The sequence below is a fragment of the Artemia sp. Qi Xiang Cuo genome, chromosome 15, assembly GCF_049724085.1.
Source record: "Artemia sp. Qi Xiang Cuo chromosome 15, ASM4972408v1, whole genome shotgun sequence".
Classification (NCBI taxonomy): domain Eukaryota; kingdom Metazoa; phylum Arthropoda; class Branchiopoda; order Anostraca; family Artemiidae; genus Artemia; species Artemia sp. Qi Xiang Cuo.
This window is the reverse complement of record NC_142808.1, coordinates 9052227-9196405: the sequence shown is the minus strand read 5'-3', so window position 1 is coordinate 9196405 and position 144179 is coordinate 9052227. Positions and strand designations below refer to the sequence as shown.

Genomic DNA, 144179 nt, shown 5'->3' with positions numbered 1-144179 from the left:
AAGCTCTACAAATTACGACAAGACCACCCAATCAATTCTAGATAGTTGGGACAAACAAATCAAAAAGGTTTATAATCAATGAGATATGCAGATTCTTTCGATATCGAATTCCCATAGCGTCAAAAAATATTTTTGCGTATCTTTAAACGAACTAAAAAGCAAGTTTTGTTTTTCGGCTATCAAAAGAAACTAAAATATTAACAGAGAAAAAAGGAACCGTGGGACAGTCATAACCACAGTACATAAATTATAGGCAGTATGATCTTCCTCTATCTCAACCATTATACAAACTCGGGCAGAGATGTGATTGATCCGTATAACGTAGAAACATAGGCGACATTCGATCTTTTCATGGGTACACAAGTAAAATTTCTCTTGAATGCGAAAATTAGCTTCAACATTAGACCACTAAATTTTGAAGAAACTAATTTTAAATTAATTTACTCCAATACATATATGAAAATCGGTAATTAGTAGTGAAATGTTATTATTAGATGTTTTTAGGAATTAAAAGTAGGTTTCGAAGTTTCAAGTTGGTTTCAAAGGCATTTTGAGAAAGTTTCTGACAAAATACGTGTTCCAGGGCAATTGGACCGCTGATGGCAGATCAAATGAGAGGAGCTGTTTGTACGCACTAATGCAAGAATAAGTGGGAGGAGCTGTTTGTTCGCACCGAGAATGAAAAGACAGAAATTATCTGCGGTAAACTTACTGCTATATCTTTATACTGTGGTCATAACATATCTTATAATTATTCAAGGACGACTTTCTAAATCATTACCACCCTATACGTTCATTTTTAGCCTTACCACTTCCGGTTTTCTTTTCGGGTGATGGGAAAATCAGTTTTTTTTAGTACATTTGGACACGAGATGTCTAAAAAATATTTTCTCCCAAATATTACAAACTTTCCCTTTTCACGTGAATGTGATCCTTCGGGGGAGGGAGACCAGTCTTTATAAAAAAAAAAAAACTTCTTGATAAAAATTTACAAGTTATATTCCTGCTCTTTGGAGGGGCTACAACTCACCAAAGCCAAAGACTTCTTTGTTATGCCAACCAAAACAGCCAGTGACTTTTTGGTACTTATGTATTATACCAAGCACACTCAAGAAGTGAAGTAAGATTAATAATAATGAAATATGCCAAAACATGATGATAATATAATACTTAAGTTCTTGTATAAGTTCTTATACGATATAGTCCCTACCTAATATTCTTCTAATATGTTTCTCTGACGCTCAATCCTAATGAAATATACCTAAGTATGATAAAAACATAACAATACTTTAGAAACAAATTTGGGCTATATATTTGCCAATTAGGGAGGGGTCGGGGTAGGAGTATAGCGGGTCTGCATGCCTAATGTGTTAGATACACTTATTCTGCATATTATGAAGTAACAAGGGTTTTCTAACTTCACACTGTCCCAAATACTTTACCTCCACTCCCCCTAATGTGCAAATATATAGCCCAAATTATATATGGTACTGTTCTATTAACCGGACTCTTATATATAGTAGGCCTACTAGTTTGGTTAATGCTAATGAAATAAAATAAAAAAGGATGACTATATAATAGTTTAGAAACAAATTTGGGCTATATATTTGCACATTAGGGGCAAAGCATAACACACATTAACTACGTAGCCTAACCTAACCTAGGTACCTTTCCTCCCCAAAACCCCCAAAAAATAACACTTTAAATATCGTGTACGCAATTAAAACCACGCTATACATTGTATTTCTCTACAGCGGTGTCTTGTATCATCCCGTTGAAAAACGGGTTTTTCAACGCGCTCGAGGTATAAAGGAGTCCGGTTAATAGAACAGTACCATATATATTTTCCATCTATTCTGTCACTTCTCTTTATCTTGTCTCACACTAAGCTGAAACAAACCAACTTGAACGGTAGAAGCTATATCATACAAGTACCCTGAAGTTTATATAATATATGATTTGGGTTATATATTTGCACATTAGGGAGGTGTAAGTAAAGTAACATAGCCGTATCCCCCCCACCCCTAATGTGCAAATATATAGCCCAAATGATATAAGTCCAATGCATTCTTTCACCCGTCCTTTGTCTTTGTGGCTACGAAACCGGTTTTCTCAGATCTTAAATTCAGCAAACTTCTCGACTGTGATTGGTATAATATATAGTACTTATATAATACACAAAGTACCGACTTTTTTTAGTTCACATAATTTTCAAATATTTCTAGCATAGGCAAACAATATTTCAACAAACAAACAAAAAAAAATAAACAAATATTTCAATACATAACCTAGCAATAATAATGCAATATTAAAATAACCAATCTGTATTTACATTGCCACATGCATAGCGATTACAAAAATTCCAGAAGTGGCGTGAACAAACCAGTTTTCGAATGAACTAACCACGAATCTCTCTCGTGGACTTCGCCTGTCACCTTAAATGTGTCACAATTTTATGACGTCAAAGAAAGGAATTAACATACAATCCAGGATATTAATGATTCATTATTGAGCTTAAAGACTTCTATAACATCTTGAATAGTGGGATCCAAATTGAACTTGCTCAATTTGTCATTTCCGGACAATCCTGAAAATGCGAGCATTAATTCCTAAAATTGTCAGTTTTAATTTAAAAACAAACTTTGCAAGGATGGAATTCAATTGATGCAATAATTTGGAGACGCCCATTTATGTTTGGAATTAATCAATATTTCTTTCACTCATTCGGGGCTTTTCTCCGGAGGGATCAAATCAGGAAGGGCCATGAACCCTTAAATGCTCACCCTTAAACCCTTAAAGCAAGAATATGCCTATTTGGGAGGGGGATTGGTTCCCAGGGGCGAATCTAGTGCAAAATATTGGGGAGGGGGGGGGGCGAATGTGACAAGGGCGCCAATGATTGACCAAATTGACAAACTTATTTTAAAAAAAGAGGGGAAACGCAATAAAAAGGAATGAAGGCGCCGGAAAAAATCTTGGGGGAGGGCGGGGTCCCCCTGGACCCACCAGTGTTGGTTCCCCTCCAACATTTAACAACTCTAAAACACTGGATTTCACAATGCACCTTGTGTCTTTTGGTTTGATGCCTTTTAGTCTCTTTCCCAATAAAATTATTTTTTAATGGCTGGATTTCCACTACTTCTTCAATAACTCTTATATAACTTGCTAGTTTTGCATTGCTTTGACAAGCCCTAGCCCCCCCCCCCCGTTCCAAGAAGTAGATCAAACACTGTGAACGTGTCTGCTTAATAACTATTACTCCATTCAATTAAAAAATAACTTAATTGAAACAATAAAACAAAACAAAAGTGAAGATCTTTAAGGAGAGGCCTGTACATAGTAACACCTAGAAGAAGATATGGGCCCGTGAAATTTTGATCATAACAGACATTTGCACGTGCCTCTCACCAGCTGTAGGAAAAAAGAAAACTAAATAAAGACTACATACCAAAAGTTACACATCCAGATCCGTCGACATCGAAAAGTTGAAACGCTGTTTGATACAAAGCATCTGGAGCACACAATAGACCTTCAAAGGCTTGAAATTCAACAAAAGATATTAACCTACAACAAAAAGGTAAGTCTTTGAAGTATACTAGGGTATATAGGAGTGCTGTTATTGATTTTAAAAATAAAGATCACCATTTAGTAGTGTCAAGGGTTAATCTAAAGCTGAAATATCGGAAGGGTAACTACCTCCCGGGAGGTTATGATGTTGGTAGACTCCAGGATGAGTATTTGAGAGAAACTTTCCAGGAACATTTGAATACTAAACTTCAGAGTTTAAAATTTAATAATGAGGAAGATGGTTGGAATAATTTTAGAAAAATAATTTGTGAAGTTGCTAAAGGTATATTAGGGAAGAAAGCTAGAGCTGGAGCTAAGAATATTAGTGGAAAAGCTTTATGTTTAATAGAAAGGAGAAAAGAACTTGTACAAGAATTATCTGAGTGATAGATCGTATGAAAACAAAAGAAATGTAAAGAAAGTGGAGAAAGCATTAAAATATGAACTAAGGAGGTGTGAAGTGGAGGCCATGGATAAAGATGCCGAGGTTCTGGAAGATGCAGCTAGACGGCATAATAGTAAAATATTGTACTGACACGTTAACAAATTGAGAGGGAGTAGTCAATCTGGACTTGTCCCAGTTAAAGATAGGAATGGGGTCGCAATTAGCGATAAGGAAAAAAACTAAAAAGAGATGGGCCGAACATTTTGAGAACTTGCTTAACCGAGATAGAGTTGCAGGAAAAAATATAGAGGAAAATGAAAAAGTTTGTTATACCTTGGATGTGAAGGAAGATTTGTTTGGTGAGGAGGAATTAGCAACAGTACTAAAAGGATTAAATAATAATAAGGCTCCATGTGCTGATAGGGTGGTAAATGAGTTTCTTAAATATGGTGAGTCTGAGTTTAGAAATAAGTTATTGAAGATTATGAATATGATTTTTGAAAAAGGAGAAGTCCCTAACGATTTTAGGAAAACCTTAATTAAGCCACTTTATAAGAAAGGTGATAAAAGTGAGTGTGGTAATTATCGAGGCATTAGTCTGTTCTCTGTAGGTAGCAAATTACTTAGTAATATGATACTTTTTAGACTGAGAGTTGCCATACACAAAGAGAAGAGCAGTGTGGTTTTAGAAAAGGTAGAGGTTATTTTGACCAAATTTTCACCCTTAGGCTAATAATTGAGAAGTGCCTGAGTTTTCAAACACCTTTGGTCCTCAGTTTTATAGATTAAGAGCAAGAGTTCGAATCTGTTGATAGAAGAGCTTTAGTAAAGGTTTTATCCTTGTATGGTATACCAGACAAATACATTAAAGTGATTAGTGCTATGTACGAGAATAACACTGCTGAGGTTAAGGTAGGAAATGAGGGTAGCAGCTGGCTTTGTATTGAATCAGGAGTTAAGCAGGGTTGTGTTCTATCCCCCTTTATATAGATTATTTTGATGGACTTTGTCATAAGGAGCACAGGAAAGGCAATGGGAGACCACGGAATCAAATGGGGAGGAAAAAGTCTACTGGAATTGGATTATGCTGATGATTTAAGTATCCTAGATGAAAGTGTGAGCAAAATGAATGAAGTTTTAAAGGTTTTCCGATTTCAGGATGCTAGAATAGGTTTGAAAATTAATTTTAAGAAGACTAAGTTACTAAGGCTTGGAATAAGTGAAGATGAAAAGGTGACGTTGGGTAATGAAAAGATTGATCAGGTAGTACTATTAGTAAAGATGGTGAGACCAGTGAAGATGTTAAAAGTAGAATAGCCAAGGCTCAGGGTGTTTTCTCACAATACAAAAAAGTTTGTAAGAAAAGGAAGATTAGTCTGCAAACCAAGATTAGAATATTAGAAGCTACAGTGATGACAGTAGCCAAATATGACTCTGAAGCATGGACGCTCCGAAAAGCGGATGAAGATTTGCTAGATGTTTTCCAGAGAAATTGCTTAAGGATTGTTCCGGGTACTCGGCTGACTGACCGTATTTCAAACAATAGGCTATTCGAAAAATGTGGTTCAATACCGCTCTCAAGGGCTATAATGAAAGAAAGGTTGAGGTGGTTAGGGCACGTTGTGCGGATGAAGGATGACAGATTACCGAAGATTGTTCTTTTCGGCCAACAATCCAGGGCTAAACGGAAAGCATGTTGTCCCCGTCTGGGGTGGGAGGACGTCATAAAGAAAGATTTAAAGGAAATGGGAACTTCGTGGGCGGGTGTAAAAAGGGAGGCTTTGAATAGATTGGGGTGGAGGAGAAGTGTGCGTAGCTATGTTGGCCTCAGGCGGCTTGGTGCTGCGGTGAGTTGTTAGTAGTATATATATATATATATATATATATATATATATATATATATATATATATATATATATATATATATATATATATATAAGTAGCGGATCCAGGGGACGAGGGGGCGTGCGCCCCCTAACATAGTCTAAAGTAGTGTTATTCTTTAAATTAACGCAAGTTTGCGTTCTCCCAACGCAAGTTTATCGGATCAACCTATTTTGCGCCTCCCCTAAAAAAAATCCTGGATCTGCCCCTGATAACTTACAGGCTAGATTCGGAATTACAGTACTTGTTGACTTCAAGTTCGATATGCAAAATATTACAAAACGAGCAAACACTTACAACTTTCTTTCTTATCTTCTTAATGCATGTCGTAGATTCTACTACTACTACTACTAACAACTCACCGCAGCACCGAGCCGTCTGAGGCCAACACAGCTACGCACGCTCCTCCTCCATCCCAATCTAGTCTCCCTCTTTACACCTTCCCAATTCCGTTAAATCCTTTTTTAATGACATCTTCCCACCCCAACCGCGGACGACCTATGCGGAGGTCAACACAGCTACACACGCTCCTCCTCCACCCCAATCTATTCAAAGCTTCCCTTTTTACACCCACCCACGAAGTTCCCATTTTCTTTAAATCCTTCTTTATGACGTCCTCACACCCCACACGAGGACGACATGCTTTCCGTTTAGCCCTAGACTGTTTGGCCAAAAAGGACAATCTTCGGCAATCTGTCATCCTTCATCCACAGGACGTGCCCTAGCCATCTCAACCTTTCTCTCACTGTAGACCTAGAAAGCGGGATTGAACCACACTTTTTCGTACAGCCTACTGTTTGAAATACGGTCAATCATCCGGGTACCCAGAACAATCCGTAGGCAATTTCTCTGGAAAACACCTAGCAAATCTTCATCCGCTTTTCGGAGCGCCCATACTTCATATTTGAGCCCTGTCATCATTGTACCTTCCAGTATCCTAATCTTGGTTTGCAGACCTATCTTCCTATTGTTCCAAACTCTAGGAGTTTGGAAGTCTCTAGAATCGTCAAATACCGTATACACCATTTCGACAAAATCGGTGACAAAGACCCGTGTTTGGGATTTGACTTAGGGGAAGGTGGGGTTTACCAAAGAAAGGTTTGTCATAGATCCCCAATAACCGTGAGTGTGAATGTTTCTGTAATTTATAATTCAGGAAGAAGAGGAGCATGTTCAAACCACTAAAATGGCCTGAGGAGACTTATGGCCTGAGGGGGCCTTGAGGAGACGTAGTCTGCAGACTTCTGTAATAAATCTAGAAAGAAAAAAACACTTACCCATCTTTACTAGTATCAGCAACCGAACCAATTACACGAACGGCATCTGGATTGTAGTTTAGATGTTGATAAAGTCCAAGAAAGCCTCTAACAAAGTCAGTCGTTGTCATATACTTTTCCCCATTTTTGACAGTTGAAGCATACTATATAATAAAGAAAGGTGCTACTATTAACTAACCAACAGTGATCTATGGATTATAAAAAAGAAAGGATAAAAAAAATCACAAAATCAGCTGCCGGGACGAAAGGACAAAAACTAACAAATTTAGCACAATATTTTAAGAAATTAAATCCTTTTTTCTAAACTGAGTGTCTATTGTAATACAAATTACAAATTAGTTTCTAATATAATTAGTTACTAATTAGTTAGTAATTAATATAATTAGTTACTAATATAAATACAAATTAGTTTCACTTGTCAATGACCTGAAAAACGGGTTAATAAAGTACGTCACAGTTGTTCAATAGCTAAACAAAATACCCTGTTGTTTGCCAGAGAGTGGGAGAGGGGGGGGGTATGCGAATCCAGGGGCAATTTACTATGGAGCGGGGTGGGCATTCCCCGTCAAAACTCAAGTTTGCCCCCCTCCAGCTGAAATTCAGTTTCTGCAAAAAATCTTGTCAAAACTAAGATAAGCCTGCATAATTCAAGTATCCAGAGAAACAGGTCAGTTTTCTTTAGTTCACTGTCATTTTCACTTGATTTGGGAAAATTGGCTCTAACTTTGCCCCCCCCCCCAGGATTTACAATCAAATTTCCAATTCAATGCAAAGACTAAAACGTAGAAAAAATGAATAAGGATGCGTCAATTAATAACTAATGAGATTGCTAGACTCTTATCAACAGAAAAATAATTTGGCTTCAATTTCTTTTTGCAATAAGGGGGTTGTCAGGTGCAAGAATGTATCCAGGATTTTTTTTTTTTGGGGGGGGGGGATGTTTTGCACAGAAAAACTTTAAAAATGCATAGAAAATTTGTGTATAAACGTTTTTGTTACGCTTTTACGAGTCAGTCAAAAATTTTGGAGGGGGAAGGGGATGGCAAATCAGGTAGCCCCCCTCACCTAGATACGGCCTTGGTCAGATGACTGACTCTATTTTTAACCTATTTAAGAGCGTTACGACACTAGAAAGATTGAGAAACGATTATATAAGGTAAAAATCATGGTTGCAACAATACCTGCAAACTAGTAAAGAGCAAACAATAGCCCATAGTAACAGAAAATTTTAAATCGCATGATCTAGGTAAGTGTCTGGTGAAACATAATTCTCAATAAATACTAATTCAGGATTAATAAACATTACTAGATTCAATCGGCTAATAATTTGTAATTGTGAAAACAAAGCACCATCGTTGAAAGCCATGAGCTGGGTTTGTACAACCTCCCCCCCCCCCCATCTTTAAAAAGAAGGAAAATCACTTTTTTGTCTAGGTAGCAGCGGTGTTTCAATTTTTTCGCCATTGCTATCACATTACTGGTGAGAAAATTAAGGGCTCATTTGAAAGCTAACGTCCATATCTACAAGCCTTTTACAAATTTATTTTCGATAGCGTCAGATTAAAGCGCCATATGATGCCAAAAAATGCACTTTTTGGTGCCCAATGTTGGGATGAGAAGGAAACGTAACGTGCACCATCCTTGAAACCCTTCTTGGAGGATTGTGATCCCCTATCATGGTTGCTGCAGCAACCGCAATCGCAATCTGACTCAAGAGCAAACGGCAGCCCATAATAACCGAAATGTTTAAAATGGGCTTTCGAAAACTAGCGAAAAGATTCTCAATTGACACTAATCTGGAAATAAAAACTATTACACGGATTCGAAAGAACTATAAGTTTTAATAATGCAAATTTTGAAAATTTTGAAAAGGGCCATGATATTAATCAATCTCCCCGCCCATCAACAGAAATAACCCTACAGGTATAGGATACACTCTTGAAGAATATTCTGCTTACCTTTTCAAAAACTGCTTTTAACTTCTCTGTGTCTGCTCGCTTTAAATAATTACTAATCTAAAAGAAAAACAAAATATATTCTTAATTTGTCATAAATTCAGTTTACTAAAAACATTCATATTTATATATCAACAATGACAATCATCCCCAAAGAGTCAAACATTTGATTTTTACAAATGCACTGAAAAGAACTTGAAAGCATTTGCTGATAAGGGCTTTACTAGTTGTTTTAGCCTCACAAAAGTTACAGCTCAAAAACCTAGAGACGAAGGGATTTCCCATGCTATGAAGTATTTTGAGCAAGACAATGTTGTTTTTTTTAAATCTCTGATCGGCTGACCCGATAAAATATATTATTTTAAAAGGTGTATAAAGGGTATTAATTCAAACGGTTTCTGAACCAAAGTTTCTATGAAATAAAAAAAAATAACAACAATAAAAAACAAAAGAACGAAAAAATATTTAAAGCGGGTTCACATTAACGAATGGACAAAGGTGAATCACTGAACATGATAATGTATCAAACCCCTGACTGAAAAGGTGAAAATGGATGAATTTTATTGTCCATCTTTAACAGTACAAAGACAGTAAAGAATGTACTAAAGCATAATGAACGAAAACAGCAGATACGGCTAATGAACGAACAACTTAAATTAATACATCACTAGTTATAAAAAAAAAAAAAAAAAAAAAAAAAAAAAAAAAAAAAAAAAACAGCAGAAAGCAAGGGCGAGACTGTGTACATAAAAAAGACATCTTTTACGAACTGCTGACTATTCCTTTGACTTTAGGAACCTTTCCCTCCTGATGAAGATCACAGCTAAAGCATCGTCAAGTCCATAATGTGTGCTGACATCTATCAGTTTCTTCGCCAGAGGGGGAGGCTTAGCGAGCATCATGCAAACTTATAAAAAGCACTTCGGACCGAGTTTGTTGATTTTTGGCCACCCATCTGAACATGATTTGGCCGGACCGCTAAACACAACGGACCGAGTCTGTTGATTTTTGAATTTGATCAACTGTTTTGTTCTAATCAAAAGCAAACATGGATCAGAAAAGTGACAGACTAAAATGAGGGGGGGGGGGAGGGGTAGCGAAAGAGGGGTAAATTCGTTCCTGAATACAGCAGTTATATATTGGCTTGCAAGACAGAATCATCCCATGTAAAGCCACCATTTAATAGGAAGGATGGCAATGAGTAGGTGAAAATTTTGCATAAGCAAAGAAGGAATTGAACCTCCTTCAATAATAAATGAGACAAGTTACAGATATTATTTTGGCAATAGCTCCGTATTTTACACTATTAAAATCTTTTTTTTTCTGAAAAAAAAGTTTATAAACTTATTAATGAATTATACAATTAATTCTTAAGTGATTCTTTTGCAATGACCAAACTCAACTCTCTTCCAAGCCTGAGAAGTAAGTAGCGGTAGTGGTTCGAGGTCTGGGTGGGGGGGAGGAAGATGACCTTCCCCCAGTTTTTCTAACATTTGACATTAAATTCTTTTTATATTATGTTTATACACCCCTGTGGTATTTCTTGCCCCTTTCCCTCGATTATGACGTTTGCAATTGCTACTGGTAAGTAGTTTGGTGAATATATTATAAAAAAATTTCTTATAAGTGGAAGGGATTATAATCCTTTTCTTTTATAGTGATTTGGCTACAAAAATTGAAACTTTAACTTTGGCACATATTCCATTTATAATTGACTGCAAACAAGTAAATTAAAGAGGCAAGGTCTTTGATCACATATGCTTGAGCAAGTGGGTAGCCTTTAAAAACAAAATAATTAATCACCATGGATTAGTTGTCTGTATGATAATAAGTGGTATTAATTTAAATAAGATTTCTTAAAAAAGACAGAGAAGGTTTGGCGAATTTGGCAAAAGTTTCCACAAATTTGCAAGTTCTTTTAACTTTGATACAATTACGAAAAAAAAATGGATTAATAGTACGAGAATGGGAGTTTAATTTCTTTCTAAATTTAGGATGAGAAAAGACTCTAGGAAGAGAAAATAGAGTTTTCTATAAAGCAGATAGCATTCATCTAGCAATACATAGAAATACAAGATAGCAATACATAGATAAAAATAAATATATAGTAGGTAGGGACAGGCACGTGCGCAGGAATTTGTTTCGGGGGGGGGGGGGGAGGGCAAATCCTTCAAACCCATTATTCTGTGAGAAAAATAAGAAAATTATGGGAAAATGAAAAAAATCGTAAGATTTCGGGGGGGGGGCGGGCCCGGAGGCCCCCCCTGCGTACGTCCCTGGGTAGGGACTAGCATTGGCTGATGTATTTATGCACAAAAACAATGGCCAGAAAATAATTCACAGCAGAGATTTTCTAAACTAAATTAGCACTTAATAATAGGAAAATATACAGCAAAAATTACACTAATTATAAAATAAACCAACCATGGGAAAAAGACAAACTAAGCAGCAAGAACAGAAATCAAAGAAGGAGAAATAAAAAGTTACTTAAAACATTAAAGCATCCCCAACTGAAGCAAAATAGAAACAAGCAGATTCACAATAGCCACACTATTTATTAACTAAATTCAAACAGCAGTTTACCCAATGAGATAGATGTATTTGAAAAAACAACTGAAGTTCTTTTTAATCTACTATCTTCACTGCAAGTTACGAAAAGAACAAACCGTGGCATTTGTTAGATGTGAACTGATTTTATGGAAAAGCCAGACCACGGCCATGCTAAAGGTAAACATTAGCCTATACTTCTAGGCTAAAAGGTTGGTAGGATTTCATAACCCTTCAATATTGGATTTAAGCAATAAACCAATGCTGCTATACCAACCGTGGCATTTGTTAGATGTGGACTGATTTTATGGAAAAGCCAGACCATGGCCATGCTAAAGGTAAACATTAGCCTATACTTCTAGGCTAAAAGGTTGGTAGGATTTCGTAACCCTTCAATATTGGATTTAAGCAATAAACCAATGCTGCTATACTCTGCAGTACAGAATCAAGTGAAAAATATAATTCATAGCTGGTGCAAAGAGCATTGGCAACTCATTATGACAGGAAACTTTTCACATGAGCTAAATAGGAATTGAAGCCACTAGCACCAGTGACAGCATTACCCAGCACTGGTGCTGGCATTACCCAGCAGAACTAGACACATTCCAAGCAAGCTCAATTCGACTTTGATATAAGTTGGATTCCAACGCAAGGTCAGTTAACATCAAATTTATTGATAGTAGGCAAAATCTTTTGTTTCAAATTGTTAAATATATTATTACTACGACTAACAACTCACTGCATCACCAAGTCACCTGAGCCCAACACAGCTACGCAAGCTTCTCCTCCATCCCAATCTATTCAAAGCCTCCCTCTTTACGCCCTCCCAAGAAGGGTACTTGTTATAAACAAAAAACACAACCAAGAAGTATAGTTAGGCAAGTCCTAATGAAATATAACCTTTAGTTTATATTTGGGCAATATATTTGCAATTTACGGGGAGGGGTAAAGTATTTGGACAGCACCCCTAACCTTCCCCCCACCCATAATGTGTAATATATAGACCAAATTATACAAGTCCAATGCATTCTGTCATCCATCATTTGTTTTTGTGGCTATGAAACCAGTTTTCTGAGATCTAACCTAAGCGTAATTCTCGAGTGTGTTTTGTTTAATTAACAAGTACCACAGGAGGTTCTAATTTCCCTTGAATATTTCCTTTGCGACCTCCTCCACTGCATTCAGGGAAGACTTGCTTTTCGTTTGGCCCTGGATGGTTGGCTAACAAGGACTCTGGTAGTCTTTCATCCTTCATCTGCAGAATATGCCCTAGCTATCTCAAACTTTCTCTCATTATAGCCCTAGAAAGTGGGATTGAACCACATTTTTTTTGTACATCTTACTGTTTAAGAAGCAGTCTATCAGGCGGGTACCCAAAATAATTTCATAGGCATTTTTTATATTGATTATAAAAGTTTCTATTTAATATTAATTCCAAAATAGTTAGGGTTAAAAATGCAGAGCATGAACAGTTTTTTTTTTAAATGTACACAAATATGCCTGTTGCACATATTTGACAGATTTATCTTTTGCCCAAAGTAAAGCAGAAGTAACATGAGATTTAAAAAAATAATTGGACTTATATTTTGCTTAGCTTTTTACCATCAACTTTATGATTTTGATGGGTAACACCAGATGTCAATGGTGGGTTTTATTTTTCACTCAGAAAGACTTGAGTTGCCTCTTTTATCAGTTCTCCAGACTCTTATAGCTAGTCAAATGTTTGACCAGGTATATGTTTAAAACTTATATTTTATATATACCTCAAATGCTTAAAAACTGTGGTTTTTAGAAGGAAAGCCAAAACTTACAAACTCAAAATTTGAGTTTAAGCACAAGTACAAGCGACCACTGTCATCAAATTGCCCAACCACATACTGAAGGGAATCGCCAGGTTATAACTGATATTGGAAAGGATAACATATATATGTGATCAAAATGATTTCAGCAACTGTTTATACTTTCAATAACCCTGCAAAGCAAGATTAGAAAATATGACAGTGGTCAAGTGTGGTTCTGAACTGTGGACACTGAAATATAGAGAGGACTTTCTAGATATTTTCCAGAGAAACTGTCTATGGATTGTTTTGTGTACTCATCTGACTGACAATATTTCAAACAGTGAGCTGCACAAAAAATGTTGTTCAGTACTGCTTTCTAGGGCTAAGATGGGAGAAAAGTTGAGATGGTTAAGACATATTTTCCAGATGAAGGATGATTAATTGCCAAAGATTGCCCTTGTTGGCAAACCATCTAGGACCAAACAAAAAGCACATTGTCCCCAAATGCTGCAGGAGCATGTCATAATGAAAAGTTTAAGGGGAATTAGAAGTTTTTGGAGGGTGTAAAGAGGGAGACTTTGAATAGATGAGGAGGAAGGAGGATCATGTGTACCTGTGTTGGCTTCAGGTAGTTTGGTGCTGCAGTGAGTTGCTAGTAGTAGTAGTGAGTAGTAATGAGTAGTAGTAGTAAGTTGCTAGTAAATAATGTTTTAAAAACGAATAAAAACAAGCTAAATTTTTACGCTTTTTCATCAATTCTACAAATGAACAATACAAAGTATCTACAGTATTTATTTCCACTCATAATTGGTACGGTACATCAAGTTAAGTCAGGAACTGCAAGCCAATAAGAGAAGCTTTCCCAGAACCATCTACCCAAACAACCACATGTATACTCTAAAAATTGTGATACCTCTCTTTCACATGATGCTTTCTTTACTGAGCCAATGTCTGGAACCTTTTGAAATAAATCATTATTAGCATAAAATTAGAAAAAATTCAGTCTTATGGTGGCAAACTTAAACCTGTCAAGTTTGAAGCACAACTTCACCACCAAGCCTCATTTTTTCTCACATAAACTGACACTCAATTAATCTATTTTACACCATATAGATAGCAAACACTTCCAATAGTCAATACTTTCCTGAATGGCCAGCTTTGGGACTTTTGTCTCTTCCAAGACTAATAAAACTAGATTAGGCTAATAATGATTTCTTAAATCCTCTGGAGTCAAAAACAAGAAATTAAGTCCCATAAACCTTGCTGTGTTTGCTTCCTAGCTTCTCCTATTTTATGGCACACTCAGAATTTATTTTAGTGACAAAACTTTAAGGAAACTCAGATATTTGGACATTCAAACTTATGGCAAACCCAAACACCACTGTCAATGTATTCAAGGTGGTTGTTTTTAATATATATATATATATATATATATATATATATATATATATATATATATATATATATATATATATATATATAAAAATTGGTTTCTGGATTTAACAATTGTTGTAAAAAGATATTTTCTGCTCAAAGGGATATTTTGATCCCTCTGAAAGTGAAATCCTTGCTATACCACTAGATGAATGTTTTTATTATACTTTACCATTGCCTGAAGGCTTTAGTACTAAGATGAACTAAGTAAAAAAGGTCACAGTGAAAGCTTTCAGCAAAGCCAGTTATAGTTCTTACTGTAAGAACAGTTTTGTTTAGTAAGCCTATTTAACACAGCTTTGGGATTAGCTACAAACATGTTGTTTTTTAAAGCATATTATGGATCCATAGCACAAAAAAATTGCTTCACTGATTTCACAAAATTCACTTCTCTAATTAAAACCAGTCAATTGCTGGAATCCATGGCTTATTTAAATCATTTAAAAACATGTGTAAGTAATGAGTAAATAGGTTACTCTTTTGAGTGTGTTAGCTTTGCTTGGCATGACCATGCTAATAGAAACTGAAACCACATAAAAATTTTAAACCTTATTTTTTAAAAGGCATTCATATGTTGGTGTAATAGTAAGCCAAAAATAAGTTTTATGCTATTTTGTTAGTATGTTAGTTTTATGTTAATTTTTTTACAAATGCTTTTAACCTTATAAATCTGGTTTAAATGAAGATAATGAGGCTGAAAACACTTCCTTGGTCCTCATTTTGGTCTGTATTTTCTTCTGTGAAAGTTTTATGTTATAACACAAATTTTTCTGAATTAAACCAAAGCTCAACGCAATTTGGAGGGAGAAGAGGTGGAGGTGATACTCCAAAAGACCTTCCAGGCCACAACTTAGGTCCCAGATCTATTCCTGAAAGTTTCATTGACATGAGACAACTAATTTCCCAGATAAAAAAAAAAAACATAATTGAGAATTTTACCACTATCACCAAAAGCACTTGAGTTAGGCAAATGATACTTTCAGGGATGAATTATCCACTACATAGCTAATGTAGAAAGAATTGTTTATATACAAGTTAAAACCAGATGCCAATAAATTATATATGAAAACATTTTTCCAGTCATCTAGGTGGCTAATATATAAGATGTTGCCTAGTAAAACCTGGACTAGTTTGATAGGAACTTCAATTAGTCAACTGATTGGCTAAAATAAAAGCACTAGAGAATTTACATAAATTTTGGAAATAGCTAGCAAGTTGGCTATGAAGATAGTACCTACTCCTTCTGCTCATTGCCAAAGGGCAGTGACCTTTTACAATCTTTGAAATATAAAAGTGAAACATTGATAAATAGATCTGCTGAAATGAGACAAAAAGAGAGTGTTTAGAGCCTTATACCTTTACTTAATCCCAATTTATAAGGTTTTAAATTTTTGTAAATGTATATTGAATTTGGGGGGGGTGATATGGTTTAGACCACTGCTAAAACAATAGTAATTTTGTTTTCCAAAATTACATCCAATGAAAAAGAGACTGAAAACTGAAATCAGTGTTAAATGCTTTTGGTCAATAGGTCACCTGTCATTATATATATATTCCATTATAAATATATATATATATATATGAGAGAGAGAGATGGCAGTCCCAATCATATCTTGAAGATTTAGCATACCATTCTTTGTCAGGTCTCCTTTTGAAAGCCTCGGGTGAAGGAATGGTATCAAATGTTCCATCATTGATAAATCTTTGGCTGAAAAAACCTTGTCTGATTCTGAGGTTGACTGAAGACTTATGAAGCTTACTCAAGTGAATTCAAGTTTGTTTTTGATTTGCAAGCTGTGAAAAAAGCTTGTTTTTGGTTTGGTTGTGTTATTTTTGTGTTAGTAGAAAACAATGAAGATGGAAACAAAATTGCTTATACATACTAACTAACCTCAAAAATGAAATTTAAAAGTTAGTTTTGAGGTCAAACTAACCTCAAAAATGAAATTTAAAACCAAAGTCAGATGTCATTAGTTACAGTTGCTCAACCACAGCACATAATTTTGCAACATGTTTGAAAGGAGAAACAAAATTCATTTTATTTGTTTTCTTTTCTTTCTCTAATCTTATCTTCTTATTTTTGTTGATTTTAAAGAAGATAGTCTGCTCATTCATTTCAAAGAAGATGGCCTGCTATAATAATAAATAAAAAAAAAAGGAGTTTTTATGATCAACCAAAGTACTGCAAAAAAAAAAACAAGCCAGTCAGTCACTCACTAGTATCCAACAAAAGCAGCCAAAAGTTTTTGGATTTGTTTGCTAATTGTGGGTATTGGCAAGTGACATTTGGTGTTAGGCTTTAATCCTTCTAATTTTGGCTTTTATTGATTTTATTTATCATCTAATTTTGGCTTTTATTTGTTTGCCTTTCTTGTTAACTCTCTGCATTGTTCTGGTTTTATTTGTCTTTCCACATTTTTTGGCATTTACATTGATAACATTTTTTGGTCTACACTGAAGAAGGGAGGCAGTTGTCCTCCTGAAATGTTCACTTTTTTGCAGTATTTTTGTTGGACCTAGTGTTTTGATCAATTGTATTTCACAAACCTTCCTAGTCATTTCAAACTATACACCAAAGCAACTGACTTGCTTTGGCATTCTCATTGGAGCAACTCTATTAGCTTCTGTGATCTATAAGATTGGTTACAACAATTGTAGATATTGATTTTGTTGTTTTTATTTCTTAATTTTGGATTTTATTTGTTTTTAGGTTATTTTAGTTTTTATATTTGTTTCATCAGTGTTGAAAACACCTTGTTTTCATACAAATGAATATCTGCATAGTTTCAGTTTTTATTTTTCTTTCTACTGGCCATAGTCCTGTTTGTTTGTTCAAGATTGATATTTTAGCTTAAGATTTTTCATTAAAATCCTTGCTACAGTAGACTGACATAAGTGCTACCTTCAACTTTTATCCCAGTCTAACTATGCAAAGAAGGTAAAAAATAGATTCAACGTCCAATTTGGGGTAGTACTCAGATATTACTGACCTGCAAATAAGGTGAATATACCACTTGATGTCTTTTTATGCTCTTTCCAAATATAATAACTGCTTTACTCAGAAATTTGGCATAAACCTAGGATTCCAGCCACACATAAGGAAACATGTTAAGAAAACAATTCTTACTTCATAATATTGTCTTAGGGATTATTCTGCATAATATGCAGAATAATCCCAGTTAACACATTTTGCAGGGACCTTTATCTTCACTTCTTTCCTTATTTTTCTATCACATTTCTAAACATTTGGGTCTATTCTCAAAATCTTGAAAACCATTTATAAACAAATGCCCAAACACCCTCTAACCTAACTTAACCAAATTAATCACTGCTTGTCTATTGATATGCTTTTATGAGAAATAATTAGATGATACTGATCATGTTTAATTAAATATACAGAGTACTTGAAAATGGGAAAATGCAGTTGAATCCATGTTTACTTTTCCAAACTTTTTTTAAAAAAAATCATACAACAGTGAAAGAAGTGAAGGTAAAGGTTCTCCCCCTGCAAAATGTGATAGCTAGGATTATTCTGCATATTATAAAGTAGGATTTTTTTGTCACATGTTTCCTTATGTGGTGGACCAACCCTAGACTTACACACAATTCTTACTTCATAATATGCAGAATAACCCTATTTAACACATTTTGAAAGGGGAGAACCTTCATCTTCACTTCTTTCCTTGTATTTTGGGTTTCCTATTGCATTTCTAAATGTTTGCATCTATTCTCAAAGTCTTGAAAATCATTTATAAACAAATGCTATCTAACCTAACCTAACTGAACCTAATGTACCACTAGTTGTGTATTGATATGTTTTTGTGAGAAATAATTAGATGGCACTGATGGTACTTAATGCAGTTGAATCTATGTTTATTTTTTAGAATTTTATTAAAAAAATTGTACAACAGTGAAAGAAGTGAAGATAAACATTCTCCCCCTGCAAAATGTATTAACTAAGATTATTCTGCATATTATGAAGTGGTTTTTTTTTTCTTAACATGTTTCCTAATGTATGGCAGGAATCCTAGGCATATACCAGAAATGCAATTTTAAGCCCTTTACAAATCTTCAAAGAAGATTCCTTTTTTTCTTATTGCTGTTAGTGTCACTCTTCTTTAAATTGGTATCCCCATAAATTGAATTGATTGAGATAAAATCAAGAACTAGAAAAACACAAGAAATAGGAAAATAAAAGAAACATTTGGGAAATATATAGTTGTGGCTATATATTTGCACACGAGGGATAAAGTATAGTATCCCTACTATGTATCCCTACATCCCTATCCATACCACCTACCTTTATCCCTACCATGGGTAGAGATAAAGTATAGTAGAACTATATTTGAAATGTGTTGACTATGGTTATCCTACATATAACAAAATATGAATTATTATTCTTAACCCTTTTATGTAGCCAAAAATAAGAGAAAAAGGTATAATCTTTGAGGGTCTGTAAAGGGGATAAAATTGAATTTCCATGTAAAGCAATTATTGCATTAAGAAAGATCACAAAAAAGACATCAAATGATAAATTCATTTTATCTGTAGTTTGGTATTATAAACTGCACTAAATTTACCAATTCCTTTTGGTATGCTGTTCCCAAATAGGCATAACCAATTACTTGCAAATGCACTCCCACCCCCTACAGATCTTACACATAGCCCAAGAAGTAACTGAAAACTAAAGAAAAAACACTAAAACAAAGAAATTCTTACTTTCTAATATCTCAAAGCTTTCTACTAGGCTAGTCAGATTATCATGTTTCTTTCTATTACTAACCTATATACTTTCTTAAACCAGTCAATTTATAGGTGTCCCTATAATTTAGCTAGGATGAAAGTGAAAACATCATTTGATGCCTTTTTTTATGCTCTTTCATAATACAATAATTGCTAGTCACAATTTGCATCTTGAGCCCTTAAAGGGTCCAAAGGTATTTCATTTTGGTAACCACACAAAGAAGGTATAACCTAACCTGCAAGATACTTTATTTTCAATTCAAAGCCTTTCCCTACCATTTCAAGTTTTTCAAATGCTGTTGACAAAAATAGGCTAGTGCTAAATTTTGTGATTTGAAACTTTGCTGTTGACAAAACAGGGTTTATATTTGCACATTAGGGGGTGGGTAAAGTTCATGGTAATTTGCAGTGGGCCATATAATTTAGCTATGATGAAAGTGAAAACATCATTTGATGTTTTTTTATGCTTGTCATAATTCATATAAAATACCTTCAGGGCCCCTATAAGGGCTCAAGGTGTAATTTTTGCTGGAAGCGATTATTGTATTATGAAAGAGCATACAAAAAAGGTATCAAATGATGTTTTCACTTTCATCCTAGCTTGGCCTACATTATAAGGCCACCAAGAAATTTATGCTACCCTTAAATCATTTGGTAAATTTCTACCAAATCATATTATTGACTTATGCATAAAGTAAATATACCACTCAATGCCTTTTTTGGTAAAATTCTACCAAATCATATTATTGACTTATGCATAAAGTGAATATACCACTTGATGCCTTTTTTATGCTGATTACAAATATAGTAATCATTTCTATCGGAAATGAATTTCAGCCTCCCCTCTATATATGCCAATTCAGGGTATATATTTCTACAACCTAACCTAGTCCTGAATTGGCATATATAGGGGGGGGGGGCTGAAATGCAGGTAAATATCTACCAAATCATATTATTGAGTTAGGAATAAAGTGAATACACTATTCAATGCCTTTTTTATGCTGATTACGAATATAATAAGCATTTCTATCGGAAATGAATTTCAGCCCCCCCCCCCTTATATAGGCTATACCTAACCTAACCCAACCTAACCAAACCCTGAATTGGCATATATAGGGGGGGGCTAAGATTCATTTCCAATAGAAATGCTTATTATATTTGTAATCAGCATAAAAAAAGGCATCAAATGGTGTATTGACTTTAGTCCTAACTCAATAATATGATTTGGTAGCTATTTACCAAAATTCATTTCCAATAGAAATGATTATTATAGGCCTATTTGTAATCAGCATAAAAAAGGCATCAAATGGTGTATTCACTTTATTCCTAACTCAATAATATGATTTGGTAGAACTTTACCCCTTTTTTTGTGCTGATTACAAATATAGTAATCATTTCTCTCAGAAATGAATTTCAGCCCCCCCCCCACTATATATGCCAATTCAAAAAAGCATTAAAAAGGCATCAAATGGTGTATTCACTTTAGTCCTAACTCAATAATATGATTTGGTAGAAATTTACCAATCATTTACCTCAAATTGCAGCTAAGTTAAAACGGTATTTTAGAAATTGGGTGTGGGACCACAGATTGTTGTGGAATTGTAAGTGAATTGATTAGGCCTAGTAGCCTAGGCTACATTTGGAAAGTGTAGGCTACAAAGAGGAATCAAGTAGTATGTTCACCTTGCCCCTATGTAACCTATGAAATCTTGTATATACTGACCAAAGTAGCTTCTGTAAATTGTTCTAATACAAAATAAATTTTTTTTAAATTAGCATAGACCTAGCTAGCAACAAATCACATGCTGAACACTTTTTGTCATAGCCTAATAAATAATCTGGTCAATATATACCAAATCATATTATTGAGTTAGGACTAAAGTGAATACACCATTTGATGCCTTTTTTTATGTTGATTACGAATATAATAAGCATTTCTATCGGAAATGAATTTCAGCCCCCCCCCCCATATATAGGCTAATTCAGGGTTAGGTATAGCCTATATAGGGGGGGGGGGGCTGAAATTCATTTCCGATAGAAATGCTTATTATATTCGTAAACAACATAAAAAAAGGCATTGAATGGTGTATTCACTTTAGTTCTAACTCAATAATATGATTTGGTATAAATTGACCAATAATCTTAACAAGAAGAATTTGCTTACCTGAAAAGGGACAGTTTTCTGATTTTCTTTTCCCATATGATAAATAAAATAAAATTTCTATAACAAATTGACTAGGCCTAATAGGCTAACTGAAAAGAAAATGTTTTCTGATTTTTCAATCAATTCTTCCTTGCAATCACGATTACGGATCAACAGAGCCGCGTTTTTAGGTTCAGCGGGTTCGAACACGTGTTATTCTCGTCTAGTTACAAATTTATAGTTTTTCGTCTAGTTTCAGCGGATTCGAAATTTCAACCCCGTGTTGGATTCACTAGATGCACTGATGCACAACGCTTGATGCACTAGACGAGAACAACCCGTTTTCGAACCCGCTGAGCATTGATCAACCCGTCTTCGAACACGAGTTGTTCTCGTCTAGTTTCAAGTTTCTAGTTTTTCGTCTAGTTTCAGCGGGTTCGAAGTTTCAACCCCGACTTTCATCCACTAGATGCACTGATGCACAACGCTTGATGTACTAGACGAAAACAACCCATGCTCGAACCCGCTGAGCCATAAACAACCCGTCTTAGAACACGGGTTGTTCTTGTTTAGTGCATCAAACGGTGTGCATCAGTGCATCAAACACGGGGATGAACCTTCGAACCCGCTGAAACTAGACGAAAAACTAGAAATTTGAAACTAGACGAGAACAATCCAGGATCGAACCCGCTGAGCCCGAGAACGCGGCTCAGCTTTGCCTTCTCATAAACTATAGATCTGTTTGTTAGGAAAGCCTCATTCCGAATCATTCATCACTTCCTATGTCTTATTAGCGAACGGGTCTTTTTAGGGAACTACGTTTTATTAAGGAACTTTAGTTAACTGATGAGGAATAGACAAACTTGCCTTGTTTTTTGAGGAATGATTCCTTCCCTGTCCAAGGCCATTCTAAGGGATGAGACCGGGGCAAGCTGTCCCGAGCGCCATAGCTCGGTGCTCCAGAGCTTTTTTTAATTTATGTTTGATTCGGGAGGGGGACACCGAAATTAATTTTTCCCCGGGCACCACCAACGCTAGGAACGGCCTTGTTTTTTTCTTGTGTTAGAATTAGCAACAGTAGCAAGTTCTTACTATTCCTTATCTTGGTTGGACAGGGAAGGAATCGTTCCTTAACAAAACAGTAACAGTTTGTCTATTTCTGTTTTAGTCAACTAAAGTTAATATAATTCCTTAATAAAATGAAGAAAGTGAGGAATGAACTGAAGTTATGCTTTCTTTAATAAAACAGGCCTAAGTCAGTGAGCTGATTACAAATTGTAAGGGTTGTCATATATTTTTTGAAGTAATCACTTAAATGAAGTAAGTTTCTTTTTTTTTTCATTTTAAGCTTTAGGTTAATTTTGTCCCGGGAACAAAAACTTGTGCTTTGGGTCTCTTCCTTGCAGTGGCGTCATTGGGGGGGGCTGTATGGGGCAAAATCCTTCCCCCTGAATTTAGGAGCGGCCCCAAATTAGTAGTCCATTTGATTGCATTTAAGTGTGAAAAAAAATTGGAAAAAAGTGTTCTCGATTAAAACAAAGCCATTTCTAATAGAGCTGTACTTCACAACAATATATTGTGAGCTTCATTCCCAAACATACTTCTTTTTATTATTCCTATTTCATATTTCACAACACATTTTCATTGCCTTGTTGTTACAGCCACAGTTCCCGACTTTCATTACAATAAATTAAGGCGACCCATTCGTAGTAAAATTATAAATGTGGGTATGTGATTCTGGAGCAGTGATCCCCTTTATATATAAGCATTATGTGCTCTACATTTCTTTAAGTCTGTTCTGAATCTTCTCTGAGGGAGAGGCAAATTTAATATTCAACATTCAGAAGGGGGTGCAATATGTTGTTTTTCAGTTTTTCTATGAAAATACCAAGTAAGTATCACAAGCGGCTACTTTTCAAGTGTGCAAGCTGGTATTAAAACAATTGCGCCGCATGCAGTTTAGATTCACTGCCATGCTCAACCTTGTGCTAGGCGATTATATTAAGAACTTGAGATGAACCGCATGTGTCTTCTCCATTTTTCAAAAGCTGTACTCTTTTATCGCGAAAAGCAATGCACACCACTAACTGTTTATTAATATTAATTAAAAAAAACTTTCCGAAAAATAAGTTTTTCAAAGAAAAGTAAAGGCCATTAAAAACTTAAGCTCAGGAGATACAAATACCTTTTAAAATTCAAACCCAAAATGATCAGAGATTATTATTAAAGCATAAATAAAACCCAAAACGGACAGAAGTTTAATAAACCTTCATAGCAAAAAACATACAAGAACTAATAACTTAAATGAAGAAATAGATCTTAAGGCGATCAATACTTGTATTGAATATGAAAATCAAGCTTAAAACGAAAACAAATATTTTGCTATTAAAGTATAAATGAAACTTAAAATGAACTGAAATTGATTAAACAATCGATGCGAACAAATGTGCAGTATATATTAATGTCAACGAATGAATAAATTTTAAAACGAGTTAAACTTAAATTGAATATGCAAATCCTGTTTGAATTGAATAAAAATAGCTACAAACAAGAGTTTGGGTATCGTATCAATATAGAAGCCTAAAACCTACTGCGTCATTTGATTTTCATATTCAATTTAAGCATTACTCGCTTTAAGATCTATTTTATTCACTTATATTATTACTTGTTGTATGTTTTTTGTTATTATTGTTTATTTAATTTCTGTTCGTTTTGGGTTTCGTTTATTCTTTAATTGTAATTTTTGGTCGTTTTGAGTATGAATTTTAAAAGGTATTTGTATCTGCTGATCTTAAGTTCAAAATGGCCTTCACTTTTCTTTGAAAAACTTGATTTTCGGAAATTTTTTTTTAAATTAATTTTTGTTCATTTTTGATTGTAAAAAGTTTCAAGGTATTTTATGGTATGAGGGGGGGGGTGCTTACTGTCCGATTATTCTTGACTTTAAAAAACGGATCTATAACCTTCAATTTAAATCGAATGAGGCTTTTTTAAAAGTCTATACGATAACCTCTTTGATAAAAACCTTATATATGAACAATAGACAGCTTGCATAACTTGTGGACAGCGATTGAAAAAAATGAATGGATTGAAAAAATAGCTCCAATAAGGGGGTTTAGACCATTTCACTTGCTGACACAAAGGGATCACGACTGTTTGGAGTTAACCTTAATAGGAATTTGTGTGCCAAAGTAATTTTGCATCTATCACAGAGTATGTATTTTAACCTTATAATTTGATAATTATAATAGATTTCCTATGTGTTCTCCCCATACAAAACCCCTTCCCATAAGTTATAAACCCCCCTTAATAAGTTGTGCCCCAGGGCATAACTTACAAGGCCTACCCCTGGGCCCTGGTGGGCTGTGTCGACACCAGAGTTTTTTGTTATCAGAACTTTGAACTATTTTAACAAAAATGTCTATCTCAAAATTTTTATCTGATGCATTTAGGGCGTGGAGGAGGGAGAGGGGCTAGTTGCCCTTCAATCTCTTTTGACTCTTAAAAATTGAACAAGAACTTTCAATTTTCAATCAAATGAGCCCTCTCTAAAGTTTGTACGAGCATCCCTTCCATAAGAAATAATATGAAGGATTCGGAGAATCCTTAACAACCCTTGCCCTGAGGGCTTTGGGGGAATTGCAATGCTCAAAGACGTAATTTCCAGAACTTAAAACTACGTTTAATAAAATGGCTGTCTTAAAAGTTTGATTGGATGTGTTTGGGGAAAAGGTAGGCGTGAGAGGGGGGGTTAGTTGCCCTAAAATCAATTTCGATTATTGCAAATGGCACTATCACTCAAAATTTCCAATCGAATGAGCCTTTTTTGAAGTTTCTACGACACCGCCTTCTATAAAAACCCTATATGCCCCCAGGGCATAACCTAAAACCCTTGCCCTGAGGGTTGTGGGGGATTGTCCTGCTCAAAAACATATTTTCTATCTAGAAATCAACTCCGCTGAACAAAAGGGCTATCCCAAATTTTGATTGGATGCGTTTGGGGGAATGATGGGCGTGAGGGGGGAGGGGGCTAGTTGCCCTCCAATCACTTTTGACTATTGAAAAGGGCACTAGCCCTTTGAATTTCCAATTGAATGTGCCTGTTTTGAAGTTTCTACGACAACACCTTCTATAAAAACCTTATATGCCCCCAGGGCATAACTTAAAACACTTGCCCTGAATGTTGTGGGGGAGTGTTCTCCTCAAAAACATATTTTCTATCTGGAAATCAGCTACACTGAACAAAATGGCTATCTAAAAACTTTGATTGGATGTGTTTGGGGAAATGATGGGCGTGGGGGGGCTAGTTGCCCTCCAATCACTTTTGACTATTAAAAAGGGCACTATCCCTTTGAATTTCCAATCGAATGAGCCTGTTTTGAAGTTTATACGACAAAACCTTCTATAAAAACCTTATATGTTCCCAGGGCATAACTTAAAACCCTTGCCCTGAGGGTTGTGAAGGAGTGTCCTTCTCAAAAATATATTTTCAATCTGGAAATCAACTACACTGAACAAAATGGCTATCTCAAAATTTTGATTGGACGTGTTTGGGGGAATGATGGGCGTAGGGGGGGGGCTAGTTGCCCTCTAATCAATTTTGACTATTAAAAAGGGCACTATCCCTTTGAATTTCCAATCGAATGAGCCTTTTTTGAAGTTTCTATGACAACGCCTTCTATAAAAACCTTATATACCCCCAGGGCATAACTTAAAACCCTCGCCCTGAGGGTTGTGGGGGAGTGTCCTCCTTAAAAATATGTTTTCTAGGTGAAACTCAACTACGCTGAACAAAATGGCTATCTCAAAATTGTGATTGAATGTGTTTGGGGGAATGATGGTCGGGGGGTGGGGGGAAGTTGCCCTCCAATCACTTTCGACTATTAAAAAGGGCACTAGCCGATTGAATGTCCAATCAAATGAGCCTTTTTTGAAGTGTCTATCGCAACCACTTCTTTAAAAACCTTTTATGCCCTCAGGACAGAACCAAACACCCTTGACTTGAATGTGCTAGGGGAGAGTCATACTCCATAACGTAGTTTCAATAAGGAAATCAACTACGCTGAACAAAATGGCTATCTCAGAGTATTGATTGGATGTGTTTGGGGAAATGATGGGCGTGGGGGGGGGGGCTAGTTGCACTCCAATCACTTTCAAATATTAAAAAGGGCACTAGCCCTTTAATTTTCAATCGAATGAGCCTGTTTTGAAGTTTCTACGACAACGCCTTCTATGAAAACCTTATATGCCCCCAGGGCATAACTTAAAACCCTTGCCCGGAGGGTTGTGGGGGAGTTTCCTCCTCACAAATACATTTTCTGTTTGAAAATCAACTACGCTGAACAAAATCGCTATCTGAAAATTTTGATTGGATGTTTTTGGGGAAATGATGGGCGTGGGGGGGGGGACGGGGGCTAGTTACACTCCAATCACTTTCCACTATTAAAAAAGGCACTTTCTTTGTGAATTTCCCATCGAATGAGCCTTTTTTGAAGTTTCTATCGCAATATTATCTATGTAAACTTAAACTTCCCAAAGGCATAACCTACAACCCTTGCCCTGAGGGCTCTGGGTGAGTGTCCTCCCCAAAAACATATTTTCTATCTGGAAATAAACTACGCTGAACAAAATGGCTATCTCAGAGTATTGATTGGATGTGTTTGGGGAAATGATGGGCGTGGGGGGGGGGAGGCTAGTTGCACTCCAATCACTTTCGACTATTAAAAAGGGCACTAGCCCTTTGATTTCCAATCGAATGAGCTTGTTTTGAAGTTTCTACGAAAACGCCTTCTATAAAAACGTTATATGCCCTCAGGGCGTAACTTCAGACCCTTGCCCTGACTGTGGTGGGGGAGTTTCCACCTCAAAAATATATTTTATATCTAGAAATAAACTATGCTGAACAAAATGGCTATCTCAAGTCGTTGATTGGAGGGGTGTGGGAAAATTGGGGGGGTGGGGGAGGGGAAGGGGGCTAGTTACCCTCCAATCATTTTCGACTATTAAACAGGGCTCTAGCCCTTTAATGTGTAGTAGATCGAACATTTTTTGAAGTTTCTACGACAACGCCATCTATAAAGACCTTATATGCCCCCAGGGCATAACTTAAACCCTTGCACTGAGGGTTATGGGGGATTCTCCTCCTTAAAAACATGTTTTCTATCTGAAAATCAACTACGCTGAACAAAATGGCTATCTCAAAATTTTGATTGGATGTGTTCGGAGAAATGATGGGCGTGGGGGGGGGGCAAGTCGCCCTCCAATCACTTTCGACTATTAAAAAGGGCACCATCCCTTTGAATTTCCAATCAAATGAGCCTTTTTGAAGTTTCTAAGACACCGCCTTCTATAAAAACCTTATATGCCCCCAGGACATAACTTAAAACACTTGCCCAGAACGTTGTGGGGGAATGTCCTCCTTAAAAACATAATTTCTATCTGGAAATCAACTACGCTGAACAAAATGGCTATCTCAGAGTATTGATTGGATGTGTTTGGGGAAATGATGGGCGTGGGGGGGGGGGCTAGCTGCCCTCCAATAACTTTCGAATATTAAAAAGGGCACTAGCCCTTTGAATTCCCAATCGAATGATCCTGTTTTGAAGTTCCTACGACAACACCTTCTACAAAAACTTTATATGCCCCCAGGGCATAACTTATTGCTCTGAGGGTTGTGGGGGAGTGTCCTCCTCAAAAATATATTTTCTATCTAGAAATCAACTACGCTGAACAAAATGGCTATCTGAAAATTTTGATTGGATGTGTTTGGGGAAATGATGGGCGTGGGGGGGGAAGGGGGCTAGTTACACTCGAATCACTTCCGACTATTAAAAAGGGCACCAGCCCTTTAATTTCCAATCGAATGAGCATGTTTTGAAGTTTCTACGACAACGCCTTCTATAAAAACTTTATATGCCCCCAGGGCATAACTTAAAACCCTTGCTCTGAGGGTTGTAGGGGAGTATCCTCCTCAAAAATATATTTTCTATCTGGAAATCAACTACGCTGAACAAAATGGCTATCTCAAAAGTTTGATGGGATGTGTTTGGGGTAAGGATTTGGCGTGGGGGGGGGCTAGTTACCTCGTCATCATTTTCGACTATTTAAAAGGGTACTAGCCCTTTAATTTCAAATCAAATGAGGCTGCTTTGAAGTTTCTACGAAAATACCTTCTATTAAAAAATTTTATATCCCTAGGGCATTACTTAAAACCCGTGCCCCGTAGGTAGTGGAAGAATGTCCTCAAAAAAATCATTTTTTGCATCAAAATATAAAGAGTGCTGAAAAAAAAATTAATATCCGAAAATTTTGATTTGATATTATTGGGGTAATGTCGGGCGTCGAGGAGGGGGAGGGGGGCTAGTTAAACTCCAATCCCTTTTTACTATAAAAAAGGGCACTAGCTCTTTAATTTCCAATCGAATGAGCCTGTTTTGAAGTTTCTACGACAACGCTTTCCATAAAAACCTTATATACCCCCAGGGCATAACTTAAAACCCTTTCCCCGAGGGCTGTGGTGGAGTGTTCTCCTCAAAAAAATATTTTCTATCAGGAAATCAACTACGCTGAACGAAATGGCTTAATAAAAACTTTGAGTGGAGATGTTATGGGGAATGATGGGCGTGGGGGGGGGGGGGGGCTATTTTGCCCCTAATCACTTTAGACTATTAAAAAGGGCACTAGAACTCCCGATTTCCAATCGAATGAGCCTCCTTTGAAGCTTCTACGACGACCCCTTCCATGTGAAGTGCCTCTGGGAAAAAAAATAATAATAAAACATTGGAGCCGTATGGCCTTTACTATAGGCAACGCTACAGCGTTGCCTCTGATTCAGAAAGCCGCTGCTATAACTGGTCTTCAGCTGAAGAAATCATCTACTACAAAAAGGGCATGCTGATATAGATCAGTGAACAAAGTACTGAATAGATATAACTGTATTTTGGCCATTCTATCAATTACCAAAACATCAAGTGACGGGGAAGCGGAAGCTCAGGCCCACACACTCGCAACTACACTTTTGAGATTTGAATTTATATTTACACTGCTCCATCTAGTGGATTTTTTTTTTTGCCATGATCTCTCTGTCTCAGCAGATGCAGATGGTAGACTTAGATTTCTCTGGAGCTACTGGTCTTATTGCAGCTACGCAATATAAAATTACAGACATGCGAACTGACAGCTTTTGATGAAATATTTCAAAAAGCAAAAATAATTTTCTTGCGAGTGCAGCTTCATTTAAGACCTTTTGCAAAATTTTCAGAATTTTGACTCCTCATGTAAAAGAGCAAAGCGTGCACAGGAAGTAGCTTCCCACAGACGTGATTTTGTAACCATGTTGACTTTGGAAAAAGCGGTCTTGCTGAAGCAAAAGAATCAACTAAAGATGCTTTCAGTAGGGATTATTTCCTTGTGAAAGACATATTGTGATCTGAGTTTGAAAGCTGCTTCATGAATGCTCTTCCACTTTTAGAGTCAATCTCTACATTAGATGCTGATTCACCAAACTTTCTCGATGCTATTCAATTAGCTAGTGTAGCGGTGCATTACAAAGAAGGTTACATTGACATTACACTGTTGGCCTCGCAAACGGATTTTGTGAGAAGATATATCGACTTTTTAGCCAATAAGCCAAAAGATTTCGTTGAACTTAACTATAGTCTGAAGGTAATGTCAATAGCGTATTCCGAATTTTGAAAATTATACAAATATTCATTAATCTGCCTCTCAAAACGGCTAGTAATCCGGAATTCTTTTCCACAATAAGCCTGACTAATATCTGTTTAAGATCAACAATGGGCGACGAAAGACTCATTGATCTTATGTTGATGTTTAGTGAATTAATTCAAAAAACTTTTTCCACAAAATAAGTTTTTCAAAGAAAAGTAAAGAATTCCATTTAACAAAAAATGAGCAAAAATATAATCAAATAATCTACCAAGCATGAAACTACCACAAATCAGCATCAATAAATAAATGAAACCCAAAACGAAAAGAAATTACAATAATTAACCGAGTCAAACTCAAAACGAGCAGAAATTAACATAAGTTGGGGGCAAAGCCCCTATGCCTTCCCAAGGCCAGAACAAAATTTGCACTTTACTGAAAAAATATAAATGTTTTTACTTTTATAACTTTAATAAATCAAATAATATTAACATTTTGATTACTAAATATCAGTATATGTATATTAAACTGACAATGCACATTCATTTGTATTTTTTCAGTAAAGTACAAATTTTGTTCTGGCCTTCGGAAGGCATAGGGGTATTGCGCCCAACTTATGGTAGTTTCTGCTCGCTTTGGGTTTCATTTATTTATCGATGCTGATTTGTGGTAGTTTCACGCTTGGTAGATTATTTTATTCGATTTTTGCTCATTTTTTGTTTAATGGAGTTCTTTACTTTTCTTTGAAAAACGTATTTTGTGGAAAAAGTTTTTTAAATTAATTTTTGTTCTTTCTATATTGACATAATCTTTTCAGGGAAAAAGAAAATAAAACTTTAAATCTTTTCGTTTTTTAAGACTTCATAGTTTGGCCTGCTATTTTTATGCTGGAGAAAAATTTTCAGCTTTTTTTAACAACATACACCCTTTTAAAAATCTGGACACAAATAGTAGTGTTTAATTTAGTTTCATACCTCCTCTAGTTGACCTGAAATGGAAGACTTGATACCATTCGCAAAAAAATCTGTTTACTTTCTTAGATAGCTTGGATACACTTACGCTATTTTGATTTGGTTAAATTTTAAGAGCAGAAATGGGAGGGTTGGCGTGGGAGTGGAAGGGGGATCAGTTGCCCTCAAATCACTTTTGACTATTAAAAAGGGTATCAGCCCTTTCTATTTTCAATCGAATGAGCCCTTTTTGAAGTTCCCAAGACAACTCTTTCGATACGAAGTGCCCTGGTCTAAACAACAGCAACAACAAAAAATAATACATTATACCCACTTCGATCTTCACTATAAAAATGTCAAGCCTTCCAATCGCTTTCGACTATTAAAAAGGGCACTAGGCATTTCGATTTCCAATCGAATGAGCCCTTTTGGAAACGACAACGCTTGCTATAAGCACCTTATATACCCCCAGGGCATAAATTATAACCCTTACCCTAAAGTCTGTTAGGGTGGTTGTCATCCTCTAAGACCGAATTTCCAGAAATTTCAACTACGTTAAACAACATGGCTATCTCAAAATTTTTATTGGATGTGTTTGGGGAAATGGTAGGCGTGAGAGGGGCGGCAGTCCCTCTCCAATTATTTTCAACTATTAAAAATGGCCCTAGCCCTTTCAATTTCCAATCGAATGAGCCCTTTTGAAGTTTCTACGACAAAACTTTCAATAAAAACCTTTTTTACCCCCAGGGCATAACTTACAACCCTTGCACTGAGGGCTGGGAGGAGGGGTGTCATCCTCAGATACCTAACTTACAGAGATATTAAATAAACTTAACAAAATGGCTGTCTCAATATTTTAATTGTACTTGTTCGGGGGACTGGCGGGCGTGAGAGGCGGTTAGTTACCCTCCAATAACTTTCGACTATTACAAAGGGCACTAACCCTCTCAATTTCTAATTGAATGAGCCCCTTTTGAAGTTTTATGACAACTCTATCTGTAAAAACCTAATATGCCCCCAGGGCAGAACTTACAGCCTTTGCCCTTGGGGCTCTGGGGGGTTTGTCATCCTTAAATACACAATTTCCAGAACTTTCAACTATGTTGAACAAAATGGCTGCCTCTAAACTTTGATTGAATGTTTTTGGGGAAATGGTGGGCGTAAGAGGGGGGTTAATTACTCTCCATTCACTTTCGACTATTAAAAAGGGCTATTTCAATTTCCAATCAAATGAGCCCTTTTTGAAATTTCAATAAAACTTTCTATATAAACTTTATATGCCCCCAGGGCATAACTTACAACCCTTGCACAGAAGGCTCCGAGGGGATTATCATACTAAAAAACCTTATTTCAAGAACTTTCAACTACGTCGAACAAAATGAATGTCTCAAAATTTTGATTGGATGTGTTTGGGAAAATGGGGGGCGCGAGAGGGGCGTTAGTCGCCCTTAAAGACCTTATTTACAAGACTTTTAACTACGTTGAAGAAAATGGCTATCTAAAATATTGATTGGATGTGTTTGGAGAAATGATGGGCGTGAGAGGGGGTTAGTTGCCTTCAAATCACTTTTGACTATTAAAAAGGGCACTAGCCCTTTGAATCTCCAGTCGAATGAGCCCTTTTTCAAGTTTCTACGACAAAGATTTCAATAAAAACCTTATATACCCCCAGGGCATAACTTGTAAACCTTGCCCTGAAGATTGTGGAAGGAGTGTCCTGCTCAAAGGTATAATTTCCTGAACTCTGAACTGCGTGGAACAAAATGGCTATCTCAAAATCTTTATTGAATGTGTTTGGGGAAATGGTGGGCGTGGAACGGGTGTTAGTTACTTTCCAATTACTTTCGACAATTAAAAAGGGAACTAGCCATTTGAATTTCTAATCGAATGATCCCTTTTTGAAGTTTCTACAACAACGCGTTCTAGAAAAACCTTATATCCCCCCTGAGCATAATTAACAGCCATTGCCCTGAGGGCTGTGGAGGGGGGGTTGTAATCCTCAAAGACCTAATTTCCAGAACTTGAACTACGTTGAATAAAATGGTTATCTCAATGTTTTGATTAGGGGAAAAGTTGGGCGTGAGAGGCGGGATAGTTGCCCTCTAATCACTTTCGACTATTAAAAAAGGCTCTAGCCCTTTGAATTTTTAATCGAATGAGCCTTTTTTAAAGTTTCTACGACAACACCTTCTATAAAAAACCTTATATGCCCCAGGGCTGTGGGGGACCCTTGCCCTAAGGGCAGTGGGGGACTATCCTCAAAAATATAATTTCTATCTGGAAATCAACTACGCTGAACAAAATGGCTATCTCAGAATTTTGATTGGATGTGTTTCGGGAAATCGTGGGCGTGGAAGGGGTGTTAGTCGCCTTCCAATCACTTTCGACTATCAAAAAGGGCACAAGCCACTCCAATTTTCCAATTGAATGAGCAGTTTTCGAAGTTTAAATCTTTTAGTACGAAGTACGAAGTGCCCTGTTCAAAAGGAAAAAATTAGTAAATAATACATTGTGCCAACATCGTTCTTATATGCCCCCAGGGCATAACTTAAAACACTTTGCCCTGAGGGTTGTGGGGGAGTGTCTTCCTCTTTACTTAGTCCCCGTTTCTTGTCTCGTTTTCGAGTGTCCCGGTTCTTTACTTAGGCAGCGCGATCGCGCTACCTATGATTTATACCACAAATTTTTATATAAGCCTTACATGCCTCCAGGGTAAAACTTACAACCCTTGCACTGAGGGCTCTGAGGGGGTTATCATCCTAAAAGACTTAATTTCCAGAACTAAGTTGAACAAAATGAGTATCTCAAAATTTTGATTGGATGTGTTTTGGAAAATGGTGGGCGTGAGAGGGGCGTTAGTCACTATCCAATCACTTTCAACTATTAAAAAGGCACTAGCCCTTTCAATTTCCAATTGAATGAACCCTTTTCAGATTTCTACGACAACGCTTTCAATAAAAACTTTATATGGACCAGGGCATAACTTACAACCCTTGCCCTGACGGCTGTGGGGGGAGAGGTTGTCATCCTTAAAGACCTAATTTCCAAAACTTTCAACTCCGTTGAATAAAATAGCTATCTAAAAATTTTGATTGGATGTGTTTGGTGAAAAGGTAGGGGTGAAAGGGGGGTTAGTTGCCCTCAAATCACTTTCGACCATTAAAAAGGGTACTAGCCCTTTGAATTTCAAATCGAATCAGCCCTTTTTCAAGTTTCTACGACAAAGATTTCAATAAAAACCTTATATGCCCCATGGGTATAACTTAAAACCCTTGCGCTGAGGACTGTGGGGGAGTTTCTTCCTCAAAAACATATTTTCTATCTGGAAATCAACTACGCTGAACAAAATAGCTATCTCACCCTTTTGTGGGGTGGTGTTGGGGGGAATGATGGGCGTGGGGGGGGGCTAGTTGCCCTCCAATCACTTTCGACTATTAAACAGGGTACTAGCCCTTTGAATTTCAAATCACATGAGCCTGTTTTGAAGTTTCTACGACAACGTCTTCTATAAAAACCTTTTATGCTTTCAGGGCATAACTTAAAACCCTTGCCCTGAGGTTTGTGGAGAAGTGTCTTCCTCAAAAACATATTTTCTATCTGGAAGTCAACTACGCTGAACAAAATGGCTATCTCAAAATTTTGATTGGATGTGTTTGGGGGATGGATGGGCGTAGGGGGGGGGGGGCTAGTTGCTCTCCAATCACTTTTGACTATTAAAAAGGGCACTAGCCACTCCTTCCAATCGAATGAGCCCTTTTCAAAGTTTTTACGACAACTCCTTCGATACGAAGTGCCCGACTGAAGAAGAAAAAAAAAACACACATTGTGCCCACATCGTTCTTTACTTAGGCAGCGCTAGCGCGCTGCCTATGAAAGACTCTCGTGAAATCGTTGGATTTCGGTGCTACGGTTGATATTTTTGGAAAAATGAGACCTCATCGATTCCCAGTTTTGCAATAAGACTGCAAATTACTTTTCAACTTAAGTTCTCTCTGTGAACATTAAAGTATTAAAGAATAAATGAAAGCCAAAACGAGAAGAAATTAAATAAACAATCATAACAAAAACAACATCATGTAATAATATAAATGAATAAATAAATCTTAAAGCGAGTAATGGTTAAATTGAATATGCAAATCAAGCTTAAAACGAAAAAAAAATATTTTGCTGTTGAAGTATAAATGAAACCAAAAACGAACAGAAATTAAATAAACAATAAATGCAAACAAACATACAATAGGCACTAATGTAAATGAATAAATAAATCTTAAAACGAGTGTAACTTAAATTGAATATGCAAATCAAGCTTGAAACGAACAAAAATCACTACAAACAAGAGTTTGCGTAGTGCCTCCTTCTCGCACTGTAAAAGTCTAGAGCCTACTGCATCATTGGCACTTTACTGTAAACGACTTGCATTACAAATATTTTTTTTGTACTTAATATTGAAAATAAAGATTATAATTACAGTAAAATTTGGAACTGATGAGCTTTCAGTAATTAATATCATAAAACATCAAATATTGAGTTTAATTTATTAGCTCTTTCTAAAATTGTTCAAGACGAATATAGTGTCACTACGAACAAGAGTTTGGATACTACCCCCTTCTTTAACTGTAAAAACCTAAAGCCTACTGCGTCCTTGGTGCTTCACTGAAAACAAATTATATCACATATATTTTCTTTTGTAGTTTTTACAGCATTGAAAATAAAAGTAAAATTACTGTAAAATAAAATGTTGAACTGATGGATCTTTAAACAATTAATATCATTATTTATCAAATATTAAATTTGATTTTATTTATACTTTCCAAGACTCTTCAAGACACATATAGTTTTCAGTGAAGCGCCAATGACGCAGTAGGTTTTAGACTTTTGCAATGAGAGAAGGAGGCGATACACAAACTCTTGTTTGTAGTTATTTTGTTCATTTCAAGCTTGATTTGCATATTCAATTTAAGTTTCACTCATTTTAAGATTTATTTATTCGTTTACATTAGTATCTATTGCATCTTTGTTTATATACGAAATACTCATTCAAATTATCTCCACTGTCTTTCAAAAAAATTTCCCTATTGTTCTTCTTGCTTTTGTTGTTTGGTATTGATTGTTTATTTAATTTCTGTTCGTTTTGGGTTTCATTTAAACTTCAATAGCAAAATATTTTTTTGTGTTCAAAGCTTGATTTGCATGTTCAATTTAAGCATTACTCGCATCAAGATTTATTTATTCATTTATATTGTTACTTGTTGTATGTTTTTTTGCTATGACTGTTTATTTAAATTCCGTTCGTTTTGGGTTTCATTAATTCTTTAATAGTAATTTCCGGTCGTTTTGAGTTTGAATTTCAACAGGTATTTGTATCTGCTGATCTTAAGTTTCGTTCAACCCATATTTTCGTTCAACTGACAAACTAAGATTAGTGACACAATGGGACAGCCAGTATTACCTATACTATGCTAAAGATTAATCTATACTAATGCCTAATTCACTCGAATGGGAAAAACTTCGACGAAAACCATTGGTTTTCCTTTAGACGGGATTTCTGGCTTCAGCTTTGTTCTAGAAAAACCTAAGTTATTTGGTTTTCCAAGGGGAAATCCCATGCCTGTGAATCCGGAATAAGGAGAAATCCTTATGCCGGATTCACACGCATGGGATTTCCCATGCGTGTGGTTTTTTGGGCTTTTTGGTTTTCCCATGGGAAAGCCAAAAGGAAAAGCCCAAGACCATGTTTACATTCATCTCTGTTAAGTATCATCTGTATAAATTTCCCTTAGTGCAGTTAGTTCAAAACAGAATAACTATGTGCATTCTTCCTTAAAAGTAATCAGGTTATTATTAAATTTCAATGGGAGAGTTAAAAGAAGTATCTTCTAAAAATTTGAATGGCCATCATAAGAATTTGTAACTTGCCTCCTAAAAATTTGTTGTTTTTGGTGCTTCTAAAAATTTTAATTTGAGCGATGTTGGATAGTGAAAATTTCCATAAAATATTATTGAATTTTTCTTTAAATGTAAGTAGAGGTCTTAATAATTTGTTATTTGGCTCATATTCAAGCATCTTAGATGTACCCATCATGTAACACCGATCCAGATACAAGAAAAGAATGCACAAAAAAGAGATATTTGATACACCAGTGTCACTGAAGTAAGGGATAATTTCAAAGCGACAGAGAATGATTTGAAATCAGTCAATGAAGTGGGCAAAGAAATTTCACACCAGTATGAAAATATCCAGAGAACTAGCTTATACTCTGATTTAATAGGAGTATTGTCATAAGTCAAATTATCAAGGACTAGAAAAAAAAATACTCCGAGTTCCAACAACGTAAGCTTGAATTGCGCTCTGTTGAAGGTCAAATTTGTTGATATGGAATTTCCCATTCATTGTTGTGAAAACACAGTTGGACAAGACGCCAACGCCTCACCCAGCATAATTAAATGTTTTGATGGAAAATATTGAACCAACAGGTCCCCTTCCATGTCAACCCTACGGCAGCTGGGATCGAACCTCTGGCCCATCTTCCATTGATTCCGATGCAATGTTAAAATCAATTTCCACTTTTGGCACGAGTGCGAAAATTTAGACCCATTTGAATAGAGAAAAGAGAGGATCTTGTTAAAAATATATTGGAAAGAATAAACATCTCACATAGATATAAAATCATACTTGTTTTGAAAAGCTATTACAGGCTTTTATAGTCGGATTCTCTTCTTGTAATAGAAGACAAATAAAAATTCTGATCAATGGCCATTCTTCCATTAGAAGATCAGTACCCGTCAAATGGTCTATTTAAAACAAAGTAAAAACTAAATAAAATACAATATATAAAAATATCATCTTGCAAAATTAACTAGATTAACAATAAAAAATTAAAAACAAGATCGAGGGAGAGGGATCCAATTTTTTTATATTGCAGCTATATATAAATTTTCGGACCTCCTCCTCAGATTTTGATTTTTTTTTCGTCTTTCATTGAAAAGCTTACGATTTTTTTGAAACATCTAAAAATCAATAAAATTGCCCCCTCCCTCAAATTTGAAAAGTAAATTTTAGCAATTTGACGCCCCGACAAGAAAAGCAAAGGGGGATAATTCACTTGTTTAATAATTTAGTCATAAAAGGAACACTTCCTATATTTTCAAAAAAGATAGAAAAAAAATGTTGTTCTACATTATTTTTTTTTGGGGGGGGGGGAATAGATCCTTCTATTTTGTTACAGATGATCTGCACAACCACCTTGTGTATATTTATAGGTACAATATGGTGACAAAATCTATAAGTTAAGATCCTACCATTCTACTCCTTTCCCTGTTTTTCTGAAATGAATCACTTGGACACAAAAAAGTAACACTGTTGAAAAATAAAACAATAAGACCACTTCTGAAAGCTAATCAAATTCATAAGCCCTTAGGTAAGCTTAAATTAGGTAAGGCTTGTGCTTACCTAACTCTCTTATATTACCTAATTCTAGTCTATAAAGTTCATGGTTCTTCCGCCGCACTTCAATTTTCGAATGTTAAAATATGGGGAAATGTAGCTACTATATGTTTTTCAATTTTTCCCAGGAAAGAACCCTTTCCATTTAATATTTTTAAGTGATAGGATGAATGTAATTATCAATGGACTTTGGACCGGACAATTTAATGACAACTTAGCCTTTGATGGCGTCTCATTGACTGTTAAAATGCTGCAATGTGGGCTTTTGAAGCTTGAAGTTCCATTGAACATTGAGACTATGAAGCCCTTGTAAATGGATCAGCACGAATGAGCAAATTACAAACTACATTAGTAGAACATTGACCAAAGACTTAAAAGGAAAAAAAAGGCGTTGTGGGATACAACAATTTTAATTGGGGGTTTCAAAGACACTTCTTCTAAAAATGAACACGGCAATCCTTATAATTTGACTCATATTCATCCAGCATGTAACACCGAGACATGTGCAAAAACAAAAGAACCTTTGACATACAAGAAATTGGTTTGCCACTACTTTCTGGTGTGTCAAAGGTTCTTATGTTTTGTTTTGATATTAGTCCTTCGAGTTGGCTAGGAAGCTCCCGACCAACATGAAAATATCCCAAAAACTAGCTTACACTGTGATTTAATGAGTGTGATGTAGCAAATCACATATTACCCAAATAGGAAAAAAAAATAATATGCTTTTGAGTTCCACCAATTTAATTTTGAAGAAGACCTAGCCCGCCCTTTGACAGCAGGGATAGAACCCATGGACCACTTTCATTGGTGTTGGTACAATGTTTGATTTCTTTTGGCATGAGTGCCAAAATTTAGACTCGCCTGAATAATGAACAGCAGGTTAAGATGTTGTTTTATAACATATCCGAGAGAACAAGCATCTCACATAAAAATAAAAATATTTTTATTTTCAAAAGGCTATCACAAGCTTTGACAGCCGAACTCGCTTCAGGCGTCAAAAATACCCTTAAAATTCCGGGACAGGGCTGAGTCAAGTAAAATACAAAAAAAAACATTGCATCAAGTTATCAATAAAAAATTTAGGGCTAAATAATGGAAATACAAAATACAGTTACTTGTATGACATACCCCCTACCTAATATTTTTCATCTAAGTAAAACCTAAGTATAGCCGTTTTTTTTTGTCGATGTTTTTTTTTTACAAACAAATTTGAGCTTTATATTTGCACATTAAAGGCGGGGTGGGGGTAAAGTACCTCTGTAGTTTCCATAATTTGGTTAATAAAGCATTATATTTGCATCACATTTTTTATATTTCATTAGGATTGAGCGTCAGAGAAACAGACCCACAATATATTACCCCCCCCCCGCCCTAATGTACAAATATATATCCCAAATTTATTTCTAAGTATTATATTTTAATCTTACTTTGGTATATTTCATTAGGATTGAGCGTCAGAGATACATCAGCGTCAGAACACCCAGGGGTGATCATATCGAAATAATGGTCCTATAAGATCGAGAGAGGGCACATTCGAACGGAAGTTACAAGTTCTAGTGCCCATTTTAAGTGACCAAAAAGATCGGAGGGCAACTGGGCCCCCTCCCAAGCCCATTTTCCCCCAAAAATTTTGAGATAGCCATTTTGTTCAGTATAGTTGAAAGATCAAATAATTATGTCTTTAAGTGTAAAGTGACCCCCCACAGTCCACGGAGAGAGGCCTTTAAGTTATGAAATTTGCCCATTGTTACGCATAGAATTTGTTATTGGGAAGTATAGACATTTTTTTGAGGTGGGGGTTGTGCCTGAGGTCGATTTCTATAGGGAGAATCTTCCTTGGGGAGTGAAATTTCTGGGGGGGGTGTGAATATTCCAGAGGAAATGTTACACTGGGGGAATTCGACAGATTTACTATACAAAATTTTTTTTAATTGTCTTACGTTCTCTTTGCCAAATTTTTCGTATGGAGATATTCCAGGAGAATAACCTAGGGGCTTATTCCGCAAGTTTGATTTATGGGAAATAATTTCCATGAAAGGGGATTTTTGGAGTGAACGAGAAACCGATTACAGATTAAAGTCTAATTCAAAAGTAAGAATGCTAAAGAGAATTTTACAGGGATGGTGAATTCTATGTGAGGATAGAACGGTCTGGAGAGAATTTGACGCGAGGGGGGGCACTTTACATAGGATGAAATTTCCACGGAGGAGTTTTCCGTGAGAGGAGGGGTATATTTCATAGAGGCTGATGACAATTTTACCGGCATTATTTGAAAAACGAACAGAAATTATTCCATATATAAAGGGTTGCCCCCTCCTCATTACCTTGCTCTTTACGCTAAAGTTTGACTGTTTGTCCCAATTTTTATAGAGCATTACTGAAACACGGGGGCCGTTTAATTAGAATAAAAAGTCTTTTTAAAAGTGCTAACAGCTTTAGCGTAAAGAGCAAGATACTGAGGAGGGGGCAATCCTTCATATACGGATTAAATCAGCCAAAACTAATATACACATTTTGTTTTAATTTTTCATGTACGGTGAGCTAAAGTCGAACCTCCATTATTTGAAAACGTTCAGAAATTAAATTAAAAAACAAGTTTTTTTTTAACAGAAAGGAAGGAGCGACATTAAAACTTAAAATGAACAGAAATTATTTCATATATGAAAGGGGCTGTCCCCTCCTCAACGCCTCACTCTTTACGCTAAAATGTTTTTTGTTTTAAAAAGTAAAGTTGTGACAAAGAGCCAAACTATAGCGTAAAGAGCAAGGGGTTGAGGAGGGGACAGCTCCTTTCATATACTTTATAATTTCTGTCCGTTTTAAGTTTTAATGTCTGTCCTTACTTTCATTTAAAAAAAACTTGTTTTTTTAAATTTAATTTCATAAAAGAGCTTGAAGAAAAATTTTACACGCCTCCACATCAATTTGGCTTTCAACATGGAATTGGACGTGCAAACGCTCTTATGGTTGTAGCTAAAGCTCTGCTTGATGCTTCTTTCACAAGTAGTTAACTCGCATTGGCAAGTCATGATGTTCACCACGCCTTTGACTCCCTGAGCCATCCTCTCATACTTTTAAGGGCTGCTAAAAAAGGAGCAAATCCGGCTATCCCCAAATCTCAAAGGGATATGTATGCTAAGCTACGAGTCAAACTTAAAGTCCTTCTTAAGAAAGCCGAAATGGCAAGACCACTGGATAGAACTGTACAAGTTAAGAAAGGAGCTAGGCAAGGTGCCATTGACTCAACCCTCTTATTTCAATAGTCATGTCCTTGAAGCCCAAGACCAGTGTCAGATGTCTTGCGTTCTTTCTGGCCTCAATATCTCCCTAGTTACTTATGCTGATGACATTTTTTAACCTCAGCTGAACTTTGGACAAAAGTGCTGGAACTTTCCAAGAACTGAAACAGAATAATTAAAATCTAGTCTTGAATTCAACGCTAAAAAGTCCAAAGTAGTCCTTTGTAAGTGGAAAGACCCACTTCCTGACGAAATTGTACATAGAAATTCAAAGATCCGCCCATCTGACCAAATCGTTTATCTCGGCATTCCCATTGTCTCTGCTAAGCTTCGTCTTTGCTAAGATTCGTTTTGATCACCATTATGTGTCAATACTGTTGCCCTCTTCCACATCTTCTACATTGCATCCTTCTGGAAGATTCTTACACACGCCGATAAATTGAAAATCCGCTACACTTTCTTCCATTTCGCAAAATACCTACTGAGATATCCAATTTGGACCCGCAGTTCAAGGCTCATCAGTAATCTTCATATAGCAGGTCCTACTTTAGCTGCAGTCAAACTTATATAAAACCAAAATATATCAAACAGTGCTTGGAACCAATTCCTTCTACACTAGTTACATTGTCATAGTTGGTATAGTGTTCTTTTGCTTATTCTTGCAGTGCTCCGTCATTTTTCTTTTAGTATGAAGACAGGTTATTAATAAATAATAATAGTAACTATAATTTTTGGGCAAAAAACTAAGTTCATACATATTTTAATTATAGATAAAAGTCAAGCCATAAAACAAGATCGTTCTTCAACACCGATTAATTTAGATAATTCAAGAAGACACTAATAATATGTTCACTATTTTCCAAAATTTGTTTGGGGTTTCCTTATAAAAACTTATTGTACCTATGATAGCGCAACAACACCTATTTTTTGTCATTTTCTTTTGGACTTAAAACATACTGAGTAATTAAACTATAGGTAACTCCGCCAAGCAGGGCAATAACCACAGCACTTTGTGCTGTTACTCGAAGTTGCATCAAATATACTGATGTCGACATCTGACCACGGTTCTTATACATATATGCTCCATATCCAAGAGCAGATGCAAGACCTCCCAAACCTGAAACAAGAAAAAAAGAAGCAATTATTTATCCCCAAACAGCTTGAAATAATAAAAAATACAGATGAGAGCCCACAGGACAATAAAAAAAACTTAGAACAAACATTAAACTACAAAGAAGACCCTTTCCAAGTTACAATGTTCCAAGCAAAAATTGGGCAAAGCCTTTTTAAGGCTAATCGCTTATTAGGCATGATATTATTAAAGATCCTTTTAATGATTTTGTGGAATTAACTATCGGAATTAACAAGTTCATTATAAATGGAGCTTAGATAAGTTTCTCCAGGATTAGGGGCGACATTTGGTGGATGTACTTTTTTATTTCAACTACCTCCCTGAAAACTTGCATGAGACCTTTAACGGGGGCAACAATGGAGGATTTATCAAACAAAATGAAATGGTATGAGTTGTCATAGATGTGTTGAGCCGAGGCGGAATAAAAAGTCTTATAAATTTGGCGTATCTTGATAGCTTTGTCGATTGAGATCTTTGTCATGGCTTTGTTGGAGATAAAGGACCAATTTATATCTGTGAGATTAAGTCTGTGAAAGGGGAAAAAGGTGTTGAGCTTGGGGCTGCCACTCCTTGAGCAACAACCCTAAGCTTGGGTTTGGGGAAAGTATTATATTTATCATTGCTTTAAAATACATTAAATATATATTCTATAATTAGCTAGGCTCAGGATTTCCCCTCCCCTCCCCTGTCTTTAGTGTGTCAGAGATTTAGTTTCCTAAAAGACAGGCGAAAAGTCAAGAAATATGCTTGAAACCAAAACAAATTGTAATTAAAGGTCAAAACCTGATGAAGTAACAGTTAAGTTCTACTGAACTCTATTCGAAACTGAAACAATTCGATATACCATCTAAGCCACTGATTGGTTATTTCTAAATTTCATTAAAAAAAAACTTTTTCCACAAAATAAGTTTTTCAAAAAAAGTAAAGAACTCCGTTAAACCAAAAATGAACAAAGATGGAATCAAAATAATCTACCAAGCATACAACTACTACAAATCAGTATCAATAAATAAATGAAACCCAAAACAAACAGAAATTAAAAAAAATAACAGAATCAAACTCAAAATGAGCAGAAATTAATATGACTAGGGTTCAAAACCCCTATGCTTTCTAAAAGCCAGAATATAATTTGTACTTTACTGAAAAAAAAAATCAAATGAATTTACTGGAAAAATGTGCATTGTCAGTTTAATATACATATGCTGACATTTATTCCTTAAAATCTTAATTAATTTTTGATTTCTAAAATTTATAAAAGTGAAAAACATTTAAAAGAATTTTTTTCCAGTAAAGTAAAGATTATATTCTGGATTTTAGAGAGCATAGGGGTTTTGATGCTTCTACTCTTGCAAATACTGCTACTGTTACTGTTACTACTACTACTGCTACTAAAACTGAGACTACTACTATTAACTGTAATCCTACTGCTACTACTATATTTACTGGTGCTACTATTATATTTACTGGTTCTACTACTACAACTAATAAACCTAAGGGAATTAAGGTAAAAAGTTTGGGCAATATTTCAACTGTACTTGAAGGGGATGTTGAAAAAAAGGTGCTTCTTGCATACTGCTACTAATGCTACAACAACTATTGCAACGCACAATTACTGAACCATTCAACAATGCCGAAACAACTGATGACTCAAAACTTTATTTGGATATTTGTTATGGGATATGATGGGCGTGGAGGGGGGTGGAGGTTTCTCTCAAATCATTTTGAATCTTAAAAAGGGCACTATAACTTCCAATTTAGAATCAAATGAGACACATCTTAATTTAATACGACCACCCATCCATAAAAACCTTATATACCCCCAGGGCACAGCTTAAATCCCTTGCCCCAGGGATCTGGGGGATTGTGCCAACCCTGGAAGTATTTTTATATGTTCTTTGGACTATTTTAAATAAAATTGCTATTGCACAGTTTCAATCAGATGCATTTGGTGAAAAGAGGGGTAGTTGGGTGGGGGGGGGGCTCAATAACTTCCATCACTATTGACTCTTAAAAGGGAACTAGAACTTCCAATATCAACCAAATGAGCCACCTCTAAAGCTTATAAATCATCCCTTTCATAAGAACCTTAAATGCCCCAGGGGCATAACTTACAATCCTTGCCCTCAGGCTCTGGAGGTTTCTGTCAACATCAAAAGCCTTGTTATATGATATTTGGACAATTTTGAATAAAAGGACTGCCTCAGAATATCTATTGGATACCTCTCAGAAAAACACGACGTGTTTGTGTGTGTGTGTGTGGGGGGGGGGGAGGTAGCTGCGCTCTGATCACTTTGACTCTTAAAAAGGATATTATAACTTATGATTACCAATCCAATGTGTCCTCTCCAAAGCATATACAACCACCCTTTTTATAAGAACCTTATATGTCCCAAGAGCATAACTTACCACCCTTTCCCTGAGAGCTGTAGGGGGGGTGTGTGTGGAGGGGGGGTAGCTGCCCTTTGACCACGTTGACTCTTAAAAAGGGCACTATAACTTCCAATTTAAAATCAAACGAGACCCATCTGAATTTAAAACGACCACCCATTCCATAAAAACCTTATATGCCCCCAGGGCATAACTTAAAGCCCTTGTCCCAGGGATCTGGGGGGTTTTCCCAACCCTGGAAGTATTTTTATATGTTCTTTGGACTATTTTAAATAAAATTGCTATTGCACAGTTTCAATCAGATGCATTTGGTGAAAAGAGGGGTAGTTGGGTGGGGGGGGGGGCTCAATAACTTCCATCACTATTGACTCTTAAAAGGGAACTAGAACTTCCAATATCAACCAAATGAGCCACCTCTAAAGCTTATAAATCATCCCTTTCATAAGAACCTTAAATGCCCCAGGGGCATAACTTACAACCCTTGCCCTCAGGCTCTGGCGGTTTCTGTCAACCTCAAAAGCCTTGTTATATGATATTTGAACTATTTTGAATAAAAGGACTATCTCAGAATATCTATTGGATACATCTCGGGAAAACACGACGTGTTTGTGTGTGTGTGTGGGGGGGGGGGGTAGCTGCCCTCTGACCACGTTGACTCTTAAAAAGAGCACTATAGCACTAAAGAGCACGTCTGACTACCAATCCAATGAGGCCTTTCCGAAGTTTATATGACTACACTTTCTACAAAAACCTTGTCTTCCCCCAGGGCATAAATTACAACCCTTGTCCTGAGGGCTGGGAGGATTTGTTATCCTCAAAGACATAATTTCCGGATCTTTCAAATACCTTGAACAAAATGGCTATCTCAAAATTTTGATTGGAATTGTTTGGGGAAATGATGGGCATGGGGGAAGGGTCATTTGCCCTCTGATCACTTCCAAATAATAAAAAAGGCACTAGTCTTCTAAATTTCAAATTGAATGAGCCCTTTTTAAAGCTTCTAGAACAATACTTTCTATAAAAACCTTATATGTACCAAGGGCATAACTTACAACCCTTGTCCTGAGGGCTATGGATGGGGGGGTGGTGTCCTCAAAGACATAATTTCCAGGACTTTCAACTATGCTGAACAAAATGGCCATTACAAAATGTTGATCAGAAGCGTTTGGGGAAATGATGGGAGGGCGGGGATTCTTCCTCTGATTACTTTTGACTATTAAAAAGGACAATAGTCTTCTCAATTTCTAATCCAATGAGCCCTTTTTGAAGTTTTTACAACAACACTTTCGATAAAAACTTTATGTGCCCCCAGGACATAACTTACGACCTTGGCCCTCAGGGATGTGAGGGGGGGTTGTCATACTCAAAGACATGATTTCTAGACGCTTCAGCTACATTGAACAAAATGGCTGTATCGAAATGTTGATTGGAAGTGTTTGGAGAAATGATGGGTGTGGGGGGGGGGGGAATTCTCCCTCTGATTGGTTTTGACAATTAAAAAGGACAATAGCCTTCTCAATTTCCAATCCAATGAGCCCTTTTTGAAGTTTGGCCATAACAAAATGTTGATCAGAAGCGTCTGGGGAAATGATGGGCGTTGGGGGGTGGGGAGTGGAATTCTCCCTCTGATTACTTTCGACTATTAAAAAGGGCAATAGCCCTCTCAATTTCCAATCAAATGAGCCCTTTTTGAAGTTTTTACAACAACGCTTTCGATAAAAACCTTATGTGCCCCCAGGGCATAACTTACAACCTTAGCCCTGAGGGATGAGGGGGGGGGGTTGTCATACTCAAAGACATAATTTCTAGACACTTCAGCTACATTGAACAAAATGGCTATATCAAAATGTTGATTGGAAGTACTTGGAGAAATGATGGAAGTGGGGGGGGGAAATTCTCCCTCTGATTGCTTTTGACTGTTAAAAAGGACAATAGCCTTCTCAATTTCCAATCCAATTAGGCCCTTTTTGAAGTTTGGCCATAACAAAATGTTGATCAGAAGCGTCTGGGGAAATGATGGGCGTGGGGGGGGGGGGATTCTCCCTCTGATTACTTTTGACTATTAAAAAGGACAATAGCCTTCTCAATTTCCAATCCAATTAGCTCTTTTTTAAGTTTTTACAACAACACTTTCGATAAAAACCTTATGTGCCCCAAGGGCATAACTTACAACCTTAGCCCTGAGGGATGTGAGGGGGGTTTTCATACTCAAAGACATGATTTCTAGACACTTCAGCTACATTGAACAAAATGGCTATATCAAAATGTTGATTGGAAGTGTTTGGAGAAATGATGGGTGTGGGGGGGGGGGAGAAAGTCTCTCTCTGATTGCTTTTGATTATTAAAAAGGACAATAGCCTTCTCAATTTCCAATCCAATGAGCCCTTTTCGAAGTTTTTACAACAACGCTTTCGATAAAAACCTTATGTGCCCCCAGGGCATAACTTACAACCTTAGCCCTGAGGGATGTGAGGGGGGGGGCTGTCATACTCAAAGACATAATTTCTAGACGCTTCAGCTACATTGAACAAAATGGCTATATCAAAATGTTGATGGGAAGTGTTTAGAGAAATGATGGAAGTGGGGGGGGGGGGGAATTCTCCCTCTGATTGCTTTTGACTGTTAAAAAGGATAATAGCCTTCTCAATTTCCAATCCAATTAGGCCCTTTTTGAAGTTTGGCCATAACAAAATGTTGATCAGAAGCATCTGGGGAAATGATGGGCATGGGGGGGGGGGGATTCTCCCTCTGATTACTTTTGACTATTAAAAAGGACAATAGCCATCTCAATTTCCAATCCAATGAGCCCTTTTTGAAGTTTTTACAACAACGCTTTCGATAAAAACCTTATGTGCCCTCAGGGCATAACTGACAACCTTAGCCCTGAGGGATGTGAGGGGGGGGGGGTTGTCATACTCAAAGACATAATTTCTAGACGCTTCAGCTACATTGAACAAAATGGCTATATCAAAATGTTGATTGGAAGTGTTTGGAGAAATGATGGAAGTGGGGGGGGATTCTCCCTCTGATTGCTTTTGACTACTAAAAAGGACAATATCCTTCTCAATTTCCAATCCAATTAGGCCCTTTTTGAAGTTTGGCCATAACAAAATGTTGATCAGAAGCGTCTGGGGAAATGATGAGCGTAGGGGGGGGATTCTCCCTCTGATTACTTTTGACTATTAAAAAGGACAATAGCCTTCTCAATTTCCAATCCAATGAGCTCTTTTTTAAGTTTTTACAACAACGCTTTCGATAAAAACCTTATGTGCCCCCAGGGCATAACTTACAACCTTAGCCCTGATGGATGTGAGGGGGGGGGGTGTCATACTCAAAGACATGATTTCTAGACACTTCAGCTACATTGAACAAAATGGCTATATCAAAATGTTGATTGGAAGTGTTTGGAGAAATGATGGGTGTGGGGGGGGGGGAGAGAAAGTCTCCCTCTGATTGCTTTTTACTATTAAAAAGGACAATAGCCTTCTCAATTTCCAATCCAATGAGCCCTTTTTGAAGTTTTTACAACAACGCTTTCGATAAAAACCTTGTGTGCCCCCAGGGCATAACTTACAACCTTAGCCCTGAGGGATGTGAGGGGGGTTGTCATACTCAAAGACATAATTTCTAGACGCTTCAGCTACATTGAACAAAATGGCTATATCAAAATGTTGATTGGAAGTGTTTGGAGAAATGATGGAAGTGGGGGGGGGGGGGAATTCTCCCTCTGATTGCTTTTGACTGTTAAAAAGGACAATATCCTTCTCAATTTCCAATCCAATTAGGCCCTTTTTGAAGTTTGGCCTTAACAAAATGTTGATAAATAATTTCTGAGACCACACTGGCTAATCATGATAAACAAAAAATCGCGAAGAAAGGAAGAAAACGAGGACAATTAACAGCCAGTGAAAAAAATGTTTCACTGGCCAGTGAAAAAAGTGAAATTTTTCACTGGCTGTTAATTGTCCTCGTTTTCTTCCTTTCTTCGCGATTTTTTGTTTATCAAAATGTTGATCAGAAGCGTCTGGGGAAATGATGGGCATGGGGGGGGGGGATTCTCCCTCTGATTACTTTTGACTATTAAAAAGGACAATAGCCTTCTCAATTTCCAATCCAATGAGCCCTTTTTGAAGTTTTTACAACAACGCTTTCAATAAAAACCTTATGTGCCCCCAGGGCATAACTTACAACCTTAGCCCTGAGGGATGTGAGGGGGGGTTGTCATACTCAAAGACATGATTTCTAGACACTTCAGCTACATTGAACAAAATGGATATATCAAAATGTTGATTGGAAGTGTTTGGAGAAATGATGGGTGGGGGGGGGAGAAAGTCTCCCTCTGATTGCTTTTGACTATTAAAAAGGACAATAGCCTTCTCAATTTCCAATCCAATGAGCCCTTTTTGAAGTTTTTACAACAACACTTTCTATAAAAACTTTATGTGCCCCAGTGCATAACTTACAACCTTAGCCCGGAGGGATGTTGGGGGGGGGGCTGTCATACTCAAAGACATGATTTCTAGACGCTTCAGCTACATTGAACAAAATGGATATATCAAAATGTTGATTGGAAGTGTTTGGAGAAATGATGGGTGTGTGGGGGGGGGGGTGAGAAAGTCTCCCTCTGATTGCTTTTGACTATTAAAAAGGACAATAGCCTTCTCAATTTCCAATCCAATGAGCCCTTTTTGAAGTTTCTACAACAACCTTAGCCCTGAGGGCTGTGGGGGGATTATCATCCTCAAAGACATGATTTCTAGACACTTCAGCTACATTGAACAAAATGGCTATATCAAAATGTTGATTGGAAGTGTTTGGAGAAATGATGGGTGTGGGGGGGGGGGAGAGAAAGTCTCCCTCTGATTGCTTTTGACTATTAAAAAGGACAATAGCCTTCTCAATTTCCAATCCAATGAGCCCTTTTTGAAGTTTTTACAACAACACTTTCTATAAAAACTTTATGTGCCCCAGTGCATAACTTACAACCTTAGCCCGGAGGGATGTGGGGGGGGGTCACACTCAAAGACATGATTTCTAGACACTTCAGCTACATTAAACAAAATGGCTATATCAAAATGTTGATCGGAAGTGTTTGGGGAAATGATGGGTGTGGGGGGGGGCATTTGCCCTCCAATCGCTTTTGACTATTAATAAGGGCACTAGCCATCTCAATTCCCAATTGAATGAGTCCTTTTTGAGGTTTCTACAACAATGCTTTCCATAAAAACCTTATATGCCCCACGGCATAACTTACAACCTTTGCCCTGGGGGTTGTGAGGGATTTGTCATCCTTAAAGACATTATTTCTGGACCTTTCAACTACGTTGAACAAAATGGCTATCTCAAAATTTTGATTGGATTGTTTGGGGACATGGTGGGAGTGAGAGGGGTTATTTGCCCTCCAATCACTTTTGACTACTAAAAAGGGCACTAGCCCTTTCAATTTCCAATCAAATGAGCCCTTTTTGAAGTTTCTATGACAGGACTTTCTATAAAAACCTTATATGCCCCCAGGACATAACTTACAGGGCTGTGGGGGGGGGGGGGGTCATTGTCAAACACCTAATTTCCAGAACTTTTACCTATGTTGAACAAAATGGCTATCTCAAAATTTTGATTGGATGTGGTTGAGAAAATGGTAGGCATGAGAGGGGGGTCAGTTGCCCTCCAATCACTTTTGACTATTAAAAATGGCACTAACCCTTTCAATTTCCAATCAAATGAGCACTTTTTGGAGTTTCAAAAATCAGCCTTTCTATATAAACCTTAAATGCCCCCAGGGCATAACTAACCACCCTTGCCCTGATGGCTTGGGGGGGGGATCTTCAAAGACGTAATTTCTGGACTTTTCAACTATGCTGAACAAAATGGCTATCTCAAAATTTTGATTGAATGTGTTTGGGGAATGGCGGGCATGGGAGGGGGGTTAGTTGCCCCCCAATCACTGTTGACTATTAAAAAGGGCACTAGCCCTTCCAATTTCTAATTGAATAAGCCCTTTATGAAGTTTCTACAACAACTCCTTTGATACAAAGTGCCCTGGTCAAAAAAAAAAAAAAAAATGAAAAAAAATACATTGTGCCAACATTGTTGTTTACTTAGGCTGCACTATTGTGCTACCTATGATAATTTCAAACTTTTTTTTTGTCATGATTGTACATGTTTTTGAATCTTTTGAACATTTTTGTAAATTTGCACTGTTTAGGTTAATAGCCTGGTGCTGGGATGCTCACAAGGATCTTATTGTTAAATTTACTTCTATCCAATTAATAAAAAGTCACCTTAAATTTCATTTATTTCAAAATTATCTTTAATTTAGCATCTCTTTAAGAAGATAAAGTTATTTGTATACCTTGTTGCTCTGGTTGAATGTGGGCATCTTGGCTATCTTCTAGTATTAATTTCTATTTAATACTAATGATTTTTTTTAAAGGACCTCACCAAATAAAGAAAGACATTGATGCTATCCAGAAGTACAAACATCAAGTCAGGAAATACAAAGATGCACCTGCATCATCTAGAAAAACTAAGGAGTGCTTTTTCTGTAGAGGTACATACTCACCTGGCCACATTGGTCCTGCAAAGGGCAAAACCTGCACAAATTGTGAAAAGCTAAATCCCTTTGCACATGTGTGCAAAAGCAACAAATCAGTTAATGCTGTGACTGAATACAAGGAGAGCCCAACTGAAAACAGTGATGAAGATGACAACCTCTTCCTATATGTCATAGAAAACAAAACCAATAAAGACAGGGATGAGGCTCTTATTACATTGGAAGTGAACCACTCCCTACCTGTGAAGTTCGAATCTGACACAGGAGCACAAGCAAACATTTTACCTGCCAAGTATTTTGATGCCTTACCACATCCGCCATCACTGAAACAAAGTACTCAGAAACTCACTAGCTACTGTGGATCCAAAATTCCTGCCAGAGGCACGCACAAATCAAGAGCTGAGCTGCAAGCACAAATCAAGCAAAGCTGAAACCTTACCATTCTTTATTGTCAAAACTGACTCAGCACTAATTCTTGGATTCCAGTCAAGCATTTATCTGAACATAGTGAAACTTGTCCTGAATGTCAGTAAATTTGAGGAAAACGCTTGCAACAACATGTATGTATTTCACAGGACAAAATTTGACATGATATAGTCAGCAACTACAAAGACATTTTCCAAGAAATAGATAAGCTAGATGGAGTGCCATTTGCACCTGAAGGACAACGCAGTCTCTACAGCATACCCAGCAAGAAGAATCCCATCATCACTTTGAGGGAAAGTAGAAGCAGAACTTAATTACATGGAAGAACAGGGTATAATTAAAAAAATCTCTGAACCAACTAAGTGGGTTAATTCAATGGTTGCTGTAGAAAAAAAGATGGCAGTCTACAAATATGTATCAACCCTGCTGATTTTAATAAATCAATCCAAAGACCACTCTACCCTATTCCCTCCCTGGAAGATATCACATTCAAACTCCATGGAGTAAAATCTTTAAGCAAGTTGGATGCAAGATCAGGGTATTGGTTGCTAGTCTTTGATGACAAGTCTGCAGATCTAACCACATTCAACACCATCTTTGGCAGATACCAATTCCAATCTGCCCAGGATGAGTTCCAAAGAAGAACTGAAGAGGCTTTTGAGGGACTAGATTTTTTTGCTGTCATCATTGATGATCTTCTAGTTTTTGGGTCAACCTTTCAGGAACATAATAAGTGATTGACAGCTATACTTAAGAGAGCAAGAGAAAAGGGCATCAGATTCAACAAAGGGAAATGTCACTTTAGTGTGACCTACTTTGGACATGTTAATAGTGAACAAGGAATGCAGCCAGATCTGACAAACTTGAAGCCATCAACAACATGCCTACACCATCAAACCAAGAGGAATTTACAGCCCTGTTGGGAATGTCAAACTACCTTGCAAAATACATTCCAAACCTATCAACACAGAACAAAATCCTACACAACCTCAGCAAATCCACAAAATTCACTTGGGCCAAGGAACATGATGAAGCCATGAAAAATATCAATGATTCAACAGTCTCAAACTAAGCATACTTTGACCACTCATGCAAGTCAATTGATTTCACCATGGATGCTTCATCACATGGTCTAGGAGCATATATCTCATCAGATGGTAATGTCATGACATGCATGTCATGCTCTCTCAGCAAAGCTGAACAAAAATACTCACAACTGGAGAAGGAGCTATAGCAATAGTTTTTGGTTGCAAGCACTTCCATCCCTTTGTATATGACAGGCATGTATGAGTAACAACAGACCACCATCCACTTGAGACTATCCTCTGAAATCCACTTCAAAAAACCCCTGCCAGAGTTTAGCAAATGATGCTCCAGATTCAACCCTATTGTCTAGAGTTTGTCTACAGACCAGGGACAGAAATTGCTGTTGCATATATGCTATCAAGACTGCACCTCCCTGATGTTGATAAGAAGCTCCATAGAGAAATTGAAGTGTATGTCCACCATATTGCATGTGTTCTTCCTGTTAGTGATGTAAGACTTAAGGAAATACAACTTCACACCAAGGAAGATGAATAACTGTGCTTCCAGCACAATTTATCCTACATGAATGGCATCATATTCAAGGGTGACAGAATCATTATTCCCCTGAAGATGCAACCCAACATCCTCAAGTGGCTCAAACTTTGGTATGGAAAAAACAAAACAATGCCCTAGGATGCTTGTTTACTGACCAAAGATGAAAAGTGACACTGAAGCACTAATCACAATCTGCCCAGCCTGCCAGAAACATAGTCACAACAATCAGAAAGTGCCTCTTATAAACTCACAGATTCCATTAGCACCATGGTAGCAGGTAGCCTTTGACATTTTTGATTTGAACAAAGAAAAATACCTCACAACAGTCAACTACCACAGCTGTTATTTTTTAGATCAACAGGCTGAAGAACCTAACATCCAAGGAAGTCACCAGCAAACTCAAAACACATTTTGCCCAACATGGCATTCCTCATACCATCATGTCAGACAATAGAACTACATGGCATTCCTCATACCATCATGTCAGACAATAGAACACAATACACATCCTCAGAGTTTAAACATCTTGTAGAGGACTGGGTATAAAACACAATACATCCAGCCCTATCTACCCTGAGTCCAATAGGTTGGTAGAAAATGCTGTTCCCACATGCAAGAACATCTTCACCAAGGCAACTGGAGGTGGAGATGACCCATACTTGGGTCTCCTAGAATACAGGAATACACCTGTAGACAGCTACACTGCTCCTGCGCAGCTACTGATGAGCTGCCATTTACACTCCACCTTACTCTGCACATAAAAACACCTGCAGAAACAGATTGTTCCAACCAACAAATACTGCTGAAGAGGAAAATGGCACAATCAACACAGAAATTGCAGTATTACAAACATGCCAAGTCTCAGCCCACACTACACTCAGGCAACACTGTGGCTTACCAGAAACACCCAATCAAAGATAGTGCACCAGCAGAGGCACCAGTGACCCAAACCCAATACAGAAGGCAAATTAAGCCACCAGTACCAATTGTTCATCCTCCACTGGATGTAAGCAATCTTAATCTTCTATTACTAATATCCTGCATGACTGCTGTGCTTATGCTTTTAGTGCTTGTACATGCTTTCAGTTGCTTACCATGCTTTTGTAGTTATTATGCTTTCAGTTGCTTATTATGCTTTTTATTCTAGATGCCTGGGTTTAATAAACTAGTAATCTGGTAGAACACTGCAACTTTCATAGGCTATTGTACACTTTGAGGGATTAGAAAGGACAATTTTCCCAACTAACTCACTAATGATATAGCTAAGAAATAGGCATACCTTTAGCATCAGAATTTCATCATGAATCCAAATGTAACATTTATTTATATATATTCATTTATTATTTATATATGTAACATGCATTATATATATATATATATATATATATATATATATATATATATATATATATATATATATATATATATATATATATATATATATATATATATATATATATATATATATATATATATATATATATATATATATATATATATATATAACTCAGGGTGTATATTTGCACACTAGGGGGGGGTGCAGGTAAGATTCATTTCTAGGCAAATAATTTGCTGTTTATATTATTGACTGATGAATAAGTGACCATACTACTCAATGTCATACCATTTTGGTAAAATTATACTTTAGCTACTTTTGGCAGTCTTGGAAGGGGGTTAGGTTAGGAAACTTTCAGGGGTTAGGTTAGAAAACTTTCAGGGATGGGTCTACAGGCTAAAGTATGTCCAGGGAAGTTATTTTGAAGTACCTACCTCCCCTCCTTATCCCTCTAGAGGGTCCTGAAACTTGCCTACATGACAAGTCTATACATACTGAAATTGGTAAATTTGCAGTGGGCCATACAATTTAGCTAAGATAACAGTGAAAATGTCATTTAAAGCCTTTTTTATGCTTCAGGGATAGGTCTACAGGCTTAAGCATGTCCTGGTAAGGTATTTTCAAGTACCTACCTCCACTCCTTCTCCCTCTAGATGGTCCTGACCTTTGATGACCTTTAAAAATATGTGTGTTTTAAAAGTGAAACTTTGCAAAATAGATCTTCTGCTTAAATAAAATACATTTCCTAAATTAAAAAAAAAAAACTTTTATGGCTTATAATTCTACTCAAATTAACATGAATTGCATTTTCAGAACTAAAGCCAGAGAAAAATAATCTGATAACTTAAAATTAAGTTAAAATGTTGTTTTTTCAAAATTTCAAGGTAAATTTGCAGTGGGCCATATAATTTAGCTAAGATGAAAATGAAAATGTCATTTGATGCCTTTTTTTATGCTCTTTCATAATTCAAGAATTGCTTCTGGGGCTAGTTGCATCTTGAGCCTTTAAAGGGACCCCAAAGGCATTTTATATGAGTAATGAAAGAGCATAAAAAGCATCAAATAGTGTTTTCACTTTCATCCTAACTAAATTAGATGGCCCACTGCAATTCTACCATGTGCAAATATATACCCTGAATTGTTGACAGCAAAGTTTTGAATTGCAAAACTCAGTGTTGTTTTTGTTGATGGCATTCAAAAAACTTGAAACAATAGAAAAACAGTTTATTTATTTATTTATTAATACTGACAGTGGTAAGCTATACAAAAAGCTTGTCACACTAAGGAATAACTTAATAAGGCAATGATATATCTTACGTTACAAAATATACACATAACAGAAATTCCCTATAAATATACATGAAAACACATTTAAAATGGATCTTGAAACGACCGACTGTGAAAGTTTGTAGAAGCTAGTTTTGTTTTGAAAGTGTGGATTGTGAGAGTATCAACAGTCTCTGATGGAGGTGCGTTCCAAGGCTTGCACACATGGCTGGACAGTGAGTTCTGACCTAATCTTGTACATGGCCATGGTGGGTGAATTTTATGCTGGTGTTGTATCTTGAGAAGGCGAAGAAGTGAGATGGGGTGATAATGTCAATGTTCTTAACAATTCTGTATGTATTTATTAGGTCACCTCTATCACGCCTGAACTGAAGACTGGGTAACTGTAGTCTCTGCATTCTCTGCTGGTATGGCAAATGTCTCAGCTAAGGTATAAGTTTAGTCGCCCTACGTTGAACTTTTTCAATTCTTGCTTGGTCTCTCTTGTTAAGGGGAAACCATACTGATGAGCAATACTCAAGTATTGGGCAGACAGTTGAAACATAAAGTGATATGAGTGAACAGAGGTTAAATCTGGAGAACATGCGCTTTAAGCACAACAGTTGGTAGTTTGCCTGATGGGTAATCTCCGACACATGTTTCAAACTTCAGGCATGAATCGAAGCAAACCCCAAGATCTCTAATATACTCAACGCTTGGAATTCGTTTTCCATCAAGGAGGTAAGGGTAATGTTGAGAAGGTCTACAAAGATAATGAAAAGTACTGCACTTAGTCTTGTTAATGAACATACAGTTTGCTATGCACCACTGATGCAGAGCATCCAAGTCACTTTGGAGCAGTGAAATCTCTTGTTCATTCAGTACTGATCTGTACAGCTTCACATCATCTGCGAACATTTTTACAGTCGAGTTATTAACAACAAACAGTAGATCATTAATAAAAATGCAGAAAAGTACAGGCCCTAGGCAACTGCCCTGCAGAACTCTGCTGATCACAGGTGTGGAATATGATAGGACTTCTCCTACAACAACCTGTTGGGTTCTGTGTGTTAGATAATCTGTTATCCATGCAGCAGTCTGAGAGCCAATCCTGTATCATTGACACTTCTTAATCAGAAGTGAGATAGAAATTTTGTCAAAAGCCTTAGAAAAGTCAACATAAATGCAATCAAACAAAACCCCCCTATCTGCCATTGAGTGAAAGTCACCAATGACTTCCAGAAGCTATGAATTACAAGAGCGCCGCTTACGAAACCCATGTTGGGCTGGATGCCACATATTATTTTCTTCAAAGTATGACTGTATTCTACAGACCAGGATTTTTCCATAATTTGGGAAAAAATGGACCTATTTGAAATTGGTCTGTAGTTGTGAAATTGGGATTTGGAACCACTCTTATAAAGTGGCGTAATGACCACCTTTTTCTAGGCTGAGGGACAGACTCCAGACAAAAGACACAGATTAAATAGGTACGTGAGTGGCTCTGCCAGAACTGGTGCAAGTTCACACAGCATCTTGTTAGAAAAGCCGTCGATGTCAGGCACCTTTCCTGCATCTAGTTTCTGAAGTGTCTGATAAACCTGCTGAAAGGTAAAATCCGAGTCGTCGAATTCTTTTATTAAATTTGGAGGAGCGAATTGAGGGTCTGTTACTACCTGTGTTTGTGTGAAAACTGAAGCAAATAGTTTGTTGAATTTTTGTGATTTTGAATGATTACCGTCTATGTGTGCAAGAGTGTGAAGGTCTACGAATGAAATCCATGATGGAGACTGTGTGTTTTGGATCCTTCTGACATGCTTCCAGAATTTTTTTGGGCAAGTGTGGACTGATGCAATCACATCGGCCTCCACCTCCTGGTGGTTCATTCTCAGGAACTTGGTTGCTTTATTTCTTGCTTTCTTGTATGATAAACATGATTCTGCAGTTTTTATTTTTACGTGTTCATGCCATGTATCAGCTTTTTCCTTGAGCATTTGGATAATATACCGAGGAAGAGTTTGTCTTTTATTCTGGTACTGCCTACTAGTAAACACTGGTAGAAAAACAGTTTATATTTGATTTGCCTGATAAATGAGGTTTGAATTGTTAAAAATAAGTGTTTTTGGAATATATTACACTTGAACTACTTATTTATAAACACATTATATATTTTCAACCACTTTTCAATAACTTAACTGGTGTTGATAACTTCTTTGTGTGGTTACAAAAATGAAATGTCTTTGGGACCCATTTAAGGGCTCAGGATGCAACTAGCCCCAGAAGCAATTCTTGAATTATGAAAGAGCATAAAAAAAAGGCATCAAATGACATTTTCATTTTCATCTTAGCTAAATTATATGGCCCACTGCAAATTTACCTTGAAATTTTGAAAAAACAACATTTTAACTTAATTTTAAGTTATCAGATTATTTTTCTATGGCTTTAGTTCTGAAAATGCAATTCATGTTAATTTGAGTAGAATTATAAGCCATAAAAGTATTTTTTTTTTTAACTTAGGAAATGTATTTTATTTAAGCAGAAGATATATTTTGCAAGGTTTCACTTTTAAAACACACATATTTTTAAAGGTCATCAAAGGTCAGGACCATCTAGAGGGAGAAGGAGTGGACGTAGGTACTTGAAAATACCTTATCAGGACATGCTTAAGCCTGTAGACCTATCCCTGAAAGTTTCATTTTCCTAACCTGACCTCTTTCCAAGAAAGCCAAAAGTAGGCTAGCTAAAGTAGAATTTTACAGCCATTTTAATGTTCTTTCTAAATATAATAATCACTTTTGCTGTAAGAGAATTTCACCCCCACCCCTATATATACAAATTTAGGGTATATATTTGCATATTAGGGGGGTGGGGTAAAGTGATTACTATATTTGTAAAGAGCATAAGAAAAGGGGTAAATATTTACCAAATCATATTATTGAGTAACAACTAAAGTGAATATACCATTCAATGCCTTTTTTTATGCTGATTATGAACATAATAATCATTTCTATCGGAAATGAAATTTAGCCCCCCCTATATATGCCAATTCAGGGTATATATTTCCAAATTAGGGGGGGGCAAATTTTGTTTCTGATGTAAATGGGAGGTAAGTTTAAACTTTACCCCCACCTCCCTCATGTAAAAATATATACCCTGAATTGGCATATATAGGGGGGGGGGCAAAAATTTGTTTCCAATAGAAATGATTATTATATTCATAATCAGCATAAAAAAGGGCATCAAATGGTATATTCACTTTAGTTGTTACTCAATAATATGATTTGGTAAATATTTACCAGAAATAGCAGTAAAATTCTACTTTAGCTACTTTTGGCTATCTTAGAAAGGGGTTAGTTTAGGAAAATGAAACTTTCAGGGATGGGTCTATGTGCTACAGTATGTTCTGGGAAAGTATTTTGAAGTACCCACCTCCACTCCTCTCTCTAGAGGGTCCTGACCTTTGATGTCCTTTAAAAATCTTAATTATCAGTTATCAGTTTCTTTTTCTCTGGCTTTAGGCTAGTTCTGAAAATGCAATTCCTGTTATTTTAGTAGAATTTTAAGCCATAGGCTATCAATGTTTTTTTTTTCAAAATTTAGGATATGTATTTGCATATCTTTAAAATCTTATAAATTGGGATTGAGCAAAGTTGTGGAGCTGAAAACAATTTTGTTGGACTTCATTTAAGCAGAAGATCTATTTTGCAAGGTTTCACTTTTATAATACATAGTTTTTTAAAGGTCATCAGGGGTCATGACTCAGTAAATTTTTGGCAGTTGATATTAATGACGGTAAAGTTTAAACTTACCTCTCATTTGCATAACAAATAAACTTTACCCCCACCCCCTAATGTGCAAATATGTACCCTGAATTGGTATATATAGGGGTGGGGGTAAAATTCATTTCCAATAAAAATGATTGTTAGCCTAGCTATATTTGGAAAGAGCATAAAAAAGGTATTGAGTAGTATGTTTACTTTATTTGTAAGTCAATAATATGAATTGCCAAAAAATTACCCATGACCCTCTGCAGGGAGAAGGAGTGGAGGTAGGCTAGGTAGGCCTACTTCAAATACCTTCCCAGGACAAACTTTAGCCTGTAGACCCATCCCTGAAAGTTTCATTTTTTTAACCTAACCCTTTTCCAAGTAAGCCAAAAGTAGCTAAAGTAGAATTTTACCAAAAAGGCATTAGAGTGTATGTTCAGTGTGTTTGTAAGTCAATAATATGAGCAGCAAAATATTTACCCATTCCTGACACAAATAAATTATACATTGGGATTCAGGATGAAATCCTAATTGTAAAGGTATGTCTATTTCCTATCTCATTAGTGACTTATTGAGAAATTTACCACAGAAATGACATATTTAGGCCCAAGACTAATCCTGAAAGTTTTATTCACCTAGCTCAACTAAGCCTATTCTCCAAGATAGTGGAAAGCCCTTATCTAGAAATTTACCTTAATCATAGTCAATATTACAGACGTGGACAATTTCAATGAAAAATATTGAATAGCCTAGCCTACCAAAACAAGGTTAAATCCTTGAATTGAATTCCAGAAGGTTCTTACCTGCAATTACAAAAGGAGACTCTTTTGCTTTTCTGGCTAACTTTTGGCTCTGGCTTTCTTCAAGATCCTCAAAGTATGATTGACTCATTCTTTGAATTTGTGGCCTTGGCTACCTTTTTATAATTATTTAATTGTGTTTCTTCAGTAAAATTTTCTCTTTTTAGAGAAAATTTGTCCCTCTTGAATTATTTGTCAATTTACGGCTTAAATGAAGTTGCGTTTCCAACTACGAATCATGCTTAGCAGTCAAACAGTTCCTGAGAACGGACTGTAAGAAGTAACCCTTACCATCTAATTTATAACATCAGATAACTCTATTTTAGAGGTTTCAAGTCCCTATTCACGATATTTAAAATTTTTGTGTTATGTGAGAAACATGATAACGGATGCGTTTTTATTTGTTTTTCCTCAGGGTTGATCGTATTGAAAAAATGGTCCTAAGATATAATAGAACCATATTGATTGTCACAGATACATTTTGCCTAATAAAAGCAAACATGTCGTAATTGACACCCCTTGTCAAAATTGAGATACGAACCCTATAAGCATTATTTTTTACGAGTTTTCTAATGGTTTAGTTCGTTTTCCTGTATAATGCTTCCCAGCTGATCAAATCAATAATTTAAATTTATTCGTAAGTGCATGTTCCCCCGTTTTGTGAAAGCTAAAATTGTCATATCTGACCGAAGGATTAATCTGGGGTGTTTCTTCGTAACTGTATAGCCTCCATCGCAGACATCCGAAAAGGAGAAGAAAGAATTATTAGACTATGAATATAAATAAGAGAAATAATATGTCAGGGAAGTGGCGGAAATTCTTTGAAGCACTCAGCTGTTTTGATTCCCTAAGGTTAGTATTAATATTCTATCTTGGCATTTTTCAGAGTTCTGTTTTGAAATATTAGGGATTTTTCAGTATTTGGCTTGCAGAAGGATCTAAAAGACAGTCGGACAGTATTCAGAGAACACCAGTAAAAAGAAAAAAGGATCAATTATATACTAGTGAATAATGTTTTAGCTCAAGTATGTCAATAATGTCAATAATGTTTTAGCTCAAGCTCAAGTGAATAATGTTTTAGCTCAATTCAAGGAGTTTGAAACTCAATAAGTTTTAAAAACTCAATGCATAACACAAGCAAATGTACGTTTTCACAATAGACTGAGAATAAACACAAGAAACTGTGAAGTTTGATCGAAAAAAACGGAACACAAAGGTTGAAACTCAAAGAAAGGTTTCCAGGAGGTACTATTTAACAGGAGAGGGCATTACGAGAAGAGTTTGTAAAAATTTTATCTGCGTAACTCTTCATATTCCTGAACAACGGATATACTATTCTCAGAGGGATAGTAAGGTAACTGGTACATGCACGTTTCAACAGAATGTAGTTAAGAATTCCCAAGTAAATTCAACACTAGACTTGGTAGAAGTGGCTAAATGACATTAGCGAAAAGGCGTCTTTACATCCCAATCCTTTCAAATGAACAGAGTACTAGATATCGTCAGGTCAGATCTCCGAAGATCAAGAAGTATGTTAAATGCAACTCTGAATGTTCCCAAAATGAACTTTATATAGAAATCTGTAGCGATGAAGGATGGAGTCTAGTACCTTTGAGAATTTATAGGAATCAGTCTTTCAACCAAAATTATTTGCACTTCCGTAGCACGAAGGACTTATGTGATGCAGGCGAGGAGAAACGTGTTGCCAAAAATCATTGAGGTGCACGAACCGAAAAAGAAGTGTATTGAACAATATGGCTTTAGTAGGGCTGAGACTAGAGAGGAGGGAGAAAAGTATAGAGTTAATAGTTCCACACCAGTTCTATACTTCGAACATAAAAATATCTTTGCACGTTCACTCGTGTGTAGTGTTTGTTCATATATACTGTACGAATGATTTAGTTTATTACTTATAGCTTGTTCGGGTGTAGTTCTCATCTTTGTTTGGCTTCGTGCTTGAATAAACTATGTGCTTGTTGACGTTGGCTTGTGCTGTCAGTTTCTGGTCGTGGAGCATACGTAATAGCAACTGTGTGATTGTCCTGATGAGTTGATTGAATTCCATTTACGTATTCTGTCCTTATCTCAGATTGTCTCTTGTTCGATTCTTTTTGTGCCGCCATACTCGGTGTCATCATTGTATTTAGACAGGTTGTAAATAAATTCAATTCAATTGAAAAAAAGTGCAGTCATTCAACAGGTTTATGTCTCCTCTAGATGTGGAGTACTACGAGTACGTTTTTGCAAGTATGGGTCAAGAAAACAAAAGCCCATCCAATGCAGTACATACAGCATGCCCAGAAGAAGAAGGTACAGCCCGTCTCCCCTCATCAAAAAAGCTGAGAAGAAGGAAAGGCAATCAATAAAGACCTAATCAGTTACCTTACTTTAATAGTTTTTTCACGAAGAAAACGAAATTTCTGAAGTTGGGCTATAATCATTTTGGATTAAAATTCAGTTAAACAATCTGAGCAGTGTGAAAAGGTAGAAACGCTGTGGTTGAGCTCTAAGATAAGCCTTAGCTATTCCCGAGAAAACTTTGACAAAAAATTCTCATAACAAAGTGGAAAAGGAACCCAAGCGCTATCCTGCACTTTTGTTGTAACTACCATAGCAGAAGAAAGGACGGGCAAATATGTCGTACCCGTTTAAACTTTTGACCTAGAACAGTTTCATCCAACAGGGCCAAAATTCTACCAACAGGTCTCCTCTACTACCAGCTTTAAACTAGCGTTCCATTCGTTTTTCTATCTACCAAATATTCAGCTCCGCAAAAAACGTTTATTTCAAGTGCGTTTTGCTCTAAATTTTAAAAGTGCGGATACGACATTTTTGCCATCACAGGGCGATTTATGACAAGAATTTGCTCTCCTGAAAACTCCATCTTTAGCCTTATGGAAAGTATGAAAGGGCGGTATCCCCACTCTTGTTTGTATTTTTTCATGTTTTAAGTTTGATCTTATTGTTAATTGTAAAATAAATAGGATGCTCCAAGTATTACCGATTGACGTATGTGAAACCTTTACTCGACAACATAATTTTTTTACTCTTCAAAAGTATGAATTTATAAAAAAGAAAGAACAGATAATATTAGAGCTATATCATAATGGTATAAATGAATTATTCGTCACTAGGCTATTTATATTGAAACCTTGGTTTCTAGAAGGTTGTCTATTATTTCGAGTTTTTTTCTTAATATAATTATAATAAAAACATCATTGCTCAAAACATACCTGATTTCAGTAAATGACAAACTTTACCAGCTCTTAGGGGAGCTTTAAAGGAGGGGGAGGGGCTTTTCTGTTGCAGAAGCAATACTTTTGTTTCGTCCTGTTTTATTTTCCTAGTTCGCCAATTTTAGCTCATTGCTAGAAAGTGGTAAGGGTCTAACCTCCTTAGTTTTTACGCAAAGGGTGAAACACAGACTGGATTGGTGAATATGACATTACATTTTCGAAAGCTACGCATAATTCTCGCCTGGGGCCAGAAAAGATGGTTTTCGCTAGTTGTTTGAACCACAGCCAATAGTATGTGGATTGCAATGGTATTTTAGAGGACTATCTGAAGTTATGCACAGAAGCTTTCGTTCCAGTGAGCCATGTTTCTGCTTTCGACTGAAAAGCTTTGTTCTAGCTGCAAGCAGACAGGCACGAGTGTCAAACTGAAATTGGACCAAGTTCGAAAGTGCTTGAGATGTGCAACGTTTACATCTCAAATCGCCAAAAATAGAGAGCTTTTCTTTTATTTCTTTCGAAGTGGTGATATTACCACAATATAGTTTGGCCCATGACAAGAAAATCTACTTTTGAGCCAAGGCAGATAGATTTTTCTTTTCAACGGTGACCAACGGTCCTTGATGGAGCGGATCAATGTGTATGGGAAAGTGAGCAAAATGAATGAAGTTTTAGAGGTTTTGCGAGTTCGGGGTGCTAGAATAGGTTTGAAAATTAATTTTAGGAAGACTCAGTCACTAAGGCTAGGAATAAGTGAAGATGAAAAGGTGACGTTGGGTAGTGAAAAGATTGATCAGGTGGGCAGCTCCACTTACCTTGGTAGTATTATTAGTAAAGATGGTGGGAGCAGTGAAGATATTAAAAGTAGAATAGCCAAGGCTCAGGTGATTTTTCACAGTTAAAAAAAGTTTGGAAGAACAGGAAAATTAGTCTGCAAACCGAGTTTACAATATTAGAAGCTACAGTGATGAAAGTGGTCAAATATGGTTCTGAAGCAAGGGCGCTCCGAAAAGCAGATGAAGATTAGCTAGATGTTTTCCAGAGATATTACTCACGGATTGCTTTGGGTACCCAGATGACTGATCGTATTTCAAACAATAGGTTACACGAAAAATGTGGTTCAATACCACTCTCTAGGGCTATAATGAAAGAAAGGTTGAGGTGGCTAGGGCACCTTGTGCGGATGAAGGATGACAGATTACCAAAGATTGTTTCTTTTTGGCCAACCGCTTAGGGCTAAACGAAAAGTAGGTCATCCTCGCCTGGTGTGGGAGGACGTCATAAAGAAAGATTTAGTGGAAATGGGAACTTTTTGGGCGGGTGTAAAAAGGGAGGCTTTGAATAGATTGGGGTGGAGGAGGAGCTCAGGCGACTTGGTGCTGCGATGAGTTGTTAGTAGTAGTAGTAGTAATGTGTATCGGATCAGTTTTTTTGTATAAAAGAACCTTCATACAATAGGCCTACACCATTTAAAAATATCAAGGGGTTGACAAATCCTATGATGTGGTACACATAGAAAAAAAGTTAGTTCAAATTTTAGACAAGAAAGGGGCATGTAAGTAACAACTGGCTATTATGCCTTGGTCACCTTTCCGATACGAGGTTGGCATTTTTTACTAGTTGGTGTACCTATTGTTTCTGGTACATTTGGGAGGGGGGGGCGGTTAAAAAACTTGAAAACTCATTGAAGTTTTGCTTACATGCATTTTCGATACGTTCTTACGAGTTAGACAAACATTTCGGAGGGGAGGGGGGGAGTCAAATCCCCTACCACCTTCCTGGATATGGTCTTGATTTGAGGGCAAAAACAGTTCGGCCTCATTTCTGCTACGGAGAGGGAAGTGCAAGTAAGAATAGATTGTTAGAGCACGGTCATCTTCATGGTTAAGGGGTTAGATACACCTTTCCAAAAATTTCGAAGGTTAAACAACTTCAATATTGTGGTACACATTAGAAAAAAGAATCTGGTTCAAATTCTAAGATAAGAGAGGGACTTGTATGTAACAATTAGCTGTTATGCCTTGGTCAGCTTCAAGATAAGGGGTTGGTATCTTTTGCTTGTTGGTGTACCTATTATTTCTTTTTGATGCATTTAAGGGTTCGGAAAATTTGGTTTCCTGTTCGCTATTGGGAGGGAAATGCAAGTAAAAATAGATTATTAGGGCACGGCCATCTATTTGGTTAAGGGGTTAGAAACTTCAGTAAATCAGTTTACCCTTTATTCGATCAAAACAATTATGATAACACAATTCAAAGATGAAGTGATGGATTTTTAATGTAGAATCGGCTGGACGACCATATTCTTCTTCAGGAGTAGGGGTAATGAACTTCTACTGACTGGTGTACCTTTCTTTTATTTTTGCAGCGTCGATCTATAATAGCATGTTTACCAAAAGCAAAGTATAGCTTTAAAGAATAAGATTATATTGCAAGTTCAGAGCTCTTTCACAAGGTGTACCACTCTAAAAGTTTTCGAGGTGATCGCTGGCTGCCGGACCGCTGCTAAAACATTCGGCTGAAGACCGTGGTCATGTTAGTAGATGAGGGACTTGGAACTTTTACTTGTTGCTGTACCTATTTTTGATTCCTAACAATCATTTTAGACTAAGTCAAATTATTTTTTATATTTCTAATGCATTTAAGGGTAAGAAAATTGTCCCCATGCTGTCACGCATCTCATTGACATAGTAATCTATATAAAAGTAACTAAAAAAATATAAAAGTGGGCCTTTGCCCCAGGCGTAGAAACTTTAGGGGCGCAAAATTTTAAATAAATAATCTAATGGTTATAATCCTTTAGTAATTTTTGAAATGTATTTTTATTATAATAAAGTAGATGGTGCAGTTGACTACTATGTATAATCAAATTGAATTCAAAATTCTGATTTCCCGTATCTTCATCACCATTCCTTGAAAATAAAAGTTAGCAGACCAAATATAATTAATTTTAATGTTTCTTGTGATATTTTGGATTCAAACCTGTTTGTATTTTACAGGATGTCGTCTTGTCGGGACAGAGAATAAAGTATCGAGAGCTGAAAATAAACTAATGAAAACTGAACTGATTCATGTTCAGACCACTGCTCTACGGTCGGAAATGCATGCCAGACGAAACAATATTCTAATATATGGTATTGAGGCTACGGAAGGAAATGAAAACCTGCGATATACTGTAGTCCCTTTCCTCCAGACTAAACTCGGAATTACAGATGCCGACTACTTATGGGTACCATGAAAACAGCCCCCTTCACAAAAGAAGAAAGGCGGCGCTGCTGGAATAAAACGAAGCCTAGAACAAGAAAATCCACAAAAAATGAAAAGGCAAAAAAAGCAAATTTTTGCTCCATCTGAATCACAAGCGATCACCATTCCAATTGAAAATCTTCCTTCTTGCCCTGAAGACTACGGTGAACTAGCTTAAATTATATCAATGTACCTAAACTGACTATGGGCCAGGAGCGACTAAATGATTTAATTAGCATAACTGAATTAATTAGCGTAGAACAAGAAGATTCGGAAGCAATCATTTGGGACGAGATAATTAATTCTTTCAAAGGGTAAAGTAAGAAAAGTTAGGATTAAATAAATGGAAAATGTAGTTGATAAATGAAACTATTGTTAAAAAATAAATATATTGTTAAAATTCGGCCTGCGTTTTTTGGAGTCGGGAGGGGGGGGTGCTAATAAAGATTTTCCCCAGGCACAAGAGACCAGAACCGCCACTGAAGATGATATTGTAATTTTTGACCCATACCGATGCCAACGATTAAAAAGGGAAGTCTAAAGTGTTTCCGATATATTTGAAGTCTATGCTCTATTTAGTCTTTGGTTTGTTATTTTTCTGCTCTCCTAAGATTTTAAGATACCGATGAACGACAACATTTTTGCTGTCATTCCATAGTTGTTAGCTCTATCCATCTACAAAATTGAATTGTTGAAATTTGGTCTTCATGTTTATGAACATACATTAAATTTTATTTTTAAGCAAGTTTATACCCTTCTCCAAAAAAGTGAATAATATCATTATTCTGGATTGGTGAAAGGTACATATGAACGTTCTCAATCCAATGGTATAAGTATCTTGTCTTTTTGATGCAAGTTACAGCTACAGGCTTGCCGTAGAATCGCTTGTTTTAGAGGAAACATGGAACTTAAGGGTACATTACATTTACACATTCAAGGTTAAACGGGCTACAAAGTGAATACGATATTTTAAATCCTGACCAGTGTTGTATTAACCATCTGGCAAAAAATGAAAATTTTTTTAAGCAGATTTCTAGTTCAACCTCCATCTGAAACACAACCAATTAGCATTCCAATTGAAAATTTTTTTTCTTGCCCTAAAGACTATAGTGAACAAACTTAAATCATATTTTATAATTTATGCGACAAGCCTATGGCTTCCTCCTTTATTGAATAAAATAAAAAATAAAATAAATATTAACGTACATTATATTTGTACATTCAAGGTTAAATGGGCTACAAAGTGAATACGATATTTGAAATCCTGACCAGTGTTGCTCATGCAACCCTTTATAAATTCTTCAGCAAGTTGGTTTCTACAAGTTTAAGTTTCAATGTTGGTTTTAATGGTTTCAAGATATTAATATTTCGAAGGCCATAGAAAAACGTTGCCCATCGAATGCCATCGATGGGCAGCATTTTTGCTGTCATTCCATAGTTATCCATCTACCAAATTACATTTTTGAAATTTGATCTTCATGTTTCTTTAAACTGAAAATACGTTGAATACTAGTTGAAAAAAAAAAAAAAAAAACAACAGAAAAACACAAGTTTCCTATTTTCTTAAGCAAGTTTAGATCCTTCTCCAAAAATAGTCTAAGCCATATCATGGTAAAATTCTACTTTAGCTACTTTTGGGTATCTTGGAAAGGGGTTAGGTTAGGAAAATGAAAGTTTCAGGGATGGGTCTACAGGCTAAAGTATGTGCCGGGAAGGTATTTTCAAATACCTATCTCCACTCCTTCTCCCTCTAGAGGGTCCTGAAATTTGCCTACACGACAGTTTATACCTATTGAAATTTTGACAAAACAACATTTTACCTTAATTTTCAGTTATTAGTTTCTTTTTCTCTGGCTTTAGTTCTGAAAAATCCAATTCCTGTTATTTGAGTAGAATTTTAAGTCACACTAACGGTTTTTTCCTTCAAAAATTAGGAAATGTATTTGCATATCTTTAAAGCCTTATAAATTGGGATAGAGCAAAGTTGTGAAGCCGAAAACAATTTTGTTGTACTTTATTTAAGCAGAAGATCTATTTTGCAAGGTTTCACTTTTATAATACACACATTTTTAAAGGTCATCAAAGGTCAGGACCCTCTACAGGGAGAAGGCTTGGAGGTAGGTACTTCAAAATACCTTCCCAGGGACATACTTTAGCCTGTGGACTCATCCCTGAAAGTTTCATTTTCCTAACTTAACCCATTTCCAAGATAGCCAAAAGTAACTAAAGTAGAATTTTACCCAATATCATTATTCTGGCTCGGTGAATGGATACACCATGTTCTTCATCTTCTTCTTCTGTTCAAACGTCTTGTTCATTTGATGCGAGTCACAACTGCAGGCATGTCGCGAAATCGCTCGTTTCAGAGGGAACGTATACCTTTAGCGTACGTTACGTATATACATGGAAGGTTCAACTGGCTGCAAAGTCAATCTTAGGTTTTTAAATCCGGACCAGTGTTGTTGCTTGTGCAACTCTTTGTTGGAAAAGTCAATAAACGGTTGCTGCAACAGTTCGCGTTGCCTATGGAACGTAAATCTAGGTTTCTATCGGTTCTTTACGCATATTGTAAATCTGCTTTCTTTTGTTCAGTATAATTATTTTGCGTTTTAGCCTTTATTTCTTCATCCATAGTATTTTCAATTGGTTTGAAGTAGTTCTTAACCATGTCAATTTCTACTCGTTTAAGTTTAAATATTGGTCTAAACTTTTGTTGAAGAAAAACTAGCTTCTTCTCTTGATTACTGTCCGTTTTTCAGTCGACACAGTTCCATAATGAGTAAGTTCTACTTACACTTGTAATGTTATTCAGAATATTACTTTTGTGGCTCGACAGAAACAACTAGACGAAGTTGAAACCAGCCTTCAAGCAGAGGGGTGGTCACGTCCTTGGACATGTCACTGAGCCTGACATTAAACCTATTGACAACTTTCAGTTTGTTACATATGAATTTGTAATTTTCTTCCGGTTGTGGTAAAAAAAAGGTACGGGGACCTTTTGTTGCGGGCAACTTTCAGAATTGTTGGTCACAGTAGTATGTATAAAACCTTTCCATTAGAATAAAGACAGATACTAGTATTCTAGATTAAACTAATTCGTTTCAAAAATTGACAAGGCGTAGTAAATTTTGATTTATTTTTTATTCTATAAAAGATGAATCTTAAGACAAAGAACATTCTCTACCCTCACCTTGCCAATCATCATAACATGGCATCAATCACAGTAGAAAAATGGCAAAAAGAACGAATCTAGGCTGATGCAAAGTATTCTTTGCTTTTGTGGACATCAGCTTTCATGGTCTTGTCACCTGGCTTCCATCCAGCAGGGCACACTAAAATAAAGAAATTTTGATTGGAACTGTTCGGAAAATTATGGACTAAGGAGGAGGGCTGTTTGCCCTCCAATCACTTTTTACTCTTAAAAAAGGATGCTAAACTTTTAATATCCAATCAAATCAGCTCCTTTAAAAGTTTCAATGATATTACTAGCTATGATAGAGTAGCGTTGCTTATGATTTGTGCAATAAAATGAAGTAGTAAAATAAACGCGGAGATCGTATTAACTTGATCAGAATCAAAAGACATACTATATAATTTTTCGGGGAACCAGTCAAATGGTGCAAGATTCTCTTTCAACTTGGGCATAAAATGGTTTAGGGCAATTACCAGCAGCCTTGTTAGTTCTAAGAACGAAAAGAGAAGGCAGTGAAAATTCCAATTAAGGGGTGCAGTTAGGGTGTAAAATATTATACACAAAGACCAATGTATTATTTACTTTGCAACCGCAACCTTCATTTAAAAGTATCTAACCAAACGGAGAATTTGTAAACTTATTTTTACAATATAATCTTTTTTCTTGGAAATAAACTAATAAAAAACTTTCAAACACATTGAGGTCAAAATGTGTATATGAATTGTGCAGAGCACCTCCGATTTCCAATTATTAATGTCGACGGCCTTTTAACTTATTTCACGTTAAAACTCGTCGTATTGAATATACATAATTAGAATGACAAAGAGCTTCTCAAGAGCTGCACTTTACTGACAAAATGTGTAGGGTAATACCTAACCTAACCCAAAGAAAATATCATTTCTATATATTAAATATTTAATAATAATATTCCTACAACGTAGATTTCAACTTAGCCTAAGCTAATTTTCTTCAAATACTGACAGGCATAAACCGATTATGGTCTGATCTTTAAATCAAAATTCTCGAGTGTGTACCATATAATAAACAGGCCTCCCTTTTCTCAATCTTTCCAGCGATTTTTCACGGTCAATTTTTCTGCATGGCGTAAGGGTAAGTAAGTATTGTGCTTTCTGAGGGTCATGTTTCATTCTGAAGGTTGAGAAAGTTGAGAAAAGTTTTTGGCGAGGACCTTTTTAAACAAGGGTAAAAAATCACTCCTTCAAGTATTAAATGTAACCATATTATACATTAAAATAATTATATTTAAAATTTTGAAAATCAAAGACTAAAATTAAAAAAATAAAAAAAATGCTGTTTTCTATGCCTTTCCGGAAGGGCTGTTTCCTTGTGATGCCAGGGTTTGAACCGGAGAATCACCTCCGATGGGAAGGCGCGGTTGCTTCCACTGCACTAGCACAAGGTAACTGATTATACTATTATAAAGTACCATGGTGATGAGTTATAATTTGCCACCGATAATAACTGATGTTATCGTTTTGGTCCAAAGCTTGACTTATATGCATGGATGGTAAAGAATACGACAATGTTGTCATCGAAGTAGTTTAGATGAAACGCTTACTGAAGGGCACTCAGTGAGCTTATGTTTAACAAAAGTGAAAGAAAATTGTTTTGAGTACGCCAAAAGAAGATTAAAGCTATTCCAGGTTCCAGAAAAATCACCGTTCGTTCATATAAGCATCAAATTATCTTAGAAATAAAGATCTAGAAATATTAACAATCGTATGCGCCCCCCTGGGTCAAAAACAGTAGATGTTATCTGATTATTTCATTTTCAATTCAAATACGTATCTTATATTCTTATAAAAACGCACACCATGCAACTTAAAATTTTAGTTTTAGTCCCCCCCCCCCTTGAACAAAGATCCTGGATACGGCCTTGTAGTCTATATATAAGTGTGTATATACTATGTAAATATATATGAGACTATATGTAAATATATATGAGCTTGACAAAATACATTTGGCACATTTTTTTATAAAAAAGTGACGCTTCATTCTTGACAAAAGCTTAGAAGAATCAGGAGATAAGTCCCAACAAAAAATTGAAAATTTTAAGGCATGGTAATTCCAGTGGTCAAGTATTATTCTTAAACGTGGGTCTAACAAAGGCTGAGGAATATTTGTTAAATTTCTTCCAAATGAAATTTACAAGGATAGCTTGAAGTGCTCGTTTGGCTGACAGTATATCAAATAACAAGTGGCACATAAAATCTGGTTCAATTACACCTTCAGTGGCTATACTGAAAGAAAGGTTAAGATGGCTGGGCTACACTTTACGGATGAAGGATAGCAGATTGCCAAAGATAGTGCTTTTTGGCCAGCCATCTGCAGCTAAACGAAAAGCAGTTCATCCCAGAGTGGCCAGATGGGGCGCATTTGCGCCATTTTGGCGCTTTTTTGAGGCAGCTTCACATTAAATTTTTTTAATCGGCACATCTTATGAGGGGGGAAATCGTTTATTCGGCGCATTTGCATTAGCAAAATGGATCTTTCGGCGCATTTTCACTTTTAGGTGGCGTAGCTTCAGCCCAAGCAACTGGCAACAATCGTTCATCTCCGAATAGAAAAGAAATAAGTTGTAAGGAAGGTATTTAAAGAAGTAAATAGCGACTAAGACCACACAGCATTTCCATCATAAACATCAACAACAAGAAGAACAATAGGGAATTCTTTTCGCAAGACAGTGGAATTCTATGTTTGAATGAATATTTCGACCCTATGTCCTAAGTATGCCCTCAGCAAAACTTGCAATAAATAAAAAAGAGACTTACAATACAATACGATCACTTAAACTAAAATGAACAATTTTAAAAGTCCCAGCATCCTTAACTTTTAATGTAATTTTATTGTAAGTCTCTTTTTGTTTATATATTTATGTTTTACTGAGAACGGTCCTTGGATATATTTTTGAAATACTCATTTAAATATAGAATTCCACTGTCTTGCTAAGAGAATTCCCTATTGTTCTTCTTGTTGTTGATGTTTATATTTAAAGGAGATTTGAATTTAATGGAAGGGTGTTAAAAGTGATGCTTTGACTATACTGGGGTGGTAGAGGAGCGCGCGCTGCCGTGTTAGCCTCAGACGGCTTGGCGCTGCAATGAGTCGTTAGTAGAAGTATTAATAGTGTACACAATACATAATAATTGTGTTTATTGTGCTAGTGTGCACTGTTGACTGTGCATTGAATGTAGCACCCCTCAACCTTGAAAAAATTAGTAAAGATGGAAGCACATGAGCGTTTTTATAAGTAATTCAAGATCATAACAACTAGATGGTGCAGGAAGGAATCCATTTTGCTAACTAAACAAATTTAATCATTTCCATTCTTTTTTTTTATTTCATATATTTTGTTTATCTCTAACAGGAGATTTACGGAATGAAGATTCTGTATTTGAATGGTTGCAAGATGATGACAACCGTGAGTTGGCTGATGAAACTGAAGAAGTGAATGCTCGTATGCTTGACCATCTTAGACTATAATGCCACAGACTATGACTTAGACAGACTAATGCCAGAGACCACAGACTTAGACCGTCTTTAGACTATAATGCCACAGTAAGAGCAGAATAACTAATACTTGGAGACTAATACTTTGTTTATAAATAGAACGATATTAAGTATGTAGGCCAATTGACAGACAGTGAATAACAATTAGCGTTAAAACATTTTTAATTACAGAAAAAAAAGACGAGTTTAAAAACCGAAATATTTAAAAGATCATCAACATAGTTTATATACAGACACGCTAAACTTCGATAGAAAAAGTAATACAAAAACGTTTCACAAAGACATTCTTTCAAAGTTCAAATATACTGTTAAAACAGTTTCCCAATCGTAAAAATAGCGCAGTATTCGAACCGTACGGACAGCATATTCAAAATAAGAACCACATATCTTACATAATGTAACGATTAAGTACATATCAACGATTTACTAAATGTAAATACAGCGAGAGAGAACATTAATATGGTGTATATTCTAATTTTACCCGGATTTGGTATGATGGCAGACTTTTTTTTACAAACATAAAATTACCAACGGCAATACTTTTCCAGCTAGGCAACCACATTTACAGACTAGGAGATGTATTTTCCAGAGTAAACTAATAAATAACCAAGACCTTCACATCATCTTCATAAGAAATCAGTAAGAGCATTTAGGGAGAATTCGAAGGATATACCCCTCCCCTAGGTAAGGAAAGTTTCACCATTTGAAAAAAGAGCATTTTTATTCCAACATTTCCCCAAAGTTTGCCTGGAGGAGTGAATTTTCCTTGTCCATTGATATGCAGTTGTAGTCCCTTTGGATACAACCTTCTTTGTTTAACTAAGTGTTCATTAAACGAAGTCACAAGAGAAGTAACAAAAAACGAACAATTGTGGAGTATAAGCATAGAGAAGGACCTGTAGAGAAGGAAACATGTGAAGAAAACAATCCATACTTCATAATATGCAGAATATTTTTAGCTAACATATTTTGCATGCAGCCCCACTATTCTTTACTCCCCCTCCCCTCCTAATGCGCAAATATATATCCCAAATCATATATATTTTCAATGAATTCTGTCACCCGTCACTTGTTTGGTCAGAGTTGATTCAACTTACAGTTACACGGGTTGAAACAAGAGAGATGTATTGGCAGAATAGATGAGAATTATATAATTTCGGATGTATATTTGCACATTATGGGGGGGGGGGAGGGGGGTATAGCGGGGCTGCATGCAAAATGTGTTAGCTACAATTATTCTGCATATTATAAAGTATGAATTGTTTTGTTCCCTTCTCTACAGGTCCTTCTCTAGGCATATACCCAATTAAGGTGTATTTTTCCTCTGAAACAAGCGCTTTTGCGACAATCCTACGTCTGTAGCTTGCACAAAAAGGGTTAAATATTTATATCACTGGATTCATTATTCTCAGATCTATCCATTCAGAGAGCCAGAATTAAAATATTACTTGAGCTTTCTATTGTGGAAGATAATAAACTTGCTTCAAAAATAGGAAATTGTTCTATTTTTCAAAGATTTTTAACCAGTTTTCAAAGTATTTCCAATCAAAGAAACTATGTACACCAAATTAAAAATGTTATTCGGCGAATGGATAGAGCTGATTGTGAGCAATGGAATAATGTCATAACTGTCTTTTTGCGTTGATATATGTAAACCGTAGGAGAGCATAAAAACAACATACTAAACATTGCTCAGGGAACATAAACCTTAAATCATACATAAATTACATACGTCAATAGAGAAGGAAATACAAAGCCACCAAAATGTGATGGCCAGCACCAATGGAATATTATGAAGAAGGCAAAAGTAGGGGGGGGGGGGGGTAGAGAAGTAGGGGAGCGGAGGATGCAGGAATACAAGTTATTTTTCAAACTGTTGTTCCTCAAATTATTTATTTTCCTCCATTTTTAATGTGTATATTTTCAATTTTACAGTCCAAAAATTAACGAAGCCCTTTTGCATAACCGAAAAGAAAAAGAAAAAAAGATATCCCCTGGAATGGCCCAAATAAGAAGTGCGTCGAATACCCCCAACTGGTAAACAAGCCAACATACATATGTAAAGAGAACAGACCATAAAAAGAATTGCAAAATAAGTCAGTCAGTAACGAAATTAATTTAAATTTGGAAGAAATCAAATACGGGGAACAAGCAGCTCCAGTACTTGTACTTTCCACAAGCCAAATAAATTATGTCCTGAATTGTATTTGAATATTGTATTATGTATTTCGTGCAATGTATTATAAATGTGACAAAGTACAGTTGGAACCCCAAAGGAGCCCGTTTAGGATTCCAGGTCCTTTTCTTATGAAGAAGAAGAAGTATAATTTATAGTTGCTGACATAATATACCATCATTTTCACATAACTATGAGTGCCACGTTAAAAGACACTAAGTTTCGCCAATTTGTTGATTAAATAATTAACTATGCACGTTTGATATTCACGAGAATATACTTGTTTGAAATAGAATATACTTAATATAAGCTTGCTCAATAATTAGTCTGTGACTGCAAATTGTCTAAATCCTGTGGAAGATTTTCAACAGACAGAACAGTTTGCACAGGAATCGTTTCAAAATGAAATTCTTCTTCATTTAGTTTATTCCATGGAGTATGTTTTCCGCGCATGTCAGCTAAAATCCCACTCGTACGTCTTTTATTCAAACAAACTCGAACAAACTTTTCAGTCACAGCAAGTACACCTCTGAAAAAGGCTTGACAAACTCTGATTCTAACATTGTTCACCATAAGGAAATACTGGTATGATATAGTGCGCCGCAGCTCAGATTTTGAAGTCTGTTGACTTAGTTCACTTTGAATCTCCTGAGTTTGCCCTTCAACTTTGCCCCTTGACTTTGATTTACATCGTCTTTTGACTTCACTACTGTCAATCAATTCGGCCAAATATTTCCTTTTCTTTTCAATGTCGTCAAGACTCCAAAACTCCGCAAAAAGAGCCTGCGCCTGATCATTTGAAATCCTCTCGTGACATTTAAACGGACATTTACATGGAACCATTTCAACTTGTTTACCTGCAACAAATTTGCCACCAGTAGTAAAATAGGATTCCCCTTTCAAGCGTTTTCGTTTTCTATCATCTTTACTCATATGGCCAAAAAGCTGAATTGGATAATTGACGATACAGTCATTTGAATGATTGCTACCAGACTCATATAACATTTGAAAGTCTGCTACTCTCTCAGTCTCAGGTCCTCCACTTACTGAATGTCTCAATCCTGAATATTTCAACGTATTTTCTGGAGCTGGTTCGTCATCTGAGTTATTTGCACTAGAAAAGACATGATTCTCCGCCTCATTCTTCACTGGATAAGAGTGACAATTTAAAAGTGAACCCGAAGAGCTTAGACCTAATTCCTCACCAGAGGTACTAATATCATGAATAAAACTTTCTCCAGCATCACTTTCCCCTGGATAAGACCATCTACCCAAAATATCAGGATCACTCTCGCTTTTAACAATCACCAGATTGACAGCGTTATCTAAGCATGTATTCTCTTGTTTGATTCTCTTAGCATTTCTTGGCGCATCTTCTGAATGCAGCGCCATCTCTTCAATTTGATCTTGAGATCGCATAGGTGTTCTTCGATCTGTAAAAATCGATCATTAAGCAACACATCGTCGAAATGTTTGTCATGAATCACACTAATTTGTCATCCATATAGTCCAACTCACTGTCTCTAATATGCTTTAATCATTGAAGGATATTCACTGACCACCACTCAGACAACTGATGAATTATTCGTCGAGACTTGGTCAGAACAAACCGAGTTCAAACTGTTCACTTCTTCAGACCCTGCAAGTGTATGCTTCAAACATATTTAGGCTAAGAAATTAACAATCCAATTAGCTATAATTTGGTTCAAAAGAAAATGATTTAGATAGGACGTACCACAAAAAGGCAAAGTTAGGATACATTCTAACATCAAAGCTGATTTCGGAGCATAAATGTTTTCTCACTAAATGAAGAAATTTAATGTATATGGTGGGTTGAACACATATATACCAAGTCCAGTGCAAGTTAGTACCATGAAACTTGCTTGCAAGTTAGTTGTTGTCATGTAGACATGGAAGTGAAGATGATAAAATATTAATTCACTAAGGTCTTTGAGGGTTCTTCGGAAGAGCTTCAAAGCTTTCCATCCAGTCCGTTTTAAGTTGAATTTTCACTAAAGGGAGATTGCTTACACAAAAAAGCCACAGTATTTATAGAGGACATCCCAAGCTTCCAAGCATAATAAAACTGTCTTCAGGCACTAAGATCCCCTCATATAATTACATGAGCTACATTGGGAGCAATAACACAACCATATGAGCAAGGCCGTATCCAGCGGGTTAAGGGGTCTGACCCCCCTCAATACACTTCTGAAATTTTCTGTACCCCCCCCCCCGAACCAAAATACTGGATACGTACTTGCAAGGGCGGATCCCGGATTTTTTTTCGGGGGGGGGGGGGTTACTAATTTTTGTCTCAGTTTTCGACTAATTTTACTGATTTTTACCTAGGTTTTACTAATTTTCGACTCGGTCAAAAATTTCAGGGGGGGGGGGGGTTCAAACCGGGCAACCTCCCCCCCTGGATACGGCCTTGCGTACTTGGTTATGAGTATTTCTTTTTTTGGTTATGAAAGACGAACAAGTAAGGACATCTATAATAGTTTATACTCCTCGTATTCATTGTTCTACATATTTTCGCTATTATGTCATCAAATTCAATATTCAAACTTGATTTTATTCTTTTTATACAATGATTTTTGTTTGCCTTTGCTTATGCCAGGATCACATGACAATCAAACTTGAAGATACAATTAGAATTACACACGACTAATGCCGATCTCAATCCTTTCGATAAAGTCTTTGAGTTGAACGACTTTGAACTTACAAAGATAGAATTTCTACTGACTAGTCAGAATAAAAATTTAAGGCATAACCTTTCTAAACAAAAAAGGATAGAAGGTTAGAACTTGGACTTAGGTTTATTTAGACATAAAGTCTAGCAAAAGGCTAATTTACGAAATTATTACGAAGTCTTTAAGAAATAAAAACAATAGAAACACATTTACATATCTTAAATTACTACAACTTTATATACACTTCCACAAAATAGGGAACGAACGACTTTCTATACCGATTTGTCTCAAATGTAACGGGGTTTAGTTTAAGTTTTGACCTGGTCTGGGCATTCCCTATAGTCTCTTAATGTACGATGTGGTGGTGCTAGGGTGAGGCGAGTAACCTTTCCCTATCTCCAATATGAATCTCGTAGATAATTTCGAAGGCCACACTGCCTTTCCATGACAATAATTAGAGCTTAAATAGGGATAAATCCTTTTAAAAGACAGTGATAATTCACAAAAAATACTGGATATTTCGGTCACATGTGCAGTGACCGTCATCAGAAATACTAAAATAAAACAATTAAAATAGTAATTTATATACAAAATGAAATAACTGCATATTTTTTAATAACCTTATTTTTGCAAAACAATACCGGAAGCGAGTCTCATTGACCTTCCTGGTTCCGGTTCGTTAGCATTATTTGAAGTATCAAATGGACAGAGGTTAATCGAATTGAGTATGTAGTTATTTTATTTTGTATATAAATTATTGTTTATTATTATTTTTTTTTTAGTATTTCTGCTGATGACGACCCTGTAGCTAGAACTTCAGGAGGGAGGCGCAAAAGAGGTCGACCAAGACACCCCTTACGACGGAACTATGAACAGGATCTGAATAATTTCTGAGACCACACTGGCTAATCATGATAAACAAAAAATCGCGAAGAAAGGAAACGAGGACAATTAACAGCCAGTGAAAAAATTGAAAAATTATGCAAATATTTCGGTCAAGACTTCCGCTTGACCGTCCTCAGTGCAGAATAAAACTGATAAAAATATAAAAAACAAACCTTAAAATAAAAACACCAAACTAAAATTGGACGACCCTTTCTTAGTAACGGTGAACCCTTTCACCGTTACTAGGAAAGGGTCGTCCAAGTTTAGTTTGGTGTTTTTATTTTAAGGTTTGGTTTTTATATTTTTATCAGTTTTATTCTGCACTGAGGACGGTCAAGCGGAGGTCTTGACCGAAATATTTGCATAATTTTTCAATTTTTTCACTGGCTGTTAATTGTCCTCGTTTCCTTTCTTCGCGATTTTTTGTTTAACAGGATCTGAGTAGAGGGGAGATGTCTCTTCAACCACAGTGGGGGGACGTCATCAATAATAGTTGAAAGTAATTATTGACTAATTCTTTTTTGGTCATACTAATCCGAATCGTAAGGAAGCTTATAGTACACCATGCATGTAGAGCCCAAATAAGTCTATTTGTCTACCAGTGGCGCAATTTCATTAACGCCTGGAGAGGGCAAAGCTGGAGCCAATTTTCCCGAATCATGTAAAAATGACCGTAAAAACTGAAAAATGAGCCATATAGTACCATAAAGATATATTCAAGAAAACTGACCCGTTCCTGTGGATGCTTGAATTATGCAGGCTTATCAAAGTTTTGACAAGATGTTTGAAGAAACTAAATTTCAGGGGTGGGACAAACTGGGGTTTGGGGGGGGGGGTCCGAGGCTGGGAGGGGAAGTTGCCCCCTTTACCCCATAGCAAATTAAGCCCTTGTTTTTATTGCTTGTATCTTAATGATTTTTACGATTAAGATACAATAATTTAAGGCTTTTTCTTAAATGATCCCTGAAATTGAGGGTTGGTGAGAGTACCTTTGACTCTCAATACAGATTACCCTTGCATGACCCAAAGTTCATTAAGGTGTAACATATCCACCTATCAAGACCCATCTAATCTATGAAGTCTCTATTATAAATGGGTTACTGACCTGATTTGGGGCATTCGCCCCTCGTGCTACACTTATCATTACACGCCTGAAGATGCATTTTTGGGATGTTTTTGTCTGTTGAGACTAATATTGTTTTTTTTTACATTTTGGTCTCTTATCACCTGGGTTTAGGGACAGTCAATTTTTCTGAAAGGGTAGCAGATTGCCCTCTGGTTAGTTTTAGCCGATCAAAAAGGCCCTAAAATTCGGAACTAGGGATCAGAAGAGCCTGCTCCCTACTTGCCACGATTATTCGTTTTATCTGATAGTCCCCAGGAAAGAGAAAACACATGTACACGTGGGAGACTTTTGACTCTACTAAGACAAGGCTATGGCGTAAATTTTGACACACATTTTGTGAGATTAAATGACCACTCAAAAAGGATTACTGCTTAATCATGATATTCACCTTCTCCATGTTTGTCAGTAAACTGGAACGCTTGAACAAGACGAAGAGTTTCATCAACGGAGCGACCAACTGGGAGGTCATTGATGGTAACTTGACGAAGAATTTGTTTTGGATCAATGATGAAAAGGCCACGGAACGTTACACCTTCATCTTCTAAGTAAACTCCATAAGATTTGGCAACACTGCAATTCTTGTCAGCTAAGAGTGGAATATCCATATTTCCAAGGCCACCCTGTTTTCGTGGAGTATTTATCCTAAAATGACAAAGAACTATAAAAATGTGAATTAGATAAAAGATTAATTTCTTGTATGACAAAATAAACTGGAATAAAGATAAAGCAGGTGGTAGCTACGGAGTTTAAACCTCCGATTCGATTACAAGATCCCTCACCCAATGTCTCAATGCTCAAAGCCAAAGAGTGTGCCTGACATTTTCTGAAAAGTTATTGTTCTTTTAAATTTCTTATGTCTTCTTTTCAACTGGGCAAGTACTCAGAGACGAATGTACTTCATGAAAATAGCAAAGGCCGGCAATGATTCGGACAAAATGCAATGATTTGGACATATACCCCAAGCTCAAAGAGTAGTAATTATATATTTTGCAAATAATCTGTTGCTTTTGTACAACGATAGTCTCCACCTCTCGATCTTCATGCTCTTAGAGCGAATTAACAGGTATAATCTTACTCAAAGCGCTTGTTTGATTATTTTTTTCAAATTCATCATGTTTGAACCGTGCACAGGGTTTGGTTCTTACTAGTCGTTTTCAATATGGCCTGTCACGTTCTGTGAAGCTCGTTATCTCTACTTTTCGAAATTGAAGAATACTTTATTTTGCAAAAAAAATAGGAATGCGAAATGTGGAATTGGAACAATTAGATCACAACCCTTTTCTTATGTAACAACTTGATTATCTTTACTAGTCCCTTGGCTCCACCTTTTGTCACTTAACTCTTACCAGTGTAGGCTTTTTATGGACTCAAACTTGGGTAGGCGAAAATCATTGGTAATCGGCAAGAGTACAGATGACTTTGCTTTAGTTTGTGCTAGCATTCTGTGTTTTATTTTATTTACGCCGGAGCTAGTAGTCAATTTTTCCAAAATAATACAGAATTGATCCAAATCGAATGTTATCAGAAACTCAAATTCCTACTTTATCTCTTCTCATCTTTGCAGAAGATTAATCAATGTATACTAAACATGTTTTATGCTAATTTCTAAATTCTTGATCTTGGCTGATTCCAAGATCTTACTTGCCTATTTGCGCTTTACCGTCCTTTTTGCATCTTTTGTTCTGGTTTCGTCTTTCTTGTTCTCATTCTTAATTTTCGCAAAAAAGCGGGGGGGGGCAAAAACAATGACACAATTATTGTTTTTAGTCCTTCTATTCTTTGATCTAATGAAAATTCGAAAATTCGGCATTTCTTTGTAGAGATAGCTACTTTCTCAACAAAGCTTATTCTATATGGTATGATAGCCTAAGATAATCACTATCTGCAAAGTTAATGAATTTACATTTTTTCTACTAAGAAATACAAAAGATCTTGGTTTTAGAGAAGAATTACAAACATATGTTTTTGCGTTTTGTTCTACAAAATAATAATACCAAAAAGATAATTTGACGATGTCAAAATAAAATTACGTATCTGGACTTTTTTTTCCAATTTTGAGGTTTGAATACAGATGTAATTGCCGATAAATCCTGCTTTGAATGTTCTACATACAGCTAGCGCGAAAAGCACTGATCTCACATAAAAGTACTGGCAACGTCACAAAAGGTATCGTGGATCTGTTTAAGAGGTGCTGGTGAAAAAATAAAATCGCTGCAAGTAAGGTTTCGGCAAAAACATGTCGGCCCACGCCGGGCAAAGAAGTTGAGGTGAAGACAGTTGAGAGGGAAGTCGGGGTCTGTACTGCAGATTACTGTTGATTTAAGTAATAATTTGGGTTAAAGCCGATGTTTAACAACACAACCAGGTGATCAAATACATGCTGTATGTGCATATTAACTTATTCAGGACAGTGCACGTACACCAACTGACAGGCTTTGGATCCTGATGCCCAGAAAGCAATTAACCTTGCTTTTTCTTCTGGAGCAACAGCTAAAGTCTCTAAGTACACAGAGCCTAGAAGGAAAATGATAAATGTAGCTTGTTTGGACCTAGGCAAAAATCAAGTTTTAGTAGTACTTGCTGCCTTCTCTCCCTGGTAGCTCATCTGGAAGCGTTGTTGCACCAAACTCACAATCAGTCACAACACTCACTATCACAAACAGTTTTTTTTTTTGGCAAATTGTTTAAAGTATTTCTTGATTATCCTAGGCATGTGAGAACAGTTCTTACAAAATTTTCTTAAAAACAGGTTTCAAACTAATGTAGGTGCAGTGACCAATTTGCAAAGGCTGACAAGCACTAACCCCAACTCAAATGCTCCCAACTCATCCAATCAACCAGATCCATTACTGTTCTCAGTCAGTTTCTTTAAAACTATAATTGACATCCTAACACAGTCCTGCATTAAAAAGGGAGACATTCGTTTCTACGCTGATACCTCAAAAGAAGACCGGCTACACAGAAAAGAATTAGTAGAAGAAATCAAGAAAAGATCTGCTGCTGGTGAGCAAAATTTTGGAATCAAAAATGGTTGTATAGTGACAAAAAACGTGCTAAAACGGGGAGCCATTACCCCAAACAACAGAATGGCCCTTTAAAAACCTATTCCCTGCCTCTACATAGTATTAACAAACAAAGTAATTTATAAAAAATAGATTATAAAAAAATAGACAGATCCTTCCTTGGTATATTGAACAAATGCTAAAAGAAAAAGGTGATAGGGGGCGTGATCATTTAAGATTTAAAACCTTCGATTCTTGGTTAAATTTTAGAAGAACTAGAAATAGAGCAACTAAATTCCTTCGTTTAAATCGTCAAGAGGTGGAGACAAATGTTATAGCATCAGTCCAAAGTTGCCCAAAAAGATTTTGGAAATATGTGAGAAGGAATCAAGTTTCACAAGTTTCACAAATTTTTTCACATATAGATGATGATTTTGTAAAATCACAACTTTTCAATAAGGTATTTGGTTCAGTTTTTACTCAAACGCACACCAAAACACACACTCAGTTTACTCCTCCAGATTTAACAAAAGAATTTGATAATTCAGAGTTTACAGTCCAGCAGGTTTATCCGACACTCCAACATCTTGATCCAGGAAAGGCAACAGATATTGATGGATTTTCCAATGTGATGTTACGTGAACTTGCATCAGTGCTTGCTGGACCACTCACATATCTCTTTAATCTTTGTCTCTCATCTGGTAAATGTCCTTCAGCTTGGAAAAGAACTATCATTAGGCTGTTGTACAAGAATGGTTCAAAGTCTCATTTCAATAATTACAGACCAATTTCAAATACATCAAACTTTTCCTATATAATGGAGAAAATTGTGGTGAGTAGAATCCAGGCACATTTTGAGGAAAATAATTTATGGCATTCTGCTCAGCATGGTTTCCGTAAACGATTATCTTGTAACACACAACTTCTTGAGGTGATTCATGATTTTCAATTGATGGCTGATAATGGTATTTTGTTTGATTGTATTTATATTGACTTTTTCAAAGCATTTGAGAAAATTTCCATCCCACTTCTTATAAACAAATGTCAACTATATGGTATTGGCCCACAAACTAAAGCATGAATAACGGATTATCTTACAAATAGAACCCAAGATGTTGCAGTAGGTGATGCTCTGTCATCACCTATGTCTGTCATCAAGTGGAGTTCCACAAGGCAGTTGTATTGGGCCAGTACTCTTCTGCCTTTTTATCAATGATTTGCCAGGCGTTGTTAGGAATTCGACCCTAAAAATGTTTGCAGATGATGTAAAAATCTACAGGTCAGTCATGAGTGAACATGAGATTTCTTTACATCAAGAGGATTTGGTTGCTCTGGGCCAGTGGTGTACTGCAAACTCTATGTTCATTAATGAAACCAAGTGCAATGCTGTGCACTATTTGCGTAGACTCCCTCAACATTGCCATTACTTTGTTGATGGTAAATCAATTTCAAGTGTAGAATATGTTCGTGACCTTGGAATTTGTTTTGATTCAAGTCTCAAATTTAATAAACATGTATCTGAAATCACCCATAAGGCAAATTACCAATTACTACGTCTAAGGCGAACTTTTTCTAAGTTTGATCTTCATTCACTGATTTCACTTTATGTATCCACTGTACGTCCAATACTTGAGTATTGCTCATTAGTATGGTATCTCCTTAATAAGAGAGATAGAGAGAGGGTTGAAAGAGTGCAACGTAGGGCCACCAAACTCATACCATACCTGAGTCATCTACCTTACCACCAGAGGATGCAAAGACAACAGTTGCCTACTCTCCAGTTCAGACGTGATAGAGCCGACCTAATAAATACATTCCGCATTGTTAGGAATATTGATAATACCACTCCAACTCACTTTTTCACTTTTACAGAATACAGTACTACCCGTCAACACTAATACAACATTTACATACTACGTTCACAGAAAAGAATAGGCCAAACCTCTTTGTCTAGCCGAGTGTGGAAGACTTGGAATATACTTCCATCGGAAATAGTTGCAAGTGCCACGGTCCAGCCTTTCAAAAGTAGTTTAGCCTCTTCAGATCGCAATCCATTTTGAGAATATTTTTACTTTTGTATTAGCTGATTTGTGACAGTGTGTTTTCAGTTAGTTTGGTATGCTACTGTATGTTTCAGTTATTATGTTTTCAATGTTTTCAGTTACTGTATGTTTTTGTTATGTCATCGACATTGTTATAGACTTTTATAATTGTTTAGTGCGACAAGCTTGTTAAAGCTTACTGTATTTTGGTATTAATAAATAAATAAACAAATAAATACGCTACCAAAAAAAGAAGAAAATAATTGAAATTCATGCCTTGTTTTTTTCTTCAGAAAATTTAATCTAGATTTGTATTTCGAGATCACATTTTTTACTAATAATTTTTATTGAGATAGCAACTTGTCTGAGCAGCTGGACCAAGAAAATTGATAACAGAGATGTAAAGCTCATAAGCACATCGTTTTTGCTCCAAATGGCTGGAAGTATGTGTAGGAATGGGTAGCACCATAAGATATGTCTAACCGGAGTTAAAGGCACCCATAACATCCAGCATCATTGGAGCTGCGCAAACGCAGAGATAGTAGAGGTCGGCTTGTTTATGAAGACATCTATTTTTATAATTGACATCTCCGAAGTGAAAAAGAATGCTTTAGTACATCTTCGTGGAAAGAAAGTCATAACATCACAGCATCGATCCGAATATAAGAACTCGAACATCACGAAGACTGACAATTTGATCACATGCCAGGAAGATACGAAGTTCGAGGTTGATTCGGGTAACTTGCTAATTTTATTATGAATAAGTCTCAATATAGTAACCATGATACGTGGTTTTGACTTGTCAACTTTTCCACTAGAGTAATGATGGAGCAACAAGACTAAGCCAAGTTTGATGATTTTCGCTAAAAGTAAGTAAAACGAACAGGGGAAAGTTATTTTTTATTTGGGACCCTGGACTAAAACTGTTCTATCTAGTGTAAAAGTTTCAAGGTCGTAAGAATATTACCCTTTAAGTTATTCAATTTAGTATCCTTTGAATTTTTTTTTTTTTTTTACAAAACCAAGATTCTGGTTCTGCCTTGACACCAACGAATCCATGTCACCTTTCAAAGGTTGTTGGATCTTTGTTGAGATAATACCTAGTAAAGAAGAAAAAATCTGAGAGAGAGAGAGAGAGAGAGAGAGAGAGAGAGAGAGAGAGAGAGAGAGAGAGAGAGAGAGAGAGAGAGAGAGAGAGAGAGAGAGAGAGAGAGAGAGAGAGAGAGAGAGAGAGAGAGAGAGAGAGAGAGAGAGAGAGAGAGAGAGAGAGAGAGAAATGGAGAGAGGAGGGGGACGATAGGAGTAAGACAGAGTTGAGAGAGAACGACAGATAGACAGAGAGGGAGTGCAGAGAAAACATGATTAAGGTTCTGTGTCTTACCATGCGAAATGACTGAAGTGCGAGTCTGTTGAGCAACCAATGACTTCGACACCAATATCACGGAACTCTTTAACTCTGTCTGAGAAGGCGATAATCTCGGTGGGACAGACAAATGTACTAGAAGAAAATAGCCGCTCGTCATAACAGCATTTTTATTTATATCTCTTAGATTAGAACACACGTGAAAATAAAACAAAATAACGATTTTGGCTGCACAAGTGAATGCAGCCTAAAGGTTCTTCAGATTTTTCCAAGAACAGTATTCTTCAAGAATTTTTTCAATTACATTTTTGAAACAGTGTTTTGTCAGTTAGATGCTTTCATTACCTTCTTGAACCGAATTTTTATTTGGAATTCAAAAATAGAATCGAAACTTTTAGCGCTACTTAAGTTACCACGCTATGTAGGTTTTAATGCGTGCTTAGTAGGGGATTCAAGCAAATCCAATTCTAATGTCATTTATGACCCTTTTCTTAAGGCGAAATTGACATACCTTCTCACTATTCTTTTTTTCACAAGTGAATCAATTATGCATTGTATTCAAGTCAACAGTTTGACAGAATAGTGGCAATCTAATTTTATACACACATTTCAAAATTGAACTAGCACAAATCACTAAATAAAAAATTACTAAAGTAGAAACTACAAAAAGACCTTTTATGGTACAGTATTTAAGCCAGATCAAAATTCTGAAACACAAACTTCGTCCAAACTGATACAAAACCATGATAGACAGAAAAGCTGACGATGAATGGTTGACGTAAATTCAAATTGCACTAACCAACTCAAATTACCAGGGAGAGTGTAAATGCAATCTAAATAGCTGAATTGGTTAAGTCGATTCTGACGCAATCATATATATATATATATATATATATATATATATATATATATATATATATATATATATATATATATATATATATATAATCATTGACCCTTTTCTTCCTGATATGTGCATATAAAGGGCAATAAGGGAAGAATGATTAAAATCATTAATCACTAAACTATATATAAAAATATATAGCAGCAGAATGAGGCATCGGGAAGGATGCAATTTATCTTGAAATGTGTTCATTAAAATGACGTCAATCAAATTTTTTTTACTCTAAATTAATTCTCAAAACGAATATATATATATATATATATATATATATATATATATATATATATATATATATATATATATATATATATCTTAGAAAAGTAGAAAAGATCAAGAATTTAATATAAGGAAAAAGTTCTTTATATGCAGTTGTGCAGTTTTTAGTAGCAGCTGGCACAAAATTTCAAAAATAAATCGTGAGTAGAATATCAGTTAAGACAATCTAAAAAGACATGGCACCAAACAGCTTTAGAAAGTGTATTTTTCGTTGGAAATTTAAGTTTGAATTTTTATGGACACAAAATGATGTCATATCAACTAAATAATTGTGCTTATTTATTTCCATGGTTCAATGTGACAACCCGGACAGACAATTTTGTACTACCCTAAAAGTTCCATAGTAAAAAAACAAAACAAAAAACAATTAAAAAATCTTAAAATACCATGGTTTTCAGATACAAATAGACCTAAGACGAGCCAAGGGGAGGAGGAATTGCTCTTATTTTGAAATCCTTGACATTTTAAGTCTTTCAGCCCTTCTTAAGGCGTATTCAAATTCAACACCCAAAAAACATACCGAAACGAACGGCATTAACGATTTTCTGTATCGCCTTAAAGACCTGTTCATCCCTTTTAATGTAACAAAATTTAAACAGAAAAAAATTATCATCCATGCACTTCTGTTTTTTATGACTTAAGAAAAGCAAAAAAGAATAAGACGGGAATTCCTTGATCTAACATTAAAAAAAAAATTGTCCTAATAAAATGTAGCTACATTCATATTCAATATGCCTCCAATGCCATTCTTTTATTTTACCTGATTCGCGTAAAAGCCCCCCCCCCCCCGCACTTATCATCCGATACTGGTCAAAAATAAATGCACATCATATAAACAAATCGAGATTTTTCATTCTGCGCATTGAATAAGCACCTGGTTATATACATCTGTTGCCTCTATTGAACCATCATTTGAAGGAATCTACGAGTTCCGCTACCATATTGATGCGAGTCGTACACCACTGTAAACTGGCATAAATTTTAGGTCATGATACGTTTACATAATAAAAAGTACATATCGAACTTTCACCTTTAACATCTGAAATAATAACTATTTATAAAAGCTCCGGGATTTTAAAAGTCCCAGATTGTAAAAGTTATAGATGCAATTTTTTTTATCTATTGGTTAATTATATACTTACAAATCTAGAGGGTAGAAAAAAAAGACGACATATTTCCCTTTGTAATCAGCCAGGCTAATTTCTTTGAATTCTCCATTAACCACAGCCATTCCCTTGAATTGTGGGGCTGGTTTTCCAATAGCCGGGACGATGTTAGACATGGTTGCCTATAAATAAAAATGAGTAATTTAAAATTACAATTAATCATGGATATTATAATGCTCTTGCATGGATATTATAATACTCTTGCAGCCTTCCTGGTACTTTTGCCTTATAGCCGCCACACTCAAGATCTTGTATCGTGAACATGAAACAATAACCAATTTTCATGGTCTTTATACCAGACAATATTAACTTCGGCTCAGTGGGCTATATTGTAGCTATATTTTAATTAAATATTTAGTTGGTATTTTGGTTAGGTTAGTTTATGTTAAGTATTTAATATAACGCGATCTGGGCGGTATCCCCTTCCATAATTCTTTGTTGTAGTTTTCATAATTTTGCTGTTAAACCATTATATTTTCATCACATTTTGTTTTATTTCATTAGCATAAACCAAACTTCACTTCTCGACAGAACTTGAGTGTGGTGGCTATAAGACACAAGTACCGCCTTCCTTATAAAGTCACAAAACCATGTCAGACCATTCGAAAACAGATCGAAAATGTTAACGCAAGACTGTTGCACGGGTGGTCCTCCCTCCTACGGCCGTAAATAAATAAATATAAATGAACAATTGTTTAGTTGTGAGACTGTTGCACGAGTGGCCGTAATTAAATTTATATATTATTTAGTGGCCGTATAAATTTATTTATATATATATATATATATATATATATATATATATATATATATATATATATATATATATAAATAAATTCCCTCCTGCGGCCGTAAATATTTAAATATAAATGAACATTTATTTAGTTGCGAGACTGTTGCACGAGTGGCCGTAAATAAATTTATATATTATTTAGTGGCCGCATAAATTTATATATATATATATATATATATTATATATACAAAAATAAACAAATTCCCTCCTGCGGCCGAAAACAAATAAATATAAATGAACAATCATCATAAAATCACCGTAGAAACTTTTTACAAGGCATGTATGCCTTGCTTTTTTTTTTTTTTTTTTATTATTATTTTTATAGTTATAGACCTTGTGATTAATTAGAGTTGTCATAAAGCTTATTTAATGAAAGCTTTTGTTGTTTTCTCCATTTTTATGAGCAAATGCTTTACAAATTATGTGCTTAAATGTTATTGGTTTAATGTTGTGAAAATTGTTTTATAATCCCCCCTCCTATAGGCTATGGAGACTTTGCGGGGATTTGTAGATTGTAGTATTATTGTTTAGATAATTTCGAAGACCACACTGCCTTTCCATGACGATAAATAAAAGTGCAAATTAGGATTAAATCCTTTTAATAGACAGTGATGATGATAACAGTGATAGAAATTCAAAAAATATCAGATATTTCGGTCACATATAGAGTAAACGTCATCAGTAGTAAAACTACTGGTCACTGTATATGTGACCGAAATATCTGGTATTTTTGTGAATTTCTATCACTGTTATCATCATTACTGTCTATTAAAGGATTTTATCCCTATTTGAACTTTTATTTATAGTATTATTGTTGTATTTTTAATCGAAAATAAATCTATCTAATCTATAGGTTTTACAGTTTGAAAGCATGCTCGGCAAGATTAAAGGTACACGCGAGTTGTTATCGTCTGTATTGGAAAAACTTATGACCTGTTAGTAAGGGTGAAAGGTCGTTTTGATAAACAAACACTTGTTAAAATTTAATCTTCAATATTTGCATCTCTTGTATTCTTCATCGCTCCATTTTTGAAAATTCTAAGTAGGCCTAAACGTGATAAAAAGAGTATCCGCTTATACTTTTTCCTGTGTTGTAAATATTTTCGGCACTTATCGGTTAGCTGGAACACGCACGAGAAGTGAAGTTTGGTTAATGCTAATGAAATAAAACAAAATACGATGAAAATATAATAGTTTAGAAGCAAATTTCGGCCATATATTTGCAAACCGGGGGGGGGGGGGGGTAAAGCAAAGCATATATTAATAGGTAACCCGATTTCTCAGACGATCTAGAGAAAATAGAACAAATTTTCCCCTTAACTATCTTGTTTAATGGACAAATAGTTTTGTCACCATAGCTTTAATAAAACTGAGCTATTTATTGTGAGTGTTTAAGCGTTATGTATTATGAGTATGTTAGTGTTATGTACTATCGAGCTATTATAAGCTATTTATTATATATTCATGATTTATTATGAGTATTATGAGCTATTTATTGTCGTCCTTTTCGTTAAAAGTGTAATTTTGTAGTTTTCAGTTTTCTTTTCATTTATTTCCTATACCCCTCTGTGTATATCCATGTATTATTATTATTATTATTTATTTTTAACCCACACTATACAGAGGTACAATACGTGGAGTATCACGAGGAAAAACACAAAAAATGCGACACAAGACTATATATAAATCAAAAATTCCCAAATTACAGCGTAACACATAATAATTTAAAAGAAACGAGAGCAAAAAAAAAGAAAAAAAAAATAATAACGTGAAAGGAGGGGGAAAAGAGGAAAAGAGAAAAAAAAAAAAAAAAAAAAAAAAAAAAAAATGACAACATGCAGAATCTAATAAGCAGGCATTAATATTATCATTATTGGATTTTTAATCACTCTTTACAAATATAAATTGTAGAATGACCAAACAGAGAAAAACAACTAAACAAATAAAAGAAAAAGAAAAATAACTTACAACTGAAAAAACCTGATAAGGTGATGGTGCGGAGAAAAACGGATACAAGCAGTATTTGAAAGTTTTCTGTGTAGTTCTTCCAGTTTTTCAGTAATATTAGGAAAAAGAAATTTATTAATAATTACCCGGTTTTTGGACCAAGGTGGAAGAAACAACAAAAATTTACAAAATCTAAAATAATTAATCCGGATTCTTTTTACTCATTTTTCTTCAGAAGGAGAAAAATTCCAGAAGCAAAAAGAATTGAATGGTCACAAAAAGTTGAGTAAAGCTTGGCCAACGCAAGTTTATTATATTTACCTCTATTGGCAACAATCTTAGTATATCCTAATTTAATTTTCATATTAATATCTGAGACTGTGCGCTGGTGCAAGCTCGGAAGACTATTAGTAATAGAAATACAGAGCCATCGAAAAGAATCTACGAGAGGGATATTAAAGCCACTACAACGAAGGGAAGTACTAGAAATGTTATTAAAAGAGAGAAATTTACATTTATCTACATTAAGAGAAAGGCCTATGTCTGAAAAAAAAGTAGCAACACGAGAAACCATGTTAGATAAACCAGTTTTAGTACGGCTTATAAGAAGCAGATGGGGTGTTCCCATTTGAGCGCTTTCCCATTTGAGCGCCACGGAATTTTGTTCCATTTGAGCGCCATGGAATTTTGTTCCCATTTGAGCGCCACGGAGTACCATTTGAGCGCCAAACCCAAAATTGTGATTTTGCGGTGGATGAAGCGTGGTTTGCTGCCACATTGACCTGTAGAAATATTTATTGCCACGAAGACAACGAACAAAACTGAGGATTTTATTGGGTCAATGGTTGTGAAAATAACTTCCATTTATAGTATTATAAACTAAGTAAATATATATAGTATTTATGTATACCATATATATTTACTACTAAAGGTATATACAGGTACTTATGCATTATGCGGTATCCACCGCTATATACTGTATGAGGAAAACAGACATGAAGACCCGTCGGTAAATTTTTCGCAGTTGATATTATTGACATAAGAATAAAGTAAACATACCACTCGATACCTTTTTTATGCTCTTTCCAAATAGAATAATCATTTTTTCTGATATGAATTTTACCCCCACCCCTATATATACCAATTCAGGGTATATATTTGCACATTAGGGGGGGGGTAAATTTTATTTCTGATGTTAATGGGAGGTAAGTTTAAAATTTACCCCCACCCCCTAATGTGCAAATATATACCCTGGATTGGTATACATAGGGGTGGGGGTAAAATTCATTTCCGACAAAAATGATTATTATATTTGGAAAGAGCCTAAAAAGGCATCGAGTGGTGTGTTTACTTTATTCGTAAGTCAATAATATGATTTGCGAAAAATTTACCTGATCACCTAGCTATATCACCTAACATACGCAAAATATTATCTGGCGCTCAAATGGGACACAACTGAACTAATTAAAATACGGCGCGCAAATGGGAAATTCCCATTTGCGCGCCATGGCGCTCAAATGGGAAAGCGCTCAAATGGGATACACCCAAGCAGATCATCAGCGTAAGCCAGGTAGGAAACATCAGAAAAACCGGAGAGATAGGGAGCCGAAATCTTTGCCAGAACTCCTGAAATACACAAATTAAAAAGGGTCGGAGATAAAACTCCACCTTGCCTTAAACCTCTTTTCAATTTAATATTAGATGCAGGCACAGATTTCAGCCGAAGAAAAGAATTAGAGTACCAGTACCGAAGAAGCAAAATAACCGATAGATTGACACCGTAACCACGAAGAGCAGAGAAAAGCTGACTATAACATACACTATCAAAAGCTTTAGATAGATCTAAAGTACAAAGATATATACTCCTTCCCTTAGAAGAATTTTCAAGGAGCAAAGAAGATAATACACGATGTGCGTGTTGACAACCTTACTCCGGGCTTAAATCCAAACTGGTTATCTCTCTCAAGCATATTATTAGTCACAAAAGGTATTAAAACATGCTCAAGAACTTTACTAAAAGTGCAAGAGACAGTAATAGGTCGGTAAGAAGAGCAAATAAAAGGAGAGTTTCCCTTCTTTAAAATTAAAGAGACAGTACCACACAAAAAACTCTCCGGTACACTAGAAGCACAAATTCAGATCTGGAGAAGTATGCGTATATGGTTAATAAGGGGGGAGCCATCTAATAAAAGGTGAAATTTAGATATACCATCATTATCAAGATTATCTGATTTAAGTTTCTTAATTGCTTCAATTACAAATGAAAGAGAAATAGGAACACAGAGACGCTGAGATAGAGGGGTACTAAAAAAAGCAGAAAGAGAATGAGAATACAAAGAATGCACACAGTAATTAACATTAGAAAAAATAGACGAGTAAGGGTCATGCCAAGCAGATCCAGGAAGACAATCACTATTTGGTACATCACTTCTAATCGACTCAGAATTAATAACTTTTCGCCATTCTCTCTTTGACACTGGAAAATCCATACCACGATAACGCATAGACTTAAGATTTTTTTTATATTCCCTGCGGGTCTTACGCTTAAGGTCAGAAACAATACCACAGGGCGGCCTATCACATTCATTCCAAACTTTTAACCAAAAATTAGCTTTATTTTTCAAAGTTTTTAAATTAGGATCTAAAGACCAAATAGGTTTTTGCGTACCACGTCTAACACGTTGCAGCGGCACTGCAACTGCCTTGGCATCTTTTAAACATTTAATTATTTGATTATAATAGCAATCCAGGTCCTTTTTGCAATTCCCGTGTATAGGGCTCTGAAGCAGATGATAGGGAACTCGTATAGCAGACAGCAGCCTTGTTAGCGTAAACGCATAAAGAGGAACATCAGCTTTCTTCCAATTACTTTTTTCAAACCATTTTGAAGACTGGGGTACTTTGCAGAAACTAGTGGGGTTTAAATTCAGCGTAAGAGTAAGTGAGATAGGGAGATGGTCTGTATAGAGGGCATAAATAAACCATTATAGGTTTTACAGTTTGAAAGCTTATTCGGCAAGATTGAAACCACAGTTTATAGAATTAGCAGTGTGATCATACCCTATCTCACCCATTATAAAAACCCGGACCAAGGTGCGAGTGCTCCAGAGAACGTTTTTGCAGATATAAACATAAGCGGCATTAGATCTTTTCAAGGGTAGACAAGTCAGCTACTCAATAAGATACTAGGGTACTGTTCTAATATCTGTACAACACGTGGGAAGTGAAGTTTGGTTAATGTTAATGAAATAAACAAAATAGGATAAAAAATATAATAGTTTATGAACAAAATTGAGCTATATATTTGCACATTCGGGGTGGGGGAGGGGGGTGTAAAGCTTAGCATATATTAAATACGTAACCTAACCTAACCTTCCCCCTCTAAACCCCAAAAAACTAAAGTTTAAATACAGTTCCCAGAGTGAGAAACCCTGAATACTTGTTTAAATACCATCAGATAGCGTCAGATCTTTGCTTTTGTCGAGTGGATGCCTCTCGTGTTGTATAGATATCAGGGTTGCCACCGTCAGTAGGATTTTACTAGATCTAGTAAAAAAAATCTAGTAAATTTAGAGGATCTAGTAAATTTTCCGAAATCTAGAAAAAATTAGTAAAAAAGTCATGATTTATAGTAAACAAAACTTTTTTTTATTTTCCATGAATTCAGAGGAAAACAATTGTCGTAAACATATGACAGTTTACAATTTTTGCTTGTCTGTTTTACAATTTACAATTTTGTTTGTCTGTCTCATAGACAGACAAGCAGTCACTTATTTTCATAAACAGACACTTCACTTCCGGCGTCTAAAGGTCGACAAAATCAGCTTTCTGTGTATCAAATCTTACCAACTAAAAATGAAGCTATAATGACACTTGGATTTGTGATGATTGGGAATCTATTGGAATCAAAACAGAAGCCAACCACCCAAAGTGATTAGGTGAATCTCCTCAGTTTGATAATTTTTATTGAGGAAAAAGGAGGCTGCTGAGAGAAATTAAAAGTAAGAAGAAATGTAACATTATATATATATATATATATATATATATATATATATATATATATATATATATATATATATATATATATATATATATATATATAAAAGGATTTTTGAACTTGTAGGTTTCTTGAATTTTCAAACATACTATGAAAACGAAAGAAAAGAGGAAAAGAGAAAAAAAAGAAGAAAAAAAGGAAAAAAGTTTGTGAAAACCGTATTGATTATCCGCCTATAGTAAAAATCGATGCGTGATGGTGAACGTGCGGCTACGCCGCACGCGCAAATTATTTTTTTTGAGCATTTAGTAAAAACAGATGCGATCTAGTAAATTTTTCCTCTCCGATTTAGTAAATTCTTCTAGGTGAGGGTGGCAACACTGATAGATATTAGAACAGCACCGATACTAGCAGCGAAGTTTGTCAGACGACAGGCATAAATAAAGAATAAGGTAGCATATACTGTTTTGTTAGTTATGGAGACAGTTATGTTTGCTTAGTTATGTTTGCTAGTTTTGGAGTAAAAAGTTTTGGAGTAATTTTGGGTAAAATTGTTTTACCCCTCCCCTCCACCCTCCCCAACACGAAGTTCGAAGTCTCACTGGTCTTGTCAATTAGGTTTTATGTACCGGCCAAACGCTTCTTTGTGTGGATCGACCATCCTCCTCAATTAAACGGTTTTTGGAGGAAGTGTAATACAAGACACGGCTAGTTTAGCGTATCCTAAACGCCCATCTACGTGTCCTTTTTAGTGTTCAAATTACAAGGTGTTTTGTATGACAGCTCTTCTAGTTGCACGTCATCTAATTTTGAAGCGAAGTAATTTGTACCTGATCGAATTTCAGCAAAATAGTAAAGATTTCCTAATGTTACCACTAGAAACTTTCTTTTTAAATATGATTCACGGCTGAAATCTTGTTTATCATTAATTCACTAAAAAGTACTCTATAGCTTTTCAGATCCTACAGGAACTGAAGGGGCCTTTAGACAAGGAACAGTGGTTAAAACCCTTTACTTTATTTCTACCCTTTTCAGATATCTGAAATATCTCCCCCAAGGTTACTGAAAGGTGCATTAAAATGTATTAGCTTAAGACAATCTGTGCAATTTTTGAAAAATACCTCCCTCCCCTAGAGGTATAATATCTTGATCAAAATTACACTAATCAAATGGTTTTAAAGCCATATATAGGAATTCCCAGTTCTTTAATAACGAGAATACGGATTTTCGTATTTTTTCCTCAAGGCGGTCCCCTGATTTTGAAAGGCACCCCTCCCCTAAAGGATTAATATTTTGGTCGAAATTACACTGATAAAGTAAAATAGTATGAAAGCCATACCCTATATGGGAATTGCCGGTTATTTATTTACGAAAATACAAAATATCGTATTTATCCTTAAGTAGATAGTGACAGAGCATTTTTTTCTGAGATAGGTTGTCATATCAAACCAGGTAATGCATAAGTTTGATTCTAAGTAATACAAGATCTTTAGCTGTATTTTCTACATTCTAAACGCTTTCATAAAAACATACTAAAATTCAGTGCAAGGAGCAGTGTGTCAAGATGATAATGTGTTTTGCTCAAAATTTTAGCGTCGTTCTTAGATCTTATCTTTCTGAAGAGCATAATTTTTTTTTCCCATTTAAGATTAAAAGCTTTACTTTCTGTCACAATTCTTTGAGAATGACTCTTCATACACAAAGACCATGCATTTTAATTAGAACTATTTTTAAAAAAACTTCAAGACTAGAGCGTAAAGAACGAGGGTCGAGGAAGGGTAAAGCCCTCTCATATATGGAATAATTTCGGCTCATTTTAAACTTTAATGTTCTTCCTTACTTTCAGTAGAAAGAACTTGTGTTTTTTATTGAACTCCTTAACAAGACGGCTCGAACGAAATTTATATTGGAATGATTCAATAAAGAAAAACAGGCCTTTAGAGATCAAAATTATTTAGGGCGTTGGTTTGGGATAAAATCCAAAAGTGTAAATAAGAACCAGCAATCCTGCTCTTAAATACAGGAATACATCCAAGACAGATAGATCGCATTTGTCCGTTGAATATGATCACATTTAAGTAATAGGCTTATTTTGTAATAAAAAAGGGTTCATGTTTCTAGATTCTTCTATCTCTCTTTTTGTTGTCATAAAATACACTACAACCCTCACCAACTTGTCACCTATTACTTCGCTCAAACATGTATGTAAAAATACGGTCAAATATTTTGATGTATGTAGAGAGGCGGGCAACCTCAAAATATTTTGATCTTATGAGATAAACAAATATCGTGTAATTTAATTTTTTTAAGTTTTCACATTTTTCACTCCACCCTGACATGTTTCCCTTCCCAGGATAAATCTGCGCTTACGGGGTTTGATAAAAACCCGGTGTTTATTTTTCTTTTTGAAATATACATCCTATTTCTATGTTATAAAGACACGATCAAAAATGGAGTTTTTAGAGCCAAACGAAAATACTGAAAAAACACAAAACGAATATTTCGAAAGGACAGCCGCCTCTCTTTTACAGCGCGAACAAAAAAAAAATATATTTAAACAAAAAGGCCAAAAAAGGGCAAAAAAACAAACAAAACAAACGCGGAGAGTCGATGTGAAAAAAAAACAATGAAAACCAATGGGTACTAGTGCATTATGCGGGCACCACTAAGAAGTCAAGTTTAGTTAATGCTGATGAAATAAAATAGGATGAATATATAATAGTTTAGAAACAAATTTAGGCTTTATATTTGCACATTAGGGGGTAAAGCATAGCATATATTAAATACATAACCTAACCTAACCTAGGTACCCTTTCCCCCCTAAACCCCAAAAAACAATCGTTTAAATATCGTAACCCATTGAGAAACCACGGGTTTGCAATCATTTATCTATAGCGATCTCTTGCAAATAGGTTTCGTGACGGGTTTCGTGACTGGTTTCCTTGATACAATATATAGCGGTGGACCCGCATTATGCACCAGTACCAACCAATGAAAAACCATAATTAACAGATGAATAAAATTAAATAAAAGCCAAAATTAGAAAAATTAAAACCAAATGCCTAACCTGGTCTCTTCTTTATAAATATGGCAAGCCAATGTGGTTTAAGAAATTAAGTTCTATTTCTATATTTCAATTAGTTTCTATAATCCAAAAAGCCAGCTATATGCGAGAAAGCAAAACTAATTTTTAACAGCGAATATGCAAAAATAAACCCTTATTTTTAGCTCGTCAAGCTTTTTTAATGCTGAAATGGTATAGGATATTTTCTTTCACTGTCCATGCGTGACAAAATATAAAACAATTGCCAGAGGCGTTTTATTTCAAGAAAATAAGGAGGCAGCAAGAACGGGAAGGCTAGATGAATCCACCCCGAATAAAAGACTCATATAAAAGGCTCTTCTCTATTTTGAAGAGTTTAACCCTTTCCAAGATAATTTCTAAGCAGTATTTAGCTTTCCATGCGATATTTTAATATCCCCCCTAAACCTAAGGGCGTCGAAGGTTCATATACAATATAGGACAATATCTTAAGCCCTGAGGTTATTTGACATTTTACTGACATTACGGAGGGCAATTAACCAGCTAAATTAGCAGGAAACTTTTCTCGAGACACAGGACCAGATCTAGGGGGTGGGGAGCTAGAGGAGGCGAGCGCCCCGAGCGGCAAAACAAGCTAAAATAGTAGTACTTTTGGACCAAGATTGCAATATTTACAGCATTGATGGTGACGTCCTCTCTTATTTCTCTTTACTGTATAGTACAATCTTTTTTTTTACCCAATCTTCCAACAAAATAAAATCCTGGTACAACTGGCACCATGAGATTTGTGTTAAAATTTGAACTACGACTTGACGGCTAAACAGCATATCATTGCATAAGCATAAGCATTTCATAAGCATTGACCTTTAGCAACAAATAGATTCGTATATTCATCCTGCATTTAATTTTGAGTTACGCCCATACAAAAGGCAAACCCATTAACCACACCCAGTCTCAGGCATATCAATTTTTGTGTCTATTTCAACAGCGTAACCACTGTTCACATACTTAAAAGGGCTTAACTATTCATTACAAAGTTACATCCTTTAAAAAACTATAATATAATTGCATCAATTAGACACGGAAAGAGAAGCTATTTAGAAATTATTGGTTGACTGCTAGCGGGCTGGCTATAGGATGGAATTTAGAGAAAAGCACTAAAATAATTTCGCATTGAAGTTGGAGGTACTCCTGTATAATTCAGAACACACTCGAGAAGTTTGCTGAATGTACGATCTATGAAAACCGGTTTGATAGCCACAAAGACAAATGACGAGTGACAGAATGCATTGGACTTATATAATTTGGGTTATATATCTTCACATTAGGGGGCGGGGGTAAGGTCAGGTTACTTTACCCACACACCGCCCTAATGTGCAAATTTATACCCCAAATTGGTACTTATGTATTATATCTTACACACGAAAGAAGTCAAGTTTGGTTAATGCTAATGAAATAAAATAAAATGGGATGAAAATATAATAGTTTAGAAACAAATTTGAGCTATAAATTTGCATATTAGGGGGGGGGGGGGGTAAATCATAGCATATATTAAATACGTAACCTAACCTTGGTACCTTCCCCCCCCTAAACCCCAAAAACAAGTTTACCTATTATAAACACAATGATAAACAACGCTTTGCGATCCATTTCTCTATTGCAAATACCTGTTTGACTGGTTTCCTTTAGTGTTTCCCGATATAGTATATAGTGGTGTGTAAGATATAATGCATAAGTACCCCCAAGTTATACTAATATATAAAATAAAGGATTATATTTTCATCATATTTTGGTATATTTCATTAGGATTAACCTAACTTCCCTTCTCGAGTGTGTTCTGAATAATACAGGAGTACAAAGTTGGAAAGTAATTCACTAACACGTCTGTTTTTTCACTATCCAGTCCGGCTCAATGTTTAAATAAATTTTTGTCGACGGTCTTTTAAACATGACCGTAGGAAGTTTAATTATAAAATTACCATACTTCAAAAGGATTAAACATAGAATAAAACTCTTAATAGAACAAAACAAACAATGATAATTCCCTTGAATTTTATCTTTACAGCTATTTATGAACGCAAGTCAATAAACTCATAGCAATTAACTTTTTTACTGTGGAACTTCAGCTTGTATTAGAACTCTACATATTGCAATGCCAAAAGGGACTAACAACAGTTACTTAGTATGTTGAAAGTGAAAGACCTTAATTTCTATGCGTAAAAAATACGGAATAAAGACTATTCTCCAATCTTTCCATAAACTTCAAATTCAATAAAAGGCCGTATTTCGCAGATTTATCATCGGTACCAGCATCCTGTAGTATATTCAATTCCCGTAACCCACGCACAATCAACTTGTACGGGAATCCACGCACAAGTTGATTGTGATAATTAAAAGTGCGACATATGCCATTTTGCTCAAAAATGAATTAGGCTATGTATGTATATTCAGAACGAGGAATTGAATGGTGCAGTCAGAATTGTCACCGTTACGAAGATAAAAAAAGAAGACATACGCCAGTTTTGAAAGAGGAGGATTATCTTAAAGAGCTATAACATGGTGACCTGACATTTGTCTCCTCTTTTGTCAAGGAAAAAGAAGACATACGTCAAAAAATGGAATGATTCTGAATTAGCCCAGAATACTTTTGACAGGAGAGGATTATTTTATCTATGGGAAAAAGGACGCCGTAAAATGGAATAATTTAGAATTCACTTGGAATAATTGAATTTAATTTATACCAGGGGCAGATACAGGATTTTCTTTAGGGGGGGGGGGCGCAAAAAAGGTTGATCCGAAAAACTTGCGTTAGGAGCAAGTTTAATTAAAGCAAACTTGCGTTAATTAAGCAAAATACACTACTTCAAACTATATTTTTTTTTTATTGGGGGGGGGGGGTACCTCTCACCCCCTGGATCCACCACTGATTTATACCACTGAAAAGAGCATAAAAAGTTGGTTTAGAATATGTTCCCTTTATCTCCATTAGCCTCATCCTTCAGAGCGACCATAGCCGACAAACTTTTTCCGTTTTTTTTGCTCTCGTGAAAAGTTACAAAAAATGCAACATGTCGCCCTTTTAATTCACAGCCGAAGTACGTGTCCCCTCTAGGCCTTTAACAAGATAGCAGTCAACTTTCCCATGAATCCGATTATGGTTCTACCCCCCTTCTCATAATTCACCGTTCAAGTTCCATTTCCCTCTAAATTATAGGTCAAGCCCGGTCGGCTTCGAAAGTACCAATCGATGATGTTTTTAAGACTCAGCTCAGTTGCATAGCCCAGTTCTTGATTCAAAGGAGTTGAACAAGTGAGCAACGATGACAGGGCAAAAAGCAGGCGAGCCGCCGTGCTTCAGAGAGGTTTCAGACTTCACGACTCCGCTTTCGCGCAAGCGCAATCGCAAATATTTAGCGCATCGCGTCGAACTTTGGGACCTATTGCTCTGACGGTTTAGGACATTAGGAACCTTCCCGAACTAGCGAGCTTTGATGTTGTATCATTTTTGGAGAAACTTTTCGCAACTTTTCGTTATATATATTTCTGCTATGTTCTTAAAACAAGTTCAACCTTGACAAATCAGTTAAACTTGAGGTCTGGTTTATTCCCCCACAATCCCCCTGCAAAATTTTCCTCACATGCAAAATTGAGCGACCAAAGGGAAATTAGGACAAAAAAAGAAGAAGAAAAGAACAGTTTCTGGAATATTCTACCTACATTTCATCATTTCTTCAAATTTTGCCGGTAAACGCCGGTTCCCCGAAAACAACTTATAAAAGGACCCCCGTCGATAAAGGCTAATGGTAACATTACAGGTTTGTAAAGCTTATGGGGATTTTCTTAATTATCTTTAATTTGCTACAACCTTGTTCAATTTGGTAAAAACCCGATGATAAACTTGTAATCTTGATTTTAAACTATGCTACTATCCATGGATCGTGATTTCAACTGACATCAACTGCTATAATCGATTACACAAGTCGCATTCGCAATAATTCCTTAACATAAGTACCTTGTGACAGTATAGTGGATAAGATAACGTGTATTTCAAGCCAAAATGTAGCCATGTACACAAATAACATACAAGATTAAAAGATTACAGCACTCGTCACAATAATAAAGAAAAAAAAAAATAAAATAAAAACTACTCTCTACTTTTTGCAAAATGCTCATCAAGATACCTTCCCACTAGACAAATAAAGTGTGATGATATACTTTTCAAGGCATCCGGAAGCAGCACTCCATCATTCCAAAATAGATTTTCCCTTGTCCCCAAAAGATCTCCACAACGACTCAGACAATGAGCCGCTGGTCTGAAGGCGCTCAGGTTCGAATCCTACTTTATCAAGGAAGATGATTTGTTTACAATAATCTGATAATTTTTTTTTATTAATTTTGCAGTGAATTTGAATGCACAGAACTTGTATAATTTGGGATATATATTTGTACATTAGGGGGAAAGGGTTAGGTTAGGTTTCCATAATGTTGTTTCTAAAGTAGGCCTACTATCTTATCCACAGGTTTTGTCATATTTCATTAGGATTAATCTAACTTCACTTCTTGGGTTTCGAATAACCAACAAGAAACCAGTTTTTGTCTTACAGTGCACAGCGTAATTCTTGAGCGTGTTTCCAATAACCGACATGTATTCTCGACGCTATGATGATTCCTGTATTTCCAACTCCTTATTGTCAATATTTTCTATTGATATTTCTAGCTCTGGATCCAGTTTACGTGACTTTCTAAACTGTAAAAATAGGACTATTTTTTTACTGAACAGTCACGAAATATTAAGGCTGCTGCGGTGGGGAAAACAAATTTTTCCAAAGTCATAGTCTAATAAGATCTTTTTTTCAAGCCAGAAAATGCTACCTTGTCAGTTTCAATATATATATATATATATATATATATATATATATATATATATATATATATATATATATATATATATATATATATATAGGTTTCTTATAGTTTACAACATTTAAACAATTGTTTTTTGGGGTTTAGGGGGGGGGGTAGGTACCTAGGTTAGGTATTTAATATATGCTATGCTAGACCCCCCCCCATCCTCTAATGTACAAATATATAGCCCAAATTTGTTTCTAAACTATTATATATTCATTCTATTTTATACGTAGGTTAGGTTACGTATATAATATATTCTATGCTTTACTGCCACCCCACCCCCCTAATGTGCAAATATATAGCCCAATTTTGTTCATAAACTGTAAAATTTATATATATATATATATATATATATATATATATATATATATATATATATATATATATATATATATTGATTCGTTTCCAAGAAATATATATTCACATGCATGCACAACTACTGCATGTTTAAAGAAAAGTAATAAAAGACATACAACAGGAGAGATATCGATTGCTCCAACTTTTGAAGCCAAATACTCAGACATTTCCTCTTTCACTTCCTCAAATGTCGAAATAACAATTGTTGGCACAATTCCAATTGTTTGACTTTTCTCAGTACCACTGCTTGTCAATGACTGAGTTGCTATAGCCTTTTGTTCGACAAGTGATTCATTCTGAATCGTTTCTTTAGCGGATTTGTGTTTATTTTTTGAACAACCATTCCCCATGATTTTCACAAGTGATAATGGAATACACAGCAAGTTACTACTTTTTGCTCACTTATAGATGTTCATCACTAAAAACTTAGAGACAAAAATTATTTGAACGAAAGTCATTTACCAGTTTAGCTTTTAAATATTCACCTTTAAAAATTCCGGATAACTTAAATTGGATAAGGCTATTTATCTACAATATAAGTCGAACAGCCAAGAGGATTATCGACAACGAATGCGTTGGCCTTTGGAACAGGGAACTACTGATAAGATTCCCTTAATTAATTTATATTCTAAAGCTAGCCAATTTCGCAAATTTATGGTGAAAGCATAATAAAATCAGTACTTGTGCATTATATCCTACACAGCGCTATAGACTCTACAAGGAAATACTGCAGGAAACCAGTCAAACGGGTATTTGCAATGGTGAATGGATCGCAAAGCGTGATTTCTTCTTGCGTTTGCAATATTTAAACTGTTGTTTTTGGGGGTTTCGGGGGGGGGAAGGTACCGAGGTTAGGTTACGTATTTAATATATGCTATGCTGGTACTTATTCATTAAAACTAAACCAGCGCTATACACGAAAGAAATCAAGTTTGATTAATGCTAATGAAATAAAATAAAATAGGATTTTATTCCCCCTAAACCCCCCCAAAAAAAGTTTAAATGTTGTAAACGCAATGAGAAATTACGCTTTGCAATCAAATTAGATAGTAAATACCCGTTTGGCGTCGCCATTACCTCATACGTTGGTACATCTATTAACAAAAGCTTCTCTGGTTTGGCAATACAAAGACGGGGTTAAGACACCACAAATCCTCACGAAAAACAAACGTTTCCACAACGATCCAATTCTTCTCACATGGCCAAATCAGATCAGTTTCTGTTTTGTGGTACACGAGGTTAAACGGATAGACACTATCCGAGGTAGGTTCTTTGGCTTTAATTCAACATATAAAACATTTTTTATTTAATAGAAAAAAAAATGAGTTATAGTATTGTTTATGTATGAGCCTGGTGTTTAGTAGGCCAGATAATTATATGTATTTTAATGGTTTAGTTGCGGTAAATCCAGTATTTTGGTATGGATAGTACCCTTCATAAGTTTATATTTTACAAGCTACATAAGGTCATAACAGCTTCGCCGTATAGACCGTTAGTACATAAGGTCATAACGCCTAGGATGTAAATACCGTCATTACACAATGTCATAATCCCTAGGGTATATATGCCCTCATAACAAAAGGTCATGACGCCTATGGCGTATATGCTGATATTACACAGGGTCATAACGCATAGGACGTACATACCACCATTACCCAATGTTAAAACGCCTAGGGCAGGCCGTATAGACCGTCATTACATAAGGTCATAACGCCTAGGGCGCATACCCCGTCATTACATAAGGTCATAACGCCTAGGGCGTATAGGCCGTCCTTACATAAGGTCATAACGCCTAGGGCATACAGACCACCATTACACAAGGTTATAACGCCTACAGCGTATAGGCCTTCTGGCAAGGGACAAGTTGGTCTGGAGATTGCAGCTCAGGTTAGTCCCAGCGTCTAATTATAAGGATTTTATAGTTGGATAAAATTATGTATTTATAATATTGTAATGGTTTGTACAAAGTGATGGAAGATCCTTTTCCGAGCGTGACCACACCTCCAACACTAACAGGGGTGAGGGTACCTCAACAACGGCCTCAAGAGACCGAGAAGATACAGGTGGTGGCAATTCTGAGAATGAAGACAATGATTCTTTGCATTCCGATGACGAGCAGTCAATGGTAGACACCGATCCCGGTATAGATGACAAGGTCTCTTTGGCAGAGTCGCTGGACCTTGTATACGAAGCACTGGGTGACACCATTTGCCTCAGGCCTACCCTTACCGTCCAACAGCCTCGCTCGGCAACAGAACTGATTTTGGCAATTGAGCCATTCAAGAGAAAACAGTTTATCACGTTACCTTTCTCCCCAGTGCTGAAAAACTTCATCAAGCAGCGCTCAGAAGAACTGCAGTCAACAACAAAGAATAAATCATTCTCAGAACGTGGTACTTTCTTTTATCCTCTCGACATACCGGGCCGAGCGAAAGCTTACAAACGTCATAACACACATTTGGCTTAACAGGGGCCACGCGTTATCCCAGAGTTCAGTTTGCTGTCACCAACCGGACAAGTAGAGGACAGAAATTTCCTATTGGTTGACAAAAAGTCATTCTTGGCCTTAGTCTTCCACACGAGTGGCTCTGAGAATGCTAGCATACAGTGAACTCGTGTTAGGTACTGTCATAAAAACTATAAAGGCAGAGCAACGTCCCTCCTGGCATTATTTCAAAACTGACGAAGCTCTTGGAATCTATCAATAGATGGCAGCAACACCTTTCAAATATTCTTTCTAGAATATGGTCAAATTTGATGATCATGAGAAGGGATAACGTCTTGAAATCAATCCCTGACTTGGCTCAAGAGATTAGAAATGAATTGAGGTCATCATCTCTGGAAAGTGAGTTCCTTTTTTCCACCGACTTGAAGGACCTCGCTCATAGAATGAAGAGATATAGGATTGAAAGTTGATAGTTTTCCAATCCTCCTTCAACAGCTCAGTATAAGCGGCCAGTAAGAGCGAATATGAGCTGCAACGGGACCGACGAGACTTTCGTGGCCAAATCCAAAAGAAACCAAGATATGAAGAAAAACAGACATTTTGATCCAAGCAGGGAAAGGAAGGCTTTACCAACAAAAAAGGTTGTACCTTCAATTCATCCCCAAAAACGGGAGGAGGAAAACAGTCAAATACTCAATGATTTGCTCCTGGCACCTAATCAAGATCGTCTCTCCGTAGAGAATCATTTGTCTCACTTTATAGAAAACTGGAAAAACATAACAGACGACAAGTTCGTCCTGAACGTCATCAAAGAGGGCTACCGTCTGGACTACAAAAAATACAATCCTCTAGTAGGCAACCTGATCAACGAATCAAACATGTCAAGCAATCAGTTGCTAGTTTTGGAATCAGAGATTGCCGTAATGCTCGAGAAAGGCGTAATAGAGAAAGTCCAAACTCAGTCGTCTCCAGGTTTTACAGTCGGATTTTTCTGGTTCCGAAAAAGGAATACAAGGATTGGCGCCCAGTAATAGATTTATCTTGCCTAAACCAATTCTCGGACGTGACATCTTTCAAAATGGAGAACCAGGCCACAATACTAACTGCGATGCAGGAATCAAATTGGGCAGCGTCAATAGATCTGAAAGACGCCAACTGGCACATCGGCATTCACAAGAGCCATTGGAAACACTCGAGGTTCATCTTACGAAACCAAATCCAGCAATTCCAAGTGCTCCCTTTCGGACTAGCATCAAGTCCAGCTGTTTTCTGCCGCGTGATTGGTCTCATCGTGAGCTACTGCCACCTTCAAGCCATCCAACTGTATGCTTACATGGACGACTGGCTTCTGCACAACTGCCAAATTTCGGTAGTACAGAGCAATGTAAGGACCATGATGATTCTCCTGCACAGACTTGGTTTCATGCTGAGCGAGAAATCAGAATTACAACCTATGCGACAGATCATATTTCTCGGGTTTCTGGTAGACCTGGAGGTAAAGAGGGTGTACCTAACCCTGGAAAAGATTCAGAACTTGATACATGCAATCAAGGAAGCTCTGGAAAAATCGCATACCTCAATAAGAAGCTGATTGGACTCATCAATGCGGGTTCAAGAGCAATTCCTTTTAACAGACTATATCTCAGGAAATGTCAGTTACTAATGCTCAGATGGTGGGACAGGTCTTGGAACAACATAGATTTAAACATCCTAATTACGACAAAGATAAAAGAGGAATTTTCACCGTGGCTGAACAAAGATTGGCTGAGTCAAGGCCTTCCTCTCGAGCCCTCTATTGTTTCCAAAACAATATTCATTGACAGCTCAACCTACGGGTGGGATGGCTATCTAGAGGACCCACATCAAGACACTTCGGGGACTTGGTCTCCAGAAGAGAAATCTCTTCATATAAATTGCCTCGAGATGAGAGCCGTAGCCAACACAATCAAAGCCTTTGCGGAGGAGCTAAGAAACGGGGTAGTCATGGTAGCGACGGACAACTCGACTATAGTCAATTACATAAACACAGAGGGCGGAACCCGTTCTTTCTCCCTAGAGGAGGAATCCATAAAGCTCTTCGAGATTACGATGGCCCTGAACGTTCAATTGAGGGCAAGACACACAGTCACGAGAAGGAAAAGACCTGCCCACGAAATGGAGTGTCAACGAGAGTGTCTTCAGAGCCCTGTCAAAAGAGTACGGACTGCCAGAAGTCAATCTATTCGCGACTAGATTGAACCAGGAGATCGACGTATGTTTCTCACCAGTTCCAGATTCTCTTGCGATCGGCACAGATGCCCTTGTCCACGATTGGTCGAACAAACACAACTATGCCTTTCCTCCATTTGCCCTGATCCCAAAAGTTCTGGAGAAAGTTTGAAAGTCTGTAAACTGCCAAATAACGCTAAGTGTTCTGCAATGAGCTCGCTAAGCTTTGTACACGAAGCTTCTGAACCTGCTTACCGATTTGCCTATACCGATTGGAGATCAGGCAGATCTACTCCAGCAGGGTCGACTTCGCCACTCAGCACTAAGGAATCTAAATTTACATGGCTGGAAGATATCGAGCATGGACTTGAAAAGAGAGGTTTTTCTAAGGAATCAGCCCGTACAATTGCCTAGCCCAGTGACGATCTACAATTGAATTTTAGAATGGAAAATGGCAAGTGTTTGTGGGTTTGTGTAGAGAAAGGAAGATTAATTCTCTCAAAACTAGTACTCAGGCAGATGCAGAATTCATGACATATCTAAAGACGGGTCGACACCTGGTACCATCAACGATATAAGGTTATAAAACAGCAAGATGCGGAACGCTAGCTTTAGCTACAGGAACAGAAATCAGCAAAGATACTTGTTTGACGAAAACGATACAGAATTTTTGGCACGAGTCACCGCGGACACAACATGATATTCCTGCCTGGGATATTGGCCTCGTTCTAAAGTATTTTAGAACTTCACGATTTCTTGGCTTGTGGAATATTGATATGAAAGATCTTACTCTTAAGACGGTATTCATTACTGCCATCGCATCTGGTCGTCGAAGGAGTGAAATTCATGCCTTGTCCTTCAGTACAGCAAAATTTTCAGATAACTCAGTAACTCTCAGGTTTCTCCCTTCGTTTAGACCCAAAACCGTGAAGCCTCATGGGATACCTTCTCCTATCCTTCTTCCCGCGCTAGATGTAGATCCAGCTTTGTGTCCAGTGAGAATACTATCAAACGGCGAACGTGGCGGTCAGAAAAGACAAGAAAAAGGTTCCTCATTCATTTTTATAAAACAGCACCACGAGAGGTGGCAGCTGGAAGCATTTCTTCTTGGATAAAGCAGGCCATAACTATGGCATATGAGACAGCAAAAGAAGAAAGTAGAAAAGGGAAAGCACACGACACAAAATTCATGGTGGCGTAATGGGCGCTATCAAAATCAGTACCACTTGCTGATATAATGAGTGCTGCTGGCTGGTCTTCTGAGACTACTCCCAGACAAGACTACCTTCATGAAACAGAAGATCAAGCCGATGCTCTATATATCGTTGTGTTTCAGACAGTTATATAGTTTATACATTTGAATATTTGAGTTTGAAAATAATATTTTAAATTAGTTGATTTATGAACCCACCACCAAATCGGTTGGAGTTTAAGCTTTTGTTAATAGATGTACCAACGTATGAGGTAATGGCGATGCCAAGACCTAACTTTCGAATGAAAGTTCAGTTTGGCTAGCCGATACTTACCTCATACGTTGGTACATAGTCTCTCCCTCCTCCCCGCTCATAGAGAGTTAAGGAATTATAAGGGATTTAGTTCAAAACAGAAACTGATCTGATTCGGCCATGTGAGAAGAAATGGATCGCTGTGGAAACGTTTGTTTTTCGTGAGGATTTGTGGTGTCTTAACCCCGTCTTTGTATTGCAAAACCGGAGAAGCTTTTGTTAATAGATGTACCAACGTATGAGGCAAGTATCGGCTAGCCAAACTGAACTTTCATCTGAAATTTCGGTTTTGACGGAGGTCCATGTCTTGTTTCCTTGTACAGTCTATAGCGCTGTTTTAATTATAATACATAAGTACCGCTATGTTTTACCCCCCCCCCCCAATGTGCAAATATATAGCCCAAATTTGTTTCTAAACGAATATATTTTCATCCTAGTTTATTTTATTTCACTAGCATTAAGCAAACTTGACTTCTTTCGTGTGTAGGATATAATACACAAGTACCATTATCCAACCAATACATTTCAAACCTTAAGGGTAGATGAGTTATGCGTAGGTGGGGTATGTGAGTACACACATGTGAAATTAAAAGGACTCCCACTTAAGCATACCTACACACGGGGGAGTGATTCACTTAAGATTGGCTAGTAAAGCCTTTAGTATAAAGGTATGAAAAACTCAAACTAAACATCGCACTTTTGGTGATTTAAAACAATCCTTGGTACTTTCCCATTATGTGGACACCCCTAAAAACCAGTCACGAAAACCCAAGGCATCTCCACTCGACAAAAAAAAAGAAAAAAGATTTGACGCTGTTTGATGCTGTATAAATAAGTATTCAGGGGTTTCTCATTCTGGGAACTATATTTAAAATGTGGTTTTTGGGGTTTAGGGGGGGGAGGTACCTAGGTTAGATTAGGTTAGGTTACGTATTTAATGTATGCAATGATTTAACCTCCCCCCCCAAATGTGCAAATATATAGCCCAAATTTGTTTCTAAACTATTATATATTCATCCTATTTTGTTGTATTTCATTAGCATTAACCAAACTCGACTTTTTAGGGGTGTCCACATAATGGGAAAGTACTTAATCCTCTAGGAAGATCTTCTGACACTCATGTAAGTTTTCGTCCGCGCATTCCCAGGATTTCAAGGATTATCTGATGAACCCACAGTTTATATAATTATCCAGTATGATCATTCCCTATCTCACCCATTATAAAAACCCGGACCGGGGTGCGAGTGCTCCGGAGAACGTTTTTGCAGATATAAACATAAGCGGCATCAGATCTTTTCACGGGTAGACAAGTCAGACGCGAAACAATCGGAAATAAGTGGAAACCCGCTATTACGAACGTAATAGCGGGTTTCCCGCTATTACATTCGTAATAGCGGGTTTAATGCACTTAATAGTTTCCCGCTATTTAAATGCACTTGGTAACCATTTCTCATTGATAGACGCAAACACACTGATCCATAAGTGAAGAAATAAATGGGAGGTGCTTGTTATTCGCACGGAGAACGAAGACCAGGAATGATCTGCGATAAACTTATTGGATAATTATATAAACTGTGGTTGAACCCCACCGAAGAAAATCTCGATAAACATTAGTTTCAGAACGCGTGCCCATAATTAACCCTAGAAGGGTAAGCTTTCGTAAATTTTACGACGCAAAAACACTTTTTCGCGGTTGCCATGGAAACGGATGCATTGCGCGAACCGACCTCCCCGATATGCTAATATTATGACTATCCTGTTCTTGTGCCGTCATCGAGGTTTTATTATCTGAACCAGTTGGGGAGATATTAAGGGTCAAAATCTTACCATCTACGTAGCTTTTTCACCTATTTCAGGAAAAGGGATTTTTTGATCAAAACTTGGTAATTAGTAAGCTTCTTCGGACAATGAGGTTAGATCATTTTTTTAACGTTGTTGACAAGCTTCGTAGCAAATTTCGTGAGGAAATAGCACATGAAAATGCTGAATTTGGCTATTTTCTGATTTAACAAATGAGCAGGAAAAATTTTTCACACTGACAAATAGAAATGTCACGACTGACAACTGGTTTACATCGATTCCATTTGCAGCAGAACTACTGAAAGAACCGTATCGACTGACCACAGTTGGTACAGTACAAAAAAACAAGAGAGAAATTCCGGAAGAGCTGCTTGTAAGCAAAGGGAGAATCACAGGAACCTCAATGTTCTGTTTCGATCGGGAGCTGACTCTAGTGTCCTATCTTCCTAAGCCATCAAAAATGGTCCTGCTTCTGTCAACTTGCCATCAGGGTACCAGTATCACGTATCAAAGCAAGAAGCCTGAGATCATCGAGCACTAAAATAACACCAAAGGCAGTGAAGACACATTTGACCAAATGTGTAGTTCAATGTCAGCGGCTCAAAATACCAACAGGTGGCCCATGTGCATGTTTTATGGGCTGATCAACATCGCGTGTATCAACAGTTATGTCATCTACTCCTTCAATATCTCCAAATCTGGTGGAAGACCAGTTTCACGAAAAGATTTCATGAATGTTCTGTTCAAAGAGTTGACCCAGCTGCATATGACCACTCGCTTAGAAACCCCCACTTTGCAGCGCTCGATCAGACTCGATATCAGTCAAACAATGGAGGTGACAGGTGAAATACATTCAGGAACGTCTGTGGAAGGGAGAAGAACGACCTGCAGCCTCTGCCCAGCGCGCAGTCGCCGAATGACTACCAATTTTTGCAACCACTGCAAAAGGCCATTCTACGGTGAGCACCGTGCGAAGTCATGCACACTATGTGACTCCAAGAAATGAAATCAACCTTTTGTGCTGTTTAAAACATTTTTTGAAAATCTGTTTTCGATAATTCCCACTTACTTTTAAAACATACTTAAATGATGAGTTTTAGAAGTACATGTTTCTTCAAGTAGTAATTTTTATGAAAGCTTACCATCTACGTAACTTTTTGAGAAGCTTACCTTTCTAGGGTTAACCCATGAAACCCGCTTGTAAAAATGGCGAAAAAAAAGGCAGTGAGAATCCACAACCCTAAGTATCGTTTGGAAACCCTGTCCCACCTCCTTCAAGGATATTATAAAAAACCCTGTTCAAATAACCAAATTTGAGTATATTTTCTCAATGCATCCCAAATAGGGAAACTTTAAAAGAAGTGACATTGAAGAACTGTGCCTAAATAGTTTGGGGCGTTTCAAAACCCTCCCTTTGGGAAAACATCTAAGATGAGTTTTAATAATGCGCACCCACACGGATAGGGTTTTGGTTTCCCTTACAAACTTGACAGATGACTCGGAAAGAGTTGTCGAATAAAAATGCAGGTAAATGAAAAAATATATCTTCATTTTTTTGCCTAGTACCTGACGCAGGGAATACTGGGCATAAGGCTTCTTCTATCTTTAGGTTTCTACAATCCCCCACCGAAATTTCTTATATATTTTCATATTATCAACCAACTGTCCCTTCACCATAAATGAATTGCAGCATGGATGCTAAATCATACTCCCTTCTAAAATCCATCTATTTCCCCTCCCAACATTTGGCTATGTCCACAAGTGCTACTTTTTTTGGTACTCCTGTACTCAAATAGCGACGAAGACCACACTGCCTTTCCATCATAAACAAATAAGCAGAACAACAGGGAAATTTTTATACAAGACAGTGGAACGCAACTTTAAATGAATATTTCGACCCTATATCCAAGGGCCGTCCTCAGCAAAACAGACGAAGAGAATAAAAACAATATAAAAGAAACTTACATTAAAATTCAATCATTAAAACTGAAAGGGTTTTTAAAAAATGTTTTAAAACAGCCCTAATACCATTACTTCAAGTCCTGGTTGAACTTCCTTGAAGTAATGATATTAGGGGTGTTTTAAAACATTTTTTTAAAGACCCTTTCAGTTTTAATGATTGAATTTTAATGTAAATTTCTTTTATATTGTTTTTATTCTCTTCGTCTGTTTTGCTGAGGACGGCCCTTGGATATAGGGTCGAAATATTCATTTAAAGTTGCGTTCCACTGTCTTGTATAAAAAAAAAAAAAAAAATCCCTGTTGTTCTACTTATTTGTTTACTCCTGTACTAAACGGACTCTTTTATATACTGCTAGTTCAGTTAATGCTAATGAAATAAAATAAAATAGGATGAATATGTAATAGTTTAGAAACAAATTTGGGCTATATATTGCACATTAGGGGGGTAGGGGAAAATCATAGTATATATTATTACGTAACATAACCTAACCACCTCCCCCCCTAAACCCCAAAAAACAAAAGTTTAAATATCGTATACGCAATGAAAACCACGCTATACATTGTATTACCCAATAGCGGTGTCTTGAATTAACCCGTCAAAAACAGGTTTTTCGTGACTGGTTTCCATTGCAGTATATAAAAGAGTCCGTACAGTACAGGAGTACCCTTTTTTACTACAAGAAGCAAATATTGAAAAATAAAATTCCATTTTTACAAGAAAACAACAGTTGAAGAAATTTTAGGTTTGTTAGTGAACCAAAAACTCAATACGAATCTGAACTGAAACGAGTTACGAACTGAAATGACTGACTTAATAAATGTACGAATCAATGAATGAAAGGATAAAGCACGCAGCACAATATCTGATATTGGAATGCGTAACTGCAACTACTATAAAACCCAATTTCATAGAAATCAAAGTCAACTGATAAACATCAAATAACAAAGCAACCTATTCATAAGCTTTTTCAGGATTATGAAACAATTAATAAGAAATATTCCACATGCACCTAAAGGGCTAGGCACACGTAGCTGATTTCGGGAACCGATTTCAGCATCAGTGGACAAACGATAGCGGTAAAAAAATTTGTTGAAAGAAAAATTTATTGCGCAAAATTTTCAAAACAAAAAATCATGGACACAAATAGTCAACTGAGTTTATTAATAGTTGCACGATTGATCTCAGCTTAGTCCTCAGTTCAGTTCTCAGCTCAGTAGTGGGGTCTTTCATCACAGATCCCTCTGGCTGACTATTTATTTGTATCCCTATTTTTTGTGATAATCATGATGAAAATCAGCGCTGATTTTGTAAATCGGCACCGAAAACAAGAAAATTTTTCCAGCTCAAGTCGACACCGATTTCTTTTAAAATCGGCGCTGATTTGGAAATCAGTTCCCGAAATCAGCTACGTGTGCCCAGCCCTTAAAATAAGAAACGTTAATACACCCAGGCATAAAATCATTTTATCTTTTTATTTCCCAGTAAAAGTTTGGTATTTGTCTAGAATCCGGTAAGTGCGCGACAACTGTATAGCGAGCACAGATAGGCATTTTACCGGGGAATGCCTAGATGCTGTATAAACAAAGGGTTTCTCACTCCGGGAACTGTATTTAAACTTCAATTTCTTAGTATTTAGGGGGAATAAAAGGCACCTAGATTGGGTTAGGTTACGTATTTAATATATGCTACGCTTTAGCCCCCCCCCCTAATATGCAAATATAGCCCAATTTTGTTCATAAACTATTAAATTTTCATCCTTTTTTGTTTAATTTCATTAGCATTAACAAAACTTCACTTATCGCGCACTCACCGGATTCTAGACAAGTACCAAAAGTTTCTTTTTTCACATCTATTATATATGTTTTTTTGCCAGGGCTGGGGGTTAATCAGGATTTAGGTTACTACAGAGTAAAATATTGTTTCTTTTATTCTTACTCCTTATTAAGTAAGAAGTTCGTATCTATTACTATTTCTCTATATGTTCTTACTTCTCTACATGGGTGCCCATAAGGGGGGGGGGTGGCACCCCCTTGGACGAATGATGCTGCCTTATTTTTATATATTTGTTCTGAAATTTCTATTATATAACATTAAAAGTGCCAATTAGACGAGGGTTGCCCCCCTGGAATTCAGCTTGCCCCCCCCCCCTGGAATGGGCACCCAAGCTTCTCTATCTCTATTCTTATAAGAAGTTCTTATTCTTACTTTTATTCTTATCTCTCTTGTTGGTAAATTGGTCAAAGGACAAAGCTTCAATTAGCGACATCTCCAGGAGACTTAGTTATCAAGATCAATCAAGAATTTGATTTGCGTCTCTTGTCAAATTTGAAAGGTTGACATTTTCAAATGAGCAAGTTTGTCTATACAAATACATTCCACCTTGACGGAAGAAAAAAAAAGTACAAGACACGGAATTTTGATTGAACTGATAATTCTAAATGAGGAAAATTTCATACGCAGGGAGAATCTTCCGAGGACTAACCGTCTATGAAGGGAATCATCCGGGGGGGGGGGTGTATTAGCATAAAAATATACAAACAACAACAAAAAATAATTGCAAGTCGAGTTCAAAAGTGTTCTCTCTGGGTTGCGGGGCGGAAAATTATCTGGATACTATAAATACATAAACAACTTGGAGATTTTCGTTGAAAATCAAATTCGAAACCGCGCCCAACCAGGGATCCTAACCAGAATAGACAAATTTTGAAGACAAGGACCGCTAAGAATGTACAGTATATTTAGGCACAATATAGAGTAATTGCATACATAAATAATTTAGCTAGAAACTAACCTAGCTAGCTTAACCTGAATATGTGAGGGTTCTATTTATCCGTCGACTCGCCCAGGAATGGCCCACGGATTGCCATATTAGGTGGCCCTCTGCCGTCCACAATTTCAGGTAACAAATCTTCCATATAAAATCTATGGAGCTTCAGAAACATTTTCTGTTCCCATGTCGCGTTTTGACTTTTTCCATATGGATATTTCCTTTGCCGAAGTAAACAACGAAAAATCCTAGGCAGAGGTCGCAAGACTTTAGCTGCATCTGAACTTCACCTTTTTTCTTTTAACCCTTTATTTCTCTGCTTTGGATTTGGCCAGGACACTCTGTCTAAGATGTAGAATATGTTTGAAAAATATGCGGGACGGGATGACCTTTTTGGTCCACTACGAATTAGCCATAAAAAAGGCTACGTGGGTATCACCGCTGATCAGAAGAACGTTCAACTGTCTCGATGTAGAAATGCTCGCGACCCTCATCAAGTCGCTAGTCCGCCCAATTCTTGAATATGGTCATTGCACAGTTCGTCCATCCCTGAACAAGGATATAGATGCACTGGAAGCAGTTCAAAGGTGGATGACGAAGTTCTCCCCAAGTCTGAAAGACCTCGCTTACGAACAACGTCTTCGTCTGCTTCACCTACCAGCACTCTCATACAGATTTCTAAGGGGATGATATGATCGAGCTGTACAAACTATGCCATGGCTGCTATGACAACGTCCCTGGAGAAGCACTGCTGATCTTTAACGAAAATAAGCTATGTGGCCATCCATTAAAGCTTAAAACTAAGAGGTTCTACAAAGATGTAGGTCAATGGGCCTTTCGAAACCGAGTCGTCGACACCTGGAACTCCCTACCCAAAGAAACCGTTCTGGCATCCTCCATCAGCTCTTTCAAGAACTCGTTTAATAAGATGTAGGAGAGTCGTATGTACGACTTCAGTAACTTTAGAAAACTCATCTAAATTGTTGTATTGTCTTTTTCCTGTTTTGTAAGAGGCTCTGGCCCACGTTTTTGCATTACATTATTAGTATCATTATGAATATATAAACAACTAAATTAAAAATGGATGTTTCGGTAGTTTTGAAGAAAACCTTACCAGGGTCCATGGGCGTACGTAGCTTCTTGTTTAGGCGGGGGGGGGCAGCCGATTCTGTAATGAAGGGCAGGGGGGAGCTGAAGTAATATTGGCAGTTCATAAAACCTTACATTGCCAGCAAGTTCTATCATACCTATGAAATCTTTATTGAAGTAATAACCAAAAATCATAAATCATCAATAAGCTTCAGCATTAATCTTCTTGGATTAGAGCTAAAAATGCCCAAGATATTATGAACAATTGCTTCTTGTTAGACTTTTATTATGCCATTCCATCTGTTTATTTCCAGATTTTTCAACCATCCACCTTTTATTAACTGCTTTTTCAACCATCTGCTTTTTCAGCCATATCTAGTGTAAATTTGAAGTTGTAGGGCGACAGCTGCCCCCGATGACCTCCTCTCCATACACCCATGCTAGGGTTTTAACTTAACCTACATACAAAAAGTTCAATGATAATGACCGCAAGAAACATCGACAAAATACACAGTAAAAAAATCATATTACGTGGAATCCATCCACTATTTCGGGTAATAACGCTTCCAATAAATGTTATCTTTGAAAATTTCACTGTGAATTAAATTTGAAAATCTGTTTTTCTTTTATCTGTTTTTGATTTGCCTTGAATATTCGTTCTAAGAAACTGAGTTAGAAAAAATAAACATAAAGAAGTGAGAGCAACATTAAAACTCAAAACGAACAAAATCATTCTGTATATGAGGATGTTGCCCCCCCTCCTCAATATCTTGCTCTTTACGCTAAATCTTTTAGCACATTTAAAAAAGCTTCCTATTCTAATTAAACAGCTCTTGTGTTTCAGTAGCTGTTCCTAAAAAATCGGGACAACAGTCAAACTTTAGAGTAGGCTACTTAGTCATTATCACTATACATAAACTGTCATTATCATGTATGTCTAAAATTGTCATGTCATATATTGTACATTGTCATATATACGTCATTGTCAAATGGCAGATCAATCTCTTTTTCGAAATCTAATTTCAGTCATGTATGATAATTGAAATGCTAATTGCTAGGCACATGCGGGTCATTGGTTACGTGTAGACAAGCCCCCCCCTCCCCCACACACACACAAAGAAGTGATTCGTGTAAGGCGACGAGAAGAAATATTCCTTGTGTCCTCATGAAAGAAAATACACTTTTCTTTTTTATCCTTGTCATCTAAGAGTCTTTATTGCTAAATATATATATATATATATATATATATATATATATATATATATATATATATATATATATATATATATATATATATATATATACCTAACCCCTTGGGGAAGGGGTTAGGTTAGGAAAATGAGACTTTCGGGATGGGTCTACAGGCTAAAGTATGTCCCAGGAAGGTTTTTTGAAGTACCTACCTCCACTCCTTCTCCCTCTAGAGGGTCATGAAATTTGCCTACATGACAGGTCTATAGCCTACCCATTGAAATTTTGACAAAACATCATTTTACCTTAATTTTCAGTTATCAGTTTCTTTTTCTCTGGCTTTAACTCTGAAAATGCAATTTCAGTTATTTGAGCAGAATTATAAGACATAGCCTATAAATAGTTTATTCCCAAAATTTAGGAAATGTATTTGAATAGCCTATATTTAAAACCTTATAAATTGGGATTGAGCAAAGTTGTGAAGCTGAAAACAATTTTGTTGTACTTCATTTAAGCAGAAGATCTGTTTTGAAAGGTTTCACTTCTATAACTCACATATTTTTAGAGGTCATCAAAGGTCAGGACCCTCTAGAGGGAGAAGGAGTGGAGGTGGGTACTTCAAAATATCTTCCCAGGACATAGTTTAGCCTTTAAACACATCACTGAAAGTTTCAATTTCTTAACCTAATCCCTTTCCAAGATAGCCAAAAGTAGCTAAAGTAGAATTTTACCGAATTTTACCCACTTAACTAATACAAGTACCTACTTTTAAGTATTTTCTATTGGTGTTAAATGTCAGCCTACTAATAATCCTTGGAATCTGGAATGTTCTACAGGCAAGGTGGTGTGCTGTGTTATAAAATACGGAAGTTGCGTTTTTCGTCATTTGCTGTGCTTATAGCACGTTTTCATTCTGAAGCCCCGTTTTTATTTGTCATTTCACGGATTAATATAATTATGATCTCCTAAAACTGGTGATCTCAATTATTGAGGATTTACCGCAAGATTATTTTTTCAAGTGCAGTTTAGGAAAAACTGTCTTTGAGCCAACGAGCTGAAGAAGGTCTCTTAGACAGAACTGTCATAAGTCTTTTTTTGTTTGATTTTTATCTTAAAGAACTAAGGCTTAGAAGTCAGAACTTAAAAAATCATTGCTTTTTTTCGGTTTATTTTGTTTAATAATTTCAGTACTTGTTTAGAATCCGGGCAACACGCGAGAAAGACCGCACCGAAATCCCAAAGATGCTTTATGAGAAACAGGTTTTCGCTAGTTAGTGACGTATTGCTCACTCCGTGACGAAGATTTGAAAATGGGAAAATGACACCCAATATGGCTGTTATAAAATGTCATTAAAAAAAAAAATGTTTTTCTTACACAGAGACAAGGCATGTATAAAACCATGATATCAGCAAACAAAGCTATAAGTTTTTCCTTATCTCGAAAACAAGGACATAATTTGAAAGGGGCCCCGTAATTTGCCGAAAGGAAACAAATCCCCTCCCATTAAAGATTCCAAAATAAAAAAAAGTCAGCGTGGGCAGAAATTAAGTTTTCTTGAGTCTAAGTGCTCTAAAAGTAATTTTTGGCCCTTGTTCCTTTCCCTATGAAGATCTGGAACGACGCTTTTTGTTTTTAAATCTAGAAATTTGAACTGGTAAAAGCTTGGCTCGCTTAGTAAAAACATTTTGCTTCCATCCTGACTCTACACATACCAAACACTTGGTCTATAAGCAGACAACATGGGAAAATGACACCCAAACAGTTGTTAGAAAATTTCATCAAAAGAAAAGAACATTTTTCTGATATACTACTACTACTACTAACAACTCACCGCAGCACCAAGCTGCCTGAGGCCAACATAGCTACGCACGCTCCTCTTCCATCCAATTCTATTCAAAGCCTCCCTAATTACACCCGCCCAAGAAGTTCCCATTTCCTTTAAATCTTTCTTTATGACGTCCTCCCACCCCAAATGAGGTAGACCTGCCTCCCGTTTAGCCCTACACGGTTGGCCGAAAAGAACAATCTTCAGCAATCTGTCATCCTTTATCCGAACAACATGCCCTAGCTACCTCAACCTTTCTTTCATTATAGCCCTAGAGAGCGGTATTGAACCACATTTTTCGTATAGCCTATTGTTTGAAATACGGTCAGTCAGCCGGGTACCAAGAACAATCCTTAAGCAATTTCGCTGGAAAACCTCTAGCAAATCTTCATCCGCTTTTTGGAGCGTCCATGCTTCAGAGCCATATTTGACCAATTTCATCATTGTAGCTTCTAATATTCTAATCTTGGTTTGCAGACTTATTTTCCTATCCTTCCAAACTTTTTTTTAATTGAGAAAAAAAACCCTAAGCCTTGACTATTCTGCTTTTAACATCTTTACTGCTCTCACCATCTTTGCTAATAATACTACCAAGGTAAGTGAAGCTGCCCACCTCCTCAATCTTTTCATTACCCAACGTCACCTTTTCATCTTCACTTATTCCTAGCCTTAGTGACTTAGTCTTCTTAACATTAATTTTTAAACCTATTTTAGCACCCTGAACTCGCAAAACCTCTAAAACTTCATTCATTTTGCTCAAACTTTCATCTAGGATGCTTAAATCATCAGCATAATATAAGTCCAGGAGACTTTTTCCTCCTCATTAGATTCCGTAGTCTCCCATTGCCTTTCCAGTGCTACTTAATACAAAGTCCATCAAAATAATCCATATAAAGGGGGATAGAACACAACCCTGCTTAACTCCTGATTTGATACAAAACCAGCTGCTAACCTCATTTCCTACCTTAACTGCAGCAGTGTTATTCTCGTACATAGCACTAATCACTTTAATGTATTAGTCTGGTATCAAACAGTTCGTGGTAACGAACTGTAGCCTAAGTAAGGAGCGACCCGGCTGAATGGTAATCGAAACTCTAGAAAACGGAATTTTGATACCAATAGATGCATCAAAAGATTCAGATTTTAATGCTGATTTCAAATATATAAGTTTCATCAAGTTTAGTCCTACCCATCCAAAAGTACGTGCCTGAGAAAACTTGGCTGATTTTCGCAAAAAGGGGGAAAGACCCACTAAAAGTTATAGAACCTTAATGAAAATCACACCATCATATTCAGCGTATCAGAGAGCCCTACTGCAGAGGTTTTAAGCTCGTATCCACAAAATGTGGAATTTTGCATTTTTGTCAGAAGAAACATCACGGATGCGTGTTTATTTGTTTTTCTGTTTTTTTTTTCCCAGGGGTGATCGTATAGACCTAGTAGTCCTAGAAAATCGTGGGAGGGCTCATTGGAACGGAAATTAAAAGTTCTAGTGCCTCTTTAAGTGACCAAAAAAATGAAGGGCAACTAGGCCCCCGCCCACGCTCATTTTTTTCTCAAAGTCACCCGATCAAAATTTTTTGCTAGCCATTTTGTTCAGCATGGTCAAAAATATGATAACTATGTCTTTTAGGATGACTTATTCTCTAGAAAACCCGGGGCAAGGGCTGAAAGTTATGAACTTTACCCAATGTTAACATCTATAGTATTGGTTATTGGGAAGTATACAGATGTATTCAGGGGGATTTTTTCTGGTAGTGGTGGGGGGGGGGGTCGAGGGCTATGTGGGAAGATCTTTCCATGGATGAAGTGTTCATGGGGGAAGAGACATTGCTATGAAGGGGATGCCAGATTTCCCAGCATTATTTTTAAAAAAGATCAGAAATTAAATAAAAAAACATGTTTTTTAACTGAAAGTAAGGAGCAACATCAAAACTTAAAACGAACAGAAAATATAACGCATATGATTGGGTTCACCCCCTAGTCAATACCTCACTCTTTAAACCAAGGATTTTTTAGTACTTTCATAAGAGCTATTTATTCTAATTAACGGCCTTTGTGATTAAGGGGTAATTTTTAAAGAATTGGAACAAAATTTGAACTTTAGCTTAAAGAGCAAGGTATTGACTAGGGGGCGGACCCTCTAATGTACATATTAAAAATATATGAATATAGATGTTCGTTACGTAAGTTAATTCGTAAATTACATATATTTATTACTAATAAAAACCTTCGTAAACGCCTCGCTCTTTACGCTAAAGTTTGACTTTCTCACAACTCTATTTTTTTAAACAATAAAAAAACTTTAGCGTAAAGAGCGAGGCGTTAAGGAGAAAATAAGCCCCTTTCATATACGGAATGATTTCTGTTCGTCTTAAGTTTTAACGTCGTTCCTTACTTTCAGTTAAATTTTTTTTTTTTTTTTTTTTATATTTAATACCATACAAGGATAAAACCTTTACTAAAGCTCTTCTATCAACAGAATCGAACGCTTGCTCATAATCTATAAAACTGAAGACCAAAGGTGTTTGAAAACTCAGGCACTTCTCAATTATTAGCCTAAGAGTGAGAATTTGGTCGACACATCCTCTACCTATTCTAAAACATTTTTCTACCTTTTTTCTGATAGAAGTAAAGAACAAAGATAAAACCCAAAATGAACAAAAACTATTGCTTCGCAGCTCATGTGAAATAAATCAGCAATACTTTTTCAAATAAACTGACTCATTTTATAGTCGAAATCTCCCCTAATGGGAAATTTTTTCCTGAAATCTCTCCCGGCCCCTCACCAGTGAAAGGTTTCTCCAGCAAAAGATCTAGCAAGGTGGTTCGATAGAAAAGAGAAAAATAAACTTACCATTTCAGTTTCTGTAATGCTAACAATATCTTTATTTGCAAATTCTTAATTGATAAATTTACCTTAATTGATAAATGATATGGTAAGCAAATTCTTAATTGATAAATGATATCTGGACTATTTTCAATAAAATGACTGTCTCATAATATCTATTGAATACATCTCAGAAAAAAACGACGCGTTTGTATGTGTGTGTGGGAAGGGGTAGCTGCGCACTTATCACTTGGACTCTTAAAAAGGGTACTAGAACTTCTGATTACCAATCCAATGAGTCCTGTCCAAAGTATATACGACCACCCTTTCTATAAGAGCCTTATATGTCCCCAGGGCATAGCTTACAACCTTTTCCCTGAGAGATGTTGGGGGGTGGGTGTATTCCTCAAAGACATAATTGCTGAAACCTTCAATTATGATGAACAAAATTGTTATCTCCAAATTCTCATTGGAGGTGTGAAGGGAAAGGATGAGCATTGAGGGGGAGGGGCTGGCTGCTCTCAAATAACTTTGACTTTTAAAAAGGGCACCATAACTTCCATTTTCAATTCAAATAACCATTAGAGAGGCGGCTGTGGATGATTTGTCAGGACAAACAAAACTATAAATTGAAAATACAAATTGCAATTTAGAAGTATCTCTATTTGTGTTCTATTACGTTTCCTCCTGAAAAGCCACTACTCTAGACATTTACCAAATGAACATTTAGCAATCAAGGAGGCACACTTGTGCCTCTATAAAGAGGCAACCCACCACAATGTTAAGCGATTTCAGGTCCTAGAGGTCGCAGAGAGACGGCGGTAATTGCATTTTGTAGCCCAAGCTCAAACTAAGAAACTTGCAAAATTTCATCCTCCTCCGACTTTATCTTCATGGGGTAAACTGGGCCGGAAGTTTGGACCCTCCCACCACAGCCCCCTTTAACGTTGTCCGACTGGGCTGAAATTTAGAGGTTAAGCTTTCCTAGGGCCCGGGAGCTTATCCTCGAAATTTCAGCTCAATCCGATCACTCCTTCCCTGTTTTCAAAAAACCAAATATAGCCACTTAAAATTCATCATCATCATTTCTTTTTTTTCTTAGCCACGCCTACAGGCCACAGTTGGCAACGGATCCGGTTGAATGAAGACTCATTAAAAGCAGAATTTAACCTGTCAGGGCCTTTTGATATTTTCAGACCGACACAATTATCCTCTGAATTTAGATTTACGAAAAACCTCTTTTTCCTATATTAGCCCCGGTTAATTTTTCCAACCACCACCCCCCGTTAACGTGGTCTGATCGGGCTGAAATTTAGAGGATAAGCTTTCCTGGGGCTTGAGAGCTTATCCTCGAAATTTCAGCTCAATCTGATCACTCCTTCCCTGTTTTCCAAAAACCAAATATCAAGTTTTGCTTGCGTCAAAAAGATTCACTACCTTGCTAAAAAACAATTTCAATTATGCCTCTTTAGTGTAGCTGTGAGATTCCTCGTTGTCAGGCGGAAAACCGGAGTTCGATTCACCGTTAGATCAAATTTTTTATATACTGAATTTAAATTAAAAAAAAAAACTCATTTTCTTTTTAAAATTATTTGAAAAAAATTATGTTTTCTAAAGAGTTAAAGAGGCTGAGTTACAAGGTCGACACTTAAAACACCCTGTCGAGAAAGAAAAGAATAATACACAATCATCTAACAGTTAGTCAAGCAATAATAAGTAATAAACTGTACAAAAACGTGCAGAAATTATTTGAAAAAAACTACTTTTTCTAAAGAGTTAAAGAGGCTGAGTTACAAGGTCGAACCTTAAAACATACAGGGATTAGGAGGCACAGTTGGGGGGCTGCCGCCCCCCAAACCTCCCGCTTTCGCAGACTTTAAATAAAAAAAAGTTTTTTATACTGAAAGTAAGGAGCGACATTAAATCTTAAAACGAACAGAAATTATTCCGTATATGAAAGAGGCTGTGCCCTCCTCAACGCCTCGCTCTTTACGCTAAAGTTTTTATTGTTTAAAAAAAAGAGTTGTAGCGTAAAGAGCGAGGCGTTGAGGAGGGCACAGCCTCTTTCATATACGGAATAATTTCTGTTCGTTTTAAGATTTAATGTCGCTCCTTACTTTCAGTTTAAAAAACTTTTTTTTTTATTTAAAGGCTGCGAAAGCGGGAGGTTTGGGGGGCGGCAGCCCCCCAACTGTGCCTCCTAATCCCTGTATGTTTTAAGGTTCGACCTTGTAACTCAGCCTCTTTAACTCTTTAGAAAACGTAGTTTTTCTCAAATAATATATATACAAACCTCTGTAGATCTCACAAATTAAAGAATAATACAGCCTAGATAAAACAAAGGATACTTAATTAATTAGGAAAAATTAAGCAAGAAAAAACGGGTTTTAATTTTAATAAAACAGTGAAACGAAATTAAATAAAAACAAATTAACACTTTTATTAGAAAATATTCCGAATATTTCGGCCCCACGTCAGCGAGCCTTTCTCAACGGGGAAAAAACGAAAAAAAAACATGTTTTTAAAAAGAAAACACACATAAAAAGCACTGCAACAACTAAACACACGAAGATAAATAGATAAGAAACAACTTACATTATAAACAAATATTAATAGAATTAATAATAGAATTGAAATAATTCTATTAATAGAATTTTATTAATAGAATTAAAATTTTACAGATTTGTGAGTTACTCGGATAAAGGTTTGCTGAAATCTGTTTCTTAATCTTTTAAGCTGTTTTCCATTTTCTCAGTATTTCTTCTGCAAAGAACCTAAAGGACAACACTGAGCCAGTACAGCTCTCCTGTACAGAAGATGTCCAATTTACCTTAGCGAGGGCAAGAGCAGGGACAAATTTCCTGTTTTTAGCCATAGTAGAAAGAAATCACAAATTTTTGTACTGAAACTTTTGAATCCCCCAGGCATCTTCAGTGAGCTAGTGAAGCCTTCTGTGAGCCATGTGAACTCATTTCGTACCGTGTGAAAATAGTTTTTGCTGTTTCAGAGTGACAATAATTTTATAACGTATGAAACAAAGTAGAACTCATGATTCAAAACAAAATCCATGATTTCACGGGCAATTCATGTTTTTTGAAATTAAATCTAAGGCATTTCCAATATCCATGGCAGGTGTCGAAAATCATTATTTTCATGGATAAACAGGGATATCTACTTAACACATTCCCAAGTTCCGGGACAAAATTATATAAAAGGGCAAAAAAGGAACACGTTTTAGAAATTTGGGAAATTCAAGAGCGAAAAGAGACTCATTTTGTAAATTTATCACCCAAAACAAAACATTTCCGAACCAATGTACTTCGGGAGCTTCTCAACTTCCTGAGTAACTTCTCAGGTGCTTCCCCCAAGCAACTCAGGCGCGTCCCCAGGTGGCGGATAGGGGAACATCCTTCAGATATGGAGGATACCCTCGAATATTAAATAAGAGGGCGCGGACCAAGGGGGGAGTCTCTGGGGGTCTTAAATAGCCGGTGCACCCTTGTCTGGGGGATATAAATACGGACAGAGGAGGAGGTGAGCCCCTCTGATAGCGATCTTGCTGGGCCCACCGGGGCTTGGATATGTCCCGAAGACGTTAAACTCACCCCCAGTAATGGGATAAATTGCTTGGTGACGCCGTGATGCCAAGTGGGATGATCCTCCCAGCGAGGACAACTGCGAAGAGCAGAAGACACCCTCGAGGGTGTCAACGGTCCCGGCTAAAAGGAGAGAGGATTGGCTTGCCGTTGCTTCAAAAGCTAGCCAAGAAACTTTTTCTCTTTATGAATTATGACTAGGCAATCAATGAGAACACGAAATAGGGCTACCGCGTCCGGGGACACCGACGGACAAGCTACCGCGTCCGGGGAAACCGACGGACAAGCTACCGCATCCGGGGCAACCGATGTATTGACAGCCAACAGCGTTGGAAACGAATCAATTCAACGTTTGACAAGTCCGTCACAAACGAACGCTAGACCGGTTTTATCTACAAAAATCACCACCAGAATCGGCACGTTAATCTTCGGACACTTTCGAGACCAGGAAAGAAAGACATGCTCCTCCGTGAAGCAAACCGCTACAATTGGGACATCATCGGCCTCTCAGAGACTCATCTACCAGGTATCAGCGAAGAACAGATAGGAGACGCAATCCTCCTGCTTTTTGGAAGACAAGACGGAACACACAGACAAGAAGTCAGCTTTTTGCTGACAAAAGCAGCAAGGAAATCTCTTCTATCAGTGGTGTCTGTCTCGGAGAGATTAATGATGATCCGACTCAAAAGCAAGTTCAAAAAGCTCTCCGAGGTAGAGGTCTATGCTCCGGATTCATCAAGGTCGGACGAAGAGTCGAAAGATTTCTACTCTAAGCTCCAGAGCCTTGTCGACACCATTCTGAAGAAAGACATCGTGTTAGTCCTCGGGGACTTCAATGCCATCGTGGGGAGTGACAATAGCGGAAACGAAGATGTCATGGGCAAGTTCGGGATCGGACAGATCAACGGCATAGGAGAACGAGTCACTGAATTCTGCCGAGATAACGAGCTTTTTATCACATACACAATATTCAAGCACAGACAAAAGAGAAAAGTCACGTGGTGGTCCCCCAATGGAAGGACTGCCAACATGATATATTATATACTGGTATCCAGCCGATGGAAATCTTTATTCACAGACACAGTGACGCTAGGAGGTGGGGACTTTGATAGTGATCACAATCTCCTCATGTCATTGCTTCACATAAGATTAAAGGCCGTTGTCAAGCTGAAACAAAAAGTTCCAAGATCCCGGATAGAAGCCCTTAAAGACGTGAAGACGAGATAAGAGTACAGAATGCAGCTCAACGAACGACTGTCAAAGACCTTACAAGAAACACCTGATCTGCTGAGTCCAGCCGACATCGATCTACTTGTTTCGCAAAGCAGCCGAGACAGCTGAGCTTGTCCTTGGCTGTAAATCTGCAGAAGACAAGCCATGGGTTACCCAGGAGATTATTGATATGTGTACCGAGAAACGAACTCTCAAAAACAAGCAAGATCGAGAAAGCAAGGATAGATTCAAAAACCTTAAACGTCAAATTGAGAAGAAAACCCGCCAAGCACTAAAAGACATGATTACTGAAAAATTTCGGCAGTGTGAGGAGGACTCCCGTAGGGGTAACTCACACCTCATGTTCAAACGTGCTAGAGAGCTGACAAACCGCAAAGAAGCGAAGTGCCTCGATCTCTTAGATAAAAATGGACACAAAATCACTACTTTTGCCGGAATCCGATATCGCTGGAAAGAACACTTCCTGGAAAAACTTAATCTCAAAATAAACCCGGATCCTGAAGTGCTTCGAAAGTTCCCAGAACACAGGAATGAGGAACCACCACCCTCAAGGTGAGAAGTAGAAGCCGCACTCAAATCCCTCAAGTCGAATAAGGCACCGGGAATAGATGGTATACAGGCAGAACTTCTAAAAGTGGAATCTGATATCGTCGTTGATCTGTACCACAAAAAAGTAACAGCTGTATGGGAAATAAAATACTTCCCCGAGTCTTGGTCGAAATCTGTCATAGTGCCATTGCACAAGAAAGGATCTAAAAGTAACTGCGAAAACTACAGACCCATATCGCTTACTTGCCAACCAGCTAAAATCCTTACGAAAATTCTGCTTGATCGGATCAGAAACCTGAAAAGACACGTAATCCCTGAATATCAAGCTGGCTTCCGTCAAAACCGATCCACCATAGACCAAATTTTTGTGATCAGACAGATTATTGAAAGATACCTGAAATTCGGGAAAGAGCTATACCCGCTCTTTATCGATTTCAAACAAGCTTTTAATCTAATTTGGCGAGATGGCCTATGGCACATCCTGGCACACTACGGTATTCTCACTGACATTATTGACATTGTCAAGAGCATGTACGAGAAGTCGAGAAGCATGGTGCAGACAAGCGAAGGCTTTACTGAAGAATTCTCAGCCTCTTCAGGAGTGCTGCAAGGATGCATACTCTCCCCCACTCTGTTCGGCCTATTCCTGAATGCTGTACTGGCACTGGTGCCCAATGACACGGGAGCATTCATGAGTGGACACCTCTTTGACTTACTCGCATACGCCGATGACATTAATCGCCTAAACGAACAACTAGAGGAACTGCAATTAAGCGCTAACGATATTGATCATGCAGCTAGTTCCTTTGGGATGAAAATCAATGCTAACACGACAAAAGCCATGAAGGTAACGCGGCATACAGATACAGGCCTTCAACCTAGCAAAATTATGATCCAGGGGGAAGAAATCGTGTGGGTTGACAATTTCGTTTACTTAGGAAGTGAGCTGACGTCCACAAACGACTCCTCAAAAGACATTAAACGACGCCTCACCCTTGCCTCAGCAGGCTTCAAGTCATTGCGATTGATCTGAAAAACAAAGATCTGTCGCTGAAACTAAAAACACGCCTTTTTCGAGCTCTTGTGGTTCCAGTAGCAACGTACGAAGCAGAGACATGGACCTTGAAAGCAGAAGACAAACGCCGGTTGGCGGCATTTGAAACAAAATCCCTCAGGAAGCTTGCTGGCATCACCCACCGTGACCGAATATCAAACGAACGGCTATTGTCTTCGCTCAACTATTCCCAGACCATCATGCAGACCATCCAGCTTCAACCGCTTCGATGGTTAGGCCACGTTCAGCGGATTTCCCCAGCCCAACTTCCAAAAATTGCGTTTGAAGGAAGGATTGATGCCTCCCGTCCAAAAGGACGACCTCCCAAGCGCTGGAGGGAAAACTTTCCCAGCCATCCCCTGTCGGTACTCCTTCGGACTGCAGAGAACAGGGAATCGTATAAGAAGCTTTGCCATAGTTCAGTCAGAGGAGAAGCCCCGAGTCGGCCAATCCGGCCGGATGGGAGTTAAGTAAGTAAGTAAGTACTTCGGTAAAAGGAAACATATAATTTTTCACCAAAATAGTACTTTGTCTCGGTATTTTTCTTTCTTTATATAGTATCCAGGTTTTGCCAGAGATGTCGTAAATAAAGGATTTTCTCCAGAGTAAGGGATTAAGTGTGTATATGAGTTCATATTCAGTACTTTTAATACTTGTAATATGAGTTCATATTACAAGTAATTTTGTATGAATGTTTTATTTGGATTTTTTTTTCGTTTTGTCATAACTGATGTTAACTGGCTCAAGGGCGCCAGCAGAAATTACTCCAGGGGGGGGGGAGCAGACGCCAAAATAGCAGTGGTGGTTGAGTGACAGTTTGGGTGGTTTAGGGCACCAAACAACGACTTTACCCCGAAGAGGACGAATTTGCAATCAGTTTAAAATTCTGAGAAGCTAATTGATTTAAAAGTATTAATAACCATATTTTAGGCTTTTCAGTTGCAAAACAAGTAATGCCAAACGATGGCAGTACTGGATTCAACCAAGTTGATTCGCTTTATTTGTAACGAAATTAGGCAACGTCTGGTGATCTGTAATTGCGTATCATATAATGAAGGGGGAAGTGAGTCATTGTTTAGGTGGCGGTAGGGTAGATTCCTACAAAAGTATATTTTAATGGACAAACTGCTTACTCTTTCTGAGATTTCAGATAAATGTTGATAGGTAGGGGGGGGGGGAGTAGGAATTAATTAAAATGTTTCTCTATACAGCTAAAATGTTACATTCCCGTATCTAAAAGCACACAAGTGGAAAAGGCAGGTCATCATCAGTCCCACCCGGAATTTTCTTTGGGTTGGCAAATACTGCTAGGAACTTAGTTTTCAGCAATTTCAAATGGTAATATTTTTCTTTTTCTATTTATATGAAATACTTCAATGTATTTAAACGAATGTCTATAATGTATTTATCGATAAGAGAATCCTATTGTAGAGGCCGTGATGGCTTCAGTTACATAGAAGATCAAAAGTCTCACAGAATTTCCATCCACACAAACAATAACACTCTTTTTCATCCAACCGAAATTCTTTAGTAGTAATATTAACAAAGACTTTTAACCAAAATTACTATTCATCGCCAATTTTTTAAGTATATTCAAACCTTATCCAAACTTGAAATTGCAAATTTAAACGTGGTACGGTATTAATCAACTTACAATTATTGATTTGCACATTTTAAAAGCAGTTAACAAGGGATTTGAGGGACCGGTACTTCAAATTATATTTTGGTTAGGCCTTATTTCGAAACCAATCAGGAATTAAATAAAAAAAGAGCTTTTCAACTAAAAGCAAGGAACACATTTGGAACCGATTTGAACAGAATATTCTTTGTATCAAGGGGGCTGTATGCTCTTCAACTCCCTACTCTTTACTGTGAAGTTTGGGTTTTTTCTAAATTTTTAAGAAAATATGCAATTGGAAAAAAGATTTTCAAAGCACTAACAACTTTTCTTTAATGAACAAAGTGTTGAGAAGGGGGCAGTCCCTTTTATATACGAATAATTTATATTTATTTTAAGTTTTAATCTTGCTCCTTACATTAGTTGAAAACCCTTTTTAACTTTCTTACATTTGACACTTTTTGTTAGACTAATAAATGGCTTTGCCTTTCTGATATTGTTGTTTTTGGCATTGTTTAGCCATTTTTTTATTTGTTGTGCTATTTATGTCTTTTTTTATTATATGACCCCGAAATGCGAATTCGGCCCTTCGGGGCTTGTGATAGCCATTTTTTGAAATAATTATCTTATCTTATCTTACAACTTTTCTTTAATGAACAAAGTCAAAAAATCAACAAAGACAAAAATCTCTAAAAAAAAAAACAAAAAAACAAACAAACAAGACTGTGGCCCGTGGAGAGAAAAGAAAAACAACGCGGATATTTCGCCTGTATACAAAAACGGCGTATTCAGCACGAAAGACAACACAAAAAAACAAAAAAGAAAAAACTAAAAACCAATAAAACCACCACCAAAAAAAAAAACAAAAATTGAAACACGGTGCAAAATGAACTACGTTGGGAAAAGATTCGAAAATAGATTTAATTAAGTGAGGACACCCGAGTAACTGAGGAAAAATAGAAAAAACTGTAAATTACTCAGTTGCGAAATAATCCTTTTGTTAGCTATTACTGAAGCAAATCGTTTTGGTCTAGCAGGTAAAATAGTCCCCTGGTGATTATTTAAAATCTTTACTCCCTTATTGACAATTGATTCACTCTTTGGAAGGTTATCATAAATTGGGTCAATATTTAAATTTCCCGAGTCCCTGTTTATGGAAAGGTTAGCACACATATGTTTTTTAATTTCTATGGCTTCCCTGGCCCATTGGGTGTACCCCTTATCATTAGAAATAGCCAAGGCTTCATCAAATTTTACCAAATGATCTGGTTGAAGCCAAATATGCTCTGCTAAAGCTGAAACAAAAGTTTCTGGTGGCTTGCTTAATTGTAGGGTTTTTTCTATTGAGTTACGGTGTTCAATAAACCTTTCAACAAATTGTTGGTGAGTCCTACCAATATAGAACTTCCCACAAGAACACGGAATTTTATACACCCCACTTACTAAATTTCCCCGAGTTAAATCCTTACCAGCACTAAAAAAACTACCCATTGGCCTCAGCGATTGGAAACATGTATCAATACCAAATTTACGTAAAACCCGTGAAAGTTTCTCCCCCAAACCAGGTACATATGGTAATGAAATGAAGCTTTTTGAAACAACTAAATCTAAAGACTGAGAAACCTCAATAGCCCTACTACTATGTTTGGCCCGTCTATTTTCAATTATTTTATGAATGAACTTAATTGGATAACTATTACAAAATAAAATATCCCTCAAGTATAACAATTCCGAATCCAGAAATTCCTGGGAACAAATTTTAAAGGCTCTATCCACTAGTGAAATTACAACCCCCTTTTCACCGACATAGGGTGGCAAGAATGAAAATTTAAATACCTATCATTGTGCGTTGGTTTTCTGTAAATCGAGAAAAGTAAATGGAGATCCCTTTTAATTAATAAAATATCCAGAAAAGGTAATTTATTATTATCCTCAAATTCCACTGTAAATTTAATATTATTATCAAAACTATTTAAATGCTTACAAAAAAGGTCTAAGGAGTCCAATCCATGTTTCCAAACGCACACCACATCATCCATGAACCTACCCCAGAAGCAAGGGGAAAGTCTAAAACTATTTATAGCGGAGGTTTCAATGGCATCTATGAATAGATTTGCCAATAAAGGAGAAAGAGAAGCCCCCATAGGTAACCCAAAAATTTGTCTATAAAACTCCCCTCGAAAACCAAAATAAAAAGAAAATTCATTTACCAGAATAATTAGTCTCATAATGACATAAATATACAAACTGGCTAAAGTCACATCCTGTATTAAATCAAAGTGTTTTTCTAATTTACTTTTTAAAATATCCTCGCAACTTTTTAAATCACACCGCGAATTCATGGACACAGCATAAACTCTGTTATGAATTGAGGTCTCCCTCAGCTTAAAATCGTGCACCTTCTGTCCAAGGTAGTACGAATTTTTTAATTACGATTTTTGGGGTTACAATAATTTATACACAGAACATAACAACCAATTCCCCCCTTCTTAAACATGTGCCGCAAAAGTTGAAATCCTGGGGTGGAGGGGGGATCGATTCTTATGACTCGTAAGTAGACCCTAGATCTTAGATGTCGAACAACCCCTAGGATAATATTTATTATAAAACTGTGGGGCAATGTGAAAATTATTTTTCATTGACTCTAATTCCTTTCTTGTTGTTTTTACATATTTATCTGTAGGATCAAAATCAAGTTTTTTGTATGTAATAGTGTCCAAAATAATGGATTTCATTTGAGTATTCTAGTCTTTAGTGTTCATAACTACCATCATGTTTCCCTTATCGGCTCTGGTGATAGTAAGGAATTTATCCTTTTTCAAATCAGAAAGGATTTTAATGTCATTTTTTTGTGAAATGTCTTTACCAATTAAGTTAATATTAAAGGTGTTTAGTTTTCCTACGATCTCAGCTCTGAGGAGTATCAACCTTATCTATAGAAGCCATAATTCCTGACTCCACCTTTGAAATTATTTTTGAATAGGAGACTGGTGTTGGAAAACAGAACTTAGAACCATTCGACAAAACTGCTTCATGTTGAATATTAAGAGGCTTAGAAGACAAATTCTTAATTGCTGGACCCAGACAATGACGAGGATAAAAAAAATCTGAATCTTGGAAATTCTCAAACAAAAGTTTATTAAACTTGTCAACCAAACGAACCTTGGACAATAGAAACTAAGGGCGTAAATATCTAATGGCAATTTACTTAATTCGTTTAAAAATGTCCTAGAGAAGGTTAATTCTCAAATAATTACCAAAATAATTTAAATACTTAGACATTTGAAAAAGTCTATGTTTTTTTTAATAAATTACGTGATTTAATTATCTTCGGCTTAATTTATTTTTTAATTTTGTTTCATTTTCAGTTCCAAAATGGGTAGGCTACATATTTTAAAAGATTTCGGAATCACTGATTCCTTCTTGCAATTTTTTAAGAAAATTTGTTGATTTAATAGATTTGCATGTTTTTTAACTAAAGACAAATAATAATTGACAGAAGCGGCTAATTGTTGCCCGTACAATTGACGAATGAAAGATCTTAAGCCAAACTGGCCAGCCATGACAAAAAACCAACAAAGAGAAAAATCTCTAAAAAAAAACAACAAACGAGACTGTGGCCAGTGGAGAGAAAAGAAAAACAACAGAAACAAAACAACGCGGATATTTCGCCTGTATACCAACAAGGCGTCTTCAGCACGAAAGACAACACAAAAAAAAAAAAAAGATAAAACTAAAAACCAATAAAACCACCACCACCAAAAAAAAAAAAAATGTACAATCGGCGCAAACTAATCCACGTAGGGAAAAGATGCTAATATAGAGTTACTTCAGTGAGGACACCAGAGTAACTGAGAAAAAATAAAAAAAACTGTAAATTATTCAGTTGCGAAATAATCCTTTTGTTAGCTATTACTGAAGCAAATCGTTTTGGTCTTGCAGGTAAAATAGTCCCCTGGTGATTATTTAAAATCTTTACTCCCTTATTGACAATTGATTCACTCTTTAGAAGGTTATCATAAATTTGGTCAATATTTAAATGACCCGTGTCCCTATTTATGGAAAGGTTAGCAAACATATGTTTTTTAATTTCTATGGCTTCCCTGGCCCATTGGGTGTACCCCTTATCATTAGAAATAGCCAAGGCTTCATCAAATTTTACAAAATGATCTGGTTGAAGCCAAATATGCTCTGCTAAAGCTGAAACGAAAGTTTCTGGAGGCTTGCTTAATTGTAGGGTTTTTTCTATTGAGTTACGGTGAGTCCTACCAATATAGAACTTCCCACAAGAACACGGAATTTTATACACCCCACTTACTAAATTTCCCCGAGTTAAATCCTTACCAGAACTAAAAAAACTACCCATTGGCCTCAGCGATTGGAAACATGTATCAATACCAAATTTACGTAAAACCCGTGAAAGTTTCTCCCCCAAACCAGGTACATATGGTAATGAAATGAAGCTTTTTGATACAACTAAATCTAAAGACTCCATACAGTCTTTATGGCGCGGTATGGAGAAAATTTAAAAGAGTTACACACACATGCTCCGTAGAATGTTTAGCTCGGAAGCCAAACGGAAAATCATGAAAAAATCTTTTAGCCTCTAGAAAAGCAAGTAGACGGGAAAGTATGGTCTTTTCAAAAATTTTGCTAAAAACAGACAGCAAAGATATAGGACGATAATTGGCTGGATCACTTCTAGGTCCACCTTTATATAAAACAATAACTCTAGCTCGCTTAAGAAGATTTATAAGCTTTGTCAATGGAGAAATAATTGAAGGAAGAATGAATTTGACTACCATAGTTGGAATACAGTCAGGGCCAGACGACCTTCAAGCTATTTCCAATCCTGGCTACTTCAATAACAGAAGCAGGATATAAAACCATCGATTTGAGACAAGGCGGACCAAAATAAGATTTGTAATCTGGTAGTGACTGTGAAGACCTGACTGAAGAACCAGTGGTTTTCCCAATATTGCCAAAATATGATGTAAATGCTTCTTGAGCAGATGGAATACCCTCAACAACCACATCACAAACTACAAGACTTGGAGGGATAGAAGGAGCCGGAGAAGAACGTTTGAGGACGGAATTGATCACTTGCCAAGTTTTTCGATGATCTTTCCCACATTCCGAGAATTTTTTGGAATAATAAAGGAATTTAGCCTTCCGACATAAAGAATTGAAAACATTCCTGTAGAGTTTGAATTGCTGAAGACGTGCAGCATTCAAAGATGGCTTTGCTGACTTAAAAGCTTTCCAAAGATTATTTTTTCTTCTCCAACTCTTTAGAAGACCAGGGGTCATCCATGGGTTAAGAGGAATATATCTTTTTCACCTTGAAGTAGAGGGAGACAGAGCACATATGTCAAAAATAGACTCCTTCACTGACCCATAAAAGGAATCAAACTTTGAACAAAAATCATTATCCTTACCAAAAATATTCCATGTCTTCTCAGCTAAATGGGTTCTAAGGTGTATCGATTCATTTAAACTAAACCTGAAAGAAGCAGATACTTGATTGTCTCTATTCAGCGTTTTATCCAGGTTAAAACTGGAAAATACAGGAAAATGGTCTGAAATATCACTCACTACAACAGAATTCCGAACCAAGTTAAGAGACGAATAAATATTATCAATTAAAGACGCTGACGTATCATTTACACGTGTTGGAATACAGGTTGTTGGTAGAACCCCACCAGTGAGTATATCTGACAAAAAATCCACCGTAGTAGAGGAAGCCATGTCAATTAGATTTAAATTAAAGTCTCCCATTATTAGAAGTTCACATGGACGTCTGCCTATTAAATCCAAGACCTCATCAAGGACCTGAAGAAAAGAAGGGACGGATCCACTGGGAGATCTATAAAAATTACCAATTATCAAAAAATTATTTTTTAATTTAATTTCAATAAACTGGGATTCAAAAACCCCTTCGTCATTCCTTGACACATCGCTTCGAACAGCATAGGGAAAAATATCAGAAATATACATTACTAGTCCATCCTTTGCCATCCTTCTGTGAGTTAGTCACTCCATACTGTAACCGGGTATATCTAAAAGCATTTAATTGCTAGAATTAAGACAAGTCTCACATAATCCGATGACATCGGGTCGCCCATCAAAAACTATCTGCCTCAACCTATCAATCGATGAGCATAGACCCTGAGTATTAAGTTAAAGGACCGAAAAATGATCATCCCGTCTAGTAGCCCACTTTAAATCAGAAACATACTTACTAGTAATTGATTGGGAAATATCTAGGGAATTTCTTTTAAATTGACCAATAGAATTATTAATAATACTAAAAATATCTAAGGGGTTTCTTTGTAATTGAAGTAAACCCCCATCAAGAGAGTAAAAATCCTTAGAGTCTGAGTTAGAAAAATTCATATAACTTAAGGAGACTATGTATCAAACCTGCATCGCAACACTCACAAAATAAAATACATAAAAAAAATAACTAAGGGGCTATAAATAAAAATAAAAATAAATAAATAAATAAAATTATAACAATCATACCAATACTGCAAGATACTAAACATACCTAAAAAAAAAAAAAAACACATACAAAAAACAGCTTATTTTAAAAACAATCAGCAATAGACCTTATTTTCTTTATTGCTGACCCTACACTAGGCTTTGCCAATATCTGACTCTGATCTGACCACGCATTACACGGACCGTAAATGTCTTTAGCCAGATTCAGAAAGTCCCGGCGACGCTTTGTTAGAGACTCCGATATAAAAATATCAGTAGATGCAAGACTAGCTTTTACTTTAAACACTTTACGGGCTACATCTTTGCTAGCAAATTTAACAATGATCGAAGCAACTGTAGTAGAACTTTTTTTCAGTCTGTGGGGCCTGATTATTCAGGCGGAGACGGTAAACATTAATCAGATCAGAAGGTGAGAGTTTAGTTAGGGACATTTGGCTATTCAAAATTTGAAATATTGCCGTGTGACTTTCAACACTTGGTAACCGTTTGGCCCTTTGAAATACAAGCTTGTCGAGTAGGGACTCCTGATCAAAATCGTCCAGCTTTGTTTCAATTCGAATTATTCTGTCATCGAGGTTCTCAATTTGAGTTCTCAGACCCTTTAAAGCCTGCTCAATTTTCACAAACTTCGGATTAAACTCAAGTGTGATTGCTTCATAAACCTGGCGGATTATTAGCTCAGCATGCTGTTTCGTTGACCTTGAATCATTATATATTTCAGTACCTTTTTGTGTCATATTGCGGAGCAGCTCACTTTTTGTGTTCTCTTGTTGTGTTTCTGTAACAACTAGTTGCTCATAAATTTAGGCAATGCTGGGAGATACCAATGTGGAAATATCTTTATCCCTAGTTTCCAGGGCTAAAAATGTTTTCGAAAGAGTCTGATAAATTTCAGGAGTATTTGCAAGCTCGGCAAATGCTTTTTTAACAGCAGGTTTGGATGAATTAGTCGTTTTAGGGTCGTATTTTCGAAGATTTGCGTCAATGAGCCTGAATTAATCGTGCCTTCTGTAGCAAAAACGAGGTATGTAGGCTTCCCTTTGGAGTCCTTTCTATTCTGAATAACTCTTACTGGCCAAAGGGGATACCTCTTGAATTTAGCCAGCGCAACACCAAACTGCTCGAAACGCTGCATAATTAGTGAAAATCTTATTGAAATGAGCCGATAAACAAGACAAAAAGGCTTATCTTTGAGTGAGGGCCGAGCCTCACTAATGCACCCGAGTGGATTTCAAATCCAACTTGTGTGAAGTCGGCCCACCTGCCTTTACTGCGCGGCACTGAACAGTGCACGTTACCGCACAGGCCCTAAAACTGCCAATTTTACATTAAAATAGTTCTTCGAATTAAGATAATCCAATCAAATACAGTCAATAATAATCCAAAAATCCAAGTTACCAGCTAACTATACAATAAACAGCTTATCCAAATGATTTATCGTGATGCACTCAATCGCAACTACGCAATATAACAAAGCATAATAGTTAATCCGATTGGCTTCAAAAACTAGTTCTTTCCAGTTCAGAGACTGAATTGGTACTGACCCAATTCATAAGTGTATATATAACCCTTAACATCTCCTAAGATAAAACTATTCTCAATATTTTCAGTAAAGTGGTCTGTACTTGCATCCACAATACTAGAAAATATTGTCACTATTTGACAACCTTATAAATCAATAGTATGACAAAAAAAAATCAATAAGCTGAAAAACTCTTAGGACGACAAAGGAAGTTATGACAATAAAGAAATGTGCACAGAAATAAGTTCTCGATCAAATGAAATTATGTACAGCGAGGTTTAACTACGTATCAGCTAATGTATTCGTCCATGCTTTGCATTCATAAGACAATTGTTCAAGAATGACAATAATGCTTAAAATGAACCTCTTTAAATATATTATTTAAAAAAAAACTTTCTGAAAAATAACTTTTTCAAAGAAAAGTAAAGACCATTTAAACTAAAGCTTAGCAGATACAAATACCTTTTAAAATTCAAACTCAAACCGAACATAAATTAATATTAAAGAATAAATGAAACCCAAAACGAACAGAAGTTAAATAAACAATCAATGCAAACAAACATACAATAGATATTAATGTAAATTAATAAATAAATCTTAAAACTAGGGAAACTTAAATTTAATATGCAAATCAAGCTTGAAACGAACAAAAATTACTATAAACAAGAGTTTGGGTATCACCTCCTTCTCTCAATGTAAAAGTCTAAAACCTATTGCGTCATTGGCGCTTAACTGAAAACGAATTATATAACTAATATTTATTTTCCAGTTCTTACAGCATTGAAAATAAAAATAAAATTATAGTGAAATAAATTCTTGAGCGGATGGATTTTTCAACAATTAATATGATTATACATCAAATATTCAATTTGATGTTGTTTATACTTTCCAAGACTGTACAAGATGCATATAGTTTTCAGTAAAGCGCCAATGACGCAGTAAGTCTTAGACTTTTACAGTGAGAGAAGGAGGTGATACCCAAACTCTTGTTTATAGTAATTTTTGTTCGTTTCAAGCTTGATTTGCATGTTCGATTTAAGTTTCCCTAGTCTTAAGATTTATTTATTAATTTACATTAATATCTATTGTATGTTTGTTTGCATTGATTGTTTATTTAATTTCTGTTCATTTTAAGTTTAATTTATAAATCAATAGGAATATATTTTTTTTTTCGTTTTAAGCTTGATTTTGATATTCAATCTAAGCATTACTTGCTTTAATATCTATTTATTCATTTATATTGTTACTTGTTGTATGTTTTTTGCTATGATTGTTTATTTAATTTCTGTTCGTATTGGGTTTCATTTATTCTTTAATAGTAATTTCTGGTCATTTTGAGTTTGAACTTTAACAGGTATTTGTATCTGCTGAGATTAAGTTTAAAATGGCCTTTACTTTTCTTTGAAAAACTTATTTTTCTGAAAGCTGTCTTTTAATTAATTTTTGTTCATTTTTGATTGCAAAAAATTTTTTTAAGAGTTCCTTATTTCAAAATCAAACTTCTTTAAAAAAAAATCAAATGTTCATCAAAGTATCAAAAATGGTATCACAGTAACAATGTCAAAGTGAAAAAATGGGTTTGTGTCAACCTCAAGTTTTTGTTATCTGATGCTTAAACCACTTTTAATAAAATGGCTTTCCCAAAATTTTTATCGGATTGGTTTGGGAAAAAAGAGCGTGGGGAGGGGGAGGCTAATTAACCTTCGGTCTCTTTTGACTCTTTAAAAGTGAGCTAAAACTTTCTATTTTTAATCAAACGAGCCCTCTCTGAAGTTTTGTACGAGCATCCCTTCTATAAGAACCATATATATCCCCAGAGTATAACTTACAACGCCTGTCCCTGGGCTAATTGTCCTTCGATCTCATTTGATTCTATAAATGTGAACTAGAATTTTCAATTTTAAATCAAATGAGCCCTCTCTGAAGTTCATACGATCATCCCTTCTAGAAGAACCATATATTCCCCCAGGGCATAACTTATAACGCCTGTCCTCGGGCCCTGGGGGGTAGTGTCAACCCAAAAGTTTTAATACCTGATGTTTGAACTATTTATTTGATTTTATTTTATTTATGCACTAAATTTTTATTTGATGCATTTCGGGAAAAAGGGCGTGGAGGGGGGGGAGGGCTACTTGCCCTCCGATCTCTTTTGACTCTTAAAAAGTGAAGTAAAACTTACACTTTCCAGACAATTGAGCCCTCTTTGAAGTTTATACGACCATCCCTTCCCTAAAAACCATAAATGCCCCCAGGGCATAACTTACAACGCCTGTCCCAGGGCCCTGGGGGGTTTATACCAATATTAAAAGAATCCGTTCATTAGTTGATAAGAGATTTCCAACTCTCTAGTTCGCCAAAGCGAGAACTTGGCAAAAGCTATTTGCAAAATCATATAAAGTGAATCTTTGAAGAGGTTTTGGAAAAGAAAATAAGTGTCAACAAACTAAAGTTAAAAAACTGTATAATTTTTTTTTAACAAAATGTCTATTTCAAAATTTTCATCAGATGGGTCTGGAAAAAGAAGGCGTGGGAGGGGGGGGGGGTGCTAGGTGCCCTCGGATCTCTTTTGAATATAAAAAAGTGAGCTGAGACTTTTAATTTCTAATCAAATGAGCCGTCTATGAAGTTAAAACGAGTATCTCTCTCATAAGAACTATATGGGCCCCAGGATATAACATACAACGCCTGCCCTCAGGCCCTGAGGTTTTTATCGACACTGAGTTGTGTTATCTAACCTTTGAACAATTTTTAACTTAAAGGCTATCTCAAATTTTGTATCGGATACATTCGGGAAAAAGGGGCGTGGGGGGGGGCCCTAGTTGCCATCCAATCTCTTTTGACTCTCAAAAACTGAACTAGAACTTTCAATTTCCAATCAAATGAGCCACCTTTGAAGTTTTTACGAGCATCCCTTCCATAAGAACCATATATTCCCCCAGGGCATAACTTACAACGCCTGCCCTCGGGCCCTGGGGGGCTGTGTCGACCCCGGAGTTATCTTTATATGTTCTTTGAACTATTTTTAAACAAATGGATATCTCAAAGTTCTTATCAGATGGGTTCGAGAAAAAAAGTGTTGAGAGGGAGGGGGGCTAGGTACCCTACAATCTCTTTTGACTCTTAAAAAGTGAACTAGAAATTTCAATTTCAAATCAAATGAGCCCTATTTGAAGTTTATACGAGCACCCATTCCATAAGAACCATATATGCCCCCAGGGCATAACTTACAACGCCTGCCCCCGGGCGCTGGGGCCTATGCCGACGCTGGAGTTTTTGTTTTATGATCTTTGAACTATTTTTAACAAAATAGCTATCTAAAGTTTTTTATTAGATGCATTTGT

The 144179-nt window shown here is 36.4% G+C and overlaps 5 protein-coding genes across 7 annotated transcripts in view; 1 reads left to right on the top strand and 4 right to left on the bottom strand.

The window, feature by feature from the left end:
- aralar1 (calcium-binding mitochondrial carrier protein aralar1) overlaps positions 1–21879 on the bottom strand; it is an 81103-nt gene extending 59224 nt beyond the window's left edge. The window contains exons 1-5 of one of the 2 annotated variants that reach the window (XM_089101943.1): positions 21738–21879; positions 14310–14354; positions 9072–9128; positions 7114–7256; positions 3449–3564 (exon numbers count right to left, since the gene is read on the bottom strand). In XM_089101943.1, coding sequence (XP_088958069.1) covers positions 3449–3564; positions 7114–7256; positions 9072–9128; positions 14310–14354; positions 21738–21773 — 397 coding nt within the window. In that variant the 5' untranslated portion in view covers positions 21774–21879. The remainder of the gene's footprint in view (positions 1–3448; positions 3565–7113; positions 7257–9071; positions 9129–14309; positions 14355–21737) is intronic. The other variant, XM_089101944.1, reaches the window with a different exon arrangement.
- A 20877-nt stretch (positions 21880–42756) lies between these two features.
- On the bottom strand, positions 42757–61424 carry LOC148943299 (HIG1 domain family member 1A, mitochondrial-like). The gene is made up of 2 exons (XM_089100966.1): positions 61266–61424; positions 42757–43130 (listed from the first exon to the last, which is right to left on the bottom strand). The coding sequence occupies exons 1-2, from the start codon at positions 61351–61353 to the stop codon at positions 42934–42936; spliced, it is 285 nt and encodes a 94-aa protein (XP_088957092.1). The 5' UTR covers positions 61354–61424; the 3' UTR covers positions 42757–42933.
- A 9431-nt stretch (positions 61425–70855) lies between these two features.
- Prx2 (Peroxiredoxin 2) lies at positions 70856–120997 on the bottom strand. 2 transcript variants are annotated; one of them, XM_089101636.1, is made up of 5 exons: positions 120873–120997; positions 90072–90217; positions 87768–87884; positions 81731–81984; positions 70856–71070 (listed from the first exon to the last, which is right to left on the bottom strand). In XM_089101636.1, exons 1-5 carry the CDS (start codon positions 120990–120992, stop codon positions 70988–70990), a joined length of 720 nt encoding a protein of 239 aa, XP_088957762.1. In that variant the 5' UTR covers positions 120993–120997; the 3' UTR covers positions 70856–70987. The 2 variants fall into 2 exon arrangements, with proteins under 2 accessions (XP_088957762.1, XP_088957761.1); XM_089101635.1 differs by lacking the exon at positions 120873–120997 and adding an exon at positions 105254–105557.
- LOC148943298 (uncharacterized) lies at positions 72907–78706 on the bottom strand. The gene has a single exon (XM_089101852.1). The coding sequence runs from the start codon at positions 78055–78057 to the stop codon at positions 76954–76956; it is 1104 nt and encodes a 367-aa protein (XP_088957978.1). The 5' UTR covers positions 78058–78706; the 3' UTR covers positions 72907–76953.
- Positions 120998–128817: 7820 nt separating the features above from the next.
- Positions 128818–129585, top strand: LOC148943296 (protein CFDP2-like). Its single transcript, XM_089101087.1, has one exon. The coding sequence runs from the start codon at positions 128818–128820 to the stop codon at positions 129583–129585; it is 768 nt and encodes a 255-aa protein (XP_088957213.1).
- Positions 129586–144179: the final 14594 nt, after the last annotated feature.

Bases quoted from the DNA above. Each gene is read 5' to 3' on its own strand.
- LOC148943299 (XM_089100966.1), bottom strand. From the start codon at position 61,353: ATGAGTCAATCATACTTTGAGGATCTTGAAGAAAGCCAGAGCCAAAAG. The intron at 43,131-61,265 runs GTAAGAACCTTC...TTCTTGTTTCAG, and splicing joins GTCTCCTTTTGTAATTGCAG to GTTTGGGAGGTCTTGCATCT.
- LOC148943298 (XM_089101852.1), bottom strand. From the start codon at position 78,057: ATGCGATCTCAAGATCAAATTGAAGAGATGGCGCTGCATTCAGAAGAT.
- Prx2 (XM_089101635.1), bottom strand. From the start codon at position 105,487: ATGGGGAATGGTTGTTCAAAAAATAAACACAAATCCGCTAAAGAAACG. The intron at 90,218-105,253 runs GTATGTCTTTTA...TTTTATTTATAG, and splicing joins CAATCGATATCTCTCCTGTT to GCAACCATGTCTAACATCGT. The intron at 71,071-81,730 runs GTGAATATCATG...TCTTTATTTTAG, and splicing joins TACTGACAAACATGGAGAAG to TGTGCCCTGCTGGATGGAAG.
- LOC148943296 (XM_089101087.1), top strand. From the start codon at position 128,818: ATGCTCCTCCGTGAAGCAAACCGCTACAATTGGGACATCATCGGCCTC.